At 38.7% G+C, this 103,310-nt stretch overlaps 1 protein-coding gene across 3 annotated transcripts; it reads right to left on the reverse strand.

The window, feature by feature from the left end:
- Positions 1–362: 362 nt before the first annotated feature.
- On the reverse strand, positions 363–101,093 carry ryk (receptor like tyrosine kinase). 3 transcript variants are annotated; one of them, XM_015606977.3, is made up of 16 exons: positions 100,372–101,093; positions 64,166–64,287; positions 59,698–59,797; positions 57,671–57,802; positions 56,421–56,480; positions 54,296–54,434; positions 51,362–51,462; positions 41,208–41,291; positions 36,019–36,144; positions 28,902–28,988; positions 25,634–25,703; positions 18,649–18,781; positions 13,619–13,728; positions 12,687–12,846; positions 6,000–6,136; positions 363–2,697 (listed from the first exon to the last, which is right to left on the reverse strand). In XM_015606977.3, the coding sequence occupies exons 1-16, from the start codon at positions 100,577–100,579 to the stop codon at positions 2,586–2,588; spliced, it is 1,881 nt and encodes a 626-aa protein (XP_015462463.2). In that variant the 5' UTR covers positions 100,580–101,093; the 3' UTR covers positions 363–2,585. The 3 variants fall into 3 exon arrangements, with proteins under 3 accessions (XP_015462463.2, XP_015462462.2, XP_015462464.2); XM_015606976.3 differs by having other exon boundaries at positions 54,296–54,437; XM_015606978.3 differs by lacking the exon at positions 41,208–41,291 and having other exon boundaries at positions 54,296–54,437.
- Between the last annotated feature and the right edge of the window lie 2,217 nt (positions 101,094–103,310).

The raw sequence follows: 103,310 nt of genomic DNA on the forward strand, positions 1-103,310 counted from the left end.
ACAGCAATTGAGAAAAAAAAAAACAAACAAAACAAAAAAAAAAAAAACAGGAGAATCAGGGAGGTTTTTTTTTGCCTTTTTTTTCCTCAGTCACGTGACATCATGTTCAGTAGCTCCTCCATTTCCACTTGTTGTTGTGTTTACGTGGATCTCCATGGAAATGCACGCCCAAAGTGTAATTACGATGTGTAGCAGAAGACAAATAGCTATTTTAATAAATGCGAGGAGATGAAACTCGTGAGTCCACATGGGAATAAAATCACCGCAGGAAAACACTAGGTAATTCAGCACCTTTTTTATAAAGCACGGGAAAATCACTTTTAAGATCCAGTGTGCAGAATTAAAAACACAGCTAACAGCAGTTCATCATTGAGACCCCCCTTTTAAATTTTGGGTTCTCGTTTAATTGGTACGTATGAATTCAGGAAACAGTTTACACATTACCTTTTTAAAACAACATGCGGTGATGATCATGAGAACACATGTAGAAGAGCCTATATATGCTATAAACGAACAAAAACACGGCTTTTAAAGAAAGAAAAAGGTGTCTATGTAGGCCGTACACTTCAAATTATTCACAGTGACTGGTGTTTCTTTATGCATTTATACAAATATTCTCAAAAATGCAAGGACGACTTTGTTCTGACACAGAACAAACACCAAAACCTTTAGGAATCAGTAACAACCCTGTAAGGAATTTTCCTATTACTGGAATTCTTAATTTATTTGCTTATCATTCACAATTCAATTTATTAAAAAAAACAAAAAACAAAAGAAAAACAACAAAAAATGAACAGAATAGATTATTCTTTGCTGTAGATGATGTACCACAAGCCAGTTTAACACTGGTTACGAAAGTAGTAGTAATATTGTTTAGTTTGCCTTTACATTCCCTCAAAGAATGCAAAGTGGTGCACCCCAAAGCCTAGGCTGCAGCCTTTGTAGGGTGCCTTTCTCAGCTCCTACACTGTAGAAAGATTCTCTGTATATAGCTGAGAAATGCGGCAGAAGATTTGGAGCAATTTCAAAGGACGCAACTGATGCATCTTTCCTGGCCCTTGGGAGCTTGGTTACCCAAAATTCTCTGTGCGATTAGAATGTAAAGAGAAAAAATAAATAAAATCACCACAAACAAAATACCTGGAGCTAAGTTTGTTTTAAAATGTTTAAAAAAGTTTTTTAAAATTAGAATTAATTTCTGTGAAGAAATGAAAAAGCCCGTTCTAACCAATAGGTTACTACTGAGAAGGAGGAGTCTTTATAGAACAGTCCTACTGAGGACCCACCCACCCTTTACTGCAGCCTAGGCTTTGGAATGCAGTTACTGTCACTGAGGTGTTGAAGGAAAAAGGTGTTTTTCATGTATTGAGTACCAAATGATATAAGACTGATACAAAAACCATTTAACTATATTAAATACAATTTTGTATTTAATATAGTGGAGAACATTCCTCTCACTAATGGGTCTAAGAATACGTTCACACTTACCTTGTTTCGACCAAAAAGGACCAAATTCTGTCCCAAACAAAAAAGGTAGATCAACTGAACCACAGTCTGGTTTGTTTGTAGTGTGCAAACACTTTTGTAGATGGTTCAAACTTTTGGACCAATTACAAGAAGCTGAGTCAGGTTATCATCACCAATTAAACAACAGAAGAAGAAAAAGAAGAGGTGTTGTGCCGCAATCTGACTCCCCTTGGTTGTCAGGTACGTCGCAGCATTATGAGTATAACAGATTACGGTGCTGGTGATTCTGTATCTACTGTAACTGTAGATTAACCCTTATTAATAAAAGGAATCTGTGGGGAATCTGTTACACTCATTCTGCTGTGGGACACTGTGGGGAACTCGAAGGGAGGTGTATTCTGGCAGGGAGGCTGAATTTGACACAACACTAAAAAAAGGCAACTCGCCAAACTGAAAACATTCGACAAATCAATCAGTGGGAAGTATAGGGAGACTCCGCCAACCTTGGTGATGGTGACAGGATGTAGTAGAGTTGTTTAGTGCACTCAAGTCACTAAACTGCAGTGTGAACCCAAAACTAACTGCACTAAATGCACAAAATACAATGTAACAAACACATGAAGCTTGGTTTCAGTTTGGACTTTCAGGTGAGAAAAAGGCCATTAAAAGGGATTGTCCTTAGTATAAAGCTGAGTGAGTGTAGCGTCTCCAACTGATATGAAAATTTAAAAAATAAAATAAAAAATCACCCAGAAAACAGTAGCTTTCCGTGAAGTAAACGCCAGCATTCTTCTTAAGGGTAGTTTGTGGTGTTGAGGTGAGGATGAGACTGGGAATATGGGTCTCCCACTAGTCCACCTAGTCCACTGGAGAGGAAAAAAAAAACCCAGAATGAGCCTTTGAGTGATAATTCCTCCTATCTTTCTCCAAAAGTCTAAAAGCAGAAGGGTGAGAAGTCCTGAAGCTGTAGTGATGTCACAACAGTCTTTTCCGACGAAATCGGCAACATTAAAAAACAACAAAAAAAAAAATCGTAAGGCACTGCTTTCTAATTTTAATCTTCTCCAATAGTGCTGCCCAGCGACGGGCAGGCCGGCGGTGAAGCCTGGGGCTGGAGTTTAGACGTACGCTCCCAGCGCGGCGTGGAACTCGGTGAGGCACTGGACCAGCTGCTGGAACTTCGGTCGCTCCTCCGGATCCAACGCCCAGCAACACGCCATCACAGCAAACCTGCAACACCAGAACCAGCCAATAATCAGCTTCAGAATAATCACACACTGTGAGAAAATCCAGCGTAGTCTGTCAGGATAATTAGCCTATTGATTTAACTTATAATGTAGGGACGTAAATAGCAGATACTGTCAATTACTTGATAGTACATCAAGTGTACATCTTGGTTCCTTCCAAGGTTTCTTCCTCCTCCAGCTCTAAGGGAGTTTTTTCTCTTGCCTCTGTTGCTCTTTGTGTTGTATGTTTAATGTTTTGTCTGATTCTCTGTCCTGCTACCAAATTTTTGTAAAGCTGCTTTGTGACATCAGCAGTTAATAATACAAAAAAAGCTTTTTATTCGTTTTTTAAAGTCTAAGGAACATTAGCGTGATTACACTAGAATTTCTTACATAACTTACAGTTGTTGTAATAGTGGTAACATTTAATTATACTTCATGTAGGTTCAGATTAGATCAAGACCAATAGAGCGTATTCTAGTAGTGAGCTTCATGAAATGGAGAGTTTCCATGGCCAAGCAGTTCCATACAAGTTTAACATTACCAAACACAATGCAGAGGAGTGAATACTTTGGGTAATATAGTGTACGAACATTAAGTCCATAATAAAATATAGATTTTATTACTGTTTATTTTATTTATTTATGATATTGAATCATAATCAAATTTAAATTCTAAAATCTTAAAAGTTCACTATTCTGTTCAATGTCTCTGTTATTTGGAATCCTTACCTTACTTATGTGCTTTAAATGTTTTCAATGGCACCTCTTGTTTTACACTTTTTCATCTTTTTGTATTTCTTATTGGTTATATTATACTCAAATCTCATGTCCATTTTTTTTATCTACATAATTATTGTGTTTGTTTCTGGTGTATTATAAATGATTCTGTTTTTCTCTAATGCTTGTTAAGTACTTTTAGAAAAGCGCTTTTAGAAAAAGCTCTATATAATTATATAATACTTACTATTATAAAAATAAAAAAATCTAAAAGAACATATCATCCAAACATATAAAAATATCCCAAGTGTCCTTCGTAAAGACAGGTACTATATTTGATACTTTTTCCTTTCCTTTTGTTACTTTTAATGGACACAGTTGGACCTAAAGGAACATGCAGTACCTTTGAGGGTATATCTGCACTCTTCGTACATTTTGCACATTTTACTGAATATGCGCAACTGTACCATATCTATTTCCTGACAGAATCAAATAATTATTGTTGTATTGTTACTGAAACAATATATCATCCACCTAAAAAAGTTATCGTGACAGGCCTAATCTCTAATCACTCCACCTGCTGAACAGCTTTTCATGCGCCCAGCCCTCGCACCTTCCCACGCATATCGACGGATATCACACGAAAAGGTAAAGTCATCAGCTATTCTTTGTGAGGGGAAGCAGCGAAAGCACGATCCGACACTGATTAGCTCTTCCTGCCCCGCGCTCGGCCGTGCTCCAGCGCCCGTGCACTCAGTGCCATGTTTGGGTGGTGGGCAGGCGGGCAGGGCAGGGGGTTCTGCGCTGTGTGATTGCTGGCGTGCTCTCGGGGGCAGTTGCAGGATGCCGATAAGAGGCCGTGTGTAGCGGAGCTGATATCTGGTGGTCTTTTGACTTGGGTTCAGCTGAACGTTCTGTATTGGGAAGTGTGTTGAGTGCTGGCGTGGTGGGAGGCACAGCACTGTGCTCAATTAGCTTTCCCCAGATCCCAATCAGAGTGTCAGCTGCCAACCTTCTTACAATCATTTCAGGACACATTTGTGTCCTAAATAATCATGGGTATCTATGTGTATCCATCTTTACAACTCCACTCATCAATGAAAAAATTCTTTTTTAATCCCATAGATGGTAAATCTGCAATTTACAAACAATATATAAAATCTACAAAAGATAAAAATACTAAAAGTAACCAGTGATATTGCACATATAGGTGCATCTAAAAATATCACAAAAAAAAATTACTTAATTTCAGTAATTTAGTTCAAAATGTTAAACTTATATTATATTTACTAGGCAAAGTGATCTATTTTAAGTGTTAATTTCATTTATTGTTAATGATTATGGCTTACAGCTAATGCAAACCCAAAAATCAGTATCTCAAAAAATTTAAAATATTATATAAGACCAATTGCTACTGTTGGCAGTGTGCCAAGTCCTGCTGAAAAATGAAATCTGCATCTCCATAAAAGTTGTCAGCAGAGGGAAGCATGAAGTGCTGTAAGATTTTTGTGGGAAAACAAAACTGCACTGACTTTAGACTTGATAATAAAACACAGTGGATCAACACCAGCAGATGACATGTCTCTCCAAACCATCACTGACCATCAGTAAATTTTACATTTCATTTTAAAAAAATCAAGAGAGCAGAGTCTGGAGGAAGAGTGGAGAGACACACAGTCCAAACTGCTCGAGGTCTAGTGTGAAGTTTCCACCAATCAGTGATGGTTTGGAGAGACATGTCATCTGCTGGTGTTGGTCCACTGTGTTTTATTATCAAGTCTAAAGTGATATTTTTTTGGGATGTGCCTGTAGATTGACTGTAATTAAATAACAAATAAATAGTAAATAAGTGGCAATGTTTCTTATAGTGATATAAACAAATTATGCTATATATTAAGATATTGCACATAGTAGAGCACTAGAGTGGTAATAGGTAAAACAGTTTTATTTAATTTAGTTAAAAAATTCCTCTAAGAAATACTGGACACTTTGTAGTTCTATAATTACAGACTGTAGTTCTGTATCTGTTTCTCTGTATACATTATTATTATCCTTATTTCACCCTGTTCTTCAAAAACCTATTTAAAAGCTATTTAACTGTGTTTAACACTGAATCTGTTGCTGCAGAGTTTGTGTTGATCATCCTCTAGTCCTTTATCAGTGTTTACAGGATGCTGCCCATTAGACTATTCTGTTGGTGGACTATTCTCAGTACAGCAGTGACACTGAGGTGTTTAAAAACTTATACCAACACAACACGCACTAACACCTCACACACCACCACCATTATAATCAGTGCTAATCACTGCAGTGCTGAGAATAAATAACCCACCACCCAAATAATAATAACAGCTGCTCTGTGGAGGTTCTCTCTCCTGTGGGGTTCTGAGTATTGAAGAACAGGGTGAAATGAGGAGAATAATAAAGTATACAGAGAAACAGATACAAAACTACAGTCTGTTATTGTTAGATAGAAACTATACAGTGGGAGATGATAAGATGGATACTGGGTGTAGAAACAAGGCGGTCATAATGTTATGCTTGATCTGTGTTTTGTATGTTAACAGTAAATAAGACAGATACTTACAGTTCATCCGGACAGTTTATTGGCTGTGCTATTCTGTAGCCGTCCTTCAGATAGGCCGCCATCTCAAACGGGTCAATGTCCACATACGGGGTCTGTCCCAACGTCATCAGCTCCCACAGAGTCACGCCAAACGCCCACTGCAGAGAGAGGGAACATCAACATCACCATCAGCACCAGACATCGGCACAAGACATTGGAACACAGCGACTCGAGAGCCCAAAAGAGTCACACAAACACAATATTTACAGACAGGTGAAAAAAGGGATGTTATCATAAGAATTTTCAGGACAGATTACATTCCGAACTTCCTTTTCACAACTCATCAGATACACAGCGCAGCCGTGATAAGAAGGAATCACCACATTCCTAAATCAGCACAACTGCAGCAACATTTCACCTATTCATACTGGAATGCGGGCTGTATATCGAGCACAAACGTCACGTCCGGAAGAAATTAAGGCACAAATAAGACACAAATTATTTCTTTTATCCATTTTCCCCCTTTTTGGCTCTGTATGTAAGCAAACACTCCAAAACACATTACTATCAGGAGTCTGTACTGGCCGATTCAATGGAGCACAACATATCGCGATACCATAAGCAAAGCAATACATTGCAATTGTTTAAATTATAGTATGGAATTTTTTTTTTTTAATAAAAATTTTATTAAAGAAATGTTTTTTTTTTTTTAATCAAATCAACAGCGTATTGTGGGCAAGTTCTAAACACAATTAGTGCTTTGTTGGTAAGTCTGCTGGAATGCTACAAATGAAATGAAAATAAGCAGCAACATGAATGAAAGTCTATGAATGAAAGTCTTATTGTTTATCTTATCGTTTTGTTCTGGCTTTAACTTCAGTTTCACGGGCCCTAAGACAGAACTCAACCACAATGCTAAACCAAACAACAGCAGAATTAAGCTAATTTATGATTAATAAACCTGTGACTGAAAGGGTAAATTCTGCTCCTGTAAAGGAGAAAGGTTCTTTCCAGGCCACCATAGACTTTAAACACCAGCTTGCATTCTGGGAACAAAGCATTCTACAGACACAATGCAAGGAACTCTGGATTTATTCAACAGAGCTCAGGGATGCAAAATCCACCGATTTCTGATTCTATTTTGGCCCAGTTCACAGGGGAGCAGAGGGGGTTCAAAGTGCACATTCTTCATTCTTCCTCACCAGCAGGACCAAACCTGTATCAACAACAGCACTCACAGGAACAGAACCAGCACCTTAGAGAACACTGCTGTGCGTAAGCGCTTCAAAATACAACAAAAATATACTTTTACATAAGAAATGAAAAATAAGGCAGGTGGACAGAATAGCATTTTTTGATTTAAGCACAGATCAGAATTAAATATTTTAAAATCTACAACATTTCTGTTACCAACAAATATTTAATGGCTTGCAAACAATCACTCCGGTATGTTTTCGATGGAGTAGATGGAGACCAATGTTTCAGAGTGAGCTTGTGTCTATGCTACCTTCTGGCTCTCTCTCTTTGGTTGGACTGTTACTGTTATAGTCAGAACTGCTGGAGAATGAACCACACCCAGATAATCTGATCACATTCTCTCATAAAAAAAAAAAAAAAAATTTAAACTAATTGGAAAAAAATGGTAATTGGTACAAATGAAAGACGACACTAGTTCACTGTTGGAGCCTCTAGCCTGCATTAAGATTTACAGGTTCCGTAAGGAACCCAGCAGCATATTTACCCACAGATGTTGCTACAGCTGGGCCTGTAGATCCTGCTCTACACTTGTAGATTACTGAAGCTGTGTCCCAGCTGCTCCCATAAATGCTGGATTGGTGATAAATCTGGAGACCAGGCAGAATGTGGGTGAGCATTATCCTGCTGAAATAATGCTGTCAGTTGAAACCCTGAAGTGTCCCTCGAATCACTACTAGGGGTGACCGACTTTTCTATACACTGCTCCCTAGATCATCACACTAGAAAAGGCAGGATTGAAGAGCGTCCATCGTCAGATCCCATACAGAACCTGGATTTGTTGCTAAGAACTTTACCGAAAATTCCAGCCTGTAGAAATCCAGCAGATTAATTCAGGCTAATCGGTGGCCTAGAGGGTTGGCAATTCGTTAAAACAAGCATCTTTCCCTTACTTTTATCTTCTATATATATTCTGACCAATAGCAGGAAGGACATGGGCAGACGGGGTGGACGTAATGAGTCAGTGTTTTTGTCTGAGAGTGTGCCAGTAGATACACCGCCCCTCCATACACAATGCGTAAAGGTGGGTCGCTTCCCTTATTAATAGGTCTAACGGTAAACCCAGGTGCTCTAACCATCATCAATGACAAGGAATTCCTCTATAGCTGTTCCGCCACGGAACATCTCCGGTTCCTGTCTAATTGTAGCCCGCCGCCTCCATCGCCAGCCTCTATTGTGTCCTAATGACTGGGACACTCCTGACGGACTCTGGTCAGCGTCCAGCACCAGCCGCTATTGTTCTCCCACACCTCCGAGGCTGGAGAGGTCAGGTGGGATGACAGATTCTGGCTGTCGCGTGTGGATGACCAGCGAGTCGGGCGGTGGCGGACGCTTCCTGACTGTCTAGGACACACTTCCCTTGGCATGGCATTTACTGCGAGACGAGCAGGAACAGGGTATGTGTTACAGTCATAACAAACTGCATTGTAGGAGCATATGTACAGCTTCCAGTCAAACGTTTGAACACATCCTCATCAATATTTGTTCTTTATCTGTATTATTTACCACATCGTAGATTAATATAAAAATATATTAATAAAAGATCTAATCTATGATAGAAACACACATGACGTTTAAAGGCAGTAGATGGGAAAAAAAAATCAACTCAGGCTGTTTGGGACGAGTTGGAGCAGAGTGAAGAAAAGCAGTGAACAAGAGCTCAGCACTTCTAGAACTCCTTTAGGACAGTAAGTTGGAGAACCATTCCAGGTTCTACCTCATTAAGCAGACTGAGAGAATAATGCCAAGAGAGGGCAAAGTTGGAATCAAAACAAAATGTTCTTCTTTGAAACATTGTTTTTTTTTGTGTAATACTTTTTTGTTTACTTTATAATTGCATTTACGTTCCTTTATAGTTTTGATGTATTCAATATTAATCTACAATGTAGAAAAAAGAAATAATAAAAAAAACTGAACAAAAAAATGAAGTGGTGTGTCCAAACATTTGACTTGTACTGTATATGCACATTTTTATTGCATCAAATATCAAAAAATTAAACATTTCCAAAATACAGTAATAAAACTGTACTTTTTAACTCTTATTTATTTAATTGGTGACTTTGTGGTTAGAGCACAGAGTTTTCGATGCAAGGATTGTGGGTTTAATATGTGAATTAAAAAAAGTATAATTTGTAGGCATGTACTGAAATTAAAATTCTTAAGTGCAAAATACTGAACGCTTTTTTAATTTATTTTTCCCACTGTGTTTTTCATTTCTTAAAAATAAAGCGCATGTATCTATTTTTGTCTTAGTTTCTAAACAAAAACTGTTACAAAACTACTACTACTACTAAATTTAAAAATAATATTTTAAAACACTGAACTTTTTTTTACATTCAGTCTGGTCGTAATTTCACACAATCAAAAAATGCTATTTTTTGGTAAAAAAAATGTTTGGGTCTAATTATTTTCATTTGTTTTTCCAAACACTGACATTTTTGGCTAAATTATTTCAGTAGCAGAATATTGGGTGCATCCAATATACAATATGTCTAATGCTAATGAATTCAGTTATTTATTAGAATCTCCATTCATGAGACTGATATGCAAATGCACACACACACTGCTCGTCTACTCCAAGTAGAAAAACGTAGGAATGTCTAGTAGAAAGTAATTATTATTTGTTTTTTTGGACAGTAGAGACAGTTACTCCACAAAAAGCAGGATAAGCTCTTTATAATATCCTTGATTTCAGCAGAAGCAATGAATGAGCAGGTGTCCCAAAACTTTACAAACTGTACAAATTCATACACTATTGTCCTCTGTATTCCCTCTCAGAGCAGAACAAGAATGTGTCAAGGAGTGTGATGAAGCACAATACCACTGTAGCTACTGCAAACTTCATCACACACACACACACACACACACACACACACACACACACACACACACACACTATAGACATAAATTAAAATGATCTATTCATCTCTCCACAAGCCCAACTAAAATAAGGATTATGGGAGTTCAGAGGCAGTGTCTGTGCTGTAAATCTGTGGAGCTGGGCCACGTCTCAACCTGTCCCAGTCTTTTGTCTCGCTCCCAGTGGGGCCTCTCTCTGAAAGAGAACAGCTCCTATGACGTCAAAAGCCCACTGTGTAAATCTATCAGTGTAAACAGGCACGGAACGCTATTTCTAAAGGCTAAATATAGACTGAACAATTCTCAGTAGATCATGTATGTGTTAAGCTACAAACATAGTTGTGAAGAGGTAGAGTTACAGGTATACAGAGAATAGGTCTATTTGAGTAATGTTCTAAACTACTCAAATAAGTAATGAAAAAATACTTTAAGTAATGACGTTGAAATTTGAATAATTTCAAGAACTTTGAAAGTATCCTCAAGTGCAAAAAAGTCAAAAAAAAAAAAAAAAAAAAAAAAAAAAAAAAAAAAACGTTATGATGAAACTGGCTCTCACCAGGAGTGCCCCAGGAAAGGTCTTGGGCACATATACAAATGATTACATGTGTGGTGTGATTAACGCCCTTTTGTGTTAAGACTCCAAATGTCTAAAGTGCTTTGCCCGCTGCCCTATAAACACACTTCCCAGAGGCAACTTTTGGGTAGTGCCCCTCCTGATACGAGATCTTTGACTGTTAGACTGTAGATCTCTATTAGGGCTGAACGATATATAATTTAAGCATAGTCATTGAGATGTGCGCATGCACAAAAGTCACATGACAGGACGTGCAATGTCACCTGTAGCAATTAAATCAAACATGTCATGTTGCAATGTTTAAGCCCATGACACAAGAAGAATACACAGCGCTGTCTCTGTGTCTGTGTAAGTGACAGGCTGCTGCTGCCTGAGAAATGCGAGAAATGCAAGGAAAAGGGGAAGTGGGAAGGGGGAGCAGGAGTAAACATGAGGTAACCACATGGCTGGGCACATGCATGTAAACGCACATGTCGAAAGCTGTGCACCTCAGTTCTGCACAGTTACAGTTAAAACTATAGCTTAAAGCACTGAGAAAAAAACGCCATTATTTATCTTTAAAAAGGTATTTAAATTCCGGATTATGGTTGTTTTGCTGTTTTCCTTGAGTTTTGAGTGCTCGACTGACTCTGAAATGCTGACTCAGCTCTCAGTCAGTCCGGATCTCAGCCGCGAGACAGAGTGTGAGTGGGGGTGGGGCTGGTGAAGTCACGTGTCCTGCACTGTTTAATATTGCGATATATATATGTATGTATATATGTCAATTTTTTTCCAATACCGTGCAGCCCCAGTCTCTATGATGCACTCTAACACTCTATGACTTTGACAGACTTTGAGAGAAGTTGCATCATTGTCATTGACAAATTAGATATCATATAGGCTGACTGTCCACCAGAACTGTTGAATTTGTTTGCAGTTGTGCCATGAATGAAAAACCTGGACTGCTAAGAATCAGAATCATATCATCTTGTGAGAGCCGATGACTGTCATGTTTAAGTATGGAGGCCTTGTCTGATATCCAGATTTATTTTTATATGCCAGCTTCAGCAACCAACGAGCGCGCAGCACATTTACCCACAGATGTTGCTGCAGCTGGGTCTGTAGATCCTGCTCTACACTCATAGGTTACTGAAACTGCGTCTCGGCTGCTCTCATAAATGCTGGATTGGTGATAAATTAAGGACAAGCCCTACAACAGGGGTTGGCAATTAAGTTTGACCCAGGGTCAAATATTTTCCAAGCCATTATGTGGTGGGCCACAAAAAAAAAAGCAAAATCTGTTTTGGACAATGAAGTGTAATGGGATGGAGTGCTACAGACTAGTAGCTCTTCAGCACAGAGGGTTGTTGAACCCAATTGCAGAACAGTTGATCTCAAAGCAGGTAAACCCAAGAAGAAGAGAAAAAATAAAAGAATAAACATAACGCTTCTCACGAGGGATCGAACTCGTGTTGTCAGGGTCACGGTCCAATACACTACCTCTGCCCAGGCTAGTGAATTGGGATGACTGGGAAAAAAACTCTCTTATAAGGAGATATAGAGCCCGAGAACGGGTGGAAATTAAAGTCATGGACGAGAAGTAAACAAAAGCTCGCCAGAAAATAATTTTATTATTATTTTTTTTTCATTCAAATGTTTAACGCTTGTGGGCCACATCTGGTGGAAAAGCTGTGTGTGTGTGCATTATCCTGCTGAAAAATGTTTGGAAGCCCTGCCATGTGAGGCAGCAACACATGGTCGCAGGATGTCCTGCACATATCGCTGCAGGACGCCATAAGCAACGTGCACGCCTTTAAAAGATCCAGCTTCAGCATTCACTTTATCAAATCACCCAAAAGGAATGCAATCCAAAGATGTAAATTTTCACTGTTCGAAACAATGCAGGCTATTGTTTTAGGCTCAAGACCATATTTAACATATTTAAAGTATTGCGATTTGGATCCTCGGCCAACACAATCTCAGCGTGATATTCTGTCCACATTGTACGACTCAAATTAGACAAAGAGAAGTCATGCTCTCACCACATCACTGGCACTGGAGAAGTCATTGTTCAGGAGGCTCTCCAGGGCCATCCAGCGCACCGGCCTGTTCTCATTATCCCCCAGGCAGTGATAATCCATGGGGAACAGATCTCTCGCCAGCGCGTTATCCGTGATCTTCACCTGCATGCTGTCATCAATACTGCAGCAAACATAGAGACAGACAGTCAGGGCATGCCTGTCCGTCTGTCTATACCAAATCTCTTAAACTGGCAGCCAGGCTCATTAATGCCCACATAGTTGGCTCAGACAGAGACAATCAGCACAGAGGGAGCAGAAATAAGAGAAAGAGACACAACAGACTCCAGACTAATGTGTTTATACAGATGTGCAAAATATCTACTTAAGTGCTGTATACTGGTACTTTGGGTACAACAAGGTGAATACAGGACTGTCATAATAATATATAGTTACAATTGTTTCTAATCATCTTCAATCTGCTGGTATGTAAATATATGTACACTATATATTTACATTTTTCTTTGAGCCATTTAATTTAAAACAAGTATTTTTTTTTTTTATTTGTTCACATTCACATGTTAGCATTGTTGTACCAATTCCATGTTGAAATACTTCACTGCACTTTAAACGTGCTGTGTAAAAGCATTATTGTGCTGTTATGTATGCTATAAAATAATAAACCATCTATATATTCATAATTATATAGATTTTGTTTACACTGAAAATTCAACAGTGCAATAATGTATGTTAATAACAAAATTTAAGTGTATACATAGAATATTAAAATGCACATATTCTTTTTTATTTAGTAAATATTGTGTTCTATTTGTGTACTAAGTGGGATTACACAAGTTCTTCACTCACCTGTACTTTTGTGACAGGCCTACTGAAGTGTACTGTGTGTGTGCATGTGTGTTTGTTGGGGTGTGGGGTAATACTTAAAACACACTTACACACAGTTCCTGGCGGCGAGGTCTTTGTGGATGACCTCCCTCCGTGCCAGGTAGCTCATACCACACGCAATCTGGATCGCCATGTGAACCAGATCCTGCTGAGAGATGGCCTGCACCGGTGGAAGAGGGAGACAGGAAGAGGATGAAGAAACATTAAGAAAATAATGTTTAATAATAAAGCTATACTGATGATTTGACTTATTTTACATAAATTCAAAGATGCCAAAAGAACGCATGAAACTAAGAGCACTGATAGAAAGGGTTGTGTTTGATTTGCTGTTAAAAAGTTAAAAAACTATATCTACAGTCATTCTCTAAAAATAACATACAAAGCATCTTTAATTTCATAAACAGTTTAAAATACTTTTCTTCATTTTGGTTTGATTAGTGCAGAAGACAAAGGTATAAAAGCAAAATTCTCCCCGGGCTGCTCTACAGACACCTCGCATAAACACATACACCCCCCCCCCCCATACACCTGGCCTCAGTACAGACGTGCAGCACGGGGACTAGACAGTCTTACATAATCCCACCCCATGTTTATGTAAGCTATCCTGTGTTACACAGAGGAAGACACACATACACACACAGTATCAGTTTGGACAAGGTTTGAACACCTTCTTTTTTAATGTTCCTAATTTACTTAGTTAATATTAAAGACATAAAACAATTACATACATGGAATTACATAGAAACTAAAATAAATAAATTCTCCCTCCCCTGATCTAATCCTGATGAAAGACGCTGAGAAAACTATTCCAGGGCACTCTCCCTCATGAAGACACTGAGATTAAAATACAAAGAGTGTGCAGATCTGTCCTCAAAGATAAAAATGTGCTACTTAGAAGAATCCAAAGTATAAAACATATTCTGATTTGTTTAACACTTTTGTTAACAAAAGCATGTACACAGACAAGAGCTGAACAGCCTAAATGGTTCCATCTATTGGTTTGGTTGTTGCTACGTGGTTGCAATGGTATTCCAGGTACTTACAATGGTGCTGCTAAGTGCTTGCTAGATGAATACTGAAGCGTTGCAAGGTGTTGCTACAGTGTTGTCAGATGGATGCTAGACAGTTGTTAGGATATCATCCAATGATTGATTCTGTATTTCAAGCGGTTTTTAAGTGGTTGCTGTGGTACCCATCCAGAAAATGCATAATACTATTGCAAGTACATTAGTATGCCCTTTCGATAATCACTCTAGTGACTTAAGCCACTATCAGACTAATACTAATATTAGCCAGTGGATCGACACACCCCTAGTGAAAACCATTCTTTGAAAATGTCTTCAACTGTGCCATGATTCTGATCAGATCTAATCTGAACGTGTGTCCAAACACAATTGTGAATCAGAAGTAGAAGACGGGAGTATCAGAACATTATATTAACTGTGCTTTGTTACAGACTTAAATGTCACAGTCTTCATAATGAGCAGGCTTAGGCTTGTTTATATGCTGTAAATACGATGATGGCGAAACGGCGCAGATGGCACTGTAATACACAGCGCGCCAAGTCATATTTACCAACACTATATAATCAAACAATTTACTCAGAACGCGGCTGCAGATACAGCCCAAACCAGATGTTCACGCTGCCGAGGAGTTGAGAAACCGAGCATCTGCTCCCACTTCCACAGCTTTGCCTTTTTTTTTTTTTATTTAATATGATGCTTCACTAGTGATTTAGGACTCTTTATGATTTACGATTTTATGATTTTATGCCTGTTCAGACAAATTCCTGCACCGGACCCGGAGAGGAGGAGAGCATGCTCAGGCCTGCAGAGATTAAACTGTTAGCATGCTGCATCACTCGTCAGCGTGTTCTGGTAGCAAGATGACAGACTTGTTGCACAGCTTAAATGGTTTCCAATTTCTGGTGAGTTGTTCTAGTAAGATTGGTTTCTGTGGTTTTGCAGGTGGTTTCCATTGTGTTACTAGTTGACTGCCAGGGGATCTACTCTACAGGTGTTGCTGGACACTAGAGGGTGCCAAGCTTTTTGCTAGGTGGTTGATACAGTCTTCCAGGTGGTGGCTATGATGTTTTGATTTTTGAGTTCTTACATAACGACTGCAGAAAGACAATTTTGCCCATTTTTTATTTGGAGATGTGCCTAAACAGTAAAAACAGCACCATTTACAGTATAACGATCAAATATCAAACTATTGTTCCTTTAACTGAGCAAGCACAATAAAACTCCACAGGGCTTTTGATAGGTGGTTGATATGGCCTTTTAGTCGATTGCTGTGATTTCCATTGCAATTTCAGAATGAAGGACAGACTGTTTAAATGGTTCCCACTTCTTGCGAAAGCAGAAGGTTTCCGTTGTGTTACTAGCTGACTGCTGGGGGGCTCACTCCACAGTGCTTACTATGGTGTTGCATGGACACTAGGTAGTTGCTTTGCTTCTGCTAGGTGGTTGATATGGACTCCCAGGTTGTTTGTGTGGTGTTTTGATTTTTGAGTTCCTAACTACTGCAGAAGGACTAAACAAAACAAAGAGCCCACATCAAATATCAAACTGTTGTTCCTTTAACATTTCTTTTCAAGATAGTTAAAACTGAGCAAGCAAAATAAAACTCCACAGGGCATTTGCTAGGTGGTTGTTATGGTCTTCCAGGTGCCCTAAAAATTCTGCCAAATATTTCCATTCAATCTCACGAGAGACTGGAAAAAACTACAGTGTGAGATCAGTGTGTCTAAATATGTACTTTAACACTGCAATCTCACACTCAAGGAAACAGACTGGTTGCACAGCTTAAGTGGTTCCCAATTTCTGCTAAGTTGTTGCTGTGTGGTTGCTGTGGTTTTCCAGGTCGTTTCCATTGTGTTACTAGTTAACTGCCAGGGGAACAGTGCTTACTGAGGTGTTTCCGGACACTTGGGGTTGCCAAGCTTTTGCTAGGTGATTGATATGGTCTTCCAGTTGATTGCTGTGAAGTTGCACAGTAAATTCTGCCAAATACTCCATTCAATCTAACGAGAGACTGGAGAAAACTACAGCGATCAGTGTGTCAAAATCTGTACTTTAACACTGCAATCTCACACTCAAGGAAACAGACTGGTTGCACAGTGTGTAAATGGTTCCCACTTCCTGCTAGACTGTTGCAATGTGGTTGCTGTGGTTTTCCAGAAGGTTTCCATTGCGTTACTAGTTGACTGCCGTGGGCCCCAATCCACAGTGCTTATACTATGGTGTTGCTGGGCACTAGGTGGTTGCTTTGCGTTTTAATTAGGTGGTTCACATGGTCTTTCTAGATGATTGCTGTGATGTTTCTAAATGCCTGCTAGATTGGGTGCGCTGGAGTGTTGCGAGGGAGTAAATGGAGAGCATGCTCAGGCCTGCAGTGGAGAAACTGTTAGCTTGCAGTAACTCTCATCAGCGTGTTCTGGTAGTGAGATGAATGATCCAACAGCATCCTGTTCCTGAAGAGCATTTTATGCCAACTGGATCAGAGACCCCCCTGGGGTGAACCAGCACAAAAGAGTGATTGTGCAGTCCACACTCCAATAAAGTACCTCTTCCCTTTTTCCAAACGCCCTGGTACTTGATACGGAGCGGCGCTGGGCACAGTAAATTCATTGTTCTGAGGAAGGCAATTAAATAAGGAGAACTTAAACACGTCAGGTGTTGGGATCCTGCTGGAGGGTCCAGAGCAGTTTAGCGCAGTCGGCATCCTTTAATGGTAACAGAACACCAGCCTTCAAACAGTCCATCATTACTTTCAAACGCTCCTTCAGAAGCTGTTAAACAGCTGTTTATGTGAGAGTATAAATTATGAAGGGTGCTCCGTTTCCATTAGACAGTTCCCACCGAGCTACAGCGTTCCACTTCTACAGAAGATGTGTAATTCTGTTCCTATTCTTTCTTCTGTCCTGTCACTATCCTCCACTTACTATTAGGACTATATTATTCAGTACTTATAACATATACTTATTATGTATATATTAAAACTATATATAAAAACACAGTAAAAACAGGAAAACACATGCATGCAGTTCTGTCTCAGGCAGTTATGTAAATGACTAAAGGGGTGTTCTGAATAGACACTGGGTCTTGCAACAAAGGGGCATATAAAAGTTCCCCTGGCTGCCCTATAAAAAGACTCTTAAGCCTCTTTATTTTAGGGTAGTGTACCTCTTGGTGAGAGATCACTGACTGCTAAACATTAATCTTCCATGCGCTCAAAGTTATCCCTCATTCTATTTTGCCCAGATGTCAGACTTTTAGAGGAGGTGAATCACAGGATGGTTGTTTCACAATAAATTGCCTGCCATCTAGGCCAATGGTCCATTTAAGTGCTACAATTCTGCCTTTCATTTCTGGTGCGATTATCTGCAGAGCATCACATTCAACAATCAGTCACCCCTGGTAAAGAAACAAGGGACACTAAAGCCCTAACACTAACACTAAAGAGTGTGCTACACAGCAGAGCGTGTTTATACTTCTGTGTGCGCGTATCTGCAGCTCTGTGTCGCTCTGCAGTTTAAACTGCAAAGACAGGAAAGTATGGGCAGGAACGTAAGGACCAACGGACCAATTGCAGGTGTCTGCGTTGCGTAGTTACATTTCCAGAGAGGTGGCATCAAGATATGGCGTAGTTTATGCAAAAGTATAAATTAGCCTTAACAGCTCAGTGATATGTGCAAGATAGCCAGAGCTTCCAACTGGCATTTTTCAGCAGGATAATGCTCACCCACACACAGCAAGTGTTTCCTAGGAATGTCTCCAACAGATTGCAACACTCCCTTGTTCTGCACGGTCTCTACATATATTACTAATCCAGAATTTCTAGGAGCAGCTGGGATGCAGCTTCAGTAACCTACGGGTGTAGAGCAGGATCTACAGGCCCAGCTGTAGCAACATCTGTAAAACCTGTATGCCTCCATGCTCAACCGTATCTCATTTTCTATCCAGAATAGAGGCTCCAACAGGGTACTAGAGCCTCCTTTCAACTATAAATGTATCCTTTCGCTCTAATACTGCTTGTGTATGCACTAATATCAATTCTTTTTATTCACTGTAGTCACCTGGGGGTTGTTGGCCTCTGCCAGCTTGCACTGCCGTAAGAAGAGCTTCAGGTTGCCCCAGTTCATGTAAGGCAGCAAAACCATGGGCTTCTCTCCCTCCTCTGTGCATACATGGCTGATGGGAAGCAGGTTCCTGAAAGACACAGAAAAGGTTAAGCAGTAGGTTTTCGCCGATTCCAGAATTCACTGACTCATGCTCATGACTCACACTGTGCCCACAGATATACGTTCTTTCAGAGCAGCTGATGCAAGGCTGGCTTTGCAACATTATGTCCAGAATCCCATTCAGGCTACTGAGAAACTGTGGTACACTACAGAGATCAGTGTGTGTCAAAACGTGTGCTTTTACACTGCAATCTCAAAATCAAGAAAGCCCAGACTGGTTGTGAAGCTTGGATAGACGCTGCTTCCTTCTAGATTGTGGCTATGTGGTTGCTGTGTTTTTTCCCAGGTGATTTATAATAATGTTACCAGTTGACTGACCAGGGATAAGCAGTGATTAGTATGGCATTGCTAAATGATCCCTCTGGCTATGTTAAGACAGCAGGTACATGTGTTCCTAATCTGATCTTTTTGCGTTACAATGTAGACAGCGAGAAACACATTGAATCGGACATCCTTTTCAGTGAGCTGGAGTGAATTCTCACTGATAAGTTCAGCTGCAGCCTAAAGTCATTGATAGCTCTTGAGATTTGGGCTGGGATTAAAGGGAAACTTAACGTGAAGCATTGCTCTGAAGTGCATGCATGTCACTTACAAAGCACAAACTACTCAGACAGATGTCAGATATGGGTCACAATAAAGACTGTGTGAACGTAGGCTCTGTGGTAATTATGGTATTGCTTGGTGATTACCATGAAAATGCCTAAAACGTATGATAAATGGAAGCTACATTGTGAAAGGTATCTGCACTGGTAAAAAAAAGAGCAATTACTATGCTGTTTCTTTAGTAGTTGCTAAGTGGCTGCTATAGTTTTGAAACATAGTTGCTATGGTGGTGTTAAGTGACTGCAAGGTGGTTGCATCAGTGCTGCAAGGTCACTAATGTAATTTCAGGAGGTTGCTATGGTGCTGTTAAGCGGTTGCTAAACGGTTGCTAAGGTGTTGCTAGGTGGTTGCTACTACGGTCTCCCAAGTGCTTGCTAGATAAGTGCTACATACTACATTGTAGTGCTACAAAGACACTGCAATTGTATTCAGAGTTGCTGTTAGGTATAAAGGGGTTGATGTGGTACCCCATGCAGTTCACTGTAAAATAAAATAAAAAACAGTAGCAGAATATGTTCATTTGAAGGAGTGTCCACAAACATCTTGACATATAGTGTAACTGTAGTTACTCTGTGCTAAAGTTTTTATTAAGCTTATATCTGGCCGGAGCATGGACAGATCACGGCTGAGGGCCTGGATTGGCTCACAACCAACAGGCTGGACAGGATGCAGACCTGTGCCCATCTCCCAGCAACCAAAACTGGCAGAGCAAACAAACACGGCTAACAGCAGAACGTTAAACAGTCTCTTTAAAGGAATATATACACCGGCTTCCTCAGTACTGCATTAAAACACACACTCACACAATCATTTATTACTGTCTCCACTAATGACATGCTTGTTTCCATTCTGTTAAATTCAGGTTATCTGCAAGCATGGGGAAATGTATGACTTTTTAATTAATGATTTTTTTTAATACAACTAATAAGGCTTTTCTATGAACCAGCTCATGTTTCCACCAGTTTAGTGGAAGCGTTAAAACGGCATATCATATGTTATCAACAGAGGGAGACTAACAGCAGCGGTGAACACGATTCACACTAAAGAAACTAGTATTCTTCAGTTCCCACTGTGAACGAACGTTCCTGGTTCCGGAACCTACTTTTCTTGGTGGAAATGCGGGGAAGGGTTTAAAATTAGGTTCGCGAACCAGAGCGGTGCCGGTTCCACGTCAGTGTAAAAAGTGCTATCAGAGTAACAGAAATGGAAATGCATGTACATTAAAATAGGGTACATCATCTACCATCTACATTAACATCTGCACTAGCTAAAACCATACAACTGTGTCAGTTCTAATCAAATGAATTAAAACTATATTAGAATACTTTTTGCCATAATGATATTGTTGGCAATATGGAAAGAAAAAAAAAGGTGAAAACGTATTTATTTGATTAATTTCAGGTACATACTACTTAAAAAATAATATATATATATTTTTTGATGTAGGTATAACAGATTTAAATATTCAGCGATACCAAATCTGTGTACATTTGTCTTTTTGTAAACAGTAACTTACAGTAACAGGTTCTTCACATAAAATGCTAAAAATAATAATAATAATAATAATAATAATAATAATAATAACAATAATATAAAAAATATGTAATTTAGCAAGAGAATGTAAACCTAACACTTAAGCAATGATACAAAAATTACCCTTACAGCTTTACAGTAAAAAAAAAAAAACGTCTAATGAAATAACTGAAAGTTATATAATGTAGTAGTAATGTTAAGGTTATCAAAACAATTATAAATCAACATTATAATCACATTTCAAAAAGTGTAAAATATCAATACTATATTGATTATATATTTTAATGCAGCATCGGCATGATAGATAGATCGATACTTTATTTATCCAGAAGGAAATTTAGGCATGCTAACTCCATTAAGGCCAATTTATACTTCTGCGTCAAACCTATGGCGTAGCCTATGAGATAAAAGCAAGATATATTTATACTTCTGCGCGCGTGCATCAGCTGCTCTGTAGTTTAAACTGCAAAGGCGGGAATGTGTGGGCGGGAACACAAGGTCCAATGGACTAACACCTGGCATAGGCTATGACGTAGGTTTCATGCTGAAGTATAAATTGGCCTTAAGGCTCACCCCCAGCTTGACTTTAGTTACTGCTTCAAAACAATAGGGTAACCCTGTAGTGAAGAATACTGGTTGTTAAATACTGTGAAACTGACACCAATAAATCCATAATTCCTGGTATTTACTTATTTAGGAGTATTTAATCATCTTCAGTAACACAGATGGTGTGAAGTATTGTACAGAGTTGTTTTGTTATATAATGCGTTTTGCAGAATCACAGTACTGCGTTATCAACGTTATCGAGGGAAATGTATCATGATTATATTATATTGTGAAATTCCCTGTGATTCCCATTCCCAGAGCATGTTGATTCATTTTTCAAGATCAAGAAGATCAAAACATAATTTAATGCAAATTTAACAGATCTACGACACTAATTGAACTGTGAATAAAGGTTAAAAGAATAGCTGGGTTTTATAATGATATTACTGTGTAATGATATATTACAGCACAGCTCTAATCTGCAGACACCCTGTAAAGGACAGAAGCTCTGTTCAGCTGAAGGACTTCCTAACGTTTCATCAGTTCCTCTACAGCGGCTCTCTGCACTTCTCGGAAATAGACTCTGCGTCAGATAGGAATTGAGAAACTGCTTTTAAGGGGAAAAGAGAAAAAGGAAAATAAAAGTGACAGCGTGGGAGTGCGGCAGCGTCCTAAATCTCTCTGCGTAGGAAACGTAAAGGTCTGCAGTGGCAGCGTGGGCACCGCTGGGCACCCCTGTGGGTTAATGGTAAAAACTTCCATTGTCACGATATTTATTCATTATCCAGACAAGAATTTCCAGCTTGACTTTATTCACAGGACCCCGAGGTCACGCAGGGGATAGTCTCAGCTTCCAGTTCAGCAGGTCACCTGATCAGACAGTGGCAGTGGAAGCAGTGGAATTTTATACAGACAGACTAGTTTTCATTGAGTGAGTTTTTTAAATGAGCCTTAGTCAGTCAGGTGGAAATCACAGTGATAAAATATGATAACGGACTGTGGGGGTGAGCTAAAGGCAATACAACAACAATAATAATTATAATAAATCAATTTCTTAGACATGCCAAAAGTCATGGGACAAAAGTACGTAAACTGATCATGAGGTGTAACATCAAGAGATCTGCTTGGGAATGCCCAAACCTGTATATTTTGTTTGTTTGTGTTTTGTGCCATACCAGCAACATATTGGCTATTTTATGGCATCAACAATGTTCGTGACTTGAGCATCACAGATTTAATCCGTTTTTTATATGAAGGACTTTCAGAAAATTAAGTATTTTCGCTGGGGGAATCTTTTCAAACAGTTCTTTCATATTTGTAACCATATAAAAGTTATTTCTGGTTAAGTTAAAGCAGCACTAGGTAGGATTTCCTGGATTTTTGGTCTTTTTAAAGAAGTAAAATTACAGCTTGAACCTCACTGCAGCGCTGCACTGAGGTGTAATAGGAGGAATAGCGGTGCTCTCGTGTCTGAGCCGGAGCTCCTCTGAGCTAAAACCAGACTAAGTTTTCCGAGGCGGCCGCGACCAATGCTCGCGAGAACTGCGACCTGCTTTCCGACCTTTAGTTCTAACAGTTCTACAAGCACCACTGGTTCATTCTTTACAAACTAACATACAGACACTCTGACAGAAGCTGGAAAGAGACCGAATATGTCTGTGAAAGCCAGAAAACAAGAAAGAGAAACTAATCCGCCTGAAACATTTATTAGACTCTACAACTGTAGGGAGAGCCCACAAGCACAAAATCTCAATCCTCCCTAGTGGAGCTTTAAAGGTTAAAAGTGCAGTGCAGTCCACTAAGCTGTGTTTAATAATTTGAGGAGTATCACAGAATTGGCAGGATTGAGTCTGTTCACCAACCAGGAGGTGGAGGTGGGTAATAGCAATACGTCCAATTCATCACCTAATCATGATTGTCTGATCTTGTATATTAAGGAAGTCCAAACTGCATTTAATGTTTACAGTTGTATAAGTCCTGAGGTGCTCTCCTGTTGAGTGAGGCTCCACACTAGCCAGCGCTGTCATTGGGCAAAGCGGCATAAATGATGGGAGTTGGCGTGAGGCCTGACTTTTGTAATTTACTTGGTTTAACATTCCTCTACATTCATCTACAGCATCAAACTATATTGTTCTGGGAATGCACTATAGAAAGCTAACACTACCACCCACAACAGACAGTGAAGTGTGTGGTAAAGATGGTAACTCCTGGTGTCTGGCTAGAATTGTCCATGCAAAGTGACAGTGGCAACTCGGGAGAGGAAAAAAAAAAAAAAGAAGAAAAGAATCACATCTATATTCAATGTGGGAGATGCTGTCCACATATCCTACAGCTCATTGCTGTCTTCCTTTAAGCTAAGACAGGATGTGGCAAAAGTCCCGGGACATTACTCTAGTTCCTGTCCCATCCCATTTAGCACATCAGTGTATATTACATATTTTTCTACACTGTAAATTAACCCTAAAGTGTTCCAGACTATGAAGGAACACATAAGGAATCATGTAGTAACTTAAAAGTGTTAAACAAACCAAAATACTCTGTGAATCATTTAGATACTTTTATCTGGGGAGCTGTTAACTAGAAGGCCGGTAACTCTGATGAACTTATGCTGTAACAGAGGAAACTCTTGCTCTTCCTTTCCTGGGGTGGTCCTGATGAGAGTCAGTTTCATCATAACGTTTTTGATGATCTTTGCGACTGCACTTGAGGATACTTTCAAAGTTCTTTATTTTTTTTGACTGACTGACCTTAATTTCTTTATTTAAGTATTATTTTTTTTTCTTGAGTATTTGAGCAGTTCTTGACATATGGATTGAAACATTACTCAAATAGGGCTATTCACTGTATAACAATTCTACAACTGATGCTCTCAGACGTAAGAAGAGGAAAGAAATAAAAAAAATAATAATCATGAAAGCCATTCCATATTCTGGTTTGTTTAAGACTTTATTTACTAAATAATTCCTTACATTTTTCCTCATAATTTTGAGAACTTTAGTATTAATCTGCAATGCAGAATGTTTTAAGGTGTGTCTTTTGACTGGTATTGTAAATCTATGTAAGGTACAGAAATGAATGAATGAGATGAAAGCTGGATGAATATTACTCACCTTTCATCATGGCCAGGCAGCTTATAAGTGAATGAATGAACATAAGTAAATGAAAGAATGGGAAGATGGATGGACAAAACGCTGTGGTGATACAGATTACTTTAGATATTATACACTAATTTTAGAGCCTATATTTTATAATTTTAGAGAATATTCAATGAAGACCCACAGCATCACCAAACACGCAAAGATGTGAGGTGGGATCTCCATGGAAATCACCTGATTTCAGGACAGATTTTTATTGGGAACTATTTTTGGAGAACACAGACAAAAGCTTGTGGTTTTTGGAGACAAATTTGTGTTTGCGCGTTGTCAACAGATCCTACTTTTAGATTTGACAAATTTTTAACTACACTACAATAAACATAGTGAGAGATAGCAGTATCTTCACCAAGCCGCCAGAGTAGTCATTTTTAAATATCAATTGTAAATCAAACCATTGTTACCTTAGAACCACTTTATAGTCCAAGCCGCTAGGTGGCGCATTGGCCTGTCACGATAATGTTTTTTAGTAGATATTTTTTAGTAATTTTAAAATTCACAAATTAAAAAATGGAATATAAATATGCTTAAATTTTTGGAATGTAATAACACTTTACACAGGACAACTAAAGCGTTTTGGTTTGTGCTGCATTTGAAAATTACAGATGTTTTGGTTCTGCTGGAATAAACTGTGTAAAAGACTACAGCAGCAGTAAAACTGTAAAGTATCAAATCAGATAAAATACAAGAAAGCAAACACATTGAGCAGCAAAAATGATGAGCATTATGTTCATTTATCCTATTTTCTGTCAATAACATAATTATTGGAACAGGCCTATTGGTGCAATTATTAAACAGTTAAAACTATATTGACACTATGAGATCAAATCTACTATTAAAAACAGATATATAGTACTAAGCAAGATTGTGATTTGGCGTAACGGACAGAAGAGGATGTGGATGTGGAATGAGATTTAAACTTAAAAAAAAAAAGAAAAAAGAAAAGAGAGAGACAGACTACAGAACTAAAGCTGACGGTGACTCACCTGTGATGAAGCCCTCGCAGTTTACAGCTCTCCGTCAGCATCATCGTCACCTGCACCTCTGAGGCGTGATCTAACACACACACACACAGGATACAGCAGCGTTATAATCTAAACCGTTAGTCATGATGAAGGAGTGTGTTTTGACGAGACATCTTGGCGTAAACATTTTCATTGAGAAATAAACTGCCCTCTGGGTGCAGAAAAAAAAACAGGCTGCTTCCCAACTGCATATACTAATCTTAATCACTCAGGTTTCTCAAGTTTGTACACTAAATATTACGCACAAGCCTGTTTAGTACTAACAGGAACTAATAAAGCACTGCTATGCTGACATACATCACTGCAGGTCTTCCTGCCACTGTCTCCTCTGCATTTGCACCGTTATCTGCCCTGTTTTCTGAATGATTGTTCCAGACAGGCATGTTACGATAATCGTATGATATATAGACAACCTCAATACTGCCTATTGTGTTTACTTAGCAGAAAAACTGTGAAAATAAATCTGTGTGTCAACTATGTTTAAAAACAGAGGGTTTATCTTAAATGCTTTATGTTTTGTGCTCTTTAGAAGCATGTGGACATGCTTTATTGCACTATTTTATTACTAATATTATCCTTATACCAATGGCACAAAATGTGTCAACATAATTTGCAGACAGTAAATATCAGGAATGTCTAATCTTTTTTTTTTCCCAAAGGAAGCCAGATTGGACCATATTAAAATACCTAAGGGCCAGTTGTTCTTATTCAGAAATTATTTAAAATACAGTATTCAAATTATGAAAAAGCAAACGTGTATAAAACAAATAAAATACACTTAAAACTGAAGTGCATCTCATAAAAATTGGTGTCCAAAGTCAGTGCAGTGTTTTCTCTGAAAATCTTCATGCTTCCCTTTGCTGACAACTTTTATGGAGATGTGGATTTTATTTTCCAGCAGGACTTGGCACACTGCCCACACTGCCAAATGTACCAATTGGTCTTATATAATATTACAATTTTCTGAGACACTGATTTTTGGGTTTTCACTGGAACCCATAATCATCAACAATAAAATAAATAAACCCTTAAAATAGATCATTCTGTGTTTAATACATCTATATAATATACGAGTTTCATATTTTGAACTGAATTATTGAAATAAAGTTTTTTTTTTTTTTTAAATATAATTTTTTTTAGATGCACTAGTATGTTACACTCTGAAATGCTTTGCATTTAGTATGCAATAAGGACACAGACTACAGACATTATCAATTGTTTTGAGATTTAGGGCCCTCTCTGGTGAGAATGAGTAACTGCACTAAGCATGCGGAAGAATCATTGTAAACTAGCCGGGTGTGATGCGGTCTCCTTTCAGAGCAGATGAATCCGATTCCAGGTTATGTTCAGTCAGAGAGAGACTGAACATGCTCAGTCAGAAACTTCACTTCAACTACACACTTTGTTTTTATTATGAGCCAATGAGCTACTGAGCTTTGAATAGTTTCCTCTTCTGAAGTCTCCATTGCTCCACCAGCTGCTCGCGTTCAGTAAAACTGGGCCGGATCCTCTTTTAGAGGCTGTATGTGTGACGTAAGTATGTAAAGACGTGTTTAGGCTTAGCAGGGATGGTCATTCCAGCAGATGGTCGTTTATTCCTTCTCGTACCTCCACTTCAACTTCATTCGACACCAAAAGTGTTGGGACAGAACAGGTCTTTTATTTCACACTGTAGCCGCTCTCTCGATTTCCATCAACCGGGCTCAGAACCGGGCGAGAGAACGTTCTGAAGTCACGTTCTCAGAGCTCAGAGTTTATCTCAAAACGCAGCTTTTGGCGGCTGCTTGGTGCTTATGGGTAATCTGCATTGTTTCCTGCCCCATGGGTATGCAGGGGGGGAAGTCGAAGGGCTTGCCACGGCTGAGAATGGCATGGGCACATTGTTTGGCAGCTGGCACCAGCCCCGGGCAGGGTAAAGCAGGGCAGGAGGGCAGTGGGGTCTCGTGAGAGAGCTCAGTCGCTTCCTCCGCCAGGCAACCAGTGAGAAAATAAGCAGCAGAAAGTGAAATGGCCTGACTCTCCAATTTCTGTTCAATTCTATTCACATCTCTGAATCTCAATAGAATGTTTTAATTGGTGTTCTCTGTATGATCTACACTGTAGCAAGAATAAATTTAACCCTTTGGGAATCAACAGGAAAAAACCTACAATTAAAACTGAAACCCTTCAGAAGACTCTACAAATTGCCATAAACAGGTCGACTGTTAGAATAAACAGTGGATCGTTATGTTTTGCTGAATGTGAAGCACAGTGGCAGGAGTATCATGGTTTAAGGATGCTATTCTGCATCAGAGTCAGGACAATGAATTTTAATTGAATTAAGAAATAATGAATCTTAATTTAAATAATGAAAAATTGTGGCCCGGCGCTCCTTATATCTCAAGCTTAGTAGATGTTGGGTCTTGCAACAAGACAATGACCCAAAGCATAAAAGTAAATCAATGAAGGAATGGAAGAAAAAGAGCAAGATTTGTGTTTTGGAACAGCCTGGTCAAAGTTCTGACCTCAAACCTATACAAGTACTGTGGCATAAACTGAAAAGAGCAAGCCATTTAACACATTTTGAGTGGAAGTGGAATACATCTGCATACATTTGACACACAATTTATCCTCAACTTTAACCCAAACAGGAAACATTACTATAGTACAGGCAATTGCTGTTATACGGGGATCACTTGTGATCAATGTGATATGAATTATGTGAGTTGGAGTAAGGTTTGATAGTGGGTGCAGATGGATAGGACTTTCATGGGGCATGCCATAAGTCATGGGACACTACACTAGATCCTGTTTTATGGCTTTTTGTATGCTAGTACATATTTATGGCATGGTACAATTAAATTTGGCGGAAACTCAATCATCAAACAAATATAAACTGATGAATAGTTTGGTTATTTGAGTTTATTTCCCTGAGCTTCTGCCAGCTCACAGTTCACACAAGAGGTTTATAAAATCCTCCTGAGAGACTGGAATCACCCCAAACACATGCTTATAATGATTTATGAGCATAACATAATACTGCTTCTTGGCTACAGGCTTGGATCTCCTAACAGTACCTGATTACAGGATAAGAACCTGCACTGCATTCATCATCTCAACCCACTTATCATTCATTATCCTAATCCTGGGTTTAACAGGAAGATATGAGAGGGGAAGGTGCTGAATGCTTCTTTTGTAGGGTGAAGATGTAAAATCTTACAGCATTATTAAACCAGAGCATGGAGTGTACCTTTAACAGTTTTGACGAACACTTGCTTCTCTTTGCTCGGGTCCTTTTCATCCAGCAGAACTCCGTGGAATATACGTCCGAATGTACCTGTAACAACATATACAGCCATTTAATTCAGATACAGAGGACACATTTTACTACATACACATCAATTAGGCAAGTGGTGGTAAATGTAAGACTGATCAGTGTTCATGTGTACAGTAATATGTACTGTAAGAAGATCTTCATAGTCTGAAAATAATGTCACACCTGATTACAGGGGTGGGAACAAATATCGATATTGTAATATATTGTTAATTTGCAATACATGATCAATATGTGGGGTCAAGTATTGAAACTATACTATTTTAACTATATATGCTTTCTTAATCACAGCCTTTTTTCATCTGTACTGGAAAAACACCCTACACATCTACACCCTGTGATTCTTTTGCCTTTTTACTGTATATACTGTTTATTTGCACCCCGGACACTTGTCACTCTACTGTACATCCTGTACATTTGCACTCCTGGACACTACACTACGCACCTAACTTAAATACAATACTTGCAAAGAGTTATATTTAATATTGCCATATCTGCTGATACCTTCTATACTTAATACTTAATTTATTATTTTACTGCACTACCTCATATCTACGACTGATTACTTCCACACTTTCTATAGTTTTTGTATTTATATATTTATTTATATATTTTTAAGTCTCAGTTTAGAATTTTCATAGTTTAGAGTCTTATATCCCTCAATGTGCTCTCGTATTGTACTACACTTATTGTTTGTTTCTACGGTGTTGTGTAACTGCTACTAGCTGCTAAATTTCCTTCGGGATCAATAAAGTGTCTGTCTGTCTGTCTGATTACTCCACATGCTGGCGCTAGAATCAAACTGTTAAATTCTGTGAAATATTGAATACATTCCAAATAAATCGCATTTTCAAGGCCTTACGTTTATCAGAACTGGTCTGACCATTATTATAAAATGCAGCCAGACATACAACTTAAAAAGGGGGTATGCAGCCTATGCGACGCATAGGGGCGCTGCACTTAAGGGGGCGCCAAATGAAAGCCCCAAATAAATTTTCTCTCAGGAGAAACAGCTAATCAGCTTGCTGGTTTTGCGGAGCGCGGTGGGCTAGTAATGACAGAACGGATCTGATTTAACACCAGACCAGACAGATTCAACACCATCTACTCTTCTCCGGTTTTTTTACTTTCTCCTGCAAAAAGCCTGTATCTCCTTGAGCACACACACCAGGTTATATCTGTGTTTTTTCTGAAAAACACTCACGTTTGTGGTTATCAATAGATTATATTATTTAAAATATTAGTAATCTACTTATTATTTTGGTGGATCAGTAGCCAAACTCACTGGACTATAAGAGGATTAAGGTTTTGGTGCACCAGATGGATTTCATAAAACTAATCACAGGAACACATGGCTTCAAAATTTTTAACATCACACAATGGTCTGAGTAACGTTCCATAGTAAATATGCTGATTATCGCTTTAATACTAAATTCCAATGCAGAATGTCTTAATTTCACATTACATTGTGTTTTTAAATCAATATTAAATAATTCTCCAGCCTAGCCCATAAACTATGTTAGCATTTATTAAAAATAAATACCAACACTATAGCAAGAAAAATATCAGGACACCTTCTGAAATCAGTCATTTTGAAATCTACAATTTTAAAATCAAAACTAAGAAAGGAGTAACATGCAAATGTATGGGCACCTCAAGAAGTTTACCAAGTTCACAGACTTAGGGCCCTATTTTAGCGATCTACAGCTCCAGTCAAATGCACATCGCCTTGAACGGCTCAAAACACCCAAAATGTACTAATTTTCTTAATTAATCATGGGTGTACTTTGAATGTAACATGAAATAAACCAATCAATGTGCCAGCTGTCATTCCCTTAAAGAGGCAGGTGCACTCTGATTTTGGCAAGTTCATATCTTAACTGCACAGCGCTCTCTGAGCATCTCAGCAGAGGATACTGACCTGTGTGTTCACACTGTGAAGATACACCAGCAGCTCATTTAAGGATACAGCAGTGTTATTTTATTCTTAATTCTGTTTATTGTTGAGCTAAAAGTCAGGTTTGTGCTCTGCAGAGCGTTCGTGTGTGTGTTTAATGAGTGGGGGTGCACATGGGCTGGGAGCACCTATAAAAATGGACTTTGATTATTGACTTTTGTCAGGGTTTTAATCAGTCAGTGGAGCTTTTAGTGGAGCACTAAAATAGCAATACGCCAGAAATTTACCTGAACACACCTCACTTTCAGACCACCACACCCATCAATGTAGATTTATTCCTACATTAACTCCGATGCCATTTTAACAACGTGGGTGCAAGGTCCCTAATTCAGCTTGTTAGAGCTATGGCTCATTTTTAATCACTAGGAAAGTTCAGATCAAAACCTTGCTCTTAGCAACCACTAGCAACCATGAGCTCCTCTAAGCAGCTGCTGATTACGCTAAACACTAAAATGACTGATGAAAAAAGCATCAAAGCAAAATGTGCTACTATGCAAAGATCAAATAAACAACATTTAATAAAGAAATTCAAATAAACACTTATACATGAGAATAAATAACCATTCAAATAATACTGCTCTGTGGTGGTTTTCTCTCCTGTGGGGTCCTGAGTATTGAAGAACAGGGTAAAAGAGGATCATAATAAAGTATACAGAGAAACAGATAATAAACTAACAAATTCATATTTTTTGTAAAGTATAACTATACTACTGGAAATCACAATTAATTAAGAAACTTTGACAGCTGAGGTTAAATGTAGATGTGTTTACTGTCAGCTTCTCTATGTTTGACTCTTTCTGACTCACAATGAAGTTCCTCTCCCTCCTGAAGGACAGCAGGCCTGTTCTGACGTGCCAGAGGTCTTAAATCAGTGTGTTGACGTACAGTCCTGCATCACCCCTCAACCACCCCATAATACTCTGCACAGATTAGCCTTATTTATCCAGCAAAAACAATTTCATAAATAAGAAAAAAATTGATGAAAATTATGCCAATAACAAATTTCTGTTTATGAGATAAAGCATGAGACAAGGTTCTGAAAATGGACTTTACTTTAAAGATAACATCATCTTGGTCAGGACTGTAGATCTAAATTCAGCTATTTGGCTAAATCTGGCATTTACACTATATAATAATGATGCTAATTAAGGTGTTTTGTGCCTGGGAATTAAATAAAAGTCAAGTTAAGCTGTGCACTATTAGAATAATACAGAGAAATGGATACACAGTGCACAGTCACTATCCCACAAAACAGAGCTGTCAAAAGAACCTTTATAAACGAGCAGAGTAACACATGCCTGAGGCTATTAAATATAAAGGCTCCTCTCGGAACTGCTCGATTGCATCATAAATACTATGCCTGGAAGGACATCATCAAAACAGGCCAAGAAAAAAAAATAGGAGAAATGAAACAAGTCTGAACTTTGGTGAATTGCTGTAATTATTACCAAACACTGCACTTATTTTTATCATTACTACTATCATCGTCATCGTCCTCGTCATTACAACAATAATAGTTAAAATAAAAAAAATTAAAAGAAATCCTTATTTTTGTGTGTGCTTACACATACCCTCCTGTTTTGTAGATATACTTTTATAATGGTTGCAACAATAAGTCTTACATTGTCTCACAGAAATAGGTATACAGAACGCAGCAGCAATTCTGGTCTTCAACCAGCCAAAACGGGCACGTCACGTCACTGCTCATTGAGCTCCATTTGCTGCCAGTGGCTGCTGAGCTCTTCAAAGAGCACTTACTCTCCTAACACCTATAACACACTAATTACTTCTAACCTCATTTCTTTTTTCCCCTCCTTCACCCTTTGACCTCCTTCGGGCCCCATCTAAAGATGTTTTTACCTTTAACTTCTATTACTTTTGTACTTCACTATTGTAAGTCGCTTTGGACAAAAGCGTCTGAAAATGTAAATGTAATGTAATGTACATGTATTACAAAAAGAGGGTACAGGGTACTGGCTCATCTGCCTGCAGTTCTGATCTGTCCACAGTGAAGAATATGTGGAGAAATATGACCCTGCACTGTTACACACTTTAAGATGTGTTTGCAGGTAGAACAGGTAAAACCCTTAAACACAGTCAGTGGTGAATGTACATCAATTCGTGCTTTTAGGCCTGCAACACATTACAAAATAATAATAATAATAATAATAATAATAATAATAATAATAATAATAATAATAAAACATTAGCACACTAGAGCATTCTGCACTTTGTAGTGTTGCAATTTTTTCTTACAACAGTTACAATATGTTGAGACACTGGGGAATCCAAGTGATAAAGTGTTTAGTCTAATGCCTGCATGCATGTCTTAAGATGTGAAACAGCACAGGGTCATCTGTGTTGTATTTCCATAAATGTAAAGTTAATGGACTGGGCAAGAGTGTCTTTAGATCTAAACACAATTGAGCACCTGTGGGGCATCCCCAAGTTGTAAGTGGTATTAGTGAATATAGTTACTCTGTATTGTAGAGAAGTGGGTGGAGCTTCTGGACATGGTGAACATAAGGCTTGTGTTGTGTACAGTAAAGTTGTAAGTGGTATTAGTGAATATAGTAACTCTGTATTGTAGAGAAGTGGGTGGAGCTTCTGGACATGGTGGACATAAGGCTTGTGTTGTGTACAGTAAAGTTGTAAGTGGTATTAGTGAATATAGTAACTATATTATAGTAGAGAAGTGGGCGGAGCTTCTGGACATGGTGAACATAAGGCTTGTGTTGTGTACAGTAAAGTTGTAAGTGGTATTAGTGAATATAGTAACTCTGTATTGTAGAGATTGTTGGTGATAAAGGTTAGTACAGTAATCTCTTGTTCATGTGGTTTTATCAGATTTTGTATTTGATAATATTTTGGGCTGTAGAGCATTGTTTTCAATTATTTTCTCACACATTTGTTACAAACCGGATATTACGATTTTAGCAGCCCTCTTTTTCCAACTTTTGCTTGGACTGTGTTGCAGGGCTAAAATGCAGAAATGGATGTGGAGGAGATACAACATTAAATAAATTATGTATTTAGTATTAGTTCTGTCCTTTTAATAAACATATTTATGAATATTAGTGCTGTCCTGCTGTAAAGTGATTACCCATGCCCTGCTAAAAGCACTAAAAGTCCTAAATGTTGCCTAAATCTTGACGTAAACAGATGAGTGAGCTCTTCAGTTTGAATCTGTGGGAGGAGGTTTGAGGAGATCTGCTGTGTGTGTAGAAGGTAAGTACAGGGTTTAAGGCGAGCGTGACTGAGTGTATGATCTGAACAATAGCAGAGCAGGTCAGGGGGTAACTGTGTTCTGAAGCCGGAGTTGTCTACGTGCTCGAGCAGGGATTCCTCCTGCAGCGCAGCTCAAACTCCACAATCACTGAGTGCTCAGATATAGCCTGGCTCAGCAGCGCACTGACGTACTCGAACAATGTGATGAAATTCTGCCTGGACGGAATGTGCCAAGACATTTCTGCTAAAACTGCTCTGATAAACGGAGTGAAATATCTCCCATTCAGGTTAACCACTGTTCTGAGAAAACTGCCTGTACTGTTGAGTAATGCATTCGCTTCCAGCTGCAGGGAACACACACACGCCAAAAGTCATCGGACTGCAGAAGTGTTACCTCGAGGATGTCTTGGGAACACCAACGCCTGTTTAAGTTGTGAGGTGTTATCTTGTAAGCGAGGTCGAGGTCTGATAGTGGGAGCAGATGCATGAGATTTCATTTCTGGAGTTGTTTTTAGGGTATGTAACATTGCTCCATCCACACTGTCACATGTTTACCGGAAACACGCCTTAGAAGGCTGATTTACCACCCACAGTGGACAGTGCAGTGTGGGGGGAATGATGGTGACTGGTGGTGCCAGGATAGAATCATCCATATGAACAGAGAAGCAAGTGACTTTCAGCCACTTTAAATGCAGAAGACTCCGCCCACATATCCCACAAGTCAGTGTCATGACTTTTTTTCTCTCCATATCTTTTTTTTTTTTTACACATTTTATGTGTGCTCTAGGTGAATTAGTGTAGATGTTTTTGATAATAAAAATTCATAAAATATACTTGTTAGAAGAAAATCTATATTATAAAAGTTAATGTTATTAAATAAAAGTTAGACAAAAATATACTAACAGCAGAGCTAAAGGGGTGAAGAATGACAGCAAATTATTTTCAGAAACTTCATAGAGGAGTGTGGAAGAGGTCTTAACTCACTCCTGCCCGCTCCTATGTCGGTCTATCCTCCGAGAGATTTTTCTTGAGGGTTTTTGTTGCTTGCATGGGAATCATGGCGTGATTATTATAATTTTCTTAACTATTTATCAATTTGCGGGAGCGGGACTACATGTTAATATCGCCTGGATTGATTAAACTCCCGTTTCTGTCCCGCACCGCAACATATTCTGACGGGTCCCGCGAGTCCCGTCTACAGTGTGGGTCCAAACAAACATCCCAGGTGTGAAAGGTGCCATTAACCACGATCTGGATCAAAAACCCAAAATTTGATCTGATGTAAAAGTGTTGGTCCTGGTCCAGATTAACTAACCAATTGTTTGGTTCGTTTGCTTTAAAAAAAAAAAAAAATTTTTGGATGGTTTAAACTTTTGTACCAATCACATAAATTACAGGCAGGTTATTTATCACCACCTGGTGTATTTATCACTCCCCATGGCGATGTGCAGGTGCGTCACGCAGCAGTGTGGTTACAGATTACGGTGCTGGTGATTCTGTATCTACTGTAACTGTAGATTAACCCTTATTATAAACAGACACAAAATAATGGCATTTTACAAACCAATCAGTGTTAAATATAGGGAGACTCTGACCACATAGGTGATGACAGGATACAGTAAATTTGTTTAGTGTACTCAAAAAAAAAACAGCTGGAATAAATGTACAACAATATAACAAACACACAAAGCTTGGTTTGAACTTTAAGGTGTGAACTGCAACTTCCCACGCTAATGAGCGTTTGTGGAGAGGAGGGAATTGAAGAGAGTGGAAGCGCACAGGGAGCAGAGAAACAGAAATAATACACATACTACAGCTTTCCCAGTATAAACCTGTAGTAGAACCCACCTTCATGTAGGACGTCCCGCAGTGTGACCCTCTCTCTAGAGATGGCGATATCTTTCACTTTGGCCTTCGCTTCCAGGAGCGTAACACTCCGCAGATCATTCTTCTCTATCCGCAACGAGGGGTAACCTAATAAACACACACACACACACACAGACAGAGACAGACACACAGACACAGTCAGTGTTAAACCCAAGAAATCAGAATTAAGGAAAACATATTAGAGCCAAACTTAAACAGTGAAACTTGGCTCTGCTGGACCGGAGTATTAATCTGCTGCTGTCACACAATGCGTCTCAGAGCGGCGCTGATTTTATCAATCCCTTCATTTAGAGTTAATTGTATTAAGTGTTTAGGGGGGACGTGAGGACGCATTGTGTTCTGCTGTAATGTAATTTCACGTGATACAGACCCTCCCAAACAGCACAGAAACACAACGTTCACCAAACACACAGCGTACACACGGTTCTCCATCTCTCCTCATGTGTTAGTGTTTTACTAATCATTTAATCTTATCAGAAATTGCTATTAAACATTTCTACATTTTAAAAAAGAGACAAAGAGAAACAAACTGTAATAACTTTATAAACTGGAGCCTGGCAGTTTACAACACAGTCAATTCAAACTGCCCATCATTATTATGACAAATCCTAAATGAGTGTAAGAGTTGCACTTATCCAAAAAATAAAATAAAGTGCATGTAAAATATTAACAGTGCCGTAAACGGTACCATTAATCTGTCAAAAAGAGAGATTAATTTTGCCCAGAAATCAATTTGCTTCACTAGTTAGCTGTTATCCAGCTCCATTGTGGCTAATCTGCTGCTGCTTCATAATAAAAGTCTTTAGCCCTCAGGGCAGAGCGTATTAATTAATAGATGTATGTTAAAAGAGAACAACGTTTTTTTTTATATTCAGAATAATCTTATTTTATTTTATTACTAATGTTTAATTAAATTATTTAAAATATTATATTAACAGTTGCTTCTCATTTTAAGCCTATTAAGCAGGGTTGAATGTAATTGTTATAATCAAGTTTATATTATACAAGTATTGTAAGGAAATGCTTCTACATCATTATTCATAATTAAATATGTTTTTAAGAATTAATTAAGTATTTCAAAATTGTATTACAGTACTGCACATTTTATACATACAAAGAGTGTAATTAGTGCTATTTAAATGGATGTAGTTTAGCAGATTCCATTCTTTATGAATCATTGTTTATAGAAGTGGAGAGCAATTAAAAATTAATATATTTTATTTTCCATGTCATCTCTCTGCCCATCATGCTTCAAAAAAAAAATGTAATTAAAAGCATGCAATGCTTTCTTGTGTTTGAATGCAAACCAGGAATGCTTTATACTGTACTATAAGAAATAAAATTGATGGAAATAAACATCCTGAAAATCCTATAGTGCTGTTGCTTCACCTTACAGGCAAGTGAACTGTTTTATTATTGCCTCTAATTGGCATTCCATTTTAAAGAATTTTAAGCAGGGCTGGAATATTTTATTATGACGGGGCAACATACTTCAACATATTTCTATTAATGTAAAAAATGCACAAAACATACACTACTTTATTATATATATTGGTTTGGTGTCGTAATGCTTGGACGGAGCTGCTGGCACAGAAAAAATGACATGAAGTTCTCTACTGTTGTTGATCTAATCTGAAGCTACATGAAGTTTGGAGGTGTGTAGTGATGAACTCTGCTGAAGCTACATGAAGTTTGGAGGTGTGTAGTGATGAACTCTGCTGAAGCTACATGAAGTTTGGAGGTGTGTAGTGATGAACTCTGCTGAAGCTACATGAAGTTTGAAGGTGTGTAGTGATGAACTCTGCTGAAGCTACATGAAGTTTGAAGGTGTGTAGTGATGAACTCTGCTGAAGCTACATGAAGTTTGAAGGTGTGTAGTGATGAACTCTGCTGAAGCTACATGAAGTTTGGAGGTGTGTAGTGATGAACTCTGCTGAAGCTACATGAAGTTTGGAGGTGTGTAGTGATGAACTCTGCTGAAGCTACATGAAGTTTGGAGGTGTGTAGTGATGAACTCTGCTGAAGCTACATGAAGTTTGGAGGTGTGTAGTGATGAACTCTGCTGAAGCTACATGAAGTTTGGAGGTGTGTAGTGATGAACTCTGCTGAAGCTACATGAAGTTTGGAGGTGTGTAGTGATGAACTCTGCTGAAGCTACATGAAGTTTGGAGGTGTGTAGTGATGAACTCTGCTGAAGCTACATGAAGTTTGGAGGTGTGTAGTGATGAACTCTGCTGAAGCTACATGAAGTTTGGAGGTGTGTAGTGATGAACTCTGCTGAAGCTACATGAAGTTTGGAGGTGTGTAGTGATGAACTCTGCTGAAGCTACATGAAGTTTGGAGGTGTGTAGTGATGAACTCTGCTGAAGCTACATGAAGTTTGGAGGTGTGTAGTGATGAACTCTGCTGAAGCTACATGAAGTTTGGAGGTGTGTAGTGATGAACTCTGCTGAAGCTACATGAAGTTTGGAGGTGTGTAGTGATGAACTCTGCTGAAGCTACATGAAGTTTGGAGGTGTGTAGTGATGAACTCTGCTGAAGCTACATGAAGTTTGGAGGTGTGTAGTGATGAACTCTGCTGAAGCTACATGAAGTTTGGAGGTGTGTAGTGATGAACTCTGCTGAAGCTACATGAAGTTTGGAGGTGTGTAGTGATGAACTCTGCTGAAGCTACATGAAGTTTGGAGGTGTGTAGTGATGTAGTGACTCTGCAGAAAGTTGTGCACTACACTCCTCAGCATCCACTGACCCCGCTCTGTTATTTTACACTGATTAGTTCAATGATTTGGATGGATAAGGGAATATTTTAGCAATATATAATACATACACACACATGCATAGACTGGACAGCAGGTTGTTAATCACAGGTGTGCAGACTCAAGCAGATCAGGTAAAACATAAATTGGAACAGAAGCCACGCCTGCAGGAAGCAGGGATTGAGGGTATTACAAATAATCACTGACTAGTCTAGACAAGTCAAATAATCAAAAATAACATTCGATCGATTAGTCGACCAAAGTAATCATTAGTGGCAGCACTAGAAAGTATATTTAAATGATAAAGCAAAAAAAAAAAAATACAAAAGCTGTGAAAAAAATTATCATTAGAAACAAACCCTCACACAGAGCACTGTTACAGCATCATGCTTTATTAAGCTCCCAGCTCTACCCTACTCAAACTCTAAAGCTCGGAGGCGCCCCCAAGTGGAAGAAATTAATACAAGCTTATTTTCAGGGTCACTGGTTAACCTTTCTAAGAGGAGTTTTGATACTGATCACTGAGTTAACCCTTAATAGACATCACTGGATCATCCAAGGTTTTTACTTAGCTGCTAATGTTGCTGTCAGTGGTTTTAATGTTTTGACTGACTGGTGTAGGAAACAACCATTTAACCCTTTAAACCCTAGGCTGTTTTTGTGAGTTTTTTTCTTCGTTTTTGTCAGTTCCTCTTTCAGGTCTTATAACACAGTAATTATATCAGACAGTCACATGATCTGAGCTCTTTTACTCCAGAAGACATATGGCTGCTCAAAAATGTACAAATTTAAAATGTAAAAAAACTGGCCATGTTTTGTTCAAAAATGTATTTTATTTATTTTCTTTTACTTATTTTTGAATGTATAGACTTTAAATATATTCAAACTGAAGATATCTTTTTGGAAATGATTAGACTTTATTAGTTGATAGCATAAAAATATTGATGATAGTTCATTACATGGTTTATTACTTTTACTAAATACATGAACAGCATCAGGTGAACTTATTTTTCTTGATAATCACACCTCTAGGATACATGTAGATACTAAAAACCTGACACTCAGAGCAGCCTATGCCTTTCAGTATTTTAATCAGGACACACAAAGAAAACTACAATATATACAAAAATGTAAACTTTTTAGTCTAAATAAATAAAAATGTTTAGTGCAAAATAACTACTTAGTAAAAATGTGCAAGTAAAATAAAAACTATATAAAGTAGTGCGCACACCATACCTAGCTTTAGTTTAAGTAAAGCAGGTAGTTTTACACTTTTCCTGTGGACACTTTTGAGTCATTTACTGATATTATTTTGTTTAAAACATCATATAAATAAGTTTGAAGCACTAAAGGTAAATAATATTGGTTGGGGAAGGAGATCTCACTTTTTTAGGTGTTTTTCTCAATGGGTTTCTTGTAGATGCTCTAGCGCACTGGGATGTCATCGCTATTGTTAGAAAGAGTAAGTTCTTTCATTTTTAACCATAGATGGATTATGTTTATGTGTGAAGGGATTCCTGAGTAATTAAGCTGACAACACAAGATGCGATTTTGGGCGTAAAATCCGTTCGTAGGGTTCTAAGGGTTAAGCTAATTGTTTTTACACTCATTATTCATCTTATCAGCTCCACTAATAAAGGACTAGAAGATGAGCAACACTGTAAACTGTGCAGAAACAGATTCAGAGCTTCTGTCTCTGACTTTACTTTATCTACAGGGTGGAGCAGCTGTAGGTAGGAGTGTGCAATAGAGTGGAGGACAGTGAGTGATTAAACACAGTGTTTAAAAACTCAAGCAGCACTGCTGTATCTGATCCACTCACTGTACCAGCACAACACACACTAACACCTCATACACCACCACCATGCTAATATTATTAATAATAATAATATCTGCTCTGTGGTGCTCTGTTTCTGTATTGAGGAACAGGGTGAAAGGAGGAGAATAATAAAGTACACAGAGAAACAGATACAGAACTACAGTCTGTAGTTATAGAACTACACACACAATAAGTAAAGCAACAGGAAATATGCAGGTGGTTTAAAAAAAAACTTAACTGATCTTTTAAATCTCAGCAATAACAACTGGATAATACACCTTTGGTTTACAGGGTACAGCCCTACAGTACCTAGTATTACTAATATCATCATCTCTGAAATGAGGATCTCAATTGCTTATTATACTTTAGCTAACTTTGTATAATGTAACACAATTTATTTATTTTTAAATTAAAGCATACACCTCATGCACATGAAGAAAACTTAATAAATAACAAATAAACTAAATAAATGAAGTGTTAGCATTAGCTGTATATCTAATGTACAACAGCTGTACTCTGACTGATGTGACCATTACTGCTCCCTGCAGGTGGTAAAGGAGCAGAGCAAGACTTACTTTTGGTTTCTTGGGAGGGGGCGCCGGGGTGGGGGAAGGAGGCGGCGGAGAGCGGCAGCATGGGAGCAGAGCCAGCATGAACGTCTGATGGAGGGATGGAGGAAAGAAAGAGAGGAAGAAGGGAGGATGGGAGGGAACATGGGAGGAAGAGGTGATATGAAGAGACAGAGTGAGAGAGACAAAGAGAGAGAGTGAGAGAGGGGTAGATAAAGGATGGGTAAATATGGCAGATGGCACATTTACTAACACACAAGAGCAAAAGCTACTGAGGGGAAAAGAGGGTGGCGAGACAGACAATGCAACACAATGAGGAATCCCTGCACTGAACATTAACGGCCACTAGGGGGCAACATGGTGATACACACACACACACACACACACACACACACACACACACACACACACACACACACACACACACACACACACACACACACACACACACACACACACACACACAAACACACACAAACACACACAAACACACACACACAAACACACACAAACACACACAAACACACACAAACACACACAAACACACACAAACACACAAACACACACAAAGTCAATGAATCCCTGCAGACAGTTTGGGACTGTACATAAAATCACACCGTCCAATCAGATCTCAGCCAATCAAAACTATACAATCCACTTTGTTGGATTTAGCCATTACATAGTTGATGCTTTAGCGCTCCAGCTCATTAAAACTCACCATCTCAGTTTATCAGGCTTAGATCAGGAGATTGTGGAGAAATACTTTACTTTACTGTTTACTACTTTATTTTATATGTATCCCTTAATTGTTTTCATGTTTTTTCATGTTTTAATTTGAATTTATAATGTAGTATAAATAGAGAAAAACACTGCAAAAAAACAACAACAGTGTGTCCAAACTTTTGACTGGTGTTGTATATTATTATAATATTATACAGGCTACTACTACAGTTCATCTATTCTCATTTCGCATTTTATAAAAGACAACACTTTAATAATCCCTGAGGGGGAAACTGAAGTGCTCCAGGAGCTTTCTGTATTCTTACACTATAAGGCGCACTTAAAATCCTTTAATTTCCCCAAAAATCAACCTTATGTATGATTTTTTCCAGCCAGGTATTAAGGAGCAGTAAAGCCACACTGCTGAAGTACAGAGTTATATAGGGGAGTCTTTTTGCAGTTTCTTCAGCAGTAAGGCAGGAGCAGCTTTAGCATTAGCTCTTTTGCTGTTCAAAGGCACATATACTGTATACTGTAGTCTGCATGTTTGCTGTGTTTAAACAAGCTACATGCCACGAACCGCTAGCTGATAGCACCCTGGCTTACCAGAATACTCAGTCTAGTGCTATAGTTATCCAGGTAAGCCAGGGCACCATCAGCTAGTGGTTCGTCCCATGTAGCTTGTTTTAACACGGCAAACACGCAAACAACAGTATACAATATACTTGCCTTTGAACAGCAAAAGAGCTAGAACTTAGCGCAGTCAGCGGCTAATGCTAATGCTGCTCCTGCCTTAATGCTGAAGAAACTTCACTGAAACTCACCCTAAAACTCACTAAATATTGGAAATCTAAGCTTACTGTATATAAACAGTAGCTCTTTATTTTACCCAAAAAACAGTTATCAGGAGAGAAATCTGGGTACCACTTTAAAATAAGACTACCTTTATAAAGGGTTTTAAAATGGTTTACAATTTGTTTATTAAATGGTTACTAATTTGGTTGTAAATGCCTTAAAATTCATTAACAATCAGTTATAACATACGTAGAAAGGGCAACAATGACCTGTTGTTTGCCAAATAGTGAACCCACAGACATCTATACTGTTGCCCTTACTACGTATGTGTTATAACTGATTATTAATGATTTTTGAGCCATTTACACCCTACTTAGTAACCATTAATAAACTAATTGTAAACCATTTATAAAACTAAATTTATAAACCCTTTATAAAGGTAGTCTTATTTTAAAGTGGAACCGAAATCTGTGTAGATTAACATTTAGCGCTCGTTTGACTTTAAAAGAAAATATTTATTACAGTTTTGTTTGCTTAGGCACCCCTCCCCTAGCTTTCCCATTAGAAGGGAAACATGGCGACAACCTTGTTCACTTCGATGTAGGCATCCTTACTAGTGTCACAAAATGTGCCTTATGATCCAGCACGCTTTATGTATGAAAATAGATGTTCATTGATGGCGCTTCTTATATCCCGAAAAGTAGTGCTGGGCGATATAACGATATCGATTTGTTTCGCGATAATTTTTCCCTCGATGACGATGATAAGCCTGTGCAATAGAATTCGATAAACATTCATTTCCATTTCCGTCTAAGTGGCGCGGCAAACAACGAAAACACAACGTGTAATCAATCCAGAAGACGCTGGAGCAAATTAATAAATAGTTAAGAAAATTGTAATAGTTATTCTCATGCATGCAACAAAAAACCCTAAAGAATAGTGGAGTATGGCCCGACACACGCAAACAACCATAGTGTTTGTACTTTGGGAATAAACGGCCGCACTGTTCAGCACGTTTTAAATAAATTTTAAGTAAATTTTAAGCACTAAATGTAATTAATTCAATTTATATTAGGACCTCGGGGCAGGTGCTGCAAAAATGTGTATGTGGGGCGCGGATTAAAGGAAGAGGTTTTTTTGCGGAGCGGTAACAGGACAAAAACACCTTAAGAATGATGTCTAAATGACTTTCCTCTAATCTAATATAATTTAACATGGTTTAAGGATATAAAATAATTTCTAAACAAACGAACTTTTTAATATTGAGCTTATGGCCCAAGTGCAAAAACACAAAATCATTTATCATTTAGATTATCTGCCTGAACGCGAGCCCGAACCCGAGCTTGAACGCCAGCCTGACTCAGGCGCTGCATGAACTCGGGCCGGTCGAGAACACCGCTTTCCTCTCAGATTAGGCGGAAGAAAATGGTCTTTTTTTTAATGTAACAAATCACACTGTGATTTTTGTGATATTTCCCCAATTACAGCTCAGCTGCGCGTTTAAAGCTCAACGCATGAATTAATCGGTGCGCTGTGCGCCGCGCGTGCTCGCGGGGGATTTGACGCGTCTGTCAAGCAAGTTAATGGACCGTTTTGGGGGCAGAGATTAAGAAGTACAGCAGGTACATCTCAGATTTGTAGTTTAATGCTCTACTAAATTACTGGCTTTAAAACTGGCTCATGATATGGTCGGTTCTGGCTGGATTTTTTCCTGCCTACAGGCTGCATTTGACGGAAAGCAGCTCCTCAGTCAGACAACAGTGTCAGCATACAAATCGTGTGCGTTTCCTACAGGACAAACCATTTAAAAGTGCAGATAAACTCATTAAAAAATCACACAGTGTCTGTCTGGCTTAAAATACTTTTAATAAGGTACAGCTTTTAAATTAATAAATCAACATTCATTAAAAATCCGTGAGAAGTTCTGTATGCTAAATGACAAGCTAAGCTAATAAGCTAATAACATTTAATAATAACAGAAAAATAGATATGAATTTGGAAAATAACCAACTAAAGTGAGCTCAAAATACAATAATAAATATAATCTAACGAATTTCAAAATATAAATTAGAAATATTGAACTTCAATATTAAATTCAACTTCAACTACAAAAAACGCAAGGACCGATAGAACATAACGAACAGAAAAAAATAAATTTGAAATTGGAAAAAAAGTTCAAAATGCTAAAAGAAATAAAACCTAACGAATTTCAGAATATAAAATCTAAATATTGCACTGCAGCAGTACAAAAGCCTAAGTGCTTAAACAAACAAACCAAAAAACAGCCTATCACAAATCATTTTTTGAGCCCGACCCAGCTGAGGAAAAGGTGGGAAATCTTTTTTTTTCCGGCTGGGTCTTGGAAAACTTTGTGGTGAATTAAAGGGGCCGAGTTGCAATTTTTGTTTTACTTTAATCAGTTTTTAATCCGTCTTTTTAAAAACAAATATTCCAATATTGGCTGCCAATCAGTGCCCAATATTCTGAGCTCAAAAAACGCTATTCGGGCCAGCCCTACTAATCTAATATAATTTAACATGGTTTAAGAATATAAAATAATTTCTAAACAAACGAAATATTTAATATTGAGCTTATAGCCCAAGTTTTTTTTTCAGTCATGGAAAATTGGAAAAAATTGGAAAAAAGCCCGAGTTCATGCAGCGCCTGAGTCAGGCTGACGTTCAAGCTCGGGTTCTGGCTCGCGTTCATGATTAATTTGTTTTTTTTAAAAACTAATATTGGAATATTCGCTACCAATTACTGCCAAATATCCGGAGCTCAAAAAATGCTATTCGGGCCAGCCCTAATAATTATGGAGATACAGAAAAAAATATTGTGATAAAACTTCCATCACTCCCTTATTCTCTCACTAATAAAAACAAACCTTTAAGTGTGACACAAAGTGATTTGATTTATATCGTGATACATATCGATATCGACTGATATGGAAAACTATATCGTGATAAGATTTTTTCCCATATCGCCCAGCTCTACCGAAAAGTATGGTACACATAAAATATAAAATAGCATAAAATTAGGGAAAATAAAGTACTCAGTACAGTAATATTATATAATATAATAAATTGAAGTAGATAACTATTTACAATTTATACTATTCATTAGACTACATCTTAATGTTTGGGCTAATAATAATAAATCTTAACACAATTTATCCTTTTTTTTACCATATTAGTAGTATGTTATACTACTGTAACACCCAGAACAAAATAAATGTAGGTGATGCCAGCATGAAGGATGTAGTAAAGTTGTTTAGTGTGCTCAGTCACAAAACTGCAGTGTGAAACCAAAACTATCTGGACTAAATGTACCGTATTTTTCGGACTATAAGGCGCACTTAAAACCTTTTAATTTTCACAAAAATTGACAGTGCGTCTTATAATACGGTGCGCCTTTTGTATGGATTTTACTCGTCAGGTTGTAAGGAGCAGTAAACACACACTCCGTGCAGCGTTATAGAGAGTTTCAGTGCTATACAGAGTCCAGAGCCGTGCAGCTCCGAGGCTGAGCAGCAATAGCATTAGCTAGATGCTAACCGCTAAGCTAGCTAGCTTATTCACTGAGATCAGTATTATCTAAATTTTACTCGTCAGGTTGTAAGGAGCAGTAAACACACACTCCGTGCAGCGTTATACAGAGTTTCAGTGCTATACAGAGTCCAGAGCCGTGCAGCTCCGAGGCTGGAGCAGCAAATAGCATTAGCTAGCTTATTCACTGTTCAGAGATCAGTATTATCTAAATTTTACCCGTCAGGTGTAAGGAGCAGTAAACACACACTCCGTGCAGAGCCGTGCCGCTCCGAGGCTGGAGCAGCAATAGCTAGATGCTAACCGCTTAGCTAGCTAGCTTTTTCACTGTTCAGAGATCAGTATTTTCTAAATTTAGCACTTTTAATACTGCTGGAGCAGTATTATTAGAGTTAGATGCTAATCGCTAAGCGTTCACCGTTCAGAGGTGAGTTATCGGCCTGTAAGTCTGTGCTGCTTTGCCTGGCTAGCATTAGCTAGATGCTAAGCGCTAACTCTCTCAGACGTGAGTTTTATCAGCCTGTAATCTGCTTGTTTACCGTGTTAAAACAAGCTACGGGGGACGAATCGCTAGCTAATATCTCACTGTCTTACCAGAACACGCAGGATTACTCCGTGTAACGCTGTCGTTTAAGTTTGGGTTAACTTTACTAGTTTAGGTGACTAGCTAGCGTGCTAGCGGATAGCTATGCTAACGCTGGTGCAGCAAGCCTTAGTGGACATCTGGAAATCTAAGCTTACTGTAAATAAACTGAAGCACGTTACTCACCCAAATAAACAGTTTTCAGGAGAGGAATCTGTGTAGATTAATATCCAGCACTCGTTTGACTTTGAAATAGCTAGATTTGTATACTGAGACGCTCCACCGGCAAGCGACCACCCCCGGTGGGGGAAGGGAAACATGGCGCCACCCCTGTTCACTTTGATATAGGCACCCTTTCTAGTGTCACTTAACGCGCCTTATAATGCGATGCGCCCTATGTATGGAAAAATAGCAGAAAATAGGCGTTCTTTGATAGTGCGTCTTATAATACGGTGCGCCTTATAGTCCGAAAAATACGGTACACAATGCAATGTAATCTTGGTTCAGACTCTGATTTGGACTAGGTTGTTCACAACCCTCTGTTGATGATGTATGATGTGATGTTTTGACAGTTCCACTAAAACTGGGCTGGTTCACAGAAAAGCAGCACGGTTCTTATAAGCCAGAACTGAACTGGGTCAATAAAGAGTTCTGGTGGAAAAGTGTTATTAGTCTGAACTGAGAGGGTAGGTGTGAAAACTCCCTTAAGACTCACAGTAATACATTTACACACACACTCTACTCAGAGAGGACCTTAGTGAGAGCATCCACTGCTTTTCCGCTTCACCACTTACAAAAATAACAACTAAGTTTAGCCCAATCAGCCCGTTTGAGGGAATGAGGGGGACCTGACCACTAAGAAAACATCACGCCCCTCTGAACAGATCTAAAATAACACTTCCTGTTGGTTCCGTTCTATTTTGCTCTCTTCTAAATTCAGAAACAGGGTGGAGGTCACTATGCTCTCCTGTATTTCTTCTGTTAGTGTACAAAAAAATGGAAAGTAAATTTACCTCAGTTTAATAATTTAAAATGTGGTCAATCCGATATTGACGTGATTTTAAATGTATCCGATATCTGGCGAACAAGGTCATTCCACTTATGGATGCAGATTCCCACCCATAGTTGGCACTAAAACATAAACCTTAATTTGCAGTCATATGAAAAAGTTTGGGCACCCCTATTAATCTTAATCATTTTTAGTTCTAAATATTTGGGTGTTTGCAACAGCCATTTCAGTTTGATATATCTAATAACCGATGGACACAGTAATATTTCAGGATTGAAATGAGGTTTATTGTACTGTATGGTATTGTTTTTAGGTCATTTGAGAGTTGTATAGTCCCATGATGCCACTCCTCAGAGGAGATTCAAATAGGAGAACAACTTGCAATTGGCCACCTTAAATACCTTTTCTCATGATTGGATACACCTGGCTATGAAGTTCAAAGCTCAATGAGGTTAACAAACCAATTTTGTGCTTTAGTAAGTCAGTAAAAGGTAGTTAGGAGTATTCAAATCAATAAAATGATAAGGGTGCCCATACTTTTGCACCCTTTTGGTTTAATGCATATTGCACATTTTCTGTTAGTACAATAAACCTCATTTCAATCCTGAAATATTACTGTGTTCATCAGTTAAATGAAATGAAATGGCTGCTGCAAACACCCAAATATTTACAACTAAAAATGAATAAGATTAATAGGGGTGCCCAAACTTTTTCATATGACTGTATACGAGACACAGCACCAATCCATCATTCAGTTCTGCATCTTATTGTAAACCTGCAATAGCTTCTGCCTCAAATAACCAGCTGCTGCTTTAACTAAAAAGTGGTGTTATTTTAGCGTAAAAACAAAGTGTGCTGAGGGCTGGACGTGTGCAGTATTGTAGTTTAAGCAATACCTGCACAGAATTCATGTGAAGGAATAAAGCTGCAGCAGCTCCACCCTTTAAGTGAGTAAGCAAATGAAATTAGCTGCTGTTCCGAGTAAAATGTTGTTTATTTGGCGATATTTTAGTCTTAAAATGCTGAAAATGCTGTCAGTAAAGCCAGCACGCTGAAGGCACGGCTGTCATACAATCAACCTAATTAAGCACCTGCAGAGACTTCATGTGAGGGAATCACTCGTTTAATCGTTCCATAAAAATGCTAAACTTCATCAGATGACTTAGAGACTAAAGGGATTGTAATAAAGTTAGAAGTAGCTTACTTTTTAATTTAGTTTTTTTACACTTGATGACTGTCTGATTACAGTATAAATGATAAATGCATTAATAGCAGGGCTGTCAAAGTTAAAGCATCCAAATTAACAAACAAGATTAATTCGGAATCAGTAATGCGTTTTTATTTTTTTAATGCAAATTAACTATGGCACCAACTTCCACCATATTCTGCCCTCCCTCAGCCCAACAAACAGATTTTTTCTGGCTTAATTACTGAAAAGCTCCAACACGGACAACACAATGTCAGAGGAGACATCCCTCAGTGTGGCATTCAGTTACGCTTCAGAGTCTGTCTCAGTTCGGACTTCCAGCTCCGATCCAGATAGTGAGCTTTAGGGCAGGCGAAACACGAAGCACATGGAGCAGATAGGACTCGGAATCGCTCTGGTGGTATTCTACTTACTTTTTTATTAGTATATTCATGAACTAATGCAGCACCAAAGGTCATTTTTGGCATTTCTTAATAAATAAAATAATTAATAAATAAATCGGTGTTCTCCGTGTTACAGCACAACACACACTCTGGTTCTCTAAGCTCTCAGTGTAGCTACACACCTGCCCGCAAACGTAGTGTAAGAATCTCTTAAAGGGACAGTGTAAACATCACTGAACACTGGCCGTTACATATTTCCCATAGGTCATTTAAATGGTCATCCCACCCATTGTGAGCATGTGTGCAATACCAAAAACTGCCTGATTTTTTTAATAGTCAGCAAATTAAGTTTTAATTCAGAAATCCTTACAACTAAGCTGAGATGTTTACAATAAAGCAAAAAATAGTTTTCTCTATCCAGTTAATAATGTATTCTTTATTACAGCGCCCTACGTTGGCTTTATCTTCCCTCAAATATACAAGTATATAGTAGCATTTTAATTGACACCACTAATATAAATAAAATTGTATTGTATATTTCTTACATTAATTTTTTTATTTACATTTAAATATCCACTATAAAAACTTGGATCTTAAGAGGAACAAGTGCAATAAATCACAGTTAATCACAGAATATAGTCATGATTAATTTGATTTTATTTTTTTAATCGACTGACACCACTATTTTATAGTTTCGCATAATCTATACAAAACAAAATTAGTGAAATGCATTTAAATTCAGTGTATTTGTGTATATTTTTCTTTTCTAATAAGGTATATTTAAATCTCATGATGTTTTAATTGCCTCTGTGTATGAAGGGTGCTATAGAAATAAAACTTGCCCTGCCTATAATGGGAATATTAAAAAAAAAAGTTAAATACCTACAAAAATAAATAAATAAAAATTTTAAATTTGTATTGTAAACTGAATCAAATCTGAACTGAAACATTTGTCCCAACATTAGTTTTAATGTAAAGGACATACACTACATGTCCACATGTTTGTGGAAACCACTTTTCTAATTAATGTGTTGGAGTTTAATATCTTATAATTCAGTCTGACTGATGTACCTGACCATTCAGATCCCAGTGTCTTTAACACGCTGCAGTTAACTTTATAAACACACATTTATTTTTATTGCGACCTTCTGATTCCAGTTTAGCTCATTTGATCATTCGCTACCAATTACATCGTTAGGTGAAGGAATGTGTGTATTGTGCGGGCAGGGCGGGAGAACTAGCGGGAAGACGTGTGACTCTGCACCATTAATAACACCACACAGCCTGAGGAGTGAAGGGGCGGAGGTGGAGGGTAAAAAAGGTCAGAGTGAGGAGATGCAGAGACGCCATGTGGACACGAGCAGATAATTCTAAAAACAATCCTTGTAAAAACTGTTACAGATTATAAACCAACAAAACACACACAGTTACCTTAGCAGTGCTAAGGTAAATCATCTACTCATCATGCCACTCAAATCATATTGTGGATGAAATTTACACAGAGAAAATCAGTTTTCTGGTCTTTTGGTAAACAAACAAATGCTAAGGCAAAGTTAGCTCAGCTAACGTTACTCTCCAAATCCTGTTAAGCTCATATCTTTCTCCTAAAAAAAGAGACAGATCATAAAAATCAAGGAAAGAGCATCAAAAAATTACTTTCACACATTGGCCAGCTCTTCCTTCACTGTATATAGTGTGCAGTTTGTCTGAAAGCATTTGAGGGCATTTTCACACCTATAGTTTGTTTGCTCAAGCCTAAACAATAACCGGATATAAAAATAGAATTGACTAAAACCTCTAAAATTCACTATTTATAACTGCTACACTAGTGACCATATGCCATATGTCTTTGCTTGCTGTTTGTAGAAAGCTGATATACTGAAGTGTAAAAGTTAAAGAGTGTTTGTACTGGTCTTACTGGTGATGGGCGTGGCGTTGTTGGGCGTGTCCGCTCTCAGGTACTGCGTGGTCTGGGTGGAGGGCTGGGACAGACCCTGAGAACTTCCACTGTCACTCACACTGAAAACGATGAGAGAGAAAGAGAGAGATATAGTGAAACCAGCAGTTTAATTCTGCCTGATACAATACAGAAGTATTGGGTTCCATCTGAAATTAAGCTTTTAAAGCTGGTTCAGGCCTGCAATCCATCCTAGCAGTATTGCATACACACATACACATATTCTGTTGCATATATCAATCATTCTAGAGAACACAGCTGCACAGCTCAATACTGGGGGCTTTATACCCCTCTATAGCTCACACCTTGCATCAGATATGATGCCAAAATGTTTACATTTGTTTATCTGATCCAGAAAGTCATATTCTGTTGGCAGTACAATTTAATTTATTAAAAAAACACAGGATAGGTTAAAATAATACAATTGTGGCCACCCCTTCCAATTAAAGCATTTAGCAACAAAGATTTAATACACACTATATAATATACTATCAAAAATGTACCTAGTGCTGTTATCAGTACTGGCTGGTTCATTAGAGGGCACTAAAGTCACTATAGACTACTGTTGTCTGGCAACATCAGTACATGATGACTTACCCCACATATATTCATATTGGAATAAAACCATATCGAGCATAATTAAGAAATATAACGTGATATGAATTTTGGCCTTATCAGCTAAATGTTTAAATTTGTATGATTTTCAGTTTGGGCAAAAATGTTAATTTCGGTGCATCACTAATATAAGTCTAATAATACCGTGAGCAGATACTGGTGAATCGATACACCACACTCTGCTCACGACTTTTATTAGACTTATATCAGCGATGCACCGAAATCACACAAAACTTCAGCCTTCAGTCCTGACCCGCGGCCAATCACTGAGCTAAAGTGGTGTAAAACTGACCCATTTAAAGCCGTTAGCCTGACGCTGAGGAGGTTAAATATGGACACCTTCAGGAATGAAGACAGACCCTGAGGAGAGGCTGAACCTGATCCTGCACTAATGTCATTTACTTTATATCAGACGCATCAAAGAGCCTGTGTCCTGCCTGGCCTACTTTCTCATTTGGACCCCACTCCAACAAGGGCCAATGTGTCCCGGTTCTGAGAAGCACTGTGATAGCACTCAGCGAATCAAAAGCCGCTCTGTCCCAGAGCCTCCGGACGACAGCAGAGCAGATCTAATATCACACCCACACAAATAAGATGAGTCTGATCTAATCAGACCAATTCCACATCCCTGTACAGCCCAACAGTGCTGCAGCATTTCATTAGGCTCAGCTGTATTGTTGTTTTTATGTGATGGCAAAAGAGTTGAAGAGGCAAAAAATCAGTAGCACAACACATCAGCAGCTCAGAGAGTAACACAGTTAAAATGTTTTATCACGCAAAAATAACCGCGGTAAATCGGTAGGTTTTGGTGTCAGATGAGTAATGGAGGCTGTCTCAGATGACAAACACAGATTTTCTGAACACATCTAAGAGGTCACTTATTGCTAGACAGTTATCAAAAATGAATCAAAACAGACATTTTAAATCTTCAATTCAAATCCAAGTCAAATATTCTCATCCATATCAATTACTGATTTACACTGGCTGAAAAAAAAAATTGAATATAAAGAAAATGGCAAACCCAAAGGTTAACTGTTGGGATGAAATGCTTTGAAGCTTCATGTATCTGAATAAGTGATTAATGATTAGGATTGTAGTACCCATCACGAGGCCTCCATAATATAATCTGACTGCTATTGGATCCCAAACAGTACCTGGTTTTGTCACTAAATACAATGCAGTTCTCTTTGATTGTGTCGTAGATGCATGTGCGCACCAGTCAACGATCTTTCACCAGAAGGTGCACTGCGCAGATTTTTTGGGTGAGTAAAGCATTTCCATTTATTTACACTAAGGCTGGATCATTAGCATTAGCGGCTAACCGCTGCCACCCAACAGCGCTACACTGAGAAACCCTGAGTGCTCTGGTAAGCCAGGGCGATATTTGTTAGTGGCTCGTCCCACGTAGATTAACACTATAAACATGCAGCCTACAGTCTGATATACTCACCTCTGAACAACAAAAGAGCTAGCGCTAAGGTTAGCGGCTAATGCTAATGCTGCTCCAGCAGTGCTAGCCAGGGTTAGCAGCAGGCTACAGGTCAATAATACTCACCTCTGAATGGGAAAATAGCGTTTAGCGGCTAATGCTTCTCCAGCCCTGGTGCTGGAGATCTAAACTGAAACTCCTGTATAAAGCTGTACTTCAGTGAAGTGGCTTTATTGTTCCGTACAGCCTGACTGGTAAAATCCATACATAAGGTGCACTGGATTATAAGGCGCACTAATAATTAAATTAAAAATATGGTATTTAGTGTTTCTTTTTATGTTTTCTAATTATCTATTATCTATTTCAGCTGTTGTTTATAGTGCTAGGGTATTATGAGAGGACACAAACATGCCAGATTTCACAGAAACCCGGCTGTGTTATTTTTGTTGTGTGTTCAATGGGCTTTTAGTTTTTATTCTGTAAATATATAGATTTTTATAATACTTTTCTAAATCCTTAAAGTTTTCAGTAGTTTATGGTAAAATATCTAGGAGAGAAGAAATTTCCCAAGCTGACTTGTTGCAGCGGAGTCATCCTATTACAGTACCATGTTGGAGCTGTTTAGCTCCACCCATCCTTTCACTGATATCTGTACAGGGAGACCGCATGGCTAGGGGCTGGATATATATATGTGTGTGTGTGTGTGTGTGTGTGTAGCATCAGGCTTTACTGAAACAACCAAATTTAATAATAAGGAGGCATGTCCCAATCCTTTTTTCCCCCCATAGAGTGCACACATGCTTATATTGCCCTGATAATAAGAGCAGTCATAACATTTCCTGGGTTCCCACCTGTCATCCACCTCCACTCTCTTCATGCTGTGCAGGTGAAGCACGGCGAGGATGATGGCCACGAGGAAGATGACTGCACAGCACACTCCCACACTGATGTAGAACACTCTGGTGGAGGTTGTAGGAGCGTTCACACTGTCTACTGAGCACAGGGAATAAACAGAGAGAGATAAAGACACAATAAGGAATTATTAATACTGCATTATATCACAGTTAGTTCCGACCCTGCAATGTGATTGGCTGAGAGGCGTTTTATAAGTGACATTATTAGGCGACAACGCACTGTAACCGAAGCTCCGCATGTATTACTCCGCCACATACAGGTAACCTAGCAACGATTACCAGCCAAATACAAACCAAATGCGATGTCATTAAACACCACTGGGGGGCGCTGGATCCCATAAGCACAGTGCAGAAACACCATGTCTCCAATAGGTGGCGCAGGCAAAGACGCGGTCCCACAAATAAATAAGCCCAGCGATTTGAAAATCCATATTATTACACATTATCAGCCACTAATATCAGGTTAAGAGTTGTTATTATTAAAAGCTTAAGTGTATATATTCTCCAGTTAATACAGGGTATTTTAAGCTGAATGTAAGGTGGACTGCAGGTCTCGCCGATGGGGGAGCCGAAGTAAACAAAACTTTAATTATAAAAAAAAAACATTTTCTTTCAGGTACACGAGCACTGGATTTTAATCTACACAGATGTATCTCCTAAAAAACGTTTATTTGGGTGAGTAAAGCTCTTCTGTTTATTACAGTACAGTAAGCTTAGATTTCCACAATTGTGACTGAAATGGCCGATAATGCAGAGCTTATAGCGCCGCTAAAGCAGAGCAGTAATGGAACTATTTAACTCGCTGAGTTTTTATAATCAAACTGGTCGATTTTCTCATCCTGTTTAACTCAAAATCTTTCAATAAACAGTGATAATGGAACTGTGGTATAATCGCTATAATTCACTCAAGGTTCGTGCTATAACGTGTCGTATTGGCACTCGTTAGCACGCATCACAGCAGTGCCAATATGAAACATTAAAGCACTCCCTCTCGTGTACTATTTCATTTCATACATATAAACAATTTTCTCTTGCGCTCAGTCACTTCCAACAACCCCAACCACACCCAACACCCAATTAGAACTCTAGAATTTAATCATATTTTTACATGGTGGTGTCCTTGTTTTTAGAACACGATAGCATGCAAACTCAGCATTCTGAAGCCTCGACATCCTTCTAAGAAGCTCTAAATTATCATAGAGAGTAAAACATCAGTAAATATTGGCAATGTATTTGATTGGCTGAGACAGAAATGGAGCTTGGAGCCCAGAGGGACTACAAGACGGATGCCGAGCTGCTAATTTTACACTGAACAGGTTAGTGTTAAACTTCAGCTAAGGTAAGCAAACAATAGCTAGGTAATTTATAGCAGCCACTAACCAGGAGGGAAGTGTGCTCTGAATTTGGTGTATTGCTATTTCAATGGCGCAGCTATCTAGACGTGTTCAACATTAATGAACTCCACTCATGAATTAGCAAACACTAATAAAAGTAATAGGACAATGATGTATATTTTGCAATGATGTAGAATAATGTTTTTTTTTGTACTCTGTTTATTGAAGATATTGTTGAAAAAGTAACAGCAACAGGCACAATATAAGGGTAAAAAGTGGGGGTATACATGTGTTGGGTTCACGCCTGTGATGACAATTCAATGCCAAGATGTTCACAAGCAATCAACATCTGAATGTTGACTAAGTTTTTTTTTAGTCAGTGGAGCAGCTGTGTTTTCCATTGCCAAAATAGTAATACACCAAAAATTTAACTGAACACACCTCACTTCCATATCACCATGCCAATTAGCGTAGATATGTTCACAAGTACTGTTGCTATTTTAACAACGCAGGTAAAGGTGTGACTGTTGGTGGGGTGTAAGATAGCAATGAGCATCACAACGTGCTTTCTATATATTAAATCATAGTTAAATGTAATTAGTTATGGTAAAATGCTACATAACACTGAATTACAAAAAAACAAAAAAACAAAAAAAAAAAAACCACCAAGGTTTGGACATTGTTTAATTATTTAAAAAACATGATAAACTCAAAAAATGAAGACTCACAATCTGGTCTGGTCCTGTTGTGTAACGGAGGAATCATGATCAGATCTGGCTGCTCAATTCCTAGGTAAAAATAAAGAATAAAAGGCAGACTTATGCACACAAAATCAAAAAGCATATCAGAGCAGTAGATTACACACTGATTAAGAGATTGCAGGTCACAACAATGTGGACAGGTACGAACATGAGCGACGTCCAATCACATCATCAGACACTATCTTGGGTAGAGAGAGAGAGAAAAAAAGCTGCATTTTTCACTCGGGACAGGAAATAAGGATATACACACACACAAAGCTCCACTCAGGGAGCTAATTCGGCTCATGTGCTTTAAATAAGGCAGGCACAAATTTATTGGGCATTTCCTGAGGGAGGCGTATGACAGCGCAACGGTGTAATCACCCTCAGCGTGTCAGATTCAGATCGCCTCAGGGTGCAGCGGGCAGCGCCAAACCAACAATACTCCAACAATACTCACAGCTCCCATTTCACAGAATGATGGAGTGTGTGGAGATGGCCTCTTATAAAAGAGGTAATAAAGAATATCGGGGGTGTGCACACACACTGTGCATGACAGAAAATATAATATAATTAGCGCCAAAGTAACTGCTGAAAAAAAGAGTTATAATGGTACATTTAGACTGATATGGGTAATATGTATTGAGCTACACATAGAGAAGTAGTGTGTAAATGTGTGAAATTCTGCAGAAGTCTTAGGATGGAGTTGTAGAGGTTCCTAATGAAGTTCTGTATTAATCCGTACCAGGCTGCAAAAATATTTTCACACAGTTCATGCAGATTGTGTGTGTGTGTGTGTGTGTGGAGGAGTTTCGTTCAATAGCATCCCACATATTTTGAATCAGAGATAGGTCTGGTGATGCAGCTGACCATAGTATAGTGCTATAGTGTAGACCATATATATAATATGTACAGCTTCGGAAAAAAGTAAGAGACCACTTCAGTTTCTGAATCAGTTTCTTGGCATGTTCTCCTCCACCAGTCTTACACACTGCTTTTGGATAACTTTATGTCTTTACTCCTGATGCAAAAATTCAAGCAGTTCAGTTCCTCTTGATTATATTTTAGAGGTTTCAAAGAAAATTATAGAAACTCAAAATGTTTAAGTGGTCTCATATTTTTTTTCCAAAGCTGTATATATATATATATATATATATATATATATACATATATACCAAGTTTCATTCCGGTTATCTTAAAAAAAGGTGTTAAAATAAATAAATAAATGAGGTTCTTACTTCTGTAGCACATTTTCCTGCGTTTGAAGTTGAGCACTGTGAAGTTGTTGGCGTGAATGGTCAGATTCAGCTGCACGGTCAGAACGGCCTCTCCGTCCACCTTACCTGAGCAGAACAGGTCCACTCTGAAAACTACAAACACAACACACACACGACATTTGGTGTTTTTTTTCGCCTACACTGTAAATACATTCTGAACTCATCCAGATCAGTAGTCCTCAAACTATTCAGGCCATGTACCACCAATCACCAAAATCACCAACAGTACCACCTACAGAAACCCATGTATTTACCACACACACAGTTATTTATACACACACAGAAATCTAGACATGTAATCCACACTAGAGCTTAGATCTGACCCAAAAAATTCGACCCGACCCAAGCCCGTGCATGTTCTGCCCGAACCCGAACCTTAAACTCTCATTATGAGCCTGAGCTTGAGGTGTTCAGGGATATGAGTTACTCACAGGTAAAGGTTCTCACAGCTGCTTCCCAAATGTACTGAGTGAAGTGAATGGAGTTTACTCCACATACTGTATCTCCTGTTTCTCTACAAAACACGTGCTTTTATCTCCCTCACGCCCATATTCTAATCCCATACAGAATTCTGCAGCTTCCTATGCGTTTTCTGACGTTATTTTGCCGCTAGAGCGTGCCGCGCACTGCCGCTGTTGTGCCGAATCTGACTCCCCGCAGAATCCGTCTCCGCTTCGCGAGCAGAGTTGGCAAAACACAAACACAAAAACAAAGAGTATTCTATCAGTCATTTCAGTTAGTTTTATAAAACACAAAATATAGTTCCAGTTAGTATTTTTTTCCTTTTAATTACCGTTTTTATTAGTTTCAGTTAACAATTTTTTTTTTTCACTATCAGTTTTCTTTATTTCGTTTGTTTTTGTTTGTTTTCGTTAACGATAATAATTGGCACTTAGCTATATTGTGATTATTACGCCAGAGCTTTCTATAAAATAAAAATAGCATTAAAAAACAGATACCTACATCTGGCAGAGAATCTAATCTCTAAACCACACATATACAGGTCTTCATATCTTTAGCCAATTGTTCTTTACCTGTTGTGTGAAGCTTGCTTGCTTCTGCAGTCTGTAAGTTAGCATAATTGGGTAAGTCATTTGATAAGGTATTGTTTCTGGTTAATTCAGGATTGTTACCTACTGAGACTCTCAGAAGGATTTAGAGAAAAATAAAGAACATGAGAGCCAAGATGTGAACTACAGTGGTTTTAACCTTATGCAGAAACCGTAGTAGTGAACTGTTGGTCACTGGTTGATTAATGTATGATTACCATATCTTGTGGTGTCCCACATTGTTTTAGTGTAGGACCATTAAAACTGATGTTCATAATGATAAAACTGTAGTTCTGAGAGTGAAGGGCTGAAGTGTAGCTTACATACAGGTTCTAATGGGTAAAGCACTAAACACTAACTAATGAAATGTTAGGAAAATTACAGGTGGATTTCAGTTCTTAATATTTCATTGCAAGCAGATGTTTTTCTGAGGTCATCTAGTTAGTTGGGTTGCTTCAAGTACCACCAGTGGTACCTGTACCACAGTCTGAGAACCACTGATCCAGATTATGAAGGAACACATAAGAAATGATGTAGGGACTTTAAAGTGTTTTTTAATCTCAGTATCTTCATTATAAAGAGTCACCTGGAATAGTTTTCTCAGCTGAATGATAGTTGCTGCTTTTCCTTCATGCTGTGAAGCTCCAGCTCATCCCAATTAAATCACCTCAAATCACCATCTCAGATCATCAGGTTTAGATCAGGGGATTAATGTGGAGAACAAACACTTTTTTTTAACTGTTTACTACATAATTCCATATGTATCCCTTCATTGTTTTCATGTCTTTAATATTAATCTACAAAGTAGAACATAAATTTAAAAAGAAATAATGAAAAATATTGAATGAGAAGATGAGTCCAGTCTCTGTGTTAAATCAGTATCAGTAGAGTTAAACTAAGCTTTTATTTGTGCTGTAATAATAGCAGGAAGTGAATTACCTGATCTTGTGCGGGGGACCTCCCCCTGGGTGGAGATGTTGCTCTGAGGCTGGTCCATGGCTGCAGGGTTCTCCACATGGAACCCCAACTTGTAATCCACCTGTACCAGACAGAAGGGGAGGGGAAGACAGACACAGACATGACTAATCCACATTAGACACTGCTTCCTGCTCAAAGCCCTAGAGTCAAAGATATTAAAACATCAAAATATAGTGCCTTCAGCTAACACATGCAATTAATCTGGAAATTTTTATGCTTTATTGTTTATCGTTACTTTAAGTTTGGCCCCAACTTCCTGTCAAAACATACTCTTTTTACATAGCCTGGTGACTTTAGCATTTTCATTTAGTAATGTAATGTTAATAAAGCGTAGTATTAGTCAAGTACAATGCTTTTTAATTACACTGGAATTGTTCTGGAATATAGGTCAAATTTGTCAAATGTGTTTCAGCCAGTACAAAAAGGGTGTTTTCACACCTGTGGCTGGTTTCAACGATCCGGATCAGTTGATTAGTTTGTTTATTTGAAGCTTTTTTTTTTTTTTTCCTCTCTTTGGTTTGGTTTCACACAGAAATAAACCTAAACGCACTTAAATGCGCACCAATAAACCACACAAGCATGGCGTCTCCTCTATTTGGTCAGAGCTGTTTGGCACAGGAGCAAGAAAGTAAATATAGTGAGAAGATTTTGTGTTGCAGCGCTTATATCTTATCTGTGCAGTGTTTAGCTGTGCTTTCAAACACAGTGTTTTCAATGGTACTTGCAGCGTCTGTGAGCAGTGAACGCTGCACAGACCGCACGTTTTAACAGCATGGAGCAGCAGAGACAGTGTTTGTTCATAGCTGTGGTAATTAGCATTATCTGGCGGATAAATCAGATTAAACTGAACTTTATCAGCAGTTTAGCTCAAATAAAAGGAGTATATTTGATAGCTGGGTCACCACAAACTAACTGCTCCAGAGTTTGTTTGGGAGCGGAACGAGGCCACCTCTTGCACCTCTTGGTGCGGCTGTTTTGATCTGCACCTAAGTGCGATTTCACACCTGCTTAATCGAACTACACTAAGGGTACAAACGACCAGAGTCTGTTTTAACCAGACCAAATGATGCTGGTGTAAAAACGCCCTACAATTCTGATAGAAATTACAGACAGAAGACCAGAGCAGTTATAATAAAATATACCAGCCCTTCTCAGCTCAAATAAGATGCAAATATTAACAGACTTTGAATATTTTACCATATTGATCAAAAGTTTACTTAGTCCAAAGTCCAAATAAATTAATATACTGGATGTTCTTTGTTTTGTACATATATTTACTAATATATGTATCTGGCCTGGGGACTTTTTATTACTTTACTACAACAGTAGACTGACCTGGCTAGCAGCTTAACAGATAGATGGCACTATGATGCTGGTTAGTTTAGTAGGTCCTGTGGTTTAATTTAGAGAGTAATTTTATAGCTCACTATAGTCTTTAGTTATTTTAGAGTTTAGTTAATATAGAGTTATTTTAGAGCTGGGCGATTAATCAATTTTATCGATTAATTCGAACTTACAGTTAAGCGTGATGTGTTTTTATGAAAATCGATTTTCTCTGAGTTTTAATTTTCACCACAGACGCTCCCCTGAGCTTAGTTTGTTAATTTGTTGTAGTAAATGCGTATCATTTCTAACATATTTAGTGTTTTTTACTCACTTTTACTCTCTCTCACAATGTTTTTGTAAAGGATTGTCAAAAATATGTACTATGCAAATTAGGCAATGAGATTTTAGTAGGGAAAAAAAAATCGATTTAAAACGAAGTTGTTGTTTTTTTGCCCATATCGCCCAGCTCTTGTTGATATAGAGTATAGAATAGTAGCATGCAGCTAGTGACTCAATGCTAGCTAACACAGTCAGGTTTAGCTGGTTGGCCCTGGTGCTAGCTGCATTTCTAAGCTGAAATAATCAGTGATTTTAATAACAAACAGTTAGAAATGTCCTGCTGTTTGATATAATGCATGTATTATATCTGTAAAGTACTCTGGTCTTCAGTTAAGAATCTCAGAACATCGGCATGTAGGTTTAATGTGGTTCACACACACACTTTATTGTAATATACATGTTTTACTGTCGCAGGTTTGGGTCAAATCGCTAAAAATTAACATGAATACAGTGTCCAAAATACAGTTAGTTAAAGTAAAGCACACACTGTACTTTCATACAAAGCACAACATAATATAACCTCCTCAGGCTCACAGATCTACTTCTTTAACCTGCTGCCTATCAAATGTCACTCTTCTCCAGTGCGGAGCGTCACACAAACCAAACGCATACCACCACATCCCTCTGGAATTTCACACCTTCTAAACCTAATTTCAGCTCTTTCTCCACATGTAGAACTAGAACTGTGCCTACTGTGTACTATTGTTACAGAACTGCTAAAAGAACCACTGGTGCATGATGAGTATTAAAATCACAGTACTGCAACCTTTACACTTAATGAAGGTTCTTAAACAATGAGATGCTAAAAAAAGCTGTACAAAACATAGCAAAATAATATTTATTTTTTTATTTAAGGGAAAATTCAACTTTAAATGTATTATATTATGTTAAATGCATGAGTTAGGGGTGAGAATCACAGCATCTTACAATACAATTTTATGATTATATATTGCTCACGATATAGTACTGTGCGATTCTGTCATACTCAATACATCAAATGAAATTTCTCTACTATAATTCTTTACGGCATCTGTGTTACTGAAGATGATAAAATATTCCTAAATATGTAATATATACCAGGAATTACTGATTTATTTTTGTGAGCTTCACACAATGTAACAACCAATATTCTTCACCACAGGTTTATTAACCCTATGCATTTGATCAGCACCAACATGTGCTGTAATGAAGCAGAAACTCTAGTAAGTCAGAATGGAGAGTGAGTCTTATATGGAGTTTAGAGCACCCATGATTCAATAATGAAAAAATAAAAAAAAATCCAAAATTGACACCACATATCCAAAGTGTACTAAAGTTTGGTACTCATACAGTTACCAAAACAACACAACACAGCGGGAGAGAGCCCGATCCAGAGGGTAGGCAGGCAGCAGCTGTGCTAAGCAGATGACATTACTGTGTTAACACACCAATATTTACCACAATCCTCCAAACAGCTTTGTTTTTCCTTCCTGTTTGCTTTCTTTTTACTGTAGACTAAGCTGGCCTGTTCCTACTTTTCTGTCCGAGCACTGTTGGACATGTCTGTTTAATCGCAATATATTGCAATGCACAGAATTACAAACCCTGTATCATAATATACATGATCTAGACTGGCCACCATATTTTTTATTGACTTTACAATATATGAATAAAACTAATAATAACTTACACTTTTTGCAGTCTGTTGTGTTACCTTAGTGAGAGCATGCTAATATGAATAAGTTGCAATTACAATGTTTGAATATTAACTATAAAATTATAATAAATGTTAAATGAATTAATCTTAAAAAAAGAACAACACATTATTACCCTTTGGTATTATCAACATATCAGTGCCATAGAGTGATTTTAAAATGACTATCATCATGTACTTATGTAATAGTTTTTGGGACAATATACTGCCCAAAAGCACAGATTATTGTGACAGGCCTATGCGCATCATTCTCCGGGTTGGGAATGTGAATGCAGTATCTGATTTATCGGTACATATACAAACAGTGTAAAAAGTAAATTCACATTAGTGCTGGGTGGTTCATATGGTACACTGGAGGGGAAATTAAAACTGGTATGCATTTTTCACATACCACCATACCACTAGAGGCGCTGCAGAGCGCTGTGTAGAACTGCACCGCCACAGAAGCATACAGTTGGCATAACAACGTAACACACTGGAGAGAGAGGACCCTAAAACTCTGGATTTGAGGAAGTAACTATAGCTCTTTTACATATATTATTACTGTAGCTTGAAGGATAATTTAATGGCACACTGAATTTAATGTATTTGTAAATTGTTGTAAATTGGAGAAATAAGGGAATTGTGATCAACTGTTTTTTGAGAAATATCTCTTTTGAATTGTTAAAGTATTTGTTTTTAAAGGTCTATTGTTTACATTTTTCAGCTGTTTTTCTGTTAATGAAGTCTGATTTCTTCATATATTGTGTCATTTTGTGGGAAAAAGTATCCCACAAACCCAAAAACTAATCATTATATTATATGTACTCCTAACAGTAAAGTAAGTCACAAACCTACATTAAAGGTCCATGCAAAAAAAAAAAACATAAAGAAATAAATAAAAATAGTGTGATATACCGTGAAACATTTTTGATCATACTGCGCAGCATTAATTCACATTCAAAGAAAGTTGAATTGATGATTTTTAAGCTTTGAAAGCCCACAGCACAGAAACATCTTCTCTAAAAAAGATCCTGAGAATAAAACTGAGGTTAAAACTGCACTCAGAAACTTCGTAAAACCAGCACAGACCTTGCTCTTGGAGTGCCAGGTGAAGTGCAGGCTGTTGGTCTCGCTGGGTACGGGCAGAATAAAGGACAGGGCATAGTTATTCACCACATCATCCCTCACGTAGTACAGCTCAGCATCCAGACCTGCAGAGCAACACAGAGAACAGGGGATCAGAACCACAGAGTAGAGAGAGAGAGAGAGAAAGAGAGAGAGAGGGAGCTGGGGTGAAGGAGAGAGTACAGCAGTAAAAGCTTCCTCCTCCACTTCCTCCTGCAGCTCTTTATTCAGATGGAGATGTGAATTACGGCCTCTGGCAGCTCCTGGCAGCTCCTGGCTCCGTGCCCACGTGAACTCTGCATTTTACCACAGAAACATCCTCAGCACTCATTTAAACTAATGGATTCTACAGAGTCTGGAAGTGAACGTAGAAAACTATGGAAACAGTGCATAACATTTCTCACAGTCATAACCCACAGACCAGCATCCCATAATACTCAGACACCATTAGAAAAAAATAGACCAGAATTCAATAATCAAAACATCGGAAGTGACTCAGGTCCTGTTCACTTGGGCTGTAAGACAAATTGCAATTTTATTGTAATATGAGTTTTCAGATAAACAAATCAAAAGAGATGCATTAACATTATGAATATTAGCAAACTCAAACTGCATTACCCACAGGCAGCAACAGAGGGAGCTCTTTACACTCCAGGCCAGGGGTGTGTCATATCAAATCATACGCAATAGCATCGCCAACATTTCTGAATATTGTGAATTATTTTATATCCCAGAAAATTGTGCCATCACTCACCCCTAATCATCACATCAGGGTACTACTTTTTTCCTGTTTTTAGCAAAATAAAAAAAAATCACACTGTTCTTATTTGCCATTATATATTTACTAGAGACAGATTATATCATTTATTTTACTTTAATCCTGAATATACGAAGATACATTATTAGTATCATGACATTCTGGATGATTGTCTTCCGTTACAAATCTTAGAAAATTCTTGTTTTTTTTTTAATCTCACAGTTAGGGTTGTACCATATCATATGATAGATCATATCATATATCCAATAATTAAAATTAATTGATATATATATTAATATATTTTTTGTAATTCAGTGTTTTGTTATATCGCCAAGAGTATCGTTATCGTGAAAATACCATAAAATATTGTGATATTATTTTAGGGCCACAATCGCCCACCCCTACTGCAGACTGTGCTTATGTTACATAACTAGGCTGGAGGCAGAGCGTATGAGGGATTCCCTACACTTTACATTCACTGGTTTGTATAAGGGCATATGTCAGATGGGCACAGGGTTGCCAGCTCAATAAGTTGTCTGTCCATGTTTTATGCTGAAGTCTTTCTGTCCGTATCGGACTCCCTTTGAGTGCAGTTGTGTCTCAAAATCAGAATGAGTGTAACAGATTCCCTCAGATTCCTTTAATTTCTGTTTATAAATAAAGGTTCATCTACAGTTACAGCAGATACAGCAACCACCAGCACAGTAATCTATTGTATCCATGCTTCTGCGTGACATGCCTGACAACCAAGGGAAGTCAGATTTTGGTATAACACCTCTTTTTCTTCTTCTGTTGTTTAATGGGTGACTATAACCAGACACTTTAATTTTCCTGCATTTGGTCTGAAATTACAAACTAACTACAAACAAATCGAATCTTGATTCAGCTGATCCTGACTGAGACCAACCCTTGAAGTTAAACCATAGACTGTATATAGCTGGACAGAGCATTGTCTCAAAAGTGAAGCCACCACAGGTCGGGCGCCCGCTGCTGTTCGGTTGCAGAAAGCTGTGTAACCCCACCCATCCCCACAGGTTTCAAATGGCAAAACGGACAACTTTCAATCAAATTTTTTTCCCAATATACTGTAATTCTACCTCCATTATTTAAATGCAAAAATTGACATCCCCACAGAATTCATTTTTTAAAACATTATTCAGCTCTATTCAAAAAGGTGTGGTTATTGTAAAAGGGCTGGGTTACACCTAGCCGGGGTGGGACCCTACTGGGACCCTACTGTGTGAGCTCTGTGGAGGCAGCCCTCAGGGGTGGGTTTATTTAAATGAGTAGGCTGTCTCTCCACAGTCTTTCTCCCTCCTCTGGTCTGTACTGCGCAGAGAATCAGAATCGCCAGCATGGCAGAAGATTTTGGCTTCATTTTTATTAAATGAATGAATGGGAACAGCAACACGGCGTCCATCTTTTTTTTTACAGTCTCTGAGTTAAACCAAATTTTGGTCCTTTGGCCTGGGCTGTGGTTTGAAACATGTTTCCACAGTTTCCATAAAGGAGAATGTTTGTAGGCAGAAATTTAGGGAAACTGAAGTCAGTGATTCTTGACAAAATGCACTAAACTAATGACCCGAGACCACTTATCTCCGCGCTGCTGTGCATTTTAGATTCAAGAGAGAGAGCTCTTACTCTTTAAAAGTGTCTTAACTCCATACATTACCCCAGTTATCACGACTCCAGAGCGTGAGGAAAGAGCCCAGTTAACTCTGACATGTTTACATAAGAGCTCTTCACTGTTCGCCACCATCACCGACCCAAAGCAGCCTCTCTCTGAAAGCCTGGCCGCCATTTTCTAATAACTCAGGATAAGGAGGCTGTGATCTAAACAGGGTCTCAATCAGGCACATTCCTCGCCCAGATTGAACCCAAAAAGCCCCTCTCCACCGGCCTGCGACACACACCTGCGCTCCAAAGAGGCTGCATTTATCCCCATTAGCAGCCTGAGAGGCAGTGCTGATGGATGGACGGTTGGGGTTTCAGCCACCAGCCTGATTCCCATACAGTCGAACCGCAGGAACATGCGAATTTGAGTGACGGCTGAAATCTCCGACCGTGCCCCGGGGCAGCCCTATCACTGCTGAGAGACGGGGGCTCGACCGAGTGGAGCCGGCCTATCAGCCGACCGGGAGTCTGCTTTACAGAAGGGGGAGGGGAACCCATTCACTTCCCAGCTCTTAGAGCGCCAATAAATAGATCAAAGAAAAATGGGGGTGAGCACTGTTCTCTTGTATACAAAAAAATACAAAAGTGCTGAGACACTTAGTCATTCAGTATTTCTTCTAAAATTAAGACAATTTTTTTTGTAAACAAAAAAAAAAAAAAAGATTAATTTTGTTGGTCTCTAGAGAGACACCAAATTAAACAGTTCTGGTCTAAACTGAAACAAACCAAATAATGAGAAACCTTTAAGACAAACTTAAAATAAAATGTATTTAGTTTGTTGTCTTATCTGATGCATCATTTTAAATAGTTTTATTAGTCATGTTTTCTGACCTGTATCTTAGATACGGAACATTTTCAACATTATATTTTATTTAGAAATTTTAACTTCTGTAATTAAATGTACACCACTTTAGTTGACACTTTTTTAAGATGTGCTTTATACATAAAACTGATCTGACCATTTTTAACACAGGTTTTCATTTATTTTGCTTACTTTAACATTGCAGTATTTACCTAGTTTTTATCCCACTACAGAAAATATCATTGTTCAGTTTTCAATACTTTTACTTACTAGGCTGAACACAGTGCTTATTTTTGCCATTTCTGGCCAAATAATTCAGCTGTCAAATATTTAAGATATTTGGGATCTCTGCTGTCCTGAAAAGGTCTTCAGTGAAAACAGACAATAGAGTAAGAGAGGTTGTTGTATGATCACCACCCACCTGACATCCCTATCACCCAAACTCATCCCAGTATCCCAAAGTACTGAATGGAGCTCCATCATTCCAGAGAACACAGTTCTGTAGCTCCACAGGCTTTACTATCCCTCTGTAGCCTATGCCTAGCATTAGGGGCTAGACGAGCTGTATATAATTAGTGCATTTGCACATCGGTGTCAGTTAAAAGTACGGACATATAGTGTAAAGAAGATCTCCAAGCCAATCCCTCACTGTAGCTAACTGGCTACTTTATGAACAGGGTGGACAAAAGCAGAGCCAAAAATAGAGCTAGAATAGTTGACTAGCCTTGATGCTAACTGACAACAGCTGGCCTAAGCAAGTTTAGAGCGATTAGCTGCAATGCTAGCAGAATGTTAGCAGGCTCATTAGGTATTTGGAGCTGTAATGCTGGTAGACACAGCCAATGGTGGTTTTGGAGCAAGTTAGCAGTGATGCTAACATTGTTTTCTGAGCATTAAACAGATTGAGCCATGGATAACTCTAAATGTCTGTGGCTCGATACAGCTTATATTGTTTTTATTGGGACCAATTTCTGATTTTAAACATTGGATCGGTACATCCCTAAGGAAGGTTTGGTCTTATTTAAAATGGCGTAGATGCATTACACTTATATTATTCCATTAGATGCACAAAACGTTTACAAAAGACAATAATAATTGTTTATTGAAAATTTTGGTCCCACCTTGTAATGAGTGTCTCTAATAAGTGTGTAGTGACATATTAACAATCTTTGTAATAACGGTGTAACTATTAAAGTACGCACTGTTACTGATTAATTATGGCTGTACAGGTTCGTTTATTACACATGTATAAAGGTCAGTTAGACATATCAGAATATGTTATCCACTTTTCCATAATAAAAATTTGAATAATGATTTTTAGTATTCAATAACAATCACAGCTCTAAATACATACCACACAAAAGCTGTTGGAGAAATATATATTTATACACTTGAGAAACATTCACAAACTCTACGCATTAATTTTGACTTGTGTTTAATAGAGCAGACACGTGCAATTACTGTACAACTGTAATAAATCTGTAATAATGTGTACTTTAGCAGTAGTTACATTGTCATTATATGGATTGTTAATTTGTAACTACACAGTTATTAAAGACACTTATAAGTGGAACCTATTTTTTTTCTGGGAAAATTTACGGTGCGAATAAAACTAAGAGGCCTACCCAGAGAGGTCAGTCGGATCAGAACCTGAGGAAGGTAATTAGACCGGGCTCAGATCTGCGGCGGTGTGCCTGGTATTCCTCACGCCTCAGTGCCTCTCCACAGCCGAGCAGTTTTTTATGCGCTGTGTTTACAGTCAAACTGAACCCGTCTGGGTCGGCTGTCTGGACTCATCGCCGGTGATGTTGAGGGTTCCCCCTGTGTGGTGGCAGGGTCAGTCCTGCAGCGGCAACAGCTGATTAGGTCTGAAAGTGGTGGAATGTCACGTCGCATCAGACTAACCTCATCAACCAGGTCTAGCCAGCCGCCCTTCTCCCAACAGGCTACCACTGTGCTACGACCAGACGCTGCCAATTGGGCTTGGTGGACGGAATGGAGTCAGGCTTTGTGTGTGGGTGTGAATGTAATGATAAATGTAAATTATTTCAGGGGAAATGTAAATGATATTGGGGAAAACAATACTGTAATTGAAAGGAGGCTCTAGTTTAAACCCTGTTGGCACCTCTAAGCTGGAATCAAGATGAGATTGAGAAGGTTGGGTATGGAGGAGTACAGGTTCTGTTTGGCACCCTGCTGCACATTTACCTACAGATGTTGCTACAGGTGGGTCTGTAGATCCTGCTCTACACTCCTAGGTGACTGAAGCTGTGTCCCATCTCCACCCATCTGGTGGAGACATTCCTGAGAAAGCCCTTGTTGTGTTTTGTGAGCATTATCCTACTGAAAAATGCCAGTTGGAAGTTTTGCCATAGGCAAACACATGTGGCTGCAAGATGTCCTGCACATATCACTGAGCTGTTAATGTCCCTCATATCACTACTAGGGGTGACTGACTGTTGTATTTGTATCCATTGCTCCCCAGATAATCACACCAAGAATGTTGGGGTCGCAGTGTGTCGCTCCACAGCAAAGACAGGATTGAGGCATCACCACAACGTGTCCAAAATCAAAACGTCATTGTTGGATTCCAAACAGAATCTTGATTCAGCAATAAGAATGCTAGCCCCAGTCTCCAGAAGTCCAGGTTCATTCAGGATACCACTGCAAATTAAGGTGATGGTGGCTTGCTGATTGAGGGTGTGGATGGTAAGTAAGAATCCCCCTTTGCAAGTCTCAAAAGTGTCAACTGGGCAAAATTTGAGTCCTCGAGTGCATTGTAGCAGTCTAGCTACAGTCTAGCAGTCAAATTTTTCTCACTTTGTGCCCAGACCACATCTAAAATACTTGACAGACATTCCTGAGACATAACTGCATGCCAAGTTTTGCAGAAATCCAGGGTGCATTTTTTTGTCGAGTATACAGAGCCAAATCACTCACAAATCTTTTCTTCCACTTCTTGAAAACAATACATTGTGGGAACTGAAAGCTGACACCAGGTCATGGTCTGGTCCATGGGGGTGGACTGCAGAGTGGATGTGGATGGAGGGGTCAAGGGGCTTGACCCAGTGTTTCATGGATCACTGAAACATACTGCTTGAGCCACAGTATGGATGGAGTAGAGAGCTTGGAAGTTCAGCGAGTGGGGAAATTGTTCCACAGCCAACCGAAGAATGAGCTCATCTGTAAGAGCTTAGTAAGAGTTTATTAACACTTACAGCATCGTTCTACGCCAAAGTGATCGTTGGTGGGAGGCACTGCTCTCCTCCACTTCGCTTTATTCAACAAGTCACAACAAGCTGCTTTCAAAGAAGCTGTGGTCAACCACAAGAGCTCAAAGAAATGCCCTCACTCCGGGTTTCCGCTCGCTCCAACACCAGCCCTTAACTAAGCACTGCCATACGGGGGGGTTGCCATGTCTTTTTATACGGTTTCAAACCCCCTTTCATGCCTGAATCGTTTCCACTGTTCTGAAAAGGCCGACCGGCCAAAAAGAAAACAAGCCAGGCCAAAGAAAAAAAAAAGGCTTTATCTCTGTGGCTCTAGTTCAGAAAAGCTCCACAGTTCAACAGAGTCTTGCACTCTACCTTATCTCTAAACCGAGGAAACAAACCTCGCCAGGCATGAGATGGAAGATGGCTTTATAAAAGAAATGGCAGAGGTATATAGCTAAACGTTCAGGGTTTGAAACATTAGAGCTACTTCTAAAGGTGTCTTAAAGAACCTTCAAGAAAGCTTGAGGTGCTTATTAAAAAATGCATTGGAGGCTCAACAAAGCACCTGAAGGGGTTTCTCCACAGTTTCCAATAGAAGATACCCGAAAAGTTTCTCAAGAAATAAGAAAGAAATTGAGTCACAGAAAGTGGGTAACATGTAATGTGCTCCTGGATCTGATGCACTGCCTCCCCGCTGACCTGAGCACAACGAGACTAGTGCATGTAAAAGCACGTCTCCTCTCTGAATGGTGTCGGGAAAGACTGGCTAACCACAACATCCAAATGTCTGAGCTTAGTGTGTTCAAACATTTATACAGGCTACGGATTACTGAAAAACTCAGCATGCAGTTCTGTGTCAGACAGATATGTAAATGATTACAAATGTGATCTGAGACATTGGGTCTTGCCACAAGAGGGCGTAAAACCATGATGGTTCTGATTCATTTTTTTGATTAATTGCCCAGCCCTTAGAGTTAGCCGAAACAAGATAAATAGAATATGCTTTTCTAAACTATACTAGATTAGAATAGCTATTTTGTTATTTGTCCTAATGCCTTTTAGACATCGTAATAAAGAATAAATTAAGCTATTTTAAAGTTGCAAACACTGCTGACACAGATGAGTAAATACACACATACAGTGTGCAGCATAGTTCCGGTCAAAAAAGTATAGGCATTACAATAGGACAGTTTCTACTTGATATTACAAACAGTTACTCCAACAAAAGTAGGGCTGTGTATTGTCAAAAAATTGCAATACACTGCACATCACGATACAGGGGTTACAATTCAATATATCGCAATACACTGCAATACTAAAAAGCAATCTAATTCAATTGTTTCAAATTGATATAGTATAACAATTATAAAATCTGAATCAAAGAAGAGTTTACTCTTTCATTCAGTCAGAACAGTGAGATCTAACGACAAGAGTAAGAGTACAACACTGCTATCTAGTGGTCAAGGTTTAATCACAACACAAAATGAACCACCATATCTTTACTTTTAAGATGATAATTAAAAATTGATCCTGTATTTTTTTTAAATCGATACAGTATTACAAAACAAAATATTGCAATACTTTGAAATGTTTGTATTTTCCTAGACCCCTAAACAAAAGGACAATAAACTCTTTCTAATATCTTTGACTTTGAAAGAAACAACGAATGAGCGGATGCCCCAACACTTTTTCTATTTGTCCATACATTGTAAGCTGAAATAAGCATGAAACTATAGTTCTCTGGGTAAGCTGGAGATCACATTGCGGTCTTTGCAAAAGCAGAACAAAAAGCAGGGGCCAGGTGAAGGAGTCCGCACAGGTAATACAAAGGCTTTCCTGTACTCAGAGCCCGGCTCATCCTCCTCGCCCGACTGCACCACGCACAAACAGCCGGCGTGCTCATGGGATAGGGTGCAGAGTCTGGGTCAGGCAAGGAGAGGGCTCTCTTTACAGGCTTAGCCTCTAGAACTTCATAACAGAAGACCAGGTAGAGGAATTCAAGCCAGCATGCTGCAGAAGAGCGAGTTCTACTCCTGTTCAAAGACCTGTCTATCTGCCTGACTGAGAGAAAGAGAGAGATTATGGGATGTTTATGGTTTATTGTTTATGAACATGATGAGATGCATTTATTCCTCCCCCAATAAACATTTGTGGTGCATGGCTGAAAGGCTGAGGTGGGCTGCAGGGTTTATTTGCTTGATGCTTCAAGGAAAAGGAAATGAGTGGGTTTCCAACCTTCACAAAACCAGGCTAAAGAAACACCAGTGACTAACAGGTTAACTATTTGTTACTTATTACAAAAAGAAATTCAGCTCAACAAGAAACCCACTCTCTAGGACCCAATGCAATTAGTCATCCCCTAGTAGTGAAACGAGGAACAACAGCAGCAGGATACCCTATGCCCACATTTTGGCTCTCATGGCGTGGCTTCAAACTGACATTTTTTCAGAACAGAACAAGGGTTTCCCAGGAATGTCTCCCCCAGATTGTAACAACCTTGTCCTGCACGGTCCCCAGATTCATTACTAACTGGGCATGTATGGGAGCAGCTAGGATGCAGCTTCAGTAACGTACAAGTGTAGAGCAGGATCTACAGGTCCAGCTGTAGCAACTTTAAAACCTGTACTCTTCCATACCAAACCATCTAAATCTCATCTTGTATCCAGGCTAGAGGGTTCAACGGAGTTCTAGAGCCATCTTTCATCTGTAGCCATGATCAGTTTTCCCCAGTAAATGTAACCGTTCACTCAAACATTGTAATCATTTGAACATATCATTACATTCCACATTCCAACTACTTTATTGTGCTTATGAACATCAGTGACTAACTACATCAGGGTTAAGGTGCAGCAAACAAAACAGTTTCTAAATATGCTATCATTTCAATAGGAGTAGTCTCCAAGTCCTGCTCACAGTAACTCACTTAAGGTCCAAGGAACGCCACCATTCACACTTGGCTGATGAAGCATAATGGCAGTGGGGGGAGGGGTCAACCTAAACCAGCTTTTATTTGGGGGGGAAGGCTGAAAAGACAGACCCCACTCTTGTTTGGCTGTGGGGTTTAGGCCTCATTATCATAGAAAACAGTAGAATTGCTGCTGGTGGAGAATTCCTCACTGCTAGAGCTGTCCTATCAGCACAGATGGTCAGGAGGGCAATCAGCATAATACCAAACAGGTGTGGGCTAAAAGTACCCGAGAGCCGGCAGGCAGACAACCCTCGGCCTGAGCTCCACAGCAGACCAAAACACTTTCAGATGTGACTGTACCTCTGACTGGCCCACAGTTAACCCACCACCATGTCTGGTCCACAGATATACCACTGGGACTGAGCTAGGTGCTGGTAGAGGGTGTGGGAGCATGAGACTGGCTGGTAGAGGGTGCCCCATGGTTAAGCATGGAGGTAAAGGGGGCAGGGGCTGGCGACTGGCTGGTAGAGGGTGCAGGGGCCTGGGACTGGCTGGTAGAGGGTGCAGGGGCCTAAGACTGGCTGTTAGGGGGTGCAGGGGCCTGGGTCTGGCTGGTAGGGGGTGCAGGGGCCTGGGTCTGGCTGGTAGGGGGTGCAGGGGCCTGGGACTGGCTGGTAGAGGGGGCAGGGGTTGGCCATTGGCTGGTAGAGGGTGTAGGGGCCTGGGACTGGCTGGTAGAGGGTGTAGGGGCCTGGGACTGGCTGGTAGAGGGTGCAGGGAACTGAGACTGGCTGGTAGAGAGTGCCCCATGGTTAAGCATGGAGGTAAAGGGGGCAGGGCTGGAGATTGGCTGGTAGAGGGTGCAGAGGCCTGGGACAGGCCTGTAAGGGATTCAGGGGTCTGGGACTGGCTGGTAGAGGGTGCCCCATGGTTAAGCATGGAGGTAGAGGGGGCAGGGGCTAGGGACTGGTTGGTAAAGGGCTCAGGGGCCTGAGACTGGCTGGTAGAGGACACAAGGGCCTGGGACTGGCTGGTACAGTGTAAAGGGGCCTGGGACTGGCTGATAGAGAGGCCTGGACAGAGCAGGGCCACCAGAGAAACAGAAGTGGTGTCACAACTTGCACAGTTGGTGAAAGTAACCCAGACCAGAGCAGAATGTGGGCCGAGGCCAGTTCACAGCAGAGGTTTGACCTCTAGTAGCTTAGAGTTCAGCGGTGGATCAGCCCGAGTTACCACACAGACTTTCCCCTCCCACCCACGACCAGCTTAGTTGTGTTATTAGTAGCCTGGCACCAGAGAAATGGGAGGAGTGGACAATATCTAAAAAAATCACTCAGTGAAAGTCATTAAAAAAAGGTTTTGGCTGACAAATTTAAACATTTGGCAGAATATCAAAAGCGTTTCAGTAGTTCAAGTCATTTTGGTCGCTGAATATTCTGTGCATTCCTAAAAAAAGAAAAGTAGATCCAGTGGTATATTAATAAAATATATTTTGTGTTCTTGTGAAGTGAAGTGAAAGCAGTGGGAGGAGATAGAGGGAGTGTTACAAACTGAATTACAGCACAGAACTGATTTACGTCTGGAACGGAAACGTGGGAACGTCTTATGATGCTGATTACAATGATTTAAACCGCTTTGCCTTGAGATGCATGTGCATTTACTTCAACACTGAGGTCCTCCTTCCCCTCACACCCGCACTCAGACTGCAAGCAGACTTGGGAACGAAAAGGGTCAACAATTTTGTATATAAACACTCATCATGCTTTATTGGTACACAAACCATTTCTCTGATGTACTAAACTCCCAGGACACGGGAAAATGTCAGGGAGAACTTTTGTTAAAGAAGGAGGAGGATGGGTAACATTAGCTGGCAGCTGTATAATATATATAGTAGTAGTATCAATTTTGCAATATATAAATATAATATATTTAGGAAATGTCTTTAAATAATGTGAAATAATACTTTACCACATTGCCCAGCACCATTAGTGTGTGATTATGTGCACCAAGAGCAGTGACTATACTGTTCAAATTAATATTGGAATTATATCTTATTGACCAAAATTAAAAATATATTGCAATATAAATTTTGGCCATATTATCCAGTCCTGCTCAATAGTGACATTGTTTATATAGCAAGTTAAACCTTACAGATCATGCTTTAAGTTGAATGACATAAAAGGAACCTGCAATATTCATTTTACAAGATATATATATATATATATATATATATATATATATATATATATATATATATATATATATATATATATATATATATATATATATACATACATATTAACAGGCCCACCAGCATTAAACGCCTATTTTCTGATCTATTTTTGTAGATAAGGTGCATCGCATTATAAAAGGTGCATTAAGTGACTAGTAGGTTATCTACAGATTTTTTTTTTCTAAAAATTGTTTATTTGTGTGAGTATAGCACTTCAATTTATTTAAAATAGGCTTAGCTTAGCAATATTATGTCTAAGAGCGAGGTACTAAACTGAGGAATCCTGTGTGTTCTGGTAAGACGGGGCAATATTAGCTAGTGGTTCATCGCATGTAGCTTGTTTTAACACGGTAAACCCTCAAACTACTGTCGAATATACCAACTTCTAAATGGCAAGTAAGGTAAGTGCTGTGATCAGCGGCTAATGCTAACGCTGCTGCTCCCAGCCTTAGTGCTGGAGAAACTTCACTGAAAACTCACCCTTATAATGCTGTACTTCAGCGGAGTGGCTTTAATGCTCCTTAATACCCGACTGGTAGAATTCATACATAAAACACACTGGAATATAAGGCGCACTGACAATTTGTAGGATAATTAAAGGATTTTAAGTGTATTTTATAGTCAGAAAAATACTGTATTTAAACAGACCTGCAGCCTTCAAGATAACTACAGTTTTGCCAAACCTAAAGTCGAACAAGTGTGGAAAAGGGCAGATGCTAGAAACATTTAGAGCGATGCTAGCAGCTGGAATTTTTGTGATGCTAATAGGGGTGGGCGATATAGCCCTAAAATAATATCACAATATTTCATGGTATTTTCACGATAACGATACTCTTGGCGACATGAAAAACATTGAATTAAAAACGTATTTAAAAAAAATACACTACTGCAACAAAATGACAATTCAATTTTATAACTACATACGAAATGATTATGGCACACCCCTAACTGAGATATTTTAAAAATACAAGAATTTTATCAGATTTGTAACAGAAGTCAATGATCCAAAATGTCATGATACTAATAATAATGATCTCCATATATCTTTATATATTTAGGATTAAAGTAAAATAAATGATACTAGACAGATATAATCTGTCTCTAGTATATATATATATATAATAGGAAATGGGGTGGGTGATATGACACGATATTTTAGGGTATAATATCATTCACGATATTTAAAGATTTTGATGATATTATCGTGTACAATACAATATGGCACACCCCTGGATGCTAACACTGTTTACACTGCTAACACTGGTGATGCTAGGTGAGGCTAACATTAAAGACAGTAACATTAACAATAAGAACAGAAGCCAGTCCTGTAGCAGTGATAACACAGCAGTAGCAAAGCTAACAGCATGGTAGATATTAGGGGTGTATGGAAATATCGATTTCGAACTTGAATATCGCGATAATACGTTTCGCAATACTGTATCGATTCTCAAAAGCGCTGTATTGATTTTTTTATTAAGTGTGTTTTTATTAAACTCCCGGCCGCTAGAAGGCAGACAGTAGTTACTTTTGTGTTGTTTATTCACCCGGCCGCGAGGTGGCAGTGCTCTGATCTATCTTGATCCATTCGCTACAGTGCTGCATTAGCATTAGCACCCTGCTGGCGATGGCAGAATCTAAACGCGTTAGGCTGGCTCCTGGGGTGTACAGAGCTGAAGTGTGGGCTCATTTTGGACTTCCACAATGAAGAAGGCAGTGTTTAAAACTGTTGAAAAAAGTAGCATGATATTGGATGCTACAGGACCTGTTATTACATCTAATGGAGCTCCCACCGTTCTGATTGTTTACAAATTAAACTTTGTCAACTTAGATTAAATTAAGTTGTATGAGATTTTTTTAAAGTATCGTGATATATCGCATCGTGAGCCCTGTATCGTGATGCGTATCGTATCGCCGGGTTGGTGCCAATACACAGCCCTAGTAGATATCATAAAAGCACAGTAGAGATGCTAACAGCGTGGTAGTGGAGAGAAAGAACATCCACATGTTCTGACAGCTGAACACAGTAAGAATTCCCTCAGGCTTCAAAATCTCCAAACAGTTCACAGCAAGAGAGAAACCGAAACTGACCGTGCTTCTGTAAAACAACTACAGAAAGTAGCAAAGCATCAAAACATCAAAACAAGTACCTAAACCCCAAGAACAAAAGCACCTAAACCCCACTGAGTGCGGAGAAGAGCAGGTGCTGAAAACACATTCTTGCGATCTGAAGCAGCGTGGCGGTACAAAAGTCCAGGGACAGGGAAAAGTGGAGGCCCTCGTCCTTTTCAGCATGGCAGTTCTAAAAGCACAGGCCTCCAGCCCTGAATAGCCCTGACAATCACTCCTCTCCTATTCACTTCTTCCCTTTATTCCATCTCCCTACTCGTCTTTCAGCTCGCTCGCCCTGAGAGCACCCCCACATCCCCCCCACCCCACCGCTGCCGCCGCCATCGCTCTCTCTCTCTCTCTGGCTCTGGGCACATGTTCAACTGGAGCTGGCGGTACGGTCACTGCAGAAACATCCTTCAATACTGCCCAGCACTCGCTCCCTCACTCTCTGTTATTCAAGCAGCTCTAAAGAGGCTTTAACGGTGGGGTGATTTCACTCTACTCTGGATTCCTGGCAGTTCTGAGCAAGGTGACATTCCAGCAGACCACCATTAGCTACAGATATTTTGAGATTTGATATGTTGTTATAATTAAACCGCAAAAAAAACTGCAAAAACAAAAAAAACAGATGAACCTAGTTTAGCTGGATTACCACTGGCTGCTTACGATAGTTTATGGCATTTTATCAAAGGGATGTTTTAATTTTGAAAAAGTTGTGAGGAGTGAAATAACGCTAAACGGTATGACATAACTGTGCTTTAATATACAGTACCATTTTTAAGTTTGGACACACCTTAAATTCAATGCTTTTATTATTTTCCTATATTGTAAAGGAATACTAAGGAAATCAAGATTATGAAGGAAAACATAAGGAATCATGTAGTAAACTTGTAGTAAAAGTGCTAAAGAAAAAAAACTAAACACTCATTTTGTAAAGCATTTAGGTGCTCTTTTCTAAGGTGCTGTTGCAGTTTCTGAGGCTGGTAACTCAGATGAACTTATCCTGTGCAACCAAAGTAACTTTTGCTCTCCCTTTCATGATGAGAGCCAGTTTCATCCTAATGTTTTTGATGGCCTTTGCGACTGCATTTGAGGATACTTTTAAAATTAATTTCTTAAAGTATTTTTATTCTTAACTTAGTTGAGTAGTCCTTGCCATAATATAAATTAGAACATTACTTTACAACTGATGCTCTCAAACACATTAAGAGACAAGAAATTCAAGTAGTTAACTCTTGATAAGTTCAGCACAGCTGTTAACTGAAAGCCTGAATTCCAGGTGATTCTACCTCATAAAGCTGACTGAGAAAACCCAGCCAAAATGTGCAAAACTGTCATCTAAGTAAAAGGCTTGCAAAATTAGCCAGCATGCTAACCATCCAGGCCACTGCATGACCACATGTGAGTAGCATTAAACACAACAGACAAAGTTGGGTTAATGTGAAAGGCTCTTCAACTACTAGTGTGAATGCAGAGTAGTGTAACAGTAGAGGCACTGTAAATTAAGTGCATTTATGCAATTATAAAATAGCAAAAAGCACAACACACATGAAGTTTACAGATTTTACACAGTAAGCTTGTGATTTCTGTATTCTCTGACTAACCATTATTTCAAGCTAACACGAATTAACAGTTTTGCACAAGCAACAATAGAGCTGTACATACACTGAAAATAGTATCCAGTTAGGGGTGGGCGATATGGCTCTAAAATAATATCACGATACTTCAGGGTATTTTTGCGATAACGATATACTTGGCGATAAAGGAAAACTAAAATAATTCATTAATTTCAGGAATATAGTATAGTAGTATAACAGTATAATCATAATGTGGCAAAATAAATAATATAGCATAAAATAATATAATGCAGCAAATAATATTGCAGAATATTTAGTGCATGCATATAAACTGCAAACTAAAACAATTATACAATAAATACACATAAAGCTTCACAGTAAATAATAGACTACTTTTAAGACAGAACAACCCTATTTTCACGATATGGATTTTTAATATCATGATCTTTCTGTGTCACGATATGTTGTATACAATATAATATTGCCCACCCCTACATCCAGTGCAAAACAATTGGATTTTTCGTCCGATTTAAATCTGTTTAAATCTACACTACAGTAGTGTTTCTCCACTAGCTAAAAGCAACTATTGAACATACCTGGAAATAACTGTGAAAAAAAAAACACAACTTTACTATCAAAAGAATTTTTAAGACATTTAGGGAATTGATTTAAGACTTTGTAAGAGAAATTCCTGGCTTTTAGATAAATCACTTTTTTATAACATTATAAGTATCTGTTAAATCCCTGCATAGGGTTGGAGTTTCCCTCCTCCTCTCTTTAAGGAATAAAAAAAGCTGGTTCTCTGAGAGCCCCCTGTACTCAGCAGGTACTGATGGATCTTCCATGGAAGAGCTCACTCAAACAGGCTAGTCATTTACAGAACTGCAGAAGAACATACACAGCACTGAGGAATCCTGGGAACGGAGGACTCTGGAATCTGGAAAGAATACTTTTCCTACTGAATTTTCCCCTCTGCTCTGACTGGGGTCCAGTTCAGGTTTGGTTCAGGTCTGGTTCGGCTGAAGGCTGCAGGGGGGTTTAGAGCAGGAATCTGAGGTACAAGGCCAACGGGGATTTCCCTGACGGAGGAAAACTACTCCACAGCTATTTTCCAAACACTGCAGAACCTCACACTGCTTCACCCTGACCCTGATCCAACCAGCAGCCACTGAAACAAAAACGGATATTTCAGAGATTGGATGTGAGTATGTGAATTCTCTGCAGAGACACCAGAAGCCAGAAATTGGAGGCCTAGGACTGGGCAATACGGTACAAAAATATATTGTGATATTCTGGCATGTAGACAAAGTTTAAGCAAATTTTAATAACGGTCATTCTTTATATAGTACAATAAACTTATAAATAAAACTTTTTAAAAATTTCATCCACTGGACACAATTATCCAGATGTTGAACAGATACTCAGTGGGTAGCTATCTGTTTTTAAGTCAGATATTCAAACTTTACTCTTTTATTAAAGGCAAAATGCATTCGTACGACTATTACACTTTTTATTGCAGAAGAAATGAGATGTTTGGATATGTACAATTAACAAACCCCGACGAGACAAAAGCACTGTGCCAAATATGTAATCTGACTCAAGAAATTGCTCAAGAGCAGTGGGGAAGGGGAAATTAAAACCGGTATGCATTTTTTTTTTTTTTTTACATACCACCATATGACTAGAGGCACTGAAGAGCACCGTGTAGAACAGCACCTCCAAAGAAGCAGGTACAGCTGGCTAGCTATGGCTAACCAGTTAGCAATTACAAGCTAACACACTGGAGTAATAGTAGCTCAGCTCTGTAGAGAGTAAACGCTCCGTCCTGCCTGGAAACAAATGAGAATAAGCACTTTATCTGAGGAGCTCCTGCTGCTGTTCCTCACTGTATGAGTATTTTTATCTTAGCAAAATAGAAAACCAACAGCAAACAGTAATTATTCACTCAGAAAATAGATAAATAGAATTGCGTAATTAATCCACAGCTCAGAAGAAAGTTCCTCGGTCCTGAATACAGAATCATTTACTCAGCGCAAGTGATTAAACTCCGTAAACTTCTGGATTCGAGGTGCAAACAAACTTCAAGAGCAGTAAGTCACAAGCATATATTAAAGAGTTAACCTAAATTTGCACACATTAAATAATGTAAAAAAAATAAAATAAAATTTCCAGCTAGTCAGCTGAGCTTAACTCACGTCTGACTTGAGCTACAAATCCTACTTATAACTTTGTTTGCAATATAATACCAGACATTGTTACATGCACCATCCAAAAATTAAAAAGCCATTCAGATGCCATAAGACATGTTAATATATATAATACATGTCGTATATATGTACCCATCCATCCAGCCATCCATCCAGAGATGTAACAGCATATCATCGCTGTTCAATGAAAAACACTTTTCTCCAAAACAATGGAAGTCAATGTAAAAAGAGTTTATTTCAGGTCATTTTGAAGGGTTTCTATTGGTCTGTTCATCAAAAAAAATTGCCACAGTGTAAGGGACACTTTGTTTAAATTATGTACTAAATTAAAAATAGACAAAAATGAAGATAAGTGTTTTTTATAGGACAGCGATGATATGTACTGTATATGAACAGTCAGGTTTAGGGGTGCATTAGAATGTGTGACAACTGAATGAACGTAACGCAGAACCAAAGTTCACAAATTAGATTAATCTGTACAGCATTGCTAAGCATGTTGCTAAGGCTGCTGCCAACACTGCTAAACGTATTGTAGAGGCCACTGACCGGACCGAGACAGTTAAACTATTGAGAACTGTTGATGAGAATGATGATGAGAATGATGATGAGAATGATGCAGAGGGACTGTGTGTATGTTTTTCTACAGGGGTAAGAAACTGTGAAGGATTTACAGGTTTTATCACATGTGCAAAACAAATTAAATCCCCACAGTACGAGTACAAGAGAGAGCAGCGTCCCATAAGAGAGATATGTTTTCCTGGCTTCCTGCAGTCATTACAGAAGTTCTTATGAGCTGGTTTTGGTAAAACCATTAAAAATCACCAGAGACCAGCACTTCCACTCTGCTGCACTGCTGTACCGTACAGCTCAAGCTCTGGAAGCGTGCCCGATGAAACGGCATCGCCAACCCAAACACTTGCCTCTTTACTGAAAACAGTCTTTCCCATAGTCATACCCATCTGCTGGCTGGCACTGCGTTTTTTAATGGGACAGAAAAGCTGCTGGAGTTTCCTCCTACCAGCCAGAACTGCAGGATTTAGTGTTGCTGGTACAGGTGATGGGCACGCGGTCCAAACAGGTGCTGGGCAGGCCCCTATTTTGGGCCAAATGTTTGCAAAGGTTCTGGGAGCAGTCTTAACACAACACCTAGACAGACCTAAACACAGACAGACTCAGAGTGTGGTAACCTGCTATCATGTTCTTTCAAAACGACTGCAGGCTAAGACTGCTACAATAAATCAATATAATCAGTAATGTAGATTATTGATAACATAATGAGATGAAAAAGTAAAGTGATTAAGTAAACAAAACTGTAGTTCTTTAAAAAAAAATCTCTTTTAAAGTCAAACAAGTGCTGGATGTTAATGTACACAGATTTCTCTCCTAAAAACGTTTATTTGGGTGAGTGAAATGATTTAGTTCATTTACAGTAATCTTAGATTTCTAGATTTCCACTAAGGCTGGGTGCAGCAACGTTAGCATTAGCTGGTAATTGCTAGTGCTAGAGTGCTACACTGAGAAACCCTGAGTAAGACAAGGCAATATTTGCTAGCGTTTTGTCCACATAGCTTGTTTTAACACAGTAAATGCGCAGGCTAAAGAATGATATACTTGCTTCTGAACAGTGAAAGAGCTAGCACTTAGCCCGGTTCGTGGCTAATGCTAATACTTCTCCTGCATTGGCGCTGGAACACTGCCCTTCAGCAGAGTGACTCCACTGCTCCTTATAACCTGATTGGATAAATTCATACAAAAGACGGACCCGATTAAGAGGTGCACTGACAAATTCTGGGAAAATCAAAGGATTTTAAGTGCGCCTTATAGTGCAAAAAAATGGTAATCATCTTCTGGGCAGTTGAAACTCTAATCTTTTGCTCACAAGAAAATTAGATGGGTTAAGACAAAAGGTGCTATATTCTGAACTGTGCATCAGATCCAGATATAAATTCCTGGAAATAAAAGCTGAAATGTTGATTTTTTTTTTTTAATTAACAAAAAGCAGTCTACAACAGTAATAGGGATTGACCTATTACTTTACCTTGGAGGACAGTGTATGGGGAATCATTAGAGCTACAAAACACACTGCAACCAGCCAGCAGAGGTGCTATACCTGTAATGGCTTTCCTTTTGACGAACACTGCCCTGTCCATGCTTCTCTACTCAATTTTCTGATTAAGGAACTTAGTTCAGTCTCAATATAATACGGTTTTGAAAGTGGTAACCAGGTCAGGCGTCCCACATTTTTCACTGATGAAACATTCATAGACGGGATAACCTAATTTAAGCATCGCTCATTCCATCACAGGATCGGAATTCCATTCTGTAAGCAAACAGTGTTCCGAACGCTGTTCCGGCAATGAGTACAGACACCTACAACACGAGCCCACGAGGAGATTAGAGAAGATGAGAGAAAGAGAGAGAGAGAAAATAATAAAGAGAAAGAAAGATATATCCTGGGGCGAGCTTTCAACCTTAAGACAACCTCTCTTCAAAGTAATGGAATATAAGAGATATAAGCTCAGCTCTACAGAGGCTTTTAAACCCATCAGCAGCAGCCAGATCACCTGAGGGGCTGAGAGCACTTCCAAACTACAGTAAGAGCAGGAGCAGTCATTTTAATAGTGGATGGTGGAGGTGGTGGGGGGAGGGAGGGAGATGTGGTCATAACACCTGCCTGCCTTTCAGAAGCCATGAAACCACATCTAGGCCTGCAAATCCAGCATGCATAAATGGAAAGACTGAAACCATTCAATGAAAGTTTCCATTCAAATGTTAAGCAAAAGATACATACAATTACAAATTTCCAGAGAAAAAAAAGCTTAGTAAAACTGCGTTTCCACCCACTACAACAACGTCAACCATACCCAACAACCTGGGGTCAACAAGAGTGCCTGTTCTTAGTTAGCATAGCCCAGATGTTCACAGATAGAATTTGTACAGTACTTTGTTTCTAACTGATTTAATGAGACACTAATAAATAAAAGTGATAAACTGTATTACATTACTGCTTTTAATATTGTTGACATGTGGGGCAGCCATCTTGGATTCTAAACTTGTTCTGGGTTGTGAGACTCTCTCTATTTTCCCAGTAGGAATTGGGGTGGGCGATATGGCCCTAAAATAATATTGATATTTCATGGTATTTTCGCGATAACGTTACTCTTGGCGACATGACAAAACACATAATTACAAAAAATATAGTATTTCAAAAATACACTTCTGCAACAAAATTAAAATTACAGTGTATTATTACATACAATATGATAAGGCACACACCTAACTGAGATATTAAAAAATACAAGAATTTAATCATATTTGTAACAGAAGACTTGTAACAGATTGTCATGATCCTAATAATGCCCGCCAAATATTTCCTCATAACCAGGATTAAAGTAAAATAAATGATACTGGAGGAATATAATCTGTCTCTAGTAGATATATAATGGGAAATAAGAACTGTGAAATTTTCTTTTGCTAAAAACAGTAAAGAAGTAGAACCCTGATGTCATAATTAGGAGTTGATGATACGGCACAATATTTCAGGGTATAATATCAGTCACAATATTCGAAAATGTTGCTGATATTATTGCGCATGATACGATACGGCAAACCCTTAGTAGGAATTCCGTCCTGTAGGACCATTCCAGTCAATATTTCCTAGTATTAACTGACACAAAAAAGTAGGAAATTCCTAGATCCAAACTCAAATGGAACACAGAATAACTGGTGTATTTGCCATTCATCTGTCATTTGTGAATAAGTGGGTCGAACTTCAATATGTCAAACAAATCAATAAAAGAACATTTAGGAAATCAGTAAGGACTAACTGCCAATTTCATAATAGTCAATTTCATTGTTAATGTGTGATGGAGCGAGACAGTGACAAATCCTGAGCATCCTGATTGGCCTCTCTTCATTCTTAGCTGGCCAATGAGGTTTTAGCGTGGGTGGGAATTGCAGCGCAAGAGAGTAGTAGAGAGAGGGAGAGTGCACACAGTGTAATAATAGCGCTGTGTCCACTAAACACAAAAACATTTACTCCACAAAAATACTCTACAGTCTATCTTTACTAGTTCTAAACAGTTTAAATACTGACTTCTGTATTATATGTGGTTAGTTAAATTACTGCAGAGAGCTGCTTAGGTGAGTTTAAACAGGCTTCACTCCTTCATTAACATTACTAACATTAAACTAGCGTTAGCTGGATAAGTGTTAGAGAGACACTGTACTCTGTCCACTCCATTAAAATTAAGTTATATGTTATAATCACAACAGATTTTAAAAGAAAACATTTTATGTACAGGTATCCTAGAATGTCCTGAAAATAACATGCAGCCTGTGTGAATGTTTCCAATAATATACTTTATAATGTTTTTGTTTATTTTAGGTACCTGAAACTATCCAAATGTACTGCAAAATTGGACTTGGGGCCTAAATGTTCAGCTGTCCTGACCAGTAGGAAGTATAAATGAAGGGCATGACAAAAAGTTATCAAGACTTATCTACTAATCTCAGGTCATTCTACTTCACGATCACCAGCCAAAGTCCAAGAGAGAACAGCAGTCTGTTAGCTCATGTATCACAGCAGGAGATTCTGGCACTTTCCTCTGAATGCACTGGACACACACACACACAATATGTCTTTAAATGTTATCTATTTTTTCAACCTGTCTGGCAGGTTGACATCCATCCATATCTTATTGAAAGCACACTGCAATGGCCAACAGCATAAACAGTTCAGCCTAATAAACTGGCAGCACTAAAGTAAAACTGTTTGGTTTTCTCAGTCACAGGTTTATGCATACTTTGTAAATGTAGCGTCCGAATCTCTGGCGGTTTTTCGGGTTGATATGAATGGGACGGCTGCTGCAGGAATAGCTCATGTGGTTGTAATTAATAACGGAGGTTTTAGGACGCTGTGAAGACCAGGCTGGATTCATTACCAAGCTGCCACAACTCAACCGCCATAATCTGGAACCTTCCTCCCCAGAATAATGAACTTTCCACAGGGGCTGACCCGACCCTCGCCGGCCAGAGGATCCGTTAGATACTCGCCCCGCAGAGGCAGGTCTGCAGGAAGCTAATGTTCATTAATGAGCAGAACGCCGGGCCCAACGCTGGGCTGGCGGTGTGCTGTAAAAACAGCCTGCCACCACGCCTGGACTGATCAAAACCCCGGTGTTGAACTCTGGCCAGGAGACGACGTGAACGGACTTGAGATTAGTTAGGAACGGCTGATGGACCTGCTGTTAGAGTTCTAAAGAAATGCTAATTTCCCCTGTGTTCGCCTCACACATTGAGGAGGGACTTCTGAGGGAGTTTTTAGTGGCAGGGCTTCTTTTGAAAGCCTAACCTACACCCTAAAGCAGGGGGTGCCAACCTTCTGCAACTCATGGTGCACTTAACCCACTGCACAATGTTCCAGGGCACACATGAAAATTAAAATAAAACGTTTCACATCTAATTAAATACAGAACAAAAATCAACGTAGGCTATTAAATTAATTGATCAGCCCAAATTGTGCTCAAATTTTTGCTTTATTACTTCACGGGGTGGCGCTAATAAAATAATTTGGGTAAAAGTTGTAGAAGAACAATATTGGTTGTGAAATGGACACAAATAAATCCATCATTTTCCATAATTTTCTTCAGTAACACAAATGCCGTTAATTATCTTATAGTACAAATGCGATATATTGAGTATCACAGAATTACAGTACCAGTGACATCATCATCCGTATTGTGGGCAATGTATGTAATGTGATTCTCATCTTTAATCCCTAATAAATTATTATTATCCCTCAATATTTACAGGGTGCTGATGGCTTCTCATCCTTCTATCTCAGACCAGGAACTGGGATCGTCCTCTTAAACAACTCCAATCTGACACAAAAGTTGTTATTTATACAGGCAGCTAGTATCTCTCGCTTTATTGATGCTATGTTCTGCTGATAAGATCCAGAACTGATGATTAATCTCTTGACTCTCTCAAATGGTCCCAACTAACAAGAAGCTTAAAGCAGAGTGGCTGGTGAAGACATGAAAGATTGAGGCTCAGGGCCAAGGTCACCCCACAGCCGGAGCCGACGGTGCCAGGAAGATCCAGAGCGTGGAGATGTGTCAACCATCTGGACCCGAATAAGTGCCGTGCAGGATCCCAAAGACAGCAAACTCGCCCCAAGTACCCTTCAAGTGTCAGTGCTCAACAGCCTCCATGTAGACACGGCCTTCACATCCTTCAAGGCTGTTTACAGCAGTTTAGGGGGAAATGAAGAGGAGGGAGGGGAGCTGAAAGAGCCTGAGGGGTACACAGGAAATCCCCACAAGATTTCAGAGCAAACCAAAGGCAAGAAAGAACCAGCCACTGAGAAGAGGAAAAGATCTGAAGAATCATCAAAAGCTGAGCTCCAGCAGAAAGAGAAATCGGGAAGGTACTGTACAAAACACACATGCTGTACAGATGGGTACGTAAAGACCTGGTAGAGCTGCAAGATAAATCATATTTTTTTAAGTATCTTGACATGCGTTTTTACAATAAACATATTAAAAGACCAGCAACACACTAAATAGCATGTAGAAACAAAGGGAGATCTGTACCCTTCAGACCTTGTGGACTTTTTACTGGACTTTTTCAGCAGGACAATACTCGCTCACACACACACAGTAAATGTTACTGCTAAGACTGTAGAGCAGGATCTACAGGCTCAGCTGTAGCAAAATCTGTGGGTAAATGTGCTGCAGGATGTCAAACAGAACCTGTACTCCTCCATACCCAACCATCTCAATCTCATCTTGTATCCAGACTAGAAGCTCCATTCAATTACTGTACAGTTTTCCCCAATAAACTTCCACTTAAATGTGCTTCTTAGAAGAATCTAAAGTAGAAAACTTATTCTGTAAAAAAAAAAAACTAAAACTGATCCAGAACCAGTAAACATGGCTAAAATAAATTAAGGCCTACAGCCTGTAATGCAGGAGCACTTCCTTGGGGGTATTTTACTCTTTTTACTGAAGGAAACAAGAGTCGACCTTCTGTCGTAAATCAGCCAGAGCGTTTCCCCTGACCTCCACATTCCCCTTCCTTCATTCGCTCAGCAGATCCATCTACCCTGCCCGGAATACCACAGACACTGCAGGGCTGAGTGTGTCTGCAGCCAGTCGAGGACTGCATATTTCACATTTCACTCCCCAGTCCTGTAAAAGGTTTGGACGGAGAATAAGAATAAACTGACCAGCTGGGTCTACACTCTCTCCTGAAGCACTGCTGCTGCCTGAGTGAGAGAACGAACAAAGAAGGAGCGAAAAAGAATCAACACGAAGCACTGATGTAATGGAACAACCAACGGAACCTTAATTGGGTAAAACATGCTCTAAAACAGGGGTTCAAAACTTGTGGCTCACACAAATATGACAAGAATCAATACAGGCTATCAAATTGACCATTTTGGCACAAGATAACACCATACAAATGATACAGGTGTAGGCATTTTCCAAGCTTGGAGGCATACAGGAACCATATAGCATCCTTGCTGAAGCTGGCATCCTAGCTGTTCCCATAAATGCTGGATTGGTGATAAATCTGGAGACCTGGCAGAACAAGGAAGAGTTACAATCTGGTGGAGCTCTGGCTACCAGTTGCTGCTCGTGTCAAATTCAAAGCTCTTACAATCGCCTACAAGGAGATGACAGAACAGCCCCTTCCTACCTGCACTCACTCCAGAAGACTTACGCTACCTCCTGGCCGCTGCGCTCCTCCAGTGAACGTCGCCTCGCTTTACCAAACAAAGAGTTTTCCAATGGTGGAACAAACTACCTTCCACTACCAGATCAGGAGCATCTTTCACTATCTTTGATAAACTCCTGAAGACAGAGCTCTTCAAAGAGCACTTACTCTCCTAACACCTCTAACACACTAACTACTTCTAACCTCCTTTCCTTCACAGTCTGCCAATTGAGCAAAATTCAAGTCTTTCAGTGCATAATACTCGCATGTCTATCAGCCAAAGGGCTCTCCCCAAGAGGTACACTACATAACAGTAACCTATGGGGGCCTGTAGAACGACAGACAGAAAAGCATAGATCTTGCCCTTTAGCGACATAAACTAGTGTTCATTTAGCTCACCTCTGTAATCATTTACATATCTGTCTGAGACATAACTGTATGCCAGGTTTTGCAGCAAACAGGGCACATTCTATGTTGTATACATATGTATAAACAGTAAAAAACCAGGGACACACACGGTTAAGTTTTGTAGGCCACTGTTCCTGGTTTATACATGTTCATCGTATTCATTATGATGAGTCACACTTCTGCAAGTCTTTCATGTAGGAACTGCCAAGGAATGCACTGACTGACTACATCTACATCTAAAGCTTTGTGAGGAAAAAAAAAGAAGCAAGAAACACCAAGAAAAAAGCCAAAACAGTTCCCTCCACAGTCACCCCCACGCAAATCCCATTCCTAGAATGTTTACTTTGTGTCAGAGCGGGTTGTGCACGGCAGATCTGAGAGGCTCATTACATCTCAAACCTAAATAAAGAGTAAATACAAGCGTCCGACTGCGGCGCTCATCACAGTCCCTCGCCCGCTGTTTACGGGACAAATCAGCAATCAGGGTTCCCTCTACATACATCAGATCCCATCTACAGGAAAGCCCTGCTGCTGTACGGAGCAGACCTTACAGGCCAAACATACTGACAGAAGATTAGGATCTGCGAAAGGAATTACGGAACTCCAGAGACCTGCAGAGGGACAGGGAGGAAATAACACGGAGCGTTCGAGGAGGGAGAAAGAGAGCGAGTTAGAGAGAGAGAGATTTTTAAGGTTTATTCTTTTTGGCAGCCTGAGCTAAAATAGTTTATGAAAAACGAAGCTCCATCTCTGAGATTACAAACAAACACTGTCTGAGCATCTCAGCTCAGATCAACTTTATAATTATCAGGGTAATATCAAAAGGGGCTGAGAAAACTCAACAATGTAGATGAGGTCATAAATTACTGAAATAATACCTCAATTTAAAAGGATGCCTGTCACGATAATTCCAATAATTACATCAACTTATCGTAGTGTATGAACATAACCCTATTAATGATTCTGGGAAACTAATACTGCCCATAGTTTTTATTAGCAAGAAGGGCTCTTTACCATCAATGAGATAATATGGCAGCTTTGTAAAAAACTGTGTTCTTAAATATTCTAAATAAATTAATCGTTTTTCTTGCTCTCTGTGGGTCTCAAAAATGTGTAACTGCATTATAATGCTTAAAATGGCAAGAACACCGCTAATCGCAATAATTTCTGGAACAGTATACAATCAAAAAACATCTATTATTGCGAAAGGCCTAAATGAACAATTAACATTTTTATATCATGACTACAGACAAAACCAATCATAAAACTAAATCATAAACTGTACCTAAGAAAGGTAAAAAAATATATATACTAAGTAAACACACAAATACTAGAACTAGAACACTGCAATAAATCCAGCAGACTATAATATCCCTGTACAGCTCGTGTCTCTTGGCTTTAAAATGTGGGTCTGCAGCAACTGCTTAGAAAAATCCTATTGTTAGAGGAAATATTGCAATATACATTTTTGTGTCATTTGTGTCCGAAAATTTTTAGTTGCCAAATATTTGGTGCACCTCTTGTGAACTGGCATAACGTGCATTACCACACTGCAAAGATGGCAGCACCCAATGAAAACACGGGTAGTGCACCAAACCACAGTAATGACTATAAAACAGAATACATCTGTCTATAATAAGCAATTTATTAATGCAGGATAATGTCCTAGCATGTGCACTGTGTATTTAAGTGAAGACAATATTTAATATTTAAGAGCTACAAAACCCTCAACCATGTTTTATGTTGTTTTTTATTTTATTTTATTAATAGCTGAAATGTGTTCCTCTGAAGTAATGTAGATATGTAGACAAGCATCAGTTTTTGATCCCTGAGGGGAAATACCAGTCCTGCTTAATTTTTTTTTATAAACCTTTCCTAACCTTTAAAAATGCTTTTACTACAGTCATTTCTGCCTCATTACAGTGCCCTCATTGGTTTAACTGTGTTATAGGCGAGGATGATGTTTCTATGTACGTGGTATGTGGACACTAGGGGTGGGCGATATGGCTCTAAAATAATATCACGATATTTCAGGATATTTTTGCGATAACGATATACTTGGCGATATAGGAAAATTAAAATAATTCATTCATTTCAGGAATATAGTATAATAGTATAACAGAATAATCATAGTGTGGCAAAATAAATAATATAGCATAAAATAATATAATGCAGCAAATAATATTGCAGAATATTTAGTGCATGCATATAAACTGCAAACTAAAACAATTATACAATAAATACACCTAAAGCTTCACAGTAAATAATAGACTACTTTTAAGACAGAACAGCCCTATTATCACGATATGGATTTTTAATATCATGATATTTCTGTGTCACGATATATTGTATACAATATAATATTGCCCACCCCTAGTGGACACATCACAATATGCAAATCAGTCAATAAATAATTCTGTCCCTTGCTGACATCCATTAATCTGCGTCTCACCGTTATCAGAGGTAAACTGCTTAGCCCAATCAGCTCTCCCTTCTGAAGCGCCTCTAAACCCATACATCACCCAGTGTCCCTACCAAACTACCCCTCCCTCACACTTTTAAGCCTTTTTCAAATTTGGGCTGAAGATGGAGTCAGCAAAACAGGGGCTTTGGTGGCCCTTCAGGAGATATATTCTTTTATTTTGTTCATTGTTAAGGTTAATCAACTATAATCAAGAACACAAATCCTTTAATACAATTGATAAATTAGTTGCAGGATTAATTACTAAATCATCATTAGTTGCAGCCTTAAATCAAAGGGTGATTAGACGTCAGACAGACCACAAGTACTTGCAGGCTGCAGGAAAACTAAACGTGTGTCTGTTTAAACCCAGTTTCTGCAGGCAGAACATGATCCACATGACTCAGACTACAAGCTCCTAAACCACATCAGTGCAGATCAGACTGGCCAGCAGCGGTGGCACCTGATTCTCCCGGGCTATGAGTGTCCATAACAGGAGGCGCTGATGTTCCTGAGATAAGTGCTACAGCGAAGAGCTACGCTAACAGCCTCGAACAATAGCCCTCAGTCTGCCTGCAGCACAATAATCACAATCACTGCACCAGAACGTCTTTAGGTATGATGCAGAAGGAAATGTGACAGTCATAGTGCCTACACTATATGTCCAAATGTTTGTGGTCATCCCTTCTAATGAAGACATTTAGCTACTTTAAGCTGACACATGTGCAAATGCACACAGACAGCTTGCCTAGTTCCTGTAGAGGACTACTGCCATTAGAATAGGACTCTCTGGAACATATCACAAACATAAATCAATTGGCACTATGTCTAATGTAAGGTGTGGGCTCTTATCGATACTGTCCATTAAATAATCTGTATCTCCAAAATGCTGACTGTACAGAAAAGCAAAATATTCTTAGCTGTGAATATTGGTCTGTTTATCCAGAAATATTTACACAATGTACAGAGCATCAAACTATAGAGAAATAATTATTTGTACAGTGTTTTTCAACGTTTGTCTGATCAGACAAAAGAACAACACACAAAGACATAAAACAATTACTGAGCAGTTGTCCCAACACTTTTGACCTTACAGTAGGCCTGGACAATAATTCGATATCGGTATTTATCGCGATAAGAAATGTTTCAATAACGGTGATATCACTTTTGTGGTATATCGATATGTATTATGTACAGAATCTGTCACGGACAGGCGTTTTTTACTGGCGTCAGCTCGCCGCAGAGCCAAACACATTCAGCCCCCATAGCTGTGCTACCTCAGTGCGTGATGACGCAATCACACAGGCACGTAGCCAGATAGGCTAGGCTAGGCTAGGTTAAAATGGCTAGGCTAGGCTAGGCTAGGTTAGGTTCAGGTCCGCTCCGCTACGCATCTAAAATGTCTCGAAACGGAGCCGGGACGAGCGGATCCAAGGCTAGGGTAGACTCGGTTCGGTCAGCCGCGGCTCCGCTCGCTCGTCCGCTCGCTCATCCGCGGCTCCGCTGGCCCAGCCGCGGGTCCGCTCGCTCATCCGCGCCTCCGCTCGCTCATCCGCGGCTCCGCTCGCCCAGCCGCGGGTCCGCTCGCCCAGCCGCTTTGCTGCAAATTGTGCCGGTGAGTGGAGCCGACAAGCAGCGTAACGTTAATACATCTAATCTGTTCCACCACCTCAAGCATCTTCACTACATACAATATTTTCCTTATACTGACTGAAGCACTTTAATAGATTATGTTGAAACTAAGTTATTTAAAGTTTATGAATCCTTTATGTTTGTTTATTTGCCGTTGATATCATGTTGAATACCTCTTGTATTCTGGCTGAAGCACTTTAATAGATTATGTTGTCACTAAGTTATTTATAGTTGAAAAATCCTATAGGTTTGTTTATTTGACGGGAAAATCTTGTTGCTTTTATGTATATAAAGGCTCATTGTATTCTATATCCTAGTTAAAACACTTTTGTTTTAATCTGTTAAATTTGTTTACAATGAATAAGAAGCTCTGCCTCTGTTGTCATTTAAAGTTATTTTTATTTGTAATAGTTATATAGGCTTATGTTTGACAGGGATGTCATGTTATTATTTTGCTATATGCAAATAAAATTGAGCATTGATTTATTTTGACTACTTTTATTTCTAAAGTATTAAAGTTTTTGTGAAAGGAGGTTTCAAAGACTTAAAAAACATTTTCATACAGTAGTAGGTACAGATTTCCATTAGATAGATTGATACAAAAAGTGCAAATACACAGTTAAATAATAATTTAAATTTGCAGTGCAAGCTGCAGAGATTGCAGGGATTCTTTTTCTGAGGCCTTCAAAGTATTTATCGATATCGAAATTATATCGTATCGACCGAAATTTAAGGAATATATCGTGATATAAATTTTGGCCATATCGTCCAGCACTACCTTACAGCATTTGAAGCCTACCAGTTTTAATTTAACCCAGAAGAACCGATGGTGATTTATATGCCACAGGCCCTTTAAAATCTGTGTAAAAGTTCCTTACAGCACCCCGTCCTTTACTTTTACTCATGAAATTCAGACCGAGTGACACAGACAGAACATCCTGAGAGCATCACTACAGCACAGTGTGTGAATCTGTGTTGGTTGTACTGAGCATTTTTACAGAATGTAAGAGAGCTGGGTTAGTTCTAGAGATAAAACTAGCTCATTTTAAAAGTTATTAAAATGAGCTTATTATTTGCTCTGTTCCAGATATTTAACCATTAAAATGCTTTTTGAATCTGAATTTGTTATGTTCCATAATCCATATAACTAGTTCTGACCTTTCCACAACAAAATATTAATAACAATAAGGAAATTGATGTTATGTTTATTGTATTATATTATAATTTTAATGATTACACATATTACAGTCATGTTCCCACAATAAGAAAAACATAGTTGAGCTGCGTCACAGAATGTATCATTCAAATGGGTGATTGAAATTAGTATAAATATTCAGAAATAGTTCTGGGCTATTATGGGTTAAGGATGTAACCAGATAAACAGATCCTAAATCCCTGACATTGTGAGTGTGAACCTATGTATCAAACCAGTAAATCAGTAAAATCAGGGTGACGCTTCTGAGCGAAAACAAAATCGAAACTTAAGACTGCTCAGTTCGAAAGCAATACGCATTAAATTACACAGTTCTTAAATTGTAACAAATTTTAATGCATTTCTATGAGAGATTTTTGGCAAATATTTTTGTTTGGATGCTTACTGCATTACTACTACTGCACTGATTCAAAAACTGTATAGTTAAGTACATTATTCTAAGTCAGGATGGATGTTTTACAACAGGAACAATGATGACATCTCAATTGTAACAAAAAAAATAAATATTGTTTTTATGGCATTTCACGAAAAAATACACTGTATTTCATCATACTTTCTCTGTATTTTTTTATATTTAAATAATTAAATAAGGGCATTTCACACCAGCACTATTTGGTTCAGTTAAAACAGACTCATTTTGTTTGTTTGTGCCCTTAGTGCAGTTCACTTCAGCAAGTGTGAAAACAGTAATCGCACTCGGGTGCAGATCAAGACTATGGAAAGGTTTGTCGATCTGACCAAGCTAAACTGCCGATAAGGCACAATTTAATTTATATTAGCCAGATAATGCTAATTAGTTACCACAGTTATGAACAAACGCTGTTCAAACGCTCCATGCTGTTTACACATGTAGCCTGTGTAGCGGTCACTGCTCGCAGCCGCACCACTCTGTTTACTATGTGCACATCTGCACATCCCATTGAAAACACAGTTTGAAAGCTCAGCATTTCAGCGTTCTTTGTTAAAAAAAGCTTTAGACTGCAAAGATACGTGCTTGAACACAGACAGAGAGAGAAAAAGCTCCAAGTAAACAAACTCATCAACTGATTTGAACCGTAGAAACAAACTATAGGTGTGAGAATGTAAAAAAGAAAGATGCACATGAGGTGAAACTATTTTGAACTAATCTATTGCCACGATTCCAAATGTGCACAATAAATCTGCAGATTTCTCAATCGATCGTTTTTAACTTTGAAAATAAGAATAAATGGGTGTGATTCTCTGTTTTTTCTCCAAATATGCAAATATGCATGGTATGCATGTTATTCATCATTTTTAATACTGCATACACCTAATAACAGCATGCCACTGCAATCCTAAGTAGCAGATCCAAAAAGAACATGCAAAACAAAATGTTTTAATAAAGATACAAATAAAGACAAAACTGAAGAAGAACATTACTGCGCTGCCATATAGAACAAACTCATTAACAAACAGTGTAAGTAAGTAGTGCTTCTGCCTGACTGGGTCGGCTCATAGTGCAGAAGTCATCCGACCCCTGCTGTAGGTATCAGGCCACTCTGAGGATTATTCTGCCGTCTGCCTGAGCCCACACCGAAACCCTGGATCAGTTCCAGCCCAGACTGCTCCACAGAGCCCTGCTCACTGCTTCCTGTTCCTGGAGGAAGTAGTTACAGCAGCACTACAGCCTTTCATTAACCAGCGTACCGCCACACTCCAGACGTAATGACTGGTTCCAGAACCGCCGACATCCAGCCGTAAACAACTATTAAACAATTCACACTGGATCTGCTGGAAGAGTGCATGTTTACATGGCTGATCTCAGGCAGCACCACCTTTAGCTGTTATCAGCACAGGACTGTCTGAGAAGAACTTTGGTTCTTGAACCAGTTCCATTCGGCTTATAAGAACTGTGGCATTTTCAGCGAACCATATTATTAATGCTAACTAGTTTTTGTGTATGTAGCATGTATTACAAGTAGGCTTGTTATAATAATATTTTGTTTATAATTTTCTCATTTTCTCCCCACATTTGCAAGAAAAATTACACCACCCAATTCATAAGGACTTCCACAGTCATTTGTTGTAGTGCTACCGATACTTGAAGGGTGAGGGCAAGTTAATGCCTCCTCAGATACAGGTGAAATCAGACTGCGCCTCTTTTTCAACTCCCGCCAATCAATGCAGCATCACAATGTGCTCGCTTGGAGGAAAGCACCAAAACCCAGACTTTGATACATCAGCTAACAGATGCCTGTGCTGCTTAACATCACAACTGGAGTGATGAGCGGAGGGGGCGCCACCAACTACTCTCTCTCTGACTCCGGCAGCTGATGGAAAACCATTGCTTTCCAGAAGGAAGGCACTGCTGCATGGACATGAACTGACAAATAACTGGGCACACCATAACAAGAGGATTTGCATATTCTGTCCCACACAGCAATTAGATTTCAGTCTGACTAACCAGAGACACATAAGAAGTTAAACAGGATTCAATCTAGATACTAATTACATGAAGAGACCTGATATAAAGGGGATCTGAGTCACTGCAAATGTCTCAAATAATATTTCACAGTTCTGATTTATGCACAGTAATTGAATTAGTGCAGGAACCACATGAGTGCTGTAAACAACCCTGAACCTGACAGCACACTAATTCCTCCCATGCCAACACAATGCACTTCCTGTCCCATTGCATATGCTTCCAATTAGAGTCAGAGGACGGGTTTGGTAATATGAATGATCATACTATACATCAGACGACATCGCTTAATATGAAACATCATAATTACTAACAGTATGCTCACAATTTCATACGCTTTTTATTACAGATGGAGACGTGTTTTTGGATCAGTGATGAAGGGCAGGGTGTCACATTATCCTGCACAGGCAAAAGCCAGAACTTTGAGATCGTTTCTACATATTTTCATTATGAATCAATGTTTTTAAGATACTAAGTCACTATTTTAAGATACTTTAACATTTTGAGATTGTCTCATTATGTTCAAGGTACTGACGTATTATTTGAAGGTACATTTGCTAATACTTAAAAAATGTATTTAACAAAAAAGACTCTTTTAGATACAAAGTCATTATTATAATAATTTTGAGATATTCATTATTTTGATAAATTAAATTATTATTTTGAGATCTTGATAGTTTGACCACCTTTACTCACAATACAGAAATATTAAGTTTAATTATCAGACACGTTCTCAGGGTTTTAAAATAGTCTTTATATTTTGAGGAACTCTTTTATTACTTTGAGTTACTGCCTTATTATTTTGAAGCAGTCATTTTCCAAAGATGCTACTTGATTATTCTGAGATACTAAGTTAAAATTCTAAGAAACACTCTAGTTTGAAATGCTAATTTTGTGATGTTATATAATTAAATTTTGTCAATATTAAGGTTTGATTATTTTGAGATACTAAATTGTTAAATTGAGATATAATCTCATTTTGTGATATTTTTGGTATGATTATTAAATGCTTAATGCTTTTCGATTAAACAGCATAGCTTTGCTTGGTCTGAGCTCCCATACGAACATCCTCCTCTCTCTAAATGACTTCTACAGGACTGATAAACACTGTTAGCCATTAGCTGCCCTGCATGGAGATAGGTTAGCCAACAGCTGCTGGACTTTAGTTAAAAGTTAGTTTATTCTACTCAAAAAAAAAAACATTTTAAGTCCTAAAGGAACATTTACACTTAACACACAAATTGGAAAAAGACACTCCACTGGAGCTGTATCTACTGCTTGCCTTTCCAGCTTACTAACTAATACTAGTCAAAAGTTTTGGCACACCATTTAATTTACTACATTATAAATGAATATAGACTTCATCCAGATTATGAAGGAACACATAAGGAATCATGTAGTAACTTAAACGTGTTAAAGAAACCAAAATACTCTGTGAAGAAGCATTTAGGTGCTCTTATCTGAGGAGCTGTTAACTTGAGGTTTATGATGCTGGCAACTTTGATGAACTTATCCTGTGCTACAGAGGTAACTCTTGTTCTTCCTTTCCTGGGGTGGTCCTGATGAGTGCCACTTTCATCATCAACGTTTTAATGATCATTGCAACTGCACTTGAGGAAACTTTCAAAGTTTTTGATATTTTAGATTGACTGACCTTCATTTCAAGTATTTTTTCTGTGCATAATTGAGTAGTTACTGCCACAATATGGATTAGAACATTACTCAAATAGGGCTGTTCACTGTATACCAACTGTACCTCTTCACAACTTTACAACTGATGCTCTCAAACACATAGAGAGGCAAGAAATTCAAGTTATTAATTCTTGATAAGTTCAGCACAGCTGTTAACTGAAAGCCATTCCAGGTGTCTCTACCTCATATAGCTGACTGAGAAAATGCAGCCAAGATGGGTAAAGCTATCATCTAAACAAAAGGTGCTACTTCTAAAATATAAAACATACTCTTTGTTGTTTACCATTTTTTTGTGTGTTTTTCTTCATAGTTAGATGACTATGAATATTCTCATTATTTTAAAACTCTTTTTTTAAATATATTATTTTTCTTTATTTTAAAATACATGGTCCTTGTTTTGGGACACTCATTTGAGTCGTTTTTTTTTTCAAAATCTCAATTTGATTTCTCATTGTCTTGGAATGATTTCTCGTTAATATGAGCTAATTTCTTGTTATTTTGAGATTATTGTCCGGTATTTTGAGATGGTTTATCATTAGATTTTTAGTGACTTCTCGTTATTTTCAAATATTCTCATTTTGAAAATTTAATCCATTCTTTTCAGATAATTTTTTGGGTAGTTTAAATGGTTTCTCTTCATTTTAAGAAGCTAACTGATATTTTGAGATACTTAATTATTCAATACTCATTATTTTTGAGATACCTAAAACATTTAGACATGTTCATTATACTGTATTTTGAGACTCTCAATTTAAGGGAATTGAGACCTTTATTTGAGATAATATATAAAAGAACTGTATTTCTATAGTAATAACTTATCCTCCTCCACAGGACTCAGGACTGATAAACAGTGTTAGCTGTTAGCTCTAGTGTAGCTAACAGCTGCTGGACTCCAAGAGAAACTGAACTTTATTTATTAATAAAGTTATGTAACGCTAAACCAACACTTTTAAACCATAAAACACATAATTTCACACTTTATAACACAGCCTGGGCTTCACTCCGCTGGAGCTGAAGCTGGTTTACCTGCTGAGTTACCAACTTTATTTCTCCAGTGTTTAGTAGGACACAGCGGGGTAAACTGACCGAAAGTTTTCGGACACTCTGGGACACTTACCCAGCAGCTTCTTCACCTCCTCTTCGCTCATGAACACGTTCACACTCGGACGGCCATTCCCGTTCAGCGGCGGCGCTCCGCCGGGCTTGGCGAGGCACAGGGCCCCTTCCACCATCAGCAGCAGAAGCAGGAGGAGCGGGCAGCCCGCGGGGCTCCGGAGCGCCTTCCCCGGCAAGGCGGGGGACAGACCCGGGCGATTCGGCGGCATGGCGGCTCACTCTCCGCTCTGTAGGTCTCCGCTTCAGCCTCGCAGCTCAGTCCCAACCTCATCCGAAGCTTGAGCTGCCTGCTGAGGGCAACATACTCGCTAGGTTAGCTAGCAGTTAGTTAACTTAACTCTCCCGCGGGAGGAGGGTGAAGGAAGCCTCGGCACTCTCCGGCTGCCCGGCTGCCCAGCTGCCCTCCACCTCCTCCACCTCCTCCACCTTCACCACCCCGCGACTCCCGGCCGCTCCTGCTGTCCGAGCTAAGAGGCTAGCTCCTCGGCTAACTTTGTTTAGGCGTCTCGCGGGCGTCTCGCTTGTGTACGGAGCAGCAGCGCAGAGTTTCCCTGTAAGAAAACTCAGTTAAAACTCTTACTTCTCTTCTCCTGCTATAAAAAGTAAAATTAAAATGCAAAACTCCGCAATTTAGTGTAAACTCCAGCGCCAAAAAGTCTCCGAGTCCAGCGCTCTCCTTTCATAGTGTTTCCTCCCCCTCCGCTACAATCTCGGCTTTCACTGAAGAAAGGGGGCGGGGCCACCCAACAACGCCACTGCGCATGCTCACGCACATATTACACTATATGGACAAAAGTGTTGGGACACCTGCTTATTCATATACAGCTATGGAAAAATTTAGAGACCACTTCAGTTTCTGAATCAGTTTCTCTGATTGTGCTATTTATAGGTATATGTTTGAGTAAAATAAGAATTGTTGTTGTGTTCTATAAACTACAGACAACATTTATCCCAAATTACAAATAAATATATTGTAATTTAGAGCATTTATTTGCAGAAAATGAGAAATGGCTAAAATAACAAAAGAATGCAGAGCTTTCAAACCTTAAATAATGCAAAGAAAACAAGTTCATATTCATAAAGTTTTAAAAAGTTCAGAAATCAATATTTGGTGAAAGAACCCTGGTTTTTAATCACAGTTTTTATTCATCTTAGCCTTTCTTCTCCACCAGTCTTACACACTGCATTTGGATAACTTTAAGCCACGCCTGGTGCAAAAATTCAGTTCAGCTTGGTTTGATGGCTTGTGATCATCCATCTTCCTCTTGATTCTATTCCAGAGGTTTTCAATTTGGTAAAATCAAAGAAAAATCACTTTTAAGTAGTCTCTTATTTTTTTCCAGAGCTTTATGTTTTGTTGTTGGAGTGTCTACTGCCCAGTGAAGAAGGATTTCTACAAGATGATTTAGTACAATAGACATTGCTGTGAGGATTTGATTGCATTCTTATCCTCAGCAACTCCTTTCAACAGTATTGGACGGAAGCCCGCTCCAAAGGGTCCTATTCTATTGGCAGCATTTACAGCATCTACAGGCACTAGACAAGGTGTAACTTAAAATACAGTTTAAATACCAGTTAAAGTTTGGACACACCTTTTCATTCAATGTTTTTCTATATTTTTCATTTAATTTATTGTCAAGATTGTAGATTAATATTAAAGACACAATGTTTTAAAAACAATTAAGAGACACATATAGAATTAAGTAGTAAACAAAAAACAGTTTGTATTAAACCTGATGAACTGAGATGGTGAGTGGAGGTGATTTAGGATGAGCTGGAGCTTCACAGCAGCCTGAAGGAAAAGCAGCAACTATTGTTCAGCACCTCCAGAAACTCCTTCCTTCAAGACTCTGAGATGATTCTCCCTGATGAAGACACTGAGATTAAAGTACCAAGAGTGTGCAGATCTTTCTTCAAAGATAAATGTGCTACTTAGGACAATCTAAAGTATAAAACATATTCTGGTTTGTCTAACACTTTTTGTTTACTAGTTAATTCTGCATGTGTTCCTGTATAGCTTTAATATAGTCATATATATATATATATATATATATATATATATATATATATATATATATATATATATATATATATATATATATATATATATATATTAAATGTACAATGTAAAAAAAATAATAAAAAAAAGAAAACACATTGAATGAGAAAAGGTGGTACTGCAGCTGATTGCTGCTAATACTGCATGCATAATGCTTCATGCCCGAACATATTTGGACATCTAGTGTATATATCATAGTGTCTATAGATGGTAAAAAAAGGAGTTATACCCTATACCCTAATTCACTATATGGACAAAAGTATTGGGACACATGCTCATTCAATGTTTCTTCTACGTTTGTTGGAGTAACTGTCTCTACTGTCAAGGAAAAACCTGGCATAAGGCATAGTTCCAACAGGTTCATCTTTGTTTATCTATTCCAGAGTCCCTATTCTATTAGCAGTACTTCTCTATGAGGTCTAGACAAGCTGTGTGTGTGCTTTTGGACATCTGTGTCAGCAAAGAGCAGAATGTCTTTATTGAAATGGGTTGCCAACAAACATTTGAACATATAGTGTACACACAGTTTTTAATTAATTACGATCTGGGGACATAAGTCAAATACCTGGTTTGTAGGGACACATATTTCCTGTTATATACCTCAGTGAAAGAACATCACACAGTCTCAGGAGCATCAGAGCATCAGTGCAGTTCCTGAATAAACTGCCAGTGTGACTGACATTCAGCAGTGTGCTGTGATATAGGTTTTGTTTGCTAATGTGTTGCTTTGTAGATATTGCAAGGTGGTTACTAAGGGGTTGCTATGGTGTTGTAATACAAAAAAACATCCAGGTGAAATAATAAAAAAACAAGATCAAAAAAAGTTTAAGCCCCTGAAACACTAATAACATAATTTAATATTTTCACCCTGTCATATTGGG

The sequence above is a fragment of the Astyanax mexicanus genome, chromosome 5 (genome assembly GCF_023375975.1).
Source record: "Astyanax mexicanus isolate ESR-SI-001 chromosome 5, AstMex3_surface, whole genome shotgun sequence".
Lineage (NCBI taxonomy): Eukaryota > Metazoa > Chordata > Actinopteri > Characiformes > Acestrorhamphidae > Astyanax > Astyanax mexicanus.

Coding starts and splice junctions, on each gene's coding strand:
- ryk (XM_015606976.3), bottom strand. CDS start 100,579: ATGCCGCCGAATCGCCCGGGTCTGTCCCCCGCCTTGCCGGGGAAGGCG. Junction 28,989..36,018: donor GCGGGACGTCCTACATGAAG/GTGGGTTCTACT, acceptor ATGTTGTTACAG/GTACATTCGGACGTATATTC. Junction 13,729..18,648: donor CAGAGGCCAACAACCCCCAG/GTGACTACAGTG, acceptor CCACCGGTGCAG/GCCATCTCTCAGCAGGATCT.